At 41.5% G+C, this 144179-nt stretch overlaps 2 protein-coding genes and 2 pseudogenes across 7 annotated transcripts; all 4 read left to right on the forward strand.

Annotated features, from left to right (window-relative positions):
* The first annotated feature begins 14485 nt into the window (after positions 1-14485).
* LOC100656846 (monocyte to macrophage differentiation factor-like) lies at positions 14486-16326 on the forward strand (annotated as a pseudogene).
* Positions 16327-36644: 20318 nt separating this feature from the next.
* Positions 36645-51015, forward strand: LOC100661978 (zinc finger protein 227-like; annotated as a pseudogene).
* A 4585-nt stretch (positions 51016-55600) lies between these two features.
* On the forward strand, positions 55601-77415 carry ZNF233 (zinc finger protein 233). Of its 4 annotated transcripts, XM_023543124.2 has the most exons (6): positions 55601-55701; positions 56679-56816; positions 63647-63708; positions 67791-67917; positions 68436-68531; positions 71693-77413. In XM_023543124.2, the coding sequence occupies exons 2-6, from the start codon at positions 56780-56782 to the stop codon at positions 73609-73611; spliced, it is 2241 nt and encodes a 746-aa protein (XP_023398892.1). In that variant the 5' UTR covers positions 55601-55701; positions 56679-56779; the 3' UTR covers positions 73612-77413. The 4 variants fall into 4 exon arrangements, with proteins under 4 accessions (XP_023398892.1, XP_023398894.1, XP_023398893.1 ...); XM_023543126.2 differs by lacking the exon at positions 63647-63708 and having other exon boundaries at positions 71693-77414; XM_023543125.2 differs by lacking the exon at positions 55601-55701 and having other exon boundaries at positions 55750-56816.
* Positions 77416-85736: 8321 nt separating this feature from the next.
* LOC104845504 (zinc finger protein 235-like) lies at positions 85737-110724 on the forward strand. Of its 3 annotated transcripts, XM_023543118.2 has the most exons (5): positions 85740-85814; positions 92311-92392; positions 99758-99809; positions 101770-101896; positions 103878-110724. In XM_023543118.2, exons 2-5 carry the CDS (start codon positions 92355-92357, stop codon positions 106211-106213), a joined length of 2553 nt encoding a protein of 850 aa, XP_023398886.1. In that variant the 5' UTR covers positions 85740-85814; positions 92311-92354; the 3' UTR covers positions 106214-110724. The 3 variants fall into 3 exon arrangements, with proteins under 3 accessions (XP_010584739.1, XP_023398886.1, XP_064149847.1); XM_010586437.3 differs by lacking the exon at positions 92311-92392 and having other exon boundaries at positions 85737-85814; XM_064293777.1 differs by lacking the exons at positions 85740-85814; positions 92311-92392 and adding an exon at positions 92418-99024.
* The last annotated feature ends 33455 nt before the right edge of the window (positions 110725-144179 follow it).

Raw genomic sequence — 144179 nt, forward strand, 5'->3', positions numbered from 1 at the left:
TATAACTGCCACTAATCCTACCTCATTAACATCATAGAGATAGAATTTACAACACATAGGAAAATCACATCACATGACAAAATGGTGGGCAATCACACAATCCTGGGAATCATGGCCTAGCCAAGTTGACAGATATTTTTGGGGGACAGTCGACAGATATTTTTGAGGGACACAATTCTATCCATGACACCACTATATGCTTAATAGACTGGCAACACTTAGGATGACTGAGCATGCCAAATGATGATGTGGAAATGGTTATACAAGAAATTTCATGCACTTCTTTTGGCAATGTGGGCTGGTGTAACCATTCTGGAGGGCAATATTGCTATTATTTGTAAATATAAGTATATGAATATGCTATGAAACAACCCCACTCCTGGATATGTGTCCTAAATACATTCCTATACCTGTCTGTAGGATATATAGAGACATACAGAAATGTTCCTTGCATCATTATGGACAATGGTAATCTGGGTGCCTGCTGTGGAAGAGTAGATAAATAAAGTGTTGTGGACGAAGACAATGAATTCTACAAAATAAACTAGATGTACACTAGAAACATGGATGAATCTTAAAAACACACTGATGAGTGAAGAAAGTAAAAAAAAAATTTAGTTTTATGATGCAATACTATTTATATAAATTTAAAATATGTGTACACAAAATCACATGACACACTTTTCACAAGGACACACACACAAAAAACACATTGAACAAATTAAAACAATTGCCTATGGGGTGAGAGTTCATCTCGTGTACTTTGGACACGTCATCAGGAGGGACGAGTCCCCAGAGAAGGACATTATCCTTAGTAAAGGGTCAGCAAAAATGAGGAAGCTCTTCAATGAGATGGATTGACACAGTGGCTGCAACAATGGGCCCAAACATAGCAACGATTGAGAGGATGGCGCAGGACTGGGCAGTGTTTTTTTCTGTTGTATACAAAGTCTCGCTATCAGTCAGAACTGACTGCACGGCACCTAAAAATACCACTACATGGGATAGAGAAAGGAGTGAGAGTGCTTCATAGGGAAATGAAAGGAATAAACAATAAAATTAATTTTATTGCATTTCATCCGGGATTTGAACTTTATTGTATTGGAAAGAAGTTCTGCAATTTATTCTAAAATGTTCCGGCAACAAAACAAAACAACTTAAAAGAGTGATAATGTGCTAAAATAACAAGAGATCCTAGCCAAGGCACAAAGGAAAGAAAAATAAATAAAAGGCATATGGGTTGGAAAAGAAGAAAAAACTGTCATTGTTTACAGATGACATGACTACACTTTAGAAAATCTAAACGAATTTACAGATAAGTTATTAGAATTGACAAATAAGCTTACCCAAGTTGTTGGATAAAGGTCTATAACAATTTGATTAGAAATGATACCAACATTCTCTTCCCATTCCCTTTCTCACAGGTAAAATTTTCAACATTTCTTCACGAATTACTATGTGTAATTTTTGCATAAATTTTTTGTAGATTAAGTTGAATTTCTTAGGAATTTATATCCATTTTACCTATATTTTCTAATGTATTCTTACGATGTTCCTAAAAAGGTTCTCTAATTGCTTTAATGGTGTTCCCTTTTTAATTTATGAAATTGTTAGTATGTCATTTCTGTATTTTTCTATTGGTCACTCTTACAGAGCTTTGTTTCCTATTCCGTTAATCTTATTTTGATCATGTCCTTCCATTCACTTACTTTGGCTTTGTTATTTGTTTATTAACTTCCTAAGATAGATGTTTTCATTTTTAGTATCCGTTCTATTTTAGAATATGCACTTAAAGATCTACATTCCTTTCTAAGTAAATGTTAAAATCTCCCATTTGATTTTGGGTTTGTCTCTCTCTCTTCACGGTTGTGTCAATTTTTGCTTTACAAAGTTTGCTTTATATTATTAAAGTGTCTACACATCCCATAATGCTTTTTGCCTCAAAGAGTGTTTGTCCAATATTAATACATGGTCTCTTTCTCTGTTGTTGTCGGGTGCCATCGAGTCGGTTCCGACTCATAGCGACCCAATGCACAACAGAAAGAAACACTGCCCAGTCCTGCGCCATCCTCACAATTGTTGCTATGCTTGAGCCTATTGCAGCCATTGTGTCAAACCATCTTGTCGAGGGTCTTCTTCTTTTTCCATGGTCCTCTACTTTACCAAGCATGATGTCCTTCTCCAGGGACTGATCCCTCCTGATAACATGTCCAAAGTATGTGAAACATAGTCTCGCCGTCCTTGCTCCTAAGGAGCATTCTGGTTGTACTTCTTCCAAGACAGATTTGTTCATTCTTTTGGCAGTCCATGGTATATTCAATATTCTTTGCCAACAACCCAATTCAAAGGCATCAATTCTTTTTTGGTCTTCCTTATTCATTGTTTAACTTTCACATGCATATGAGGTGATTGAAAACACCATGGCTTGAGTCAGGTGCACCTCAGTCCTCTTTTCAATACTTTAAAGAGGTCTTTTGCAGCCGATTTGCCTAATGCAATGCATTTTTTATTTCTTTTTTTTTTTATTGTACTTTAGATGAAGGTTTACAGAGCTAGTTTCTCATTAAACAGTTAGTACACACATTGTTTTATGACATTGGTTAACCACCCCACGACATGTCAACACTCTCCGTTCTCAACCTTACGTTCCCTGTTACCAGCTTGCTTGCCCCCTCCTGCCTTCTAGTCCTTGCCCCAGGGCTGTTGTGCCCCTTAAGTCTCTCTCTCTCTCTCTCTCTTTTTTTTTATGGGCCTGTCCAATCTTTGGCTGAAGGGTGAACCTCAGGAGTGACTTCATTACGGAGCTGATAGGGTATCTGGGGGCCATATCAATGTTTATGTGTTCCATTTCATTTTCGACAACTTCCAATTTTCCTAGGTTCATACTTGTACATTCCAGGTTCCAATTATTAATGGATGTTTGCAGCTGTTTCTTCTCATTTTGAGTCGTGCCACATCAGCAAATGAAGGTCCCGAAAGCTGACTCCATCCATGTCATCAAGGTCGACTCTACTTTGAGGAGGCAGCTCTTTCCCAGTCATCTTCTGAGTGCTTTCCAACCTGAGTGGCTCATCTTCTGGCACTATATGAGACAATGTTCCACTGCTATTCATAAGGTTTTCACTGGGTAATTCTTTCCAGAAGTAGACTGCCGGGTCCTTCTTCCTTGTCTGTCTTAGTCTGGAAACTCAGCTGAAACCTGTCCACCATGGGTGACCCTGCTGGTATTTGAATACCAATGGCATAGCTTCTAGCATCACAGCAACACACAAGCCCCCACAGTATGACAAACTGACAGATGCCTGGGGGTGTCCTTCTCCAGAGATGATTTTCATTTGTTTCTGCAAGGTCAGGAACTAAAAAGGTTCACCTCAGTGCAATTTTGGGCACTGTGATGATTTGGCATTTAGCTTCAGTTTCTACCAAAAATGACTCATTTCCCTTTTATCTTTACTCCTACAGTTTAATGGTTAAGCATGGCTGCTAACTGAAAAGTTAGGAGTTTGAACCCATCCAGCATCTCTGAGGGAGAAAGACCTGACGATATGCTCCTGAATAGATTATCCTAGAAAACCCTGTGATGCAGTTTACTCTGTCACATGGGTTCAAAAATCTAAATACATTCCAGGGCATCTAAAAACAACATGGTGCAACACTTTGGGGTTTGTGTTACAGCTCTAAAATTGAGGAGCTTGAGTCCATCAAAGTGGCTGAGCCCCAACTCCATCTTACTCTCCAGCAACTATTAACCTTTGAACTTAATCATGCAGCTAAGGAAATGTTTTTCTTGGAGGCTAAGCCAAGGAAATGCAAAGAATAGCCCTGAGAAGGGTCTTGATGGAAACTTTCATCAGAAAATCTCCTGCAAAAGCAACCCTCAGGAAATGTTTTACTCAAGCATGCAAGTTTAACAGAATAATCTTTGAAAACTATGTCCCGTGACTACCCAGTAACCCCCCTTAGTCACGTGCTTCTGCAACTTAGAAAATGAACCAATTGAAATAGCGCACATATGTGTAATAAACCAACCACTGTAACCCTCCTCTTCAAATTATCCCGCCTCTATCTTTCCCAATTTTGTAACCTCCAGTCAGAGAATTGTACCTTAAGGTCCTGATTCAACCATATAAATATACCTCTGTAACTCCACCACCTTTAAGTGATCCAGTTTTACTTTGTGGACTGAGCAGGACCTCGGTTGGAAGTCTTTTGAACCTTCATAAATCTGTGCTTTTAACAGTTGAGCCCTGGAGGCATAATGGTTAAGAGCAGCTGCTAATCAAAAGGTTGGCAGTTCAAACCCACCAGTCGCTCCTTGGAAGCCCTATGGGATAGTTCTACTCTGTCCTATAGCACCTATAGGGTCGCTATAAATCGACTGGAGGGCATGCAACAATAACAAGCGTTCTTAGTCTTTGACAGGTTTTACAGGACCCTCTTCTCCCTGGACCCCGGCAGACCCTGGACTCAAAGTTTTGCCCCTGGGCCCCATGAACGCGTCTGAAGTGCTGTTCAGCTCTCAATGTGCAGAATCAGAATCAGTAGGTACACTCAAAATTGACACGAAAACCGTACTCTGGCACTGGAGCAACTAATAGCCAGAATTTCAGCGTACTCGCGGGTATCTCCGCTCCAGGACAAGGAGTGAGGCCGTTATTTCTCTAGGGCATTCTGGGAAGTGTAGTCTGGCGTTCGGTGTAGTAGGAGCACTTCCGCTTCCAAACCAAAAAACCGTTGCCGTCTAGTGGGTTGGGACGCGTAGTGATCCTATTAGAGAGTAGAACTGCCATATAGTATTTGGCTGTAAATCTTTAGAGAAGCTCACTGCCATATCTTTCTCCTGGGTAGCGGCTGGTGGGTTCCAACCGCCAACCTTTCGGTTAGAAGCGCTTAACCACTGCGCCACCGGGGCTCTTAAAGGACTGCAGCAAAAACGTCTCTCACCTAGAGGGAGCCCCCGGACCACTTCCCAGAATTCCCTAGTTCTGGACGGCTGTGCTAGGGAACTCTGGGAAATGGAGACATTTTCGCTTTGGGTTTGCTGTCCATCTACCCCCTCAAAGAGATGGTTCGTCCTCGGTCCCAGGGCCCCTCCGAGCCTCCTTGGCCTAGGCACGGAGCCAGCAGGGCCCGGGCCCACGTCCTCGTGGAGGGTAAGCAAAGCCGCAGGTCAGCGGCACTCGGGAGGCAGTTTGTCTCCTCCTTGGCGGAGGCTCCGGTGTGGAGCGGTTCGTGCGTCGTCTGGTTTGAGGGTCTCCTGGCGCTCCTTAACCTGACGCCCCCTCCTACCAGCCAACCCTGCCAGATCCTGTGTATGTATACTTAGTGTAATGTTGTGCTAATAACTTAATCTCTCTGTGCTTCCTTCACCTCATCTCTAAAGCGGAGTCATTAGTAGTGGTACCTGATTTTATGCCCCTAATTCATGAAATGATCCTAACAGCTTTATGAAGTAGGTACCGCTATTTTTTCTTCTTTACAGCTAAGGAAATTGAGGCGATGTTAAGGAAATTTAAAAAAGTCCTCCCAACGTGGAGAGTTCGCTCTACGAAATGTAGAAAAGAAAGCAGTTTTATTACTGCATGTGCATATCCAGGGTACAATATTGTAGATAACCTACAGAACGATATTACAAAGATAAAAATTCCATGCCATTTATAGTTTAGCAGTTGCAGAAATTTTATACCATTCTATTTTTAAACTGTGCAGTGTTTCGTTCTGTTGTACATAGGGTCGCTATGCGTTCAAACCGATTGGCGGCACGTAACAACATTTTTAAACACTAAAATTTTTTTTTTAGTTTTTTTTACACACATGCTTTCTCTCGATTAACATTGGAGCCCTGGTGGCATAGTGGTTGAGAGCCTGGCGGTTAACCAAAAGATGGGCATATGAATCCACCAGCCGCTCCTTGGAAACCCTATGGGGTAGTTCTACTCTGTTCATGAGGGTCACTATGAGTTGGAATTGATTCATCGGCAAGGGCACACACATACTTTCTCACGATTAACGTATGTTGTGGTTCTATAAGACAACTTGACAGTATGATTTCTTGCAAGGTTATTAAAAATTCATCCTAAATTTATTTGGAAATCAAGGTAGCCATTTGTTTATTTTATCCAAAGGAATAATAAGATTTCCTTCTCTTCTCTGCTATCAGAAAAAGGAATCTTAAACTACCACAGTGACAGGAACTTTGAGATGTTATTTTCTCAGATGTTTACATTCAGAAGGGATGAATCCCAGAAATTTGAAAAACACTGTGTTACAAACTTGGCAAAAGGCTTACTTAACTTCTAACAAGATTTGCAAGCATGTCAAAAGGTTAGAGAAAGGATTGACAACTGTTAAATTTCTGATAGGTCCCTGGGTAGTGCAAACAGTTTGTGCTTCGCTGCTAATAGCAGGGTTGGTGGTTCAGACCTGCCCAGTTACACCACAGGAGAAAGGCCTAGCAATTTACTTCCGTAAAGATTACAGCCAAGAAAACCCCATGGAGCAGTTCTGCTCTAACACATCGGAATACAATGAATGGGAATGACTTGAAGGCAATGAGTAGGAATAAATTTAACCAGGCAAGTGAGAGACTGAAAATTATAAAACATTGTTGAAAGAAACTAAAGAAGACCTAAATAAATGGAAAGACATCTTGTGTTTATGGATTGGAAAACCTGATATTATTAAGATGTCAGTACTACACAAAGTATTGATTCATTATAATCCCTATCAAAATTCCAACAGTCTTTTTTGTATAAATGGAAAAAGCCAGTCCTTAAATTTTTTTTATATGGAATTTCTAGGGATTTCTAGGGGCTCCAAATAGCTAAAGCAATTTTGAAAAAGAAGAAAAAAATTGGAGAACTCATACTTCCCAATTTCAAAATGTATTGTAAAGCTACAGTAATCATGTCTGCCTTGAACATTATGCTCTTTTAAGAACTCTATGGAATCAAATTGACAATAGGAACTCAAAAGATTAGATAGGAACCTTAGGGGGCAATGAATTTATGTTAATTAACGGGAGAGGAACAACTCAGAAAAGGAGGGTGAGAATGGTTGCACAACTTGAATGTAATCAATGTCACTAAATTGTACAGGTAGAAATTGTTGAGTTGGTGTGTATTTTGCTGTGTTTATTCTTGACAATAAAATTATATATAAAAAAGTACAGTAATCAAAACAGTGTGGTACTGGTATAAGGATAGATATATAGACCAATGGAATAGAATTGAAAGTCTGGAAATAGACCCATACATCTGTGGTCAGTTGTCTCTCTAATGGGGAAAGAATAGTCTCTTAAACAGATGGTGGCTGAGACAACCGCATCTCCTCATGCAAAAGAAAGTTGGAGCCATACCTCACACCATATATGAAAATAAACTCAAAATGTATCGATGATCTTTTATCATCATCATGATCTTTTATTGTTCATCAAAAGGTTAAGTGTAGAGACAACCTACAGAATTGGAGAAAATACTTGGTAACCATACACATGATAATGGTTTAATATCCAGAATATATAAAGAACTCTTAAAACTGAGCAGCAAAAAAACCCCAAAAGAACCCAATTTTAAAAAACTGTAAAGGAGTTGAATAGATATATCACCAGAGAAGGTATTCAGATGGCCAAGAAGCACATGAAAAGATGCTCAATATCATTAATCATTAAAACAAACAAAAAAAATGAAACCCATTGCTTTTGAGTGGATTCCGACTCATAGCAACCCTATAGGACGGAGTAGAATTGCCCCATAGGGTATCCGAGGAGCAGCTGGTGGATTCAAACTACTAACCTTTTGGTTAGTAGCCAAACTCTTAACCACTACACCACCAGGGCTCATAAGGGAAATGCAAATCAAATGACATTGTGATACCACTTCACACCCACTAGGATGGCTATTATCAAAAAAACAATAACAAGCATTGGCAAGGATGTGGAGATGTTGGCAACGTCATCCATTGTTAGTGGGAATGTAAAATGTTGAAACTACTGTGGAAAACAGTTTGATGGTTCCTCAAAAAGTTAAACATAGAATTACCAACTGATCCATTCCACTTAAAAGACTTGAAAGCAGTGAGAAAAATGGACACATCTTTGGTTTCAATATGGCGTGCCACTGCTCCATTCATGAGAACAATGACAATATTTTGTCAGGAAATTACAAAAGTTAAATTTTGTGTATCACTTTTGATCTACTGGTACTTTTGCCTTAAATTTCAACTAAGATAAAATTAACACCTGAAGTTTCCATGTGATCAGAAATAAAAATTGAAGCCGGCGATGTAAAAAAAATTTTGGCATAGCGCGTTGCAAAAATAAGGACGAGGGATGGGAATTTGCATGATTGGCAAAAAATGTATAATGCTTGATTATTTGCATAAAGAACAGGCAATTGTTTTCGACACCTAGGGACTCTTAGGCAAGTGCATAGATGCAAAATTTTGTTCGCGGTTTCTAGGAACTGACCCAAAACCAAACCAAACCCACTGCTGTCGAGTCAGTTAGGACTCACAGTGACCGCATAGGGTTTCCGAGGCTATAAATCTCTACAGAAGCAGACTGCCACATCTTCCTCCCTCTGAGCCACTCGTGGTTTCTAACTGCTGACCCTTCGGTAAGCAGCCGATTGTTTTAACCACTGTGCCACTAGGGCTTCTTTTCCAGGGACTGAGGGGCTGGAAAATGGGGAATTATTGCTTAAGGTTGACTGAGTTTCTGTTTAGGATGATGACAAACATTTGGAAATGGATAGTGGTGATAGTTTCATAATATGGTGAAAATTAATTTCACTGAATTGTACACATAAAATGGCTGAGATGGCAAATGTTATATGTGTGTATATATATATATATATAACCACAATAAAAAAATTTAAAGTTGATGTGCAATTATTCAGGAGCCCCAAATTCCAAGCCTGTAATTTCGGTTACTACACACTGCTTACTGCAATGGATCCCTTCCAGTCGATTGGCCAGGTAGCTGTCCTCCAAATTTCTTAGCGTAGACAAGTGAGCACTTCCAAGTGCTGCATCCGTTTCTTGAAACATCTCAGTTGATACTCCGTCACTTCCTGGAGCCTTGTTTTTTGTTCATGCCGTCAGTGCAGCTTGGACTTCTTCCTTCAGTGCCCTTGATTCCTGATCATGTGCTACCTCCAGAAATGGTTGAACAGTCTTTCAATTCTTTTTGGTATAGTAACTGTATTCCTTCCATCTTCTTTGGATGCTTCCTGTGTCGTTTAATATTTTCCCCGTAGGATCTTTCAGTATTGCAACTTATGATCTAGGAGTGAAGAGGGCATCAGGACATGACAGAAGTGGAAATCTACAAGATGTTCTGCTTCCATTGCATTTTTTCCTTTTATTCTTTTTGCATCTAAAAATGTTCTTCCTATTGGATTGATGCTTTTAGATGTAGAAAGCTGCTTAAAAAAGAATAATTTTCCCCCTTGTTTTCTGCTAGTGGTGGGGTATAATTTTTAGTAGAGGGTTACGTGGTCTGTTTGTCCCTTCCTATCCTTCTTAAAGACTGTGACTCTTCGCACATATTGCTCTCATTCTTTTGTCAGAAAAAGCTAAGTTTTTCACGTAGGGTAAAAACAACTCCACAGCAAAGGCAACAACAACTAGCCGCAGGTAATTGCTTTAGGCTGGCAAAATGGCGTGAATCCCAGAGGACTCTGGGGGTTGTAGTCGAAAGCTCCGAGAATTTGGAGGCTTTTTAAATTTTTTTAATTTTTAATTTATTTGCTCTGTTTTATGAGGCTTGTACCTGTTCTTTGCCCTCCAAGTGATTCTGGGAAATGTATGCCAGTACTTTGTCCGGAAGCAATGGGGCCACAGAGGGCGGGGCTTGGCGCCTGGGGGCTTCTGGGAAGTGTAGTTCATGTACTCAGCGGGGTCAGGCACTTCCGTCCCGGGAAAGTGAGGCCGGTAGCATCTTTTCCGTCGGGAGGTGAGTCAAGTCTTAGCACTCACCACCCTTACGAGTCTTTGCAGGCTGCGGGTGTGACTAGCCGCGACTTAACTGTCGGTGGTAGGACAGAGAAGCCATGGCAACCGGCGGAGGATGGAAGTTTGGATTCTTGACCCTCATCCCCAACAACCTAGCAGCTCTGCTCCTGTCGGTGTGCTATGTAGGAGTTGTTATCTCAGCGCTCTGGTTTCCTCATCTGTAACTTAGCGATAAGTAGTGACTACCAGTTAGGGATGTGATTAGAAACTAAGTTAGACTGCCTGTGTAAACACTAGCATGGCCCAGTGGTGGACCATCCTAATGGGTTGAATTTTGCTGTTTATACAGATATTCACTCACAAGCGCCGTTTTCACTGGAAGCAACTGCGAAGACTGAGATATGGCCAAGGTTCTAGGAGCAGTGCAGTGGCCTCTCTCGGGGGGTGCAGGCCACGCGCGGTGATACTGTCAGGGGGTGACACCAAAATGATCGTTTATAAAATTTTTGTGCGGTGTTTCAGCAGAAATTTATTACATTTTATAAAAATATCCCTGTTGTTATAACAATATATATTTTTTCCCCATAAGCCCAGCTTACATGTATCTGTATTCTGTAAGGCTAAAGCTGTATGCTAATTTACTTTTTGAACCTTCTAATATCTTCTGGTCAGAGCTGTCATTATTACCCACTTATAATGATGCGTCAAATCACGTGGTTTTCTCTGCGCGTGGCAACAAGCACAGTGCTGTTTGCACCCTGATGTTTTTGTTGCTAACAGTGTTTTTCTAGTCACTGATTAGGAGGCTGGAATAGGCACTAGGATTGAGGGAGGGCAAAGTTGTATAGTCTGGTCGGAGGAGGTCCTTGGTGGGAGTGACACAGTGGGCTACCCCACTGGGTGCCACAAACCCTAGTGATGCCACTGGAGCAATGCCATGGCTCTTGTTTCCCTCAGGAGTCGGAGCCCTTCAGGAGTTTTAATAATCTCTGTTCAGCAAGGATGGAGTCACCTCGAGCTCGTGCCTGGGGATGTCCACTGAGGTTCATCCGGGAGAGAAGCACAATTGTGATATCTCACTGCATCCTTTTCTTCACCATCCCTAAATTCAGAAAGGAGGAAGGACAGACTTAACTGGCTTCTCACAACATAGCCCCAGGACGTACTACTGAAAGTATACTCTTGTTACTATCTTCCTTTTCAGTTAGTTGAGTTTCCTTCATGTAGTAAATTCTTCTAGGAAAATGTTGAAATATTTGTTGAATAAATAGTAAGAATGTGTTGAAAGGGTAATTGGAAATGAGTACTTTGATAACTTTTTAACACTGATTTCAAGGCATTCTTCTAAGTACTACATGCGTTGATGAAGTAGAGGTCGTTAGTATCTCTATTTTAAGGATGAGAAGAAAATGGACAGCGAGCCTATGTTACTTTTCCAAAGTCATTCAACTGTTAAGAAATGGAGTTGGAATTGAACCCAACAGCCTCTTTCCAGAGCCTGTGATCTTAATCCCTATGATGTGTACTCTTTTTCATTTACAGAAAATAGTAATCTACGGGGCAGTTCTATGTCCTATAGGGTCGCTATGAGTCGGAGTCGACTTGACAGCAGTGGGTTGTAGTTATATGGCTAAAGGGGAGTGAGCCCCAAAAGGACTCTTTGGGACTTAACTGTTGAAGACCTTGAAAATTACAAGGTTTTGGGGTTAAAACCTTTTTTTCTTAAATGTCTCATATATTTAACCTGATTTCATTTTAAATAAAGTAAAAAAGAAAAAAACAAAGTAGAAAGTCGTATATATATACGTAGACAGAGGGAGTGTATGAGTGAGAAGCATGCGCACAAGAGCCCGGGTGGTGCAGTGGTTAAGTGCTCAGCTGCTAACTGAAAGTTTGGGAGTTTGAACCGACCAGCCTCCCCGTGGGAGAAAGATGTGGCAGTCTGCTTCCATAAAGATTACAGCCTTGTAAGCCCTATGGGGCAGTTCTACTCTGTCCTGTAGGGTTAATATGAGTTGAAATGGACTCGATAGCAACGAGGTTTGCTTACAAATAAGGCAGGCCAAATGTACACTTACAGTGTTTATCATGTGAAGTTAATATTGTATAACATTTATGAGTGTTTCCAATGTTTTACATCGATCTTTTATAACAATCCCATTATTCCCATTTTATATGTGAGGGAGTGGGCTTAGAGGTTAACTTCCTCAGGAACTCACAGCCTGTAAATGCCAATCTCAGCAGTCTGATTCCATAGCTTGTGGTCTTGGGCACAGCCTCCTGATTTCATTAGGTTGGTAAGAGAGACTTTAGGACTTTATAATAGGAAAAAACCCTACTAGAAGTCATTCTGGAGCAGAACACATTTAAGCTGACACAGGCTAAAAGGTGATCAACAGTTAAAAGCTGGTGAACAAAGAAGGAAGATGGAACAGAAAAGAAACAGCTCGTGCAAAGCCGTCAAAGCTTTTGTGGGAGAACAAGGGATTCAGAGTATAGAGTGGATTTAGAGTTGAAAGTAGGAACTAGATGTGGCCTGATAAAGAGTTTGGACTTAATTTTAAAGGCATTAGAGAGCCAACAGAGATGTTTTAAGCAGAATAGAAACATGATTAGATTTGTTTTAGGCAAAAGGAAGAAAAATTCATTGGGGCTAAATACTGTTTTCATATAGTTTATACACGAGGCAGTATAGTGTAATAGCACTAATCTAGATCTGGATTGCTGGTGTTTGACACCTTGTTCTAGCACATGTGAGTTTGGCTATGGATTGCACTGTGTCCTCTCAAAATATGTGTTATAAATCCTAACCCTATACTTGTAGTGGGTTAAGAGCTACGAATGCTGATCAGAAAGGTTGGCAGTTTGAATCCGTCATCTGCTCCTTGGAAACTCTGTGGGGCAGTTCTACTCTGTCCTATAGGGTCGCTGTGAGTCAGAATCGACTCAACAGCAGTGGAGGAAGGAATAAACTTGTAGATGAAGGAGCCCTGGTAGTGCAATGGTTAAACACTTGGCTACCAACCAAAAGGTCAGTGGTTCAAACCCACCAGTGGCTCTGTGGGAGAAAAACCTGGCAATCTATTTCCGTAAAGATTAAAAAAAAAAAAAAAAAAAAGATTACAGCCAAGAAAACCCTATGGGGGAGTTCTGCTCTGTCACATGGGGTTGCTATGAGTTGAAATCAACTTGACAGCACCTAACAACAGTATTCCATTGTATTGATACACCACAGTTTGCCTATATATTCACATATTTAGGGAAATTTGGATTTTTTTCCAGTTTTGGTAACAGAGCTGGTATAAGCATTTGTGTATAGAATTTTGTGGGAACATAAGTTTCATTTCTCTAGAAGTGGGATTAATTGGTCTATGGTAAGGGTATGTGTAACTTTATAATTTGCATTTTTTCCAGCAGTTTATGAAAGTTCTAGTTGCTCCGCATCCTTATTAGAACTTGGTGTTGTCTTTTTTTTAAGCTGCTCTGATAACTGTGTAGTGGTATTTCACCATGGTTTTAATTTGCGTTTTCCTAATGGCTAATCTTTTTGTGTCCTTATTTGTCAGTTCAAGTCTTCTTCCCCTTTTTGTTATTGGGTTCTTTATTATCATTGCATTTTGAGAGATCTTTATATATTCTTGCGGATGTATAATTTGCAAAAGTTTTTTTTCCAAATCTGTTGCTTGTCTTTTCTTTCCCTTAATGGTGTCTTTTCTACAGCAAAAGATTTTAATTTTGATTAAGTCCCATTTGTCAATTTTTTTTCTTTTATAAATTATGCTTTTTGTGTCAGATTTAAGAACTCTTTGCCTAATCCCAGATCTCAAAGATTTTTTTTCCTTGTATTTTTTCTTCTAAAAGTTTTGTAGTTCTATGTTTCCCATTTTGATATCTATGGAAACCCTGGTGGTGTAGTGGTTAAGAGCTGCGGCTGTTAACCAAAAGGTTGGAAGTTTGAATCTACCGGGTGATCCTTGGAAACTGTATGGGGCAGTTCTGCTCTGTCCTATAGGGTCTCTATAAGTCGAAATTGACTTGACGGCAACGGGTTTATGATCTCTTTGGGAGGTTTTTTTTTTTTGCGTAGGATGTGAGGTTTAAATCCTAGGTTAATTTTTTTGGACACGAATAGCCAGTTGTTCCACTTCTTTGTGTTTAAAGATTATTCTTTCTCCATTAAATTGCCTTTGCTCTTTATTAAAAAATCAATTCACAGGGTACCCATGGACAGAGGAGCCTGGAAGGTGGGAAGAATGCCACACCAACACCATTTCAGTGACCTCTCCTGTTCTAGCCCTAAACAGGTTTGACCCCAGCCCCTGTCACGGCCCTGCCTGGCCCATTCTAACTCTGTGGTTTCACTGGGTAGATGGGTAGCCTTTGGACCAAAGCAAGAGCATGAGTGCCTTGAACCCAACTGTACTGAAATGAGTTCCTTTATGTGGCCTTTTGCCTTGGTTCTTTGGAAAAACAGCTTGGGAGAATTTTCCCCCTAAGATCTGAGGAGTTACCTTTGTACTAGTTCTTTGGAGAAACAGCTGGGGGTGAGGGGGTCTCTAGTTGTTTTCTACCCCAGAGGGTTCATTACTTTTGTCCAGGTTGACTGACATTGCCTGAGTAAGCTGTAAACAACTTGATGGCTTGATACTTTGTTGTCTAGCCCTGTGCTACAGTCTGCCCTGTTATTGGTCCATGTTACACACCTTGAAGGAATTGGTTGGTTTACTATGCAAATTGAGTGACTTTCAGTTGACTGAGGGGTTTGGTCAGTTTGTGGTCCTGCTGGGAGGGCCATGCCTTGAAATTGACGAGTTTACTTATATAAGCAGCCAACCCCCATGGAGATTTTTTAGAAGCAGGAAGAGGGAAGCACCAGAGAGAGAGGAGATGAGAAACCTTCTAGAAGAGCTGAGGGCTGCGATACTAAAGATGATGAGGAGCCCAGAAGGGGCCCTGTAGCAGAGTCAGCAGTGAAGGCAGAAAGCTTCTGCTAGGAAAGCAGCCAAGAAAGCTGGGCAGGTTGCTGCACTGGCTATGAGGTGGGCAGTTAGCAGCGGAGAGGCTGACAGTAGTGTGGGGTCTTGAGCTGGCCTGCCTTTGGCAGTGGAAGATGCCCTAGCTGTGCTGAGAGCTCGTACCCTAAGGCCTAGAGCGGGCCAGGTCTGGGGGCTGAGAGGAGGTCTGTCCTGAGGAGGCGTGCACAGCCGAGAGGGGGTGATACGGCTGAGAGAAAGGTTTGTGCCTGCTTGCATGGCCAGGAGGCTGAGAGAGCTGTTCTGTACTGAACCAGGGAGAAATGTGTTCGCTGCTTTGGGGAAGCCTTCCAGACTTTGCATGTGTGCTTCCTGGTCCTGATTCTGAGTTGTTCTTGTTACTTCCAAGTTGATCCTGGTCCTGAGTTGTAGCCTGTTACTTCCCTAACAAACCATGTAACTGCGTGTATGGTCTGTGAGTTCTGTGTTGTCATTGCAATGAATTATGGAACCCAGCAGAGAAGTAGAGGGTGCCGTGGGGAGTATGACTGGTGTCAGAAATGGTGAAGAAGTTGGAGAGTGGAGGGATATTTGACCTCCACCTTAGGAACCAGCTTTGTGTTGATCCTGGATTTTATGCCTTTGGAATCTAGATGAATTCTCATGCTACATTATACTGGCAACCAGTTCTGACCAGATGAGCTCTTGGCTCCTGAAGAAGAATGGAGGATCCATGCAATTTACTAATCGGTTCCAGCAGTTTATGAACCGTTGGGCCCCAGCCAATGGCCACTAGAAGCCAACTTGCTATGAGCATGCTGTTGCGTGCATGAATTCCTCATTGTTCTGGCCACTGTAGACAGTGCCTTCCTGCATCGACTGTCTGATGATGGCTGGGTAGTGCTAACAACAGGGATTTGTGGCGTAAGTCTCTGTGCCCTCTTCATCATTCCCACAGTATTTCACATTGTGTCACGCACGATAAAACAGTCACTTAAGTGGAGCGTTGTTCTCACATGTGTGATAGAACAGTTCTCTGTTCCTTCTTTGCTGCTTCTTACGCTTCATGGTGAAATCTCCGTGAACTTGGACCCCTGGCATTTTGTATGCATTGGTTTATGTGTTTCATAAGCTGAAGGAATCATTTATGTGTTTTCCTACCATGAAAAGCATAAGGTGGTTGATCTCTTTTTCTATCTCAAAATGAATCTTTTCCAGCCTTGGTAGTGATGTCAAGAATAATACTGATGGACTTCACAAACTTGTCTGTGGGTGCTTAATTTATTGCTTGGGAGTTGTGTTCTTCGGTAGCGATGGCTTCATTCCATTTGCCCAGGCCATCTGGCACCTGTTTGTTTCCACTGCAGCTGTGGCACATTACTGCACCATTTGGAAATAGCTTTGTGAAGTCTATAGACTTTATGTGAAATTTATGATTCATCTGTACTTGGTCTCCAAACCACCATTATTTTAATTATGGCACTTAGGACAGGGAGGAAAAAAGACAACTGCACTGATTTTCTTTATATTTTTTCAATATAATTCCTGTGAAAGTATAAAAGCTGTGTTCTGGAATGTTCCCCCCTCAAAGCAAATAAGAAAATGAATTATTTCTTCCATTCCACTATTGTGAAGAATTCTGGATAGACTTGTTCAACTGATGTTTGCAAACCAGAATTTTGTATTTATATTTTACAGATTTTTTTACATAATTTTCTTAAATAACTAAGGTTGTAAAAGTCAGTGCGTTAACAAAGATTCCTTTTAAAGAAAAAAAATGTTTATCACTTTCCTATTAGCTATGTACAGAATCATGGGTAGAACTTACATCAACTTTTTGCCATGTTTCATCTTGGCATAACATGGTCATATTTTAAATAGAAACTTTAGTTTTTTGTAAATTAAAAAAAAATTTGTTGAAATACATCTCTGCAGTTTTTCATATGTGAGTTTTTTCAGCAAACAACATTTCACAAATGAATAAACATTATACCTCTTCTGATAGTTTTATTAAACATGAAGAATTTGCCAATTTTAAAAAATTGCCATTTTCCAAACTTTTCTGCCAACCTCTAACTACGAATTCAGTGATACTCTGGGCCATGTACTTGACCTAATGTGATTTACCAGTGACGGAATTTTTTTTTTTTGGTGTTGATAAACACAGCAAAACACATCAGTTTAACAGTGCAGTTCAGTGACATTGGCTGTATTCTTTAAGTTGTGCCATCTTTCTTGATATCCTTTTCTGAATTGTTTCACCGTCATCAACATAAATTCACTGCCCCCTTAGCTTCTTATCTAACCTTTTGAGTTGCCATTGTCAATTTGATATCATATAAATAATTCTTTAAAAGAGTACAGTGTTTAAGGTGGGCATTCTTTTCTAATTAAGCTGAATTATTGTTTGATTTAAAGATGATTTCAGGGCATAGTTTCAGTTTAAGGTTCAAGATTTGCTCAGCGCAGTAGTTTGGGGGGGGGTGTCCTCTAGTCTCAATGGCTTCAGAAAGTCTGGATTCCATGAGAATTTGAAGTTCTGTTCCACATTCTTGCTCCTTTTGATCAGGATTCTTTGATAGACTCTTGCTCAAAGCGTTCAGTAATGGTAGCCAGACACCATCCAGTTCTGGTCTCACGGTAGAGGAGGCTGGTGTTCATGGAGGCAATTGGACATGTGTTCCAGTGATGGAAAAGTATTTTGATATTAACTTTTTCAAAAGATCCAACTTTTTCTCTGTATCTTTGCCATATTTTCTTCAGGGTGTCTTTCAACAACGAATGAGTATTCCCATCTGCACTGTAATGGTAGTATCGCTGGGTTGGCCATCTCTGGGAACTGAAGAGCATTGTGATTTTCAGTGAATAGTTGGTTTGCCTGTTTGGTGCCCAACGTAAGTCAGTGTCACTTAGCTTTACATTGTCAGTTTGTTGTTCATTTTAAAGTGTGGAATTAGATGCATAAATTCACATTTCTACCGTTTCTCTCCATCTCCCGGTATGCTTTTTTTTTTTTCCTCGCATAGAAAAGCATTGTTTTACAGATAGAAAGTCATGTAGCTGTGGGTTAGCATATTAGCTGTTTTGTTGGTGTTTTAATAAATGAAACAACCTTGCCTTTAAAAAAAAAATCAGTTGATCACATTTGTATGATCTATTCCTGAACTCTGTTGTGTTTCACTGATGATTGTGTCTTTCCCTTTGCTAGTACCACACTGTCTTCAGTGCTGTTACTTGTAGTAAGTCTTAAAATCGGGTAGTGTGAGTTCTCTAACTTTTATTAGTCTTTTAGAATTACGTTAGCTGAGCTTAGGCTGCTAGGCAAAAGGTCGGTGGTTTGAATCCACCAGCCACTCCTTGGAAACCCTATGGAGCAGTTCTGCTGTGTCCTGAAGGGTCCCTATGAGCTGGAAATTACTCGACGGCACACAACAACATTGCCAGGCACTGTTCAAAGTGCTTATGTGTGGGTATGTGTGGATTTATTCACCTACAATGTATAAAAACCTACGTGGAGTCCTTGGGTCGTGCAAATGGTTAAGTGCAGGACTACTAGCCGAAAGGTTGATGGTTCAAACCTGTCCAGAGGTGCCACAGAAATAAGGCCTGGCAATCTGTTTCTGAAAGGTCACAGCCTTGAAAACCCTGTGAAGCAGTTTTGCTCTACACACATGGGGTCGCCATGAGTTGGAATTTATTAACAACATGAGAGCAATCTCTAGTTAATTGTAAAGCACTTCCAGTTGTGCCAGAGGAGGCACAGAGGACTGGGAAATTGGCAGAACAAGTATTCGAATGCAGATTTCCGGCTCCTCACCCCACAATTTCACAACTATAGCTGTTCAGCAGGTCAGTTGCAACAGAGTCCTCTCCACCTTTCCGCATCTGTCCTTTACTCTTAAACTCTCCTTTCTCTGAGTCCACGGGGTTTCCCATTCCATCTGCTTGTATTTATCGCTAGAAGCAGCACAGTAACAATCTTAAGAATTCTGGTGTCAGAGCTAGATTCTGATCTAGTCCCTGCCACCTGCCAGCTGCGTAACCTGGGTAGTTTAACTTCACTAAGTCCCTGGAGCCCTGGTGGTGCAGTGGTTAAGAGTTTGGCTGCTAACCAAAAGGTCGGCAGTTTGAATCCACCAGCTGCTCCTTGGAAACCCGATGAGGGCAGCTCTCTTCTGTCCTGTGGGGTTGCTGTGAGTCGGAATCATCTCGACAGCAACTGGTTTGGGTTTTTTTTTTTTCTTTAAGCCTCTGCATTCTCATCTGTTAAATGGGAACAGAAGTCATCGTCATTTATTGAGAAGTTACCTAATGTGCAAGAGGCTATGCTGTGAGCTTTACCTAGAGCCTCTCGTTTGACACCCTCAGCCATCCTGGGTTTGAGGGTCTCTTAGTTGTTCCTCAGTATCACTAACTTAAATCGATGGAGACTCCTTTTTGTTTAAAGTGAGAAATTCGGCAGAGCTTTAGGTTTCATTAGCTTTTCTTTATCACCATACACGTAGGATAAAAGGGATTTACCAATGAGCCTTTTCTGGCTTCATGGAGTAAATTGACTTGAAATGATACTTTTTAGAAAACAGAAAGCAGTGTCACTAAAGTATTATTAGCTAGGCAGGACATTACTAAATAAGAGGAAATTTGGAAATTTCAAGTTGGAATTACCCATGTCTTTATGCAAATAATGCATGTGTTCTACGTTTATTTGTCCATCGTGCCCCCCGCAGGCATTTTCATAAGCGCTATGCTAATTTATTTTACAGCAACATGTTAAAAAAAAGTAGGCGTAGTAGCATGTTTATGAACATACCTGAGCGGGGTGGGGGTGGTTGGCTAAAAAAAATGTAGAATGCTCATATTATTTGATGGGCTTTTCAGAGATTATAAAGGACTTTCGTAGGAGAAAGCAATAATATCTGAAGTCCAGATACTTTTCAGTTCTGTTTTTGTTGTTGTTAGAAAAGCCATTATCAAGTATAGTTTGTGATGCAGAGTATCTGCTTTTTTGTGGCTGTAAGAAGAAGGGACTCCTGGTTCTTGAGAGCTTTCCACCTACTCATTTAGTCTTTGGAACAACCCTATGAGGTAGGTAAGATACATATCCTTAACCTTATTGTGCAGATGACAGCACTTAGGCACAGAGAGCCTTCAGCTGCTAATGTAAAGGTTGGCACTTCGAACACACCCAGCAACACCACAGGAGAAAAGCCTAGTGATCTTTTGTAAAAATTGCAGCTAAGCAAACCCTCTGAAGCAGTTGTATTCTGTAACCCGTGCGGTCGCCATGAGTTGGAATCAACTTGATGGCAACAGGTTTGATTTTTTGGTTTTGAGGTTAAGAGATGGTAAATACCATTTCTAGACACTAAACCCAGGCAATTGACTTTAGAGCCCACTTTTAATTCACCCACATGTTACACGGCCTGGGCGCTACCATCCCAGGATCAGACATACCGATAGTAGGTAGGGATGCGGCATTTGGTTGTGCAGATTGTTCGCTGTCCAGTGGCCGCTGGCTGACAGGCCTAGTGGGAGCTGGAATCTACTCCATGCTCTGCTTACTGAGCTGAATGTGATTGCATCTGCCTGTAAGTGGGGGCACTCCTTCTGTGTGCTGTGCAGCATGTGGATGTGGCATGTGTCTCAGAGAGTAGATGAAGAGCTATGTACCTGTCCAGGAGGGTTACTGCGGGCCTGTGAACTTGGCAGTCATTGAAACACAGTGATAGAATCCAAGCTTGGCATGAGAAGGGAGACAATGAGAGAGAGAGGCCAAGGGCAGCCCTGGCCTACATCTCATGGCTTCTTTGTCCTTCCCAATTATGCCTTCTCAGGACTCTGACCTTCCCTGGAAGGAGCAGGAGAAAATGACCAAGTTTTGGGTAAGTAAGGCGTTCCTTTCTGTCTCTTAAAGTGTGATTTTTATTTCTCAAAGATTAAACACAGCTTTCTCTTCCTTGGGAAGGTTAATGGAAAACGACATTATTTTGAGTGCATGTTGAGTGCCACACATGCATGTGTGTTGTTTTATTTTATCATCTTTTTTTCCCTAAATTTTGTTTTGTTGAGAATATATCCAGCAAAACATAGACCAATTCAGCAGTTTCTACCTGTACATTTCAGTGACACTGATTATATGCTGCGAGTTGCGCAACCATTCTCACCCGCCTTTTCTGAGTTGTTCCTCTCTCATTAACATAAAGTCAGTGCCCACTAAGGTTCCCATGTAATCTTTCGAGTTGCTGTTGTCAATTTGATCCCATATAGATACATCTCAAAACAGCATAATGCTCAAGGCAGACATTTTTTACTAGTTAAGCTAAACTATTCTTTGATTTTAAGATGATATCGGGATATTTTTGGTTTAAGGTTTAAAGATTATCTCAGGGCAGTAGTTTCAGGGGTTCACCCACCCACCGTGGCTTTAGGAAGTCTAGAGTCTGTGAGAATCTGAAATTCTGTTTTGCATTTTTCCCCTTTTCATCGAGATTCTTTTATGGCATCTTTGATCAAAATGTTCAGTAATGGTAGCTGGGCACCATCTAGTTCTTCTGGTCTCATGGCAAAGAAGGCAGTTGTTAATGGAAGCAGTTAGCCACATATTCCATATCCTCCTCCTATTCTTGACTCTTCTTCCTTTTTTGTGGCAGGTGAATAGAGACCAATTATTGTGCCTTGGATGTCCACTTGAAAGCTTTTAAGACCCTAGCCACTACACGGCAAACTAGGAGGTAGAACAGAAGCTCTAAACATGTTACTAGGCCGATTAACTGGAATGTCTTATGAAACCATGACCATAAACCTCCGAACTAAGAAACCAAATCCTATATGGTGTTTGGTTGTACATAAGCAGCCTCAGTAGCTACTCTTTTTTTTTTTTTGTCTTTGTTGTAAATAACATCTATCACGCAACTTTTGCTGATTCAACTTTTTACGGGTGTACAACTTATCAGCAGAAATTAAAATAATCAGCTGTGCAACCCTGCCCTTAATCAGTGCGATTTCTACCATCACCATTAACCCCCGTTTTCCCCTTCCCGGAAACCCTGGTGGCATAGTGGTTGAGTGCTACGGCTGCTAACCAAAATGTCGGCAGTTCGAATTCACCAGGCGCTCCTTGGAAACTCTATGGGGCAGTTCTGCTGTGTCCTGTAGGGTCGCTATGAGTCGGAATCGACTTGACGGCAGTGGGTTTGGTTTTTTTAGTTATATATGGTAGTTCTATTTTTAGTTTTCTGAAGAACTGCCACACTTTTCCACAATGGCTGTACTATTTTGTATTCCCACCAGCAGTGGATAAGGGTTCAATTTCCCCACATCCTTACCAATGTTTTTCTTTTATCTTAGCCATCCTAGTGGGAGTGAAATGGTATCTCATTGTGTTTATTTTTTATTTTTTTATTAACTTTTATTGAGCTTCAAGTGAATGTTTACAAATCAAGTCAGACTGTCACATATAAGTTTATATACACCTTACTCCGTACTCCCACTTGCTCTCCCCTCAAATGAGTCAGCCCTTCCAGTCTCTCCTTTCCTGACAATTTTGCCAGCTTCCAACTCTCTCTATCCTCCTATCCCCGCTCGAGACAGGAGACGCCAACACAGTCTCAAGTGATCACTTGATATAATTAGCTCACTCTTCATCAGCATCTCTCACCTACCCACTGTCCAGTCCCTTTCATGTCTGATGAGTTCTCTTCGGGGATGGTTCCTGTCCTGTGCCAACAGAAGGTTTGGGGACCATGACCGCCGGCATTCCTCTAGTCTCAGTCAGACCATTAAGTCTGGTCTTTTTGTGAGAATTTGGGGTCTGCATCCCACTGATCTCCTGCTCCCTCAGGGGTTCTCTGTTGCGCTCCCTGTCAGGGCACTCTTCGATTGTGGCCGGGCACCAACTAGTTCTTCTGGTCTCAGGATGATGTAGGTCTCTGGTTCATGTGGCTCTTTCTGTCTCTTGGGCTCTTAGTTGTCATGTGACCTTGGGGTTCTTCATTCTCCTTTGCTCCAGGTGGGTTGAGACCAATTGATGCATGTTAGATGGCCGCTTGTTAGCATTTAAGACCCCAGACACCACATTTCAAAGTGGGATGCAGAATGTTTTCATAATAGAATTATTTTGCCAATTGACTTAGAAGTCTCCTTAAACCATGGTCCCCAACCCCCTGCCCTTGCTCCGCTGACCTTTGAAGCAGTCATTTTATCCCGGAAACTTCTTTACTTTTGGTCCAGTCCAGTTGAGCTGACCTTCCATGTATTGAGTATTGTCCTTCCCTTCACCTAAAGCAGTTCTTATCTACTAATTAATCAGCAAAAAACCCTCTCCCACCCACCCTCCCTCCCCCCTCATAACCACAAAAGGATGTGTTCTTCTCAGTTTATACTATTTCTCAAGATCTTATAATAGTGGTCTTATACAGTATTTGTCCTTTTTCTGACTAATTTCACTCAGCATAATGCCTTCCAGGTTCCTCCATGTTATGAAATGTTTCATGGATTCGTCACTGTTCTTTATCGATGCTTAGTATTCCATTGTGTGAATGTACCACAATTTATTTAACTATTCATCCGTTGATGGACACCTTGGTTGCTTCCAGCTTTTTGCTATTGTAAACAGAGCTGCAATAAACATGGGTGTGCATATATCTGTTTGTGTGAAGGCTCTTATTTCTCTAGGGTATATTCCGAGGAGTGGGATTTCTGGGTTGTATGGTAGTTCTATTTCTAACTGTTTAAGATAATGCCAGATAGATTTCCAAAGTGGTTGTACCATTTTACATTCCCACCAGCAGTGTATAAGAGTTCCAATCTCTCCGCAGCCTCTCCAACATTTATTATTTTGTGTTTTTTGGGTTAATGCCAGCCTTGTTGGAGTGAGATGGAATCTCATCGTGGTTTTAATTTGCATTTCTCTAATGGCTAATGATCGAGAGCATTTTCTCATGTATCTGTTAGCTGCCTGAATACCTTCTTTAGTGAAGTGTGTGTTCATATCCTTTGCCCACTTCTTGATTGGGTTGTTTGTCTTTTTGTGGTTGAGTTTTGACAGAATCATATAGATTTTAGAGATCAGGCGCTGGTCGGAGATGTCATAGTTGAAAATTCTTTCCCAGTCTGTAGGTGGTCTTTCTCCTCTTTTGGTGAAGTCTTTAGATGAGCATAGGTGTTTGATTTTGAGGAGCTCCCAGTTATCTGGTTTCTCTTCGTCATTTTTGGTAATGTTTTGTATTCTGTTTATGCCTTGTATTAGGGCTCCTAAGGTTGTCCCTATTTTTTCTTCCATGATCTTTATCGTTTTAGTCTTTATGTTTAGGTCTTTGATCCACTTGGAGTTAGTTTTTGTGCATGGTGTGAGGTATGGGTCCTGTTTCATTTTTTTGCAAATGGATATCCAGTTATGCCAGCACCATTTGTTAAAAAGACTATCTTTTCCCCAATTAACTGACACTGGGCCTTTGTCAAATATCAGCTGCTCATATGTGGATGGATTTATCTCTGGGTTCTCAATTCTGTTCCACTGGTCTATGTGCCTGTTGTTGTACCAGGCTGTTTTGACTACTGTGGCTGTATAATAGGTTCTGCAATCAAGTAGAGTGAGGCCTCCCACTTTCTTCTTCTTTTTCAGTAATGCTTTGCTTATCCGAGGCTTCTTTCCCTTCCATATGAAGTTGGTGATTTGTTTCTCTATCACCTTAAAAAATGACATTGGAATTTGGATCGGAAGTGCATTGTATGTATAGATGGCTTTTGGTAGAATAGACATTTTTACTATGTTAAGTCTTCCTATCCATGAGCAAGGTATGTTTTTCCACTTAAGTATGTCCTTTTGAATTTCTTGTAGTAGAGCTTTGTAGTTTTCTTTGTATAGGTCTTTTACATCCTTAGTAAGATTTATTCCTAAGTATTTTATCTTTTTGGGGGCTACTGTGAATGGTATTGATTTGGTTATTTCCTCTTCGATGTTCTTTTTGTTGATGTAGAGGAATCCAAGTGATTTTTGTATGTTTATCTTATAACCTGAGACTCTGCCAAACTCTTCTATTAGTTTCAATAGTTTTCTGGAGGATTCCTTAGGGTTTTCTCTGTATAAGATCATGTCATCTGCAAATAGAGATAATTTTACTTCCTCCTTGCCAATCCGGATGCCCTTTATTTCTTTGTCTAGCCTAATTGCTCTGGCTAGGACTTCTAGCACAATGTTGAATAAGAGTGGTGATAAAGGGCATCCTTGTCTGGTTCCCGTTCTCAAGGGAAATGCTTTCAGGTTCTCTCCGTTTGGAGTGATGTTGGTTGTTGGCTTTGCATAGATGCCCTTTATTATGTTGAGGAATATTCCTTCAATTCCTATTTTGGTGAGAGTTTTTATCATAAATGGGTGTTGGACTTTGTCAAATGCCTTTTCTGCATCAATTGATAAGATCATGTGGTTTTTGTCTTTTGTTTTATTTATGTGGTGGATTACATTAATGGTTTTTCTAATATTAAAGCAGCCTTGCATACCTGGTATAAATCCCACTTGGTCGTGGTGAATTATTTTTTTGATATGTTGTTGAATTCTATTGGCTAGAATTTTGTTGAGTATTTTTGCATCTATGTTCACGAGGGATATAGGTCTGTAATTTTCTTTTTTTGTAATGTCTTTACCTGGTTTTGGTATCAGGGAGATGGTGCCTTCATAGAATGAGTTGGGTAGTATTCCGTCATTTTCTGTGCTTTGAAATACCTTTAGTAGTAGTGGTGTTAACTGTTCTCTGAAAGTTTGGTAGAACTCTGCGGTGAAGCCGTCCGGGGCAGGGCTTTTTTTTGTTGGGAGTTTTTTGATTACAGTTTCAATCTCTTTTTTTGTTATGGGTCTATTTAGTTGTTCTACTTCTGAATGTGTTAGTTTAGGTAGGTAGTGTTTTTCCAGGAATTCATCCATTTCTTCTAGGTTTGCAAATTTGTTAGAGTATAATTTTTCGTAATAATCTGAATATGATTCTTTTAATTTCAGTTGGGTCTGTTGTGATGTGGCCCATCTTGTTTCTTATTTGGGTTATTTGTTTCCTTTCCTGTATTTCTTTAGTCAGTCTAGCCAATGGTTTATCAATTTTGTTAATTTTTTCAAAGAACCAGCTTTTGGCTTTGTTAATTCTTTCAGTTGTTTTTCTGTTCTCTAATTCATTTAGTTCAGCTCTAATTTTTATTATTTGTTTTCTTCTGGTGCCTGATGGATTCTTTTGTTGCTCACTTTCTATTTGTTCAAGTTGTAGGGACAGTTCTCTGCTTTTGGCTCTTTGTTCTTTTTGTATGCGTGCATTTATCGATATAAATTGGCCTCTGAGCACTGCTTTTGCTGTGTCCCAGAGGTTTTGATAGGAAGTATTTTCATTCTCGTTGCATTGTATGAATTTCCTTATTCCCTCCTTGATGTCTTCTATAACCCAGTCTTTTTTGAGGAGGGTATTGTTCATTTTCCAAGTATTTGATTTCTTTTCCCTAGTTTTTCTGTTATTGATTTCTAGTTTTATTGCCTTGTGGTCTGAGAAGATGCTTTGTAATATTTCGATGTTTTGTTTTATGACCTAATATGTGGTCTATTCTAGAGAATGTTCCATGTGCGCTAGAAAAAAAAGTATACTTTGCAGCAGTTGGGTGGAGAGTTCTGTATAAGTCAACGAGGTCAAGTTGGTTCATTGTTGTAATTAGGTCTTCCGTGTCTCTATTGAGCTTCTTACTGGATGTCCTGTCCTTCTCCGAAAGTGGTGTGTTGAAGTCTCCTACTATAATTGTGGAGGTGTCTCTCTCACTTTTCAGTTCTGTTAAAATTTGATTTATGTATCTTGCAGCCCAGTCATTGGGTGCATAAATATTTAATATGGTTATATCTTCCTGATCAATTGTCCCTTTTATCATTATGTAGTGTCCTTCTTTATCCTTTGTGGTGGATTTAAGTCTAAAGTCTATTTTGTCAGAAATTAATATTGCTACTCCTCTTCTTTTTTGCTTATTGTTTGCTTGATATATTTTTTTCCATTTTTTGAGTTTTAGTTTATTTGTGTCTCTAAGTCTAAGGTGTGTCTCTTATAGGCAGCATATAGACGGATCGTGTTTCTTTATCCAGTCCGAGACTCTCTGTGTCTTTATTGGTGCATTTAGTCCATTTACATTCAGCGTAATTATAGATAAATAAGTGTTTAGTGTTGTCATTTTGATGCCTTTTTATGTGTGTTGTTGACAATTTCATTTTTCCACTTACTTTTTTGTGCTGAGACGTTTTTCTTAGCAAATTGTGAGATCCTCATCTTCATAGTGTTTGACTTGATGTTTGTTGAGTCGTTACGTTTTTCTTGGCTTTCATCTTGAGTTATGGAGTTGTTGTATATACCTCTTTGTGGTTACCTTAATATTTACCCCTATTTTTCTAAGTAAAAAAACTTGTATTGTCCTATATCGCCTTGTATCCCACTCCATATGGCAGTTCTATGCCACGTGTATTTAGTCCCTCTTTTTGATTATTGTGATCTTTTACGTATTGACTTCAGTGATTCCCTGTTATGAGCATTTTTTTTTTTAATTAATCTTAATTTGTTTTTGTGATTTCCCTATTTGAGTTGATATCAGGATGTTCTGTTTTGTGACCTTGTGTTGTGCTGGTATCGGATATTATTGGTTTTCTGACCAAACAATTTCCTTTAGTATTTCTTGTAGCTTTGGTTTGGTTTTTGCAAATTCTCTAAGCTTGTGTTTGTCTGTAAATATCTTCATTTCGCTTTCATATTTCAGAGAGAGTTTTGCTGGTTATATGATCCTTGGCTGGCAGTTTTTCTCCTTCAGTGCTCTGTATATGCCATCCCATTGCCTTCTCGCCTGCATGGTTTCTGCTGAGTAGTCTGAACTTATTCTTATTGATTCTCCCTTGAAGGAGACCTTTCTTTTCTCCCTGGCTGCTTTTAAAATTTTCTCTTTATCTTTGGTTTTGGCAAGTTTGATGATAATATGTCTTTGGTGTTTTTCTTTTTGGATCAATCTTAAATGGGGTTCGATGAGCATCTTGGATAGCTATCCTTTCGTCTTTCATGATGTCAGGGAAGTTTTGTGTCAGGAGTTCTTCAACTATTTTCTCTGTGTTTTCTGTCCTCCCTCCCTGTTCCGGGACTCGAATCACACGCAAGTTATCTTTCTTGATAGAGTCCCACATGATTCTTAGGGTTTCTTCATTTTTTTAAATTCTTTTATCTGATTTTTTTTCAGCTATGTTGGTGTTAATTCCCTGGTCCTCCAGATTTCCGACTCTGCATTCTAATTGCGCGAGTCTGCTCCTCTGACTTCCTATTGAGTTGTCTAATTCTGTAATTTTATTGTTAATGTTTTGGATTTCTACATGCTGTCTCTCTATGGATTCTTGCAACTTATTAATTTTTCCACCATGTTCTTGAATAATCTTCTTGAGTTTTTCAACTGTTTTATTGGTGTCTTCCTTGGCTTTTTCTGCAGTTTGCCTTATTTCGTTTCTGAGGTCATCCCTGATGTCTTGAAGCATTCTGTAAATTAGTTTTTTATATTCTGTATCTGATAATTCCAGATACAGGATTGTATCTTCATTTGGAAAAGATTTTGATTCTTTTGTTTGGGGGGTTGTAGAAGCTGTCATGGTCTGCTTCTTTATGTGGTTTGATATCGACTGCTGTCTCTGAGCCTTTTTTTTTTTTATATAAAAAAGAAAAAGTGGTTTATTCTGTAATATCTCACTGAGTCTTGTCTTGTTTTGTTTTCTTTCAGTATACATGGATGGGCTACTAGATTGTGCTGTCTTGTTTGTTGTAGCCCTTGACTTACTTATGACCTATTACCAGCTGGTTTGGGCTGTTGCCAGATATGTATGCCTGAGTCTATTCACTATTCTTGAGTAGAATCTGATTTTGGGTCATCAAGTGTGTGCTGCACCCTAACACCTATCCACCTCGAGAAGTAGTGGTGATAGTTGTGTGCACCAGATTCTATTAGCAGCTGGGGTTCACCCTCCGGGGGGGCAGGATGCTGACAGGCTTCCCCCAAGTGTCAGTGAGGTAGGTGTGTCTCCATTCCTGTAGCACCTTGGTGGGAAGGCACTGCAGCTGTACCTTAGGCCCCCACTGCAAGTACCTCTACTGATTGGTAGGTGCCACCCTCCTTAGACCCCTAAGGCAAGAGGCTAAGTGGTCTGGGGGAAGCTTCAGCCCTCAGTTCCCTGTTGTGGGTCAGTTAGGGCTCTGTTGAATAAGCAGAGATATCAGACCTGGGAAACTTGTTTTTCCAGAAAATCTGCTAAAAAAAAAATGCAGTCAGATCCCTATCAGAACTGCCTTTGGATTATAACTGCCACGTTGTTCTCTGTAAGTATGAAAGTCCGAGATTTGGATCATATATGCTTGGCTGTAGCTGTTTTCTGTGTTTTTAGTCCAATTAAGGATGGATTTTTGGTCCCTCGGTGTTTTGTGGTTCCTTCTCTCAGGCCGAAAGAATGGGTTAGGAAAAGACCAAAAAAAAAAGAAAGGGAAAAGGAACACCGCCACGGAGCCAGAGCCGTTCTCCCTCTGGCTCAGGAAATTCCAATGTTAATGAAGCTGCCTGGGAAGGGTGGGGGAAGGTTCAGAGAAACAGGAGAGTAGCACCCCGGAATATAGCCAAAGTTGCTTATCTTGGCTTGGAATGACTATTTTATCTGAGATTCCCGAGGGGCATGTTGCCTATGTGTGCTGGCTGTGTGGAGATTGCCCCCAAGGGTCTGGCCCGCTGAAGCCGCGGTCAGATCCTCCACTGCCAGTCCAAAGCCCAGCGTCAAGGTTCCCCTGCTGGGACGCTGCACTCCCGGCTCCAAAATCAGTCGCTGCCTCCCAGGGACTTCTCATCACGCCAGCCGCGTTGCCGTGCTGCCTCAGCAGACCGGCTGGGCCCCCCTTCCGGGGTTAGTTCGGGGGAGTAGGGCTACGCCCCGTGCTTGCGCCGTGACAGTGCCCAGTCAAAAGCCCAGCGCCAAGGTTCCCCGGCTGGGACGCTGCACTTCCGGCTCCAAAACCAGTCACTGCCTCCCGGGGACTTCTCCCACCAGCTGCGTCGCCACACCGCCCACGCCAACTGGCTGGGCCCCCTCTCTGGGTCAGTTTAGGGGGGTAGGGCTGCGCCCCTTGTTTGCGCCGTCACAAGATTTTGAGTTCAGCTCCCCTGGGCCCAGACCTAAGCCCGGCGCCAAGGTTACCTGACTGGGACGCTGGCTCCACGCTCCGAAAACTGTCGCTGCTTCCCCGTATTTGTTCGTTCTCCGTCTCTAAATCTGTGTTTGTTGTTCAGGGTTCATAGATTGTTATGTATGTGATCGATTCACTTGTTTTTCCGAGTCTTTGTTGCAAGAGGGATCCGAGGTAGCGTCTACCTAGTCCGCCATCTTGGCCCCACCCCTCTCATTGTGTTTTGATTTGCATCTCTCTGGCTGATAATGCTGAGCATCTTTTCATGTGTTTGGTGGCCATTTGAATATCTTCTTTGGTGAAATGCCTATTCAAGTCCTTTGCTAGTTTTATAATTGGGTTATTTGCCTTTTTGTTGTTAAGTTGTTGAAGATTTATGTATATTTTGGTTATTAGATTCTTGTCAAATATATGGTTTCCAAAGATATTCTCCCATTTGCTAGCTTGTCTTTTCACTTTTTTGGGAAAGTTTTTTTTTAATTTAATTTTTATTGTGCTTTAAGTGAAAGTTTACAAATCAAGTCAGTCTCTCATACAAAAATTTATATGCACCTTGCTATATACTCCTAATTGCTCTCCCACTAATGAGACAGCCCGCTCCTTCCCTCCACTTTCTCTTTTCGTGTCCACTCCGCCAGCTTCTGAGCCCCTCTGCTCTCTCATCTCCCTTCCAGATAAGAGTTGCGGACATAGTCTCAAGTGTCTACTTGATCCAAGAAGCTCATTCTTCACAAGCATCTTTTTCTATCCCACTATCCAGTCCAATCCCTGTCCGAAGAGTTGGCTTTGGGAATGGTTCCTGTCTTGGGCTAAGAGAAGGTCTGGAGGCCATGACCACCGGGGTCCTTCTAGTCTCAGTCAGACCATTAACTCTGGTCTTTTTATGAATATTTGGGGTCTGCATCCCACTGCTCTCTTTCTCCCTCAGGGGTTTTCTGTTGTGTTCCTGTCAGGGCAGTCATTGGTTGTAGCCGGGCACCATCTAGTTCTTCTGGTCTCAGGGTGATGTAGTCTCTGGTTTATGTGGCCCTTTCTATCTCTTGGGTTCATAATTACCTTGTGTCCTTGGTGTTCTTCATTCTTCTTTGCTCCAGGTGGGTTGAGACCAATTGATGCATCTTAGATGGCTGCTTGCTAGTGTTTAAGACCCCAGGCACTGCTCTCCAAAGTGGGATGCAGAATGTTTTCTTAATAGATTTTATTATGCCAGTTGACTTAGATGTCCCCTGAAACTGTGGTCCCCGAACCTCGGCCCCTGCAACGCTGGCCTCCAAAGCATTTGGTTTATCTGGGAAGCTTCTTTGCTTTTGGTTTAGTCCAATTGTGCTGACCGCACCTGTATTATGTGTTGTCTTTCCCGTCACCAAAAATAGTTATCTTCTATCTAATTAGTGGATACCCCTCTCCCTCCCTCCCTCCCTCCCCCGTCTTGTAACCATAAAGTATATTTTCTTCTCTGTTTAAACTCTCAAGTTCTTGTAATAGTGGTCTTATACAATATTTATCCTTTTGCAGCTAATTTCACTCAGCATAATGCCTTCCAGATTCTTCCATGTTATGAAATGTTTCATAGATTCATCACTGTTCTTTATCGATGCATAGTATACCATTGTGTGAATATACCGTAATTTATCCATTCATCTGTTGATGGGCACCTTGGTTGCTTCCATCTTTTTGCTATTGTAAACAGTGCTGCAGTGAACATGGGTGTGTATATATCTGTTCATTCAAAGGCTCGTATTTCTCTAGGATATATTCCAAGGAATGGGATTGCTGGATCGTATGGTAGTTCTATTTCTAGCTTTTTAAGAAAGCACCGAATCGATTTCCAAAGTGGTTGTACCATTTTACATTCCCACCAGCAGTGTATAAGTGTTCCAGTCTCTCCACAAGCTCTCCAACATTTATTATTTTGTGTTTTTTGGATTAATGCCAGCCTTGTTGGAGTGAGATGGAATGTCATTGTAGTTTTGATTTGCACTTTTGTTTTTTTAATGGCTAATAATCGTGAGCGTTTCCTCATGTATCTGTTAGCTACCTGAATGTCTTCTTTAGTGAAGTGTCTGTTCATATGTTTTGCCAATTTTTTAATTGGGTTATTTGTCTTTTTGCAGTTGAGTTTTTGCGGTATCATGTAGATTTTAGAGATGAGGCGCTGATCAGAAATGACATAGCTAAAAACTTTTTCCCAGTCCGTAGGTAATCTTTTTACTCTTTTGGTGAAGTCTTTGGATGAGCATAGGTGTTTGATTTTTAGGAGCTCCCAGTTGTCTCGTTTTTCTTCTGCATTGTTAGTTACGTTTTATATACTGTTTATGCCATGTATTAGGGCTCCAAATGTTGTCCCTATTTCTTCGTCCATGATCTTTATCGTTTTAGATTTTATATTTAGGTCTTTGATCCATTTTGAGTTTGTTTTTGTGCATGGAGTGAGGTATGGGTCTTGTTTCATTTTTTTGCAAATGGATATCCAGTTATGCCAGCACCATTTGTTAAAAAGACTATCTTTTCCCCAATTAACTGACACTGGGCCTTTGTCAAATATCAGCCGCTCTTATGTGGATGGATTTATGTCCAGATTCTCAATTCTGTTCCTTTGGTCCATGTATCTGTTGTTGTACCAGTACCAGGCTGCCTTGACTACTGTGATGGGGTTATAGGTTCTAAAATCAGGTAGAGTGAGGCCTCCCACTTTGTTCTTCTTTGGGAAAGTCTTTTGATGAACAAAAGTTTTTAATTTTTATGAGGTCCCATTTATTGATTTTGTCTTTTGCTTTTGTTATTATATTAGATAATCCATTGTTGAAAGCTAAGCCTGAAAGTATTGCCCCTTCTTGTCCTTCTAAGAATTTTATGGTTTTAGTTTGCATATTGAGGTTCTTAATCCATTTTGAATTTGTTTTGGTATATGGTGTAAGTGATGAATCCTGTTTCATTTTTCTACGTGTGGAAATCCATATTTTATCTTCATTACCAGTCTTGGAAAAAAATAATAGAAATTTTAAATAGACAAAAATAGCCTGCACTACTACTCTGCTTACAGACCAGCTGTTTTTATTTCCTGTACTCCTTTTTCACATGCGTATATTTGAATATTAGAATAGTTGAAATTTTGAATTGTGCTTTCTTTGTTTAGTTATATCATTTGCATTTTAAATAGTTACAGTATATTCTGTTGACTTGCAATACCCATATTATTATTATTTTTAAAAATATTTTAATGTATTTTCAGTGAAGGTTTACATAGCAGTCTAGGCTCCCATTCAACAAGTTCTGCACAGATTGTTCAGTGACATTGGTTACATTCTTTACAATGCATGAACATTCTTATTATTTCCACTCTTTTTGGTTCATTACAGTACCCTTTAAAAAAAAATTATCCTCAAGTCAATGGACTTTTGGAGAATTTAAGAATTTCACTGTTTTAAAGAACACTGCAGTGACATTTTTTCCATGTATAACCTTTGCCCTCAAAAAGCAATTCTGGCAGAACTGTGTATGATTTGTAGTTGAAGTTTTAGGAACTCTAAATTGAAGAGGTATGTTTCATGTCAGTTCCCTCAGATATTTGTAAGCAGAACATCCAGAGTATGACATGGTGTAGTATTAGATGTTTTCATAAAAGAAGAGCTATATATTTTCTTCTTGGGGCAATGACTAAGTCACTGGAAATGTGTGTGTGTTTCAGTCTTTCTTGTGACCATTTATTTTATCAAAGTAGCTACATGTACATAGTTTAAAATGTAATATTATCCTGGGTAGTGCAGACAGTTTGTGCTCCACTGCTAGCCGAAAGGTTGCCAGTTCAAACCCACCTAGCAGTGACATGGAAGAAAGGCCTGGCTGGTGAACTGCTTCTCTAAAGATTACAGCCAATGCTACCGAGCATTCCTACTTTAACACTTGGGGTTACCATGAGTCAGAATTGACTCTGTGGCAACAGGTTTGCGTGTTTGTCTTTAAATACATGTCTTGCCAGCCCTTTCCATTTGGGATTGCATAATTCTTAAGAGCACTGAGTGAGAGGGGGTAGGTGATTCATCTGCATTTTAAACGTGAAGAAACAGGTATTTGAATATTGTATAACTGCCCAGATTCTCTCAGGCAGCTGATACGTCAGACTGCGAAGCTTTTGACTATTTGTTGTAATTGTCAGTTGCTGTCGAGTCACTTCCGGCCCATGGCAGCCTTATGTATAACAGAACGAAACATTGTCTGGTCCTGTGCATCTTCAGGATCATTGTATGTTTGAGTCTGTGGTCGTGGCTCTTGTATCAGTCCATCGCATTGAGGGTTTGCTCTCAATTTGACTACTAGGCTAGGAATATCTGGCATTCAATTTTCATAAAAAGACAGGACAAAGGAGTTTTCCACTCAGAGACCTGCATACACATTGTGGAAGCGCCTGACATTACCTTTTGGATAGAGGACTCCACAGATGTCCTCCTATCTCAGCACCTGTCTTTTCCCTACTAGTTGTGTCTCTTAGTCATTTCTTGAACCTAGATGCTCAAGCAAGGAGCACCAGTGGCACAGTGGTTAAGCACTCGGCTGCTAACCTAAAGGTTGGTGGTTCATACTTGCCCAGTGGCTCCATGGGAGAAAGACCTGGTGATCTGATCCCATAAAGATTACAGCCTGGGAAGCCCTTTGAGGCAGTTCTACTCTGTGCTGTAGGGTCATTTTGAGTTGGAATTGACTCAGCAGCATGCCACAGCCACAGATGCTCAAGCATAGTTTTGATATAAGTCATCTAAATTTCTCTAGAGCAAAAGACATCAGGTCACAAAGATCTAAGACAAATAGTCAACTGGTGGGATATACTTACATACATCAGATAAAGTCTTGTTGTTGTTAGCTGCCATCGAGTTGGTTCTGACTCGTGACGATCCCATGTGTGTAGAGTAGAGCTGTGCTCCGTAGAGTTTTCAAGGCCGTGACCTTTTGGAAGCAGATCACCAGTTCTTACTTCTAAGGCACTTCTGGGTGGGTTTGAACCACTGACCTTTCAGTTAGTAGTTCAGCGCTTAACCATTTGCGCCACCCAGGGACTCCTACATCAAGTTTTAGTATCTTTAATTCTCATTAAGATTGGTAAGATAAAGAAAAAGCCCATTGGAATATGAACAGAAGACATGAATAGGAATGTCATAAGAAAGACAAAACAAATTTGAGAAAAGAATCATCTTCGTTAATTATCAAATGTGTGCGAATGTTAATGAAACAACTGTATTGTTACTTATTTAGATTGTCAAAGATTTCTAAAAACTGGGAATTACATCCTATTTGGCCAGGGTATAGAGATTCAGGAACATTTACACTCTCTTGCATGAAAGGTGAATTGGGAAAATCTTTTTTTTTTTTTTTTAATTGAACTTGAGATGAAGGTTTAGAGAACAAACTAGTTTCTCGTCAAACAGTACACGCATTGTCGTACGGCATTGGTTAACAACCCCATGACATGTCAACACTCTGTCTTCTCAACCCTGGGTTCCCTATTACCAGCAGGAAAATCTTTAGAGAGGGAAATCTGCCAGTATATTTTCAAAATTTAAAAAGTGTGTATTTATGACACTGCAGTTTCTACTTCTTGGATAAGATCTCTGTGAAAGAATCTTTACAACAATAATTGTAAGAAGTAAAATTCTGTAGCTAATTGCACATTATTTGGGTTGGCTAAATATAGACCATCAGTTCCAAGGAATACCGCACTACGCCGTCACGAAATGAGATGACAGATCACAGTGATGGTACTAATTGCTCATGTTTATTGAGCATTTGTGGTGTGCCAGGGGCCATTCTAAGTGCTTTGGGTATATTCGCTCATCTAATCCTTTCAATTACCTTATAATTTAGAGAAGAGGAAATTGAGATAGTAAGAGGTTGAGAAAGGTTCCTAAGGGCCTACAGCTAGCACAGGGCGAAACCTTGACATCTGAACTCGGACAGCCTGACTCCAGAGCCTGTGCCTTAACCAGCTGTGGATGCTGCCGGACGTGGATGTGGCGTGCGCCTTGAGAGAGCAGAAGAAGAACTGTACACCTGTCCAGGAGGATTATGGAAGGCCTGTGAACTTGATTTTGACAATCGTTAAAACACAGTGAGAGAATCCAGGCTTGGGGGGAGAGGGAAGATAGTGAGAGAGAGACAACTCTTGGGAGCAAAAACTGACTGGGATTCCTCTGAATCTGTGTAAAAATGGCGTGGCATCAGGCCTCCTTGCCTAACTCAGGAGGGAGGAGGAGAGTCATCACCACCGTCGCCCAAGGCCTATTTCCATGAGATGGGGGTCAGACGTACCTCCACTGTCCAACCTGTTTACCAATTTTGACGCCAGCCATCCTTCCCATAACTCTCTGTACTTCTCTGCTGGGTTAATTCATTGCAGTGGTCACATACAACTCACAGACCATACTCAGAGTTACGGGGCTTATTAGGGAAGTAACAGGTTACAATTCAGGATCAGGAATGACTTGGGATACAGTTCTTTGATCACAACAGCTTCTTCTTGGCCATGCCAACAGGCAGGGCTCTCTCTTGGCCCTTGGCCCTCACATTTGGCTCTTGGCTTGTGCTCGTAGCCCACGCTCTCAGCCCCTGGCCCTCAGCCCTCAGCCATTCCCTGACCCTCAGCCCTCAGCCATTAGCACCTGGCCTGGCTCAGGCAAGTGTTACAAAGCTCTTTAGCCCCAGGGCACCTTACTCCTCCAGGAAGCTTCCTGCCCAAAGGTGCTTAGCTCTCTCACTCGTGGGTCGGCAAGCCTAGCCTGCTGGTCCTGTGCTGCTGCTGTCTCATGCTGCCTTTCAGTGTTATAACACTGTCTCCTGGGTCTAGGTGGTTCTCAGTGCAGGGACCCTGGGTCCAAAGGATGTGCTCTGCTCCTGGCTCTTCTTCTTGGTGGTAGTGAGGTTTCCCTTCAACCTCCAGAATTGGCTTCTTTAAGCCTAGTGGGATAGCAATACTGACCAATCCCTTTGGTGGGCCACAAGCACCTTATTTGTATAGTTTCACCCAGTCATTTTGTGGGAGTCAAGATCATGGCTGGAAGAGCCATACAGAAGCAATTCACCGCACCACAGTCTGGAACAATGTTTTTGTGAGCTTTATTCTTCTCAGTTCTCCTCTTCTTCTAGTGGAGGTTGGTTGCAAGACTGAGGTTGCATGCGTTTGATGTTGTAGGAAGCAGTGATATTCAAGCACGTGGCTGTGGTCTTCACTGAGGAAGAACTGGGGCTGCTGGACTCTGCCCAGAGGACACTGTACTGAGACGTGATCCTGGAGAACTTCAGGAACCTGGTCTCGCTGGGTGAGGAATGCGCCATCTGTAACTGAACCGTAGCCCCTGTGAGTCTCTGTTGTCAGTTGTTTAAGGCTTTGGGCCTTTTGAAACGGTTCTCTTACCTTGAAGACAAAAGTTTTATAATCGCAGTGACAACAGGGAGAAGTTTTTCTAGTCTCTCGCTCAGGCAAAGGTCTGTCCTTTTAAATCACTAGTTCTCAGCCAGGGGTGATTTTGCTCTGCAGGGGATATTTGATAATGTCTGGAGGCACTTTTGGTGGTCTCAACGGGGGCAAGAAGATGGGTGCTACTGACATCTAGGGGGTAGTGGTCAGGGATGCTGCTGAACCTCCTGCTACAAAGCACAGGACAGCTTCTCTACATCAAAAATTAGTCCAAAATGTCAGTAGTGCTGAGATTGAGAAACCTAATAAATGGGTAGCCATTGGTGGGGTCATGAAGTCAGTTTTGTTCGTTGCACCATCGTTTTTTTTTTTCTTTCCAATGAAAGAGATCTGGATGGAGAGCACCAGAGTCCTTACCAGTGTGAACTGCTCCCATTGCAGCAGAACCTCTTACTGTTTGCAGTGAGTGGCGTGAGACACAATGGGGGTGCAGTGAAAACTCAGTTGCTAAAACTCATGTTATCTCTCTGTGTATATGTGGGAGCCCTGGTGGTGCAGTGGTTAAGCATTTGGCTGCCATCCAAAAGGTCAGCAGTTTGAATCCATCAGCCACTCCTTGGAAACCCTATGGGGCAGTTCTACACTGTCCTGTAGGGTCTCTGTAAGTCAGAATTGACTTGACGGCAGTGAGTTTGGTGTTTTGGTTTTATGTGTACGTGAACTAGGCCACAACCTAGATCTATTTCTTATTACAGTTCATGATCAAAAGGTCTTGAAATGTTGCTTTAGACATTGTGAGGGTTATCACATTTGGACCAAAATATACCTTAAATACATACGTGTCTGCTTTTTCGCAGGATACCATCCCTTCAAACTAGGTATGCTATTCCATTTGGAAGCAGAAGAAAAGCTTTGGATGATGGAGACAGAAACCCAAAGAAGTGAGTATTCTGGTGAGAACTGTGTGGCTCTTCTTTTAGGTACTAGCTAGTCTGTTCGTCACCACTTCTTTGATCCCTACCCTTGTCTGAGTCACAGTCATCTCTTGCCCAAATCATTACAACAGCCTCCACACTGGGCTCTGTGCTTTCTCCCTTGCATTCCTGTAATCTGTTCACCACGTGGTAGCCAGCGTGGTTCTTTAGAGACCAAGTAAGAGCGTGCTATCTCTTTGCTTAAGACCCTCTAAAGACTTTCCATTTCACTCACAGTCCTCACAGCAGACTGCAAGGCCTGACCTGATCTGACCCCCACCCCAAGTCTCTCCTTGATTTCCTATGCTTTGCCCCTTTCAGACCATTCCAGCCACACTGGCCACCTTGGAGTTTTTCTCGGAGGCGCCCAGTTCTCTTCTTCCTCATGGCCTTTGGCTGGCTCTTCTGTCTCTAATGTATAAACCCCCACTCTCCAGGCCCTCCCATTCAGGTCTTTGCTCAAATGTCAGCTCATCAGAGAGGTCTTCTATGTCTTTCCTTTTTAAATACCTCTACATTCTCCATCCCCTTACCTTGCCTTAAATTTTTTTTTTTTATTGTGAAGTTATACACAACAAAACATGCAGCAACTCAACAATTTCTACATGTACAGTTCAGTGACATTGATTACAGTCTCCAAGTTGTATAACCATTCTCGCTATCCTTTTCCAAGCCATTCCACCACCATTAATATAACCTTACTGTTCCCTTAGCAGAAACTCCCCTTTTCCCCCTTCCTCCCAACCCTGGTAACTACTAATAATCTTTGGTTTCTATATGTTTGTTTATTTCATATAAGTGAGATCGTACAGTATTTGTCCTTTTTCGATTGACTTATTTCATTCAGCATGATGTTTTCAAGGTTCATCCATGTTGTGGTGTGTATCAGGACTCCATTTCTCCTTAGGTCTGAGTAGTATTCCACATTTTGTTCATCCGTTCATCTGTTGATGGCCATTTTGGTTGTTTCCACCTTTTGGCTATTGTAAATAGTGCTGCAATAAACATTGGTATACAGATAATGGTTCCTGTCACTGCTTTCAAGTGTCTTGCGTATATACTTAAGAGTGGAATAGCTGGGACTTAGGATAGTTCTATATTCAGCTTTTTGAGGAACTGCCAAACTTTTCTGCAATATCCGTGGCATTTTACATTCCCACTGGCAATGGATAAGGGATCCTATTTCTCCACAACCTCACCAACACCTATTGTTTTCTGTTTTTTGATCATTGCCAATCTAATGGGGGTGAGATGGTATCTCACTCTGTTTTGATTTGCATCTCCTTGATGGCTAGTATGAGTCAGAATCAACTCGACAGCAATGGGTTTGGTTTTTTTTTTTGGATGGCTAATAGGAGCCCTAGTGGTTCAGTGGTTAAGCACTCAGCTGCTAATGAAAAGGTAGGCAGTTTGAACCCACCAGGGGATCCATGGGAGAAAAGACCTGGTGATCTGCTGCCTTAGAGATTACTGCCTAGGAAACCCTTTTGGGGGCAGTTCTACTCTGTCCTGTAGGGTCATTAAGAGTTAGAATCGACTTGACTTCACACAACAACAACAGTAATGGCTAATGATGTTGAATGTCTTTTCATGTGCTCATTGGCCATTTGAATATCCTCTTTGGTGAAACATCTGTTCAAGTCCTTTGCTGATATTTTGATTGAATAGTCTTTTTGTTGTTCAGTTCTCACCTTATTTTGTGTCTAAGCACCGACCACCCGCTGACCTAGTAGCATAGTTCCCTGTTCATCTCATCTCCCCACGAGAGCAGGGATTTTGCCAGTTTTGTTTACGGCTGTGTACTCAAAGCCTACAAGGGGCCTTCTACATAGTAGATGTTCAGTAAATACTTGTGCTGGAAGTGCTTACTCATCTATGCCAAGAATTTTGGAAGATAGCCACCTGGCCAGCCTACTGGAAGAGATCCATATTTATGCCTATTTCCAAGAAAGGTGGTCCAACCGAATGCTGAAATTATAGAACAGTAATTTTTTTTATCATTAATATCAGAAACCCTGGTGGCTTAGTGGTTAAGTGCTACAGCTGCTAACCAAAGGATCGGCAGTTTGAATCCACTGGGCGCTCCTTGGAAACTCTATGGGGCAGTTCTACTCTGTCCTATAGAGTCGCTATGAGTTGGAATTGACTCGATGGCACTGGGTTTGGTTTTTGGTTTGGTATCATTAATATCACACACAAGCAAAATTTTGCTGAAGATTATTCAAAAGTGGCTGCAGCAGTATATTGACAGGGAACTGCCAGAAATTCAGGCCAGATCAGAAGAGGATGCGGAACCAGGAATATCACTGCTGATGTCAGATGGATCCTGGCTGAAAGCAGAGAATACCAGAAAGATGTTCACCTACATTTTATTGACTGTGCTAAGGCATTTGACTGTGTAGATCATAACAAATTATGGATAACGTTGCAGAGAACAGGAATTCAAGAACACTTAATTGTGCTCATGAGGAATCTGTATGTGGATCAAGAGGCAGTTGTTGGAACAGAACAAGGGGTTACTGCATGGTTTAAAGTCAGGAAAGATGTGTATGTCAGGGTTTTATCCTTTGACCATACCTATTCAGTCTGTATGCTGAGCAGATAATCTGAGAAGCTGGACTATATGAAGAAAAATGGGGCATCAGGTTTGGAGGAAGGCTCATTAACAACCTGCGTCGTGCAGATAACACAACCTTGCTTGCTGAAAGTGAAGAGGACTTGAAGTACTTACTAATGAAGACCAAAGATCACAACCTTCAGTATGGATTACACCTAACCGTAAAACAAAAATCCTCACAACTGGATCAATAAGCAACATTCATGGTGAATGGTGAAAAGATTGAGGTTGTCAAAGATTTCATTTTACTTGGATCCACAGTCAACAGCCGCGGAAGCAGCAGTCAAAAAATCAAAAGACACATTGCATTGGGCAAATCAGCTGCAAAAGACCTCTTTAAAGTATTGAAAAGCAAATATGTCACCTTGAGGACTAAGGTGGCCTGACCCAAGCCATGGTGTTTTCAGTTGCCTCATATGCATGTGAAAACTGGGCAATGAATAAGGAAGGTGAAAGAAGAATTGACACCTTTGAATTGTGTTGATGAATATTGAATATACCATGGACTACCAAAAGAACGAGTAAGTCTGTCTTGGAAGATGTACAACCAGAATGCTCCTTAGAAGCCTTATATACTTTGGACATGTTGTCAGGAGGGATCAGTCCCTGGAAAAGGACATCATGCTTGGTAAAGTAGAGGGTCAGTGAAAAAGAAGAAGACCTTCAACAAGATGGATTGACACAGTGGCTGCAACAGTGGGCTCAAGCATAGCAACAGTTGTGAGGATGGCGCAGGACTGGACAGTGTTTTGTTCTGTTGTGCATAGGGTCGCTATGAGTCAGAACTGACTTGATGACACCTAAGAACAATATTTTTTTTGAATAGAAGTGAAGAAGCCCTCCTCACAACTTTTCCTTACCTATGATCCCAACTTATCCAGCTGGCTATTTACAGCTTTTCTGCCTCTCCTTTTTCTGTCCTCATGTTTTCCCTTCACTTCTTCATGTTTTACTTTTTGCCCATTTTTCTTTTCTCTTCTCTGTGCTTAATTTGCATATTCCTCAGCTCTACCCTCACTGATTAAATTTAAAAACATCAGAAGTTTCTAAAAACCAAACCAAACCCATTCTGACTCATAGTGACCCTGTAGGATAGAGTAGAACTGCCCCATAGGATTTCCTAGGCTGTAATGTTTATAGGAGCAGACTGACAGACACATCTTTCTCCTGAGGAGCGGCTGGTAGGTTCGAATCCCCAACCTGTCAGATTGTAGCCGAGTACTTACCCACTGTACCACCAGGGTTCCCTAGATTTTCCTAAACCAAACTGAAACCAAACCTGTTGCCACTGAGTCCATTCTGACTTACAGCAACCATATAGGGCAGAGTAGAGCTGCCCCACAAGGTTTCCAAGGAACGGCTGGTGGATTCTAACTACCAACCTTTTGATTAGCTGCCAGGCTCTTAACCACTGCACCACCAGGGCTCCTAGAAGTTCCTAGAGGATGTAAATTTATATACTTTATTCACCTCCCCCCCCCAAAAAAAACAGGGGCCGTCTGCTAGCGTGATAGATGAGGCCCTGAATTCTGTGAGTAGTTGATGGGTATAATCTCTCTTCATTTATCTCCCTTCTTAAGTCTGCACGCTGCTTCACGCTTGAAGTCTTCAGGAATGTTAGAGACTTAACTCTGCTTTACTGGGTCTTTCAATGCCCCCTGAGCAAAAACTCCCCTTTCTCTCCCTCTTCCACCCATGTTAACCACAAATAATCTTTGGTTTCCATGTATTTGTTTATTTCGTATAAGTGAGATCATACAGTATTTGTCCTTTTACGGCTGACTTATTTCACTCAGCATGATGTTTTCAGGGTTCATCCATGTGGTGGTGTGCAGCAGGACTTGATATCTGTGGCTGAGTAATATTGCTTTCTGGGTATGTATTACATTTTGTCTGTCCGTTCATCTATTGATGAACATTTCAGTTGTTTGCCCCTTTTGGCTATTGTGAAAAGCGCTGCAGTGAACATTGGTATATAGGTTTCTAAGGGCTTGTTTTAATAAGAATGCTTAAAAACAGAAACCTTACAGACATATACAACCAAAACCAAACCCACTGCTGTTGAGTCAATTCTGACTCTTAGCGACCCTATAGGACAGAGTAGAACTGCCCCGTAGAGTTTCCAAGGAGCGCCTGGCAGATTCGAACTGCCGACTGTTTGCTTAGCAGTCGTAGCACTTGACGAGTACACCACCGGGGTTTCCTATGGACGTATAAGACAAGTGGAATTCACATCTCTCTTTCTCTTAGAGATGGCTCATAGGTTTAAAACCAACTAATGTGATTTTTTGATGATTTTGGAACATTGCATTCTGGAGAATGTATAATTCTAACATAATTTTAATTTCTTAGTCACCTCTGGGTATGTAAAGATTTATACTTAGCAACCTTAGAAGATAAACATAGCTAGTCATGATTATCAGAATGTATAATCAAACTCCACCACCCATCTGCCATTTTGTCATACCGTGGTGGCTCGTGTGTTGTGGTACAGGAAGCCATGCCCCTGGTATTTCAAACACTAGCAGAGTCATCCATTGTGGACAGGCTTCAGTGAAGCTTCCTGACTAAGAAGAAAGTCCTGGCAAATTACTTCAGAAGATTAGTCAGTGAAAACCTTGTGCGTCACAACAGAACATTTTTTGACTCACTTGCTCAGTGACCAAGAGGGATCAATTGCTAGAGGGGGACATTATGTTTTGGAAAGTAGAGGGCCAGTGAGGTTGTGGGAGACACTTGGTAAGACGGATTGGCTCAATAGCTGCCAATGACAGACTTGAACATGCTGGCTTTTTTGAGGGTGATGTCAGACCAGGCAACGTTTAGTTCTGTTGTATGTAAGGTCCCCTGGAGTTGAAGTCAACTTGACGGCATCTAACAACAGCATAACTAAACTATCAAAAATTATCAATACCAATATGCCAAGCATTAAAATTCATCAACTATCCTGTAGCAGTTTCAGGTTGACTACTTACTGGTGAAATGTGCCTCATCCATACATCCAGCTTCCCACTTAACCACCCTCCCCTCTTCTTAACACCAAAACAGTCACCTCATTTGTATACAGTCATGGATTAGCAGTTTTAAGTTGGACATTTCCAGAAGTCCAAAAAAAAAAAAAACCAAACCCACTGCCGTCGAATCGATTCCAACTCATAGTGACCCTATGGGACAGAGTCGAACTGCCCCATAGAGTTTCCAAGGATCGCCTGGCGGATTTGAACTGCCGACCTCTTGGTTAGCAGCCACAGCACTTCACCACTACGCCATCAGGGTTTCCCCAGAAGCCCAAAGGCACTGATACACCTGTGGAGATGAGAGTCTTGGTTAGGAAAAGAAAATGGCAGAATCTTCACGTAAGTTTCCCCGTGCAGTTTGCACCCTAATGGTATTAATCTTAGTTAATAGCACAGATAGTATGAGGAGCTCTTTAAGTGTGTGCATTTGATTCTGACAAGGATCCTGTGACCTTGCTGCTATTATTATCTGTTACAGGTGAGAGGAAACTGAAACATAGCAAAAGTGAAGTGACTCGAAAGAGGTCACATAGCTAGCAAGTGCCTGAGCTAGGATTCAAATCTTATTTCCTGACTCCAGGGCCCTTGCAAATATTTGTGTGAATTAAAACATATTATCCAAATCCATAATTTTGCATTCTATGGAGCATTTATCATCCATCTCAGAAGGGAAACTATTTAAAATATTTATAAGCCATAGAAAAACAAGCTATAGGTAGTCCCCAACTTAAGACCAGGGCTCTGTTCTGATGACTCCATTATAAGTTGGTTCTGATGTAATTCTAATATCTCATTTTTTTTTAGTTTTCATTATTACTGCCTTTTATTATCAGTATCTTTACAAAACCGATCATTGTCTTTGGGGTTGGAAACATTACATAAAAACTTAGATATAATTTAATACATACCTAAAAAAAATACACACGTCCATATAAGAAACCAGTAAGTTGAGGGGCATATTAAAAGGTTTTTTTTTTTTTTGTAGTTGACAAATGAACTGCCATTTTAAAAAGTTAACATTTTTGTTTCCCTATCTGGATGTTTTTTGCTGTTTAATTTATTTGCTTACCAGGTTATATTACTTTTGAAAAAACCTTTTATTAGGAAAAATATTCAAACACAGTAGAGTATGATGATCACCCACTGTACCAGTCACTTAACTTCAGCAGTGATCAACTTTCTACGTTCCCATTTTTTTTTTTAATAATTTTTATTGTGCTTTATGTGGAAGTTTACAAATCAAGTCAGTCTATCACACAAAAACCCATATACACCTTGCTACACACTCCCAATTACTCTCCCCCTAATAAGACAGCCTGCTCTCTCCCTCCACTCTCTCATTTCGTGTCCATTTCACCAGCTTTTAACCCCCTCCACCCTCTCATCTCCCCTCCAGGCAGGAGATGCCAACATAGTCTCAAGTGTCCACCTGATCGAAGAAGCTCACTCCTCACCAGCATCCCTCTCCAACCCATTGTCCAGTCCAATCCATGTCTGAAGAGTTGGCTTCGGGAATGGTGTCTACGTTCCCATTTTATTTAGAACCTCTCCCCCGCCCTTTTTTTTTCTGGAATATTTTAAAGAAAATCAAACCCAATGCCATTGTGTCAACTGCGATTGATAGCGACCCTGTAGGACAGAGTATAACTACCCCGTAGGTTTTCCAAGGCTGTAATCTTTATGGGGAGCAGACTGCCACATATTTTTCACTTGGTGCCGCTGGTGGGTTCGAACCATGGACCTTTCGGTTAACAGCTGAGCGCTTAACTACCGTGCCTCCAGGGCTCCTTAAAGAAAATCAGGATCTTGTTATTTCACTTACGAGTGCACCAGCAGTTTATGTATCTAGCCCTTGTTACCGCCTAATATCCTGTCCATGTTTTGTGCTTACTAATTGTCTCAAAATGTATTTAGAGATAATTTATTCAAATAGGATCCAAACAAAGTCCACACATAGAATTTGATTGGTATATATTTTTAAATCTCTTAACAATTTTCTCTTCTTTTGCTTAGTGCGTGAACTCAGTCATTTTTCCTATGGAATTTCTCACATTCTGGAAATGGCTGATTATGTTCATGTAGTATTAGTTAGCATGTTTTCCTCTGCTTTGTGTTTCTGCTTATGATGGTTTGCTCTAGAGGCCTGATTAGGTTTATATGGGATGCAGGACACTTCTCATTGCATCACATCAGTAGGAACACAAAAGTCTAGTTGTCCCTGGGTACAGCCTTTTACAAACCTTCTTAATAATTTTTTTTTTTTACATAAATACACATATGTATATTAATACATAAATGTGGTCTTACACATTTTTTTACATGGTCTTTTTTTTTTTTTTTCTTGTTTAGAGGTCCCTGAGTGCCTCAGTTTGCATTTGACTACTAACCTAAAGATTGACAGTTTGAACCCACCCAGCAGCACCACAGAAGAAAGGCCGGGTGATCTGTTTCCATAAAGATTAGTCAAGAAAACCCTGTGGAGCAGTTCTACTCTGTAACATGTTGTCACCATGAGTCTTTGTTTATTTGTTTGTTTCCAGATCCCACAGACCTGCTTACCCCACCCCAAAAACCAAAACCAGACCCACTGCCATCGAATCAATTCTGACTCATAGCGACCCTGTAGGGTTTTCGAGTCTGTAAATCTCTACAGAAGCAGGCTGCCACATTTTTCTCTGGCAGAGCTACTGGTGGTTTTGAACCACCAACCTTTCACTTAGCAGTCAATTGTTTTATACCCCACCCCAAGGTTAGCCTTATTACCTATTCTTTATCCTTCCATGTTTGTACATTTGTGAACTTCTACTTACAGAGGTTTTTGTTTTCCTCATTTTTATTTAAAAAAAAAAAATGAGATAAGACTATCTTTTCACAGTCAGCAGTACCTCGAGGAGAGACCTTCAATTCTGTAGTTTAGTGCTAGTTTATTCCTTTTTGATAGCTGCATAATATTCCATGGGAATGCACCATGTACTGTTTACTTGTTTCCCTGCTGATAGGTATTGACTTCATTCCTCATTTCTTAGTGCTATAGAGAGCACTGCAATTAAGGAACAAAACCAAACCCTTGTACATCTATGTCCTCTGTGCTGGTGCTTTGTATCTATGGGATAAATTCCTAGGTGAATTGACAGTCTCAAAGAGAACAAACCTAGTTTATTGAGGCATTAGCCTGGCAATTGTTTAAAAAAAAAAAAATATGTAGAGAGAAAGATTGAGAGAGAAGGCTGTAACAGACAAGTTATATACACAAACTCACATTGAGTATGTTTGTTTTAGCCTCCCAGCAGTAATATATATTTGCATATTTTCACTTAGGGAAAAAATATTTAAAATGAAGCTTCCAAAACTTACTGTTTTGTTGGAGGTCCCCAAGAGAAGAAAAATCTCCTTTTCCTAAAAGAGGAAATTTCTGCCTTCCAAGCTGTTCAATCCCTTGAAAGATGTTTTTTTTTTTTTTTTTTGCGGTAGTCTGTCCACATCTTTCAAAGCTCGCAGCCCAATTCCCTTTCCTGTGCTCGAGAAGGAAGTTTTAGGATGAGAGTCATCAAAGTCACAAAGCAGAATGTTATCCATCTCTCTAGTCTTCTGGTCAGAAACAACCACCTGTTTGTTGCTTGGCTGTACTGTGGTGGCTTGCATGTCGCTGTGGTGCTGGAAGCTGTGCCACCAATATTTCAGATACCAGTTGGGTCGCCCAGGGGTACACATTTCAGCAGAGCTTTCAGACTAAGACAGGTAAGGAAGAAAGGCCTGAAAATCTACTTTAGAAAATTAAGCAGTGAAAACCTTGTGAATCACAAGAGAATATTGTCGCACTCGCTTGCTTTGGACACGTCATGAGGAGGGGTCAGTTGCTAGAGAAGATCTGTTTGGTGAAGTAGAGAGACAACCAGGGTATGAGAGAGCCTCTGTGTACCAAAATAGCTTTCCCTTTCCCTGCTTTTTCAATCTGGACAATACAGAGACCTGAATTACTACCAGGTTTTAGAACAATGTGTGCTATTATTCCAGCCCCGCTGGCAAATTTACCCTTGGAAGATCATTTCCCCTAAGACCTAAAATACTATTTTGTGTCTTCAGGCTGAGCTTTTCTAACCTAATTTGGTAGAATTTCACTTGTCGTAAGCCTACTGAGGACAAAGTGAGTAGGCGTTTAATTGACGTGATTGTAGGTTGGAATGTTGCCCTGTAGCCGTGTGATTTCAGACTTGTAGCCCTCACGTTAGGCTGTTTCATTTGTGGTTCTAAATGGGTCTCATTTACACTCGGTGGATAGGAGCCTGTTGGCCTCCCTCTACGCTTCATCTGAATGAAAAACACAAGAACAGGAAAAATGATGATAAAGACAAGATGAACCTTCCCCTGGGTTTCTTAAAGGCTTATCCTGTGGGCTAACCGAAATCCTGGTATTTCTGAACAAAGCATTTGCTTGTCTTCCTCTCTGAATATTGCTCATTTTTATAGGCAGCAAGAATCAAAATGAGATGGAGACTTCTTGAAAAGTTGCATTAAAATACCATTTCCGTGAAGAGCTATTGTGCTGGCATATCTGGGAACAAGTTGCAAGTGAATTAACCAAGCATGAAGACTCCACGATAAATCTTCAGGGGAAGAGTTCCCAGCTACTACAAGGTGATTCCATTCACGTTGCTGAAAACGAGAACTATGTAATGAAGCATAGAGGAGATAGCTCCAGTTGTACTGAAAATCAAGAATTTCCAAGTTCGAGAACCCAGGATTCTTGGAAGAAGACATATCTGAGTGAGTCACAGAATCAGAATAGAAGTCAAGAATTTAACATGAAAAGTAGCCTGTGAAAACATGAAGACTTTATGAAGAAATCACCATTTAAGGAGTATATTAAAACTGGCGCAGAATTGCAACCCTACAAATGTGGTCAACTCTTTAGTGATGACTGCAGTCAGCAGTTACCTTTAGGAAGAAGGCCTCATATGTGTAGCCAGTGTGGAAAAGGCTTCAGTTACAGCTTGGTTCTTCCCATTCGTCCAAGTGTTCACACAGGAAAGAGGTGTTTCAGTCCGAGCTCATATCTGCAAACTCATCAGAGAATTCACCCAGGAGAAAAGCTCAGCAGATGTCACGAATCTGGTGATCGCTTCCCTCCGCGCCGTCTTCATGCTCAGCAGTTTAATCACACGGGAGAGAAAGCCTATAGATGTGACAGTTGCGGCAAGGGATTCAGTAGCAGCACAGGTCTTATCACTCATTACAGAACTCACACTGGAGAGAAACCTTATAAACGTGAGGAGTGTGGCAAATGTTTTAGTCAGAGTTCGAATTTCCAGTGCCATCAGAGGGTCCACACTGAAGAAAAACCATACAAATGTGAAGAATGTGGTAAGGGCTTGGTTGGAGTGTTAATCTTCATGTTCACCAGAGGGTCCACAGGAGTGAGAAACCCTATAAATGTGAAGAGTGTGGTAAGGGCTTCACGCAGGCTGCCCATTTTCACATACATCAGAGGGTCCGCACTGGGGAGAAACCGTGTAAATGTGATGTCTGTGGTCAGGGCTTCAGCCACAGTTCACTGTTAATTCACCATCGGAGAGTCCACACTGGAGAGAAGCCATACAGATGTGAGGCATGTGGGAAAGGCTTTACCCGTAACATAGATCTTCACATTCATTACAGAGTTCACATGGGAGACAAACCCTATAAATGTAAGGAGTGTGGTAAGGGCTTCAGTCAGGCATCAAACCTTCAAGCTCATCAGAATGTCCACACTGGGGAGAAACGATTCAACTGTGATAGATGTGGTAACGGCTTCAGTCAGTCCTCAAAACTCCAAACACATCAGAGAGTCCACACCGGAGAGAAACCATACAAGTATGATGTATGTGGTAAGGACTTCAGTTATAGTTCAAATCTTAAACTGCATCAAGTAATTCACACTGGAGAAAAACCATATAAATGTGAGGAGTGCAGAAAAGGCTTTAGTTGGAGATCAAATCTTCACACTCAGCAGAGTCCACTCGGGAGAGAAACCCAATAAATGTGAGGAGTGTGATAAGAGCTTCAGTCAGGCCATAGATTTTCGGGTACGTCAGAGAGTTCATACTGGAGAGAAACCTTAGAAATGTGGTGTATGTGGTAAAAGCTGCAGTCCTCAGGTCTCCAGTCTATCAGAGAGTACACACTGGAGAGAAGCCATGTAAGTGCGACATCTGTGGAAAGGGCTTTAGATACAGTTAACAGTTCATATACCATCAGAGAGGCCACACTGGAGAAGAACCATATAAATGTGAGGAGTGTGGAAAAGGGTTGGGTAGGAGCTTAATCTTCGCCATCATCAGAGGGTCCACACAGGAGAGAAGCCCCATAATTGTGAGGAGTGTGGTAAGGCTTTTAGTCTCCCCTCAAACCTCCGAGTCCATCTGAGTGTTCATACTAGAGAGAAACTATTTAGATGTGAGGAATGTGGTAAGGGCTTCAGTCAGAGTTCACACTGGAGAAAAACCATACAAATGTGATGCATGTAGTAAGGACTTCAGTCACTGTTACGTCTTATACACCATCAGAAAGTCCACAATGGCACGAATCTTTCAAAATGTGAAGTGCGTGCTGGCTTTGGTCGGAATTCACATCTGCCAGTTTTTGGAGAGCAGCCCATGCTGGTGATAAGCCCTATAAAAGTATTGAGGTGAAAGGGGATTTCTTCAGACTCAGAATCTTTATAACAAATTCATTAAAATGATGACAGAACCATAATAACAGGAATAGAACTCATATTTAGGAGAAAACTAGGTTGTAGCCTTCTTGGTAGGACCCAATTAATATAAACTATTCTCTGTTATTGAATATATGTGTAAAGATTGTGAAGGGGTCATTGCCAATATGCTAACTAGTTTTTTGGGGGAAGGCAGGGTTTTAGATTATTTTTCCTTTTTTTTTAGCTTACATTTTTATTCTTACTTAAAGTGACCATTACTTTTGCTAAAGCTGTAAAACTATGAAAAGTGAATAAAATTTCTGACTAAAAATTTCCTATAGTTTAGGACTCAAAATATGATTGCTTTATCTCATATGGTATACAGGGTCAGGGTTACAGTTAAGGAATGGATCCCCAGAGATGAATCTTTGATCTTCAAAAGTAAATTTCTATCTGCCGTGGACGTACATAAAAGGGTGTTCACTGAATCATTGTTTATAAGAGCAAGCACAGAAACCATCAGTTGGACTGCCAAGGGATTTTATGATTTATTGGCCCAGCAGGACACTGCAGACATCAAATGGGAGAAGCTAAACTTGTAGTTAAGGATATTACAAGATGTGCAGAACATGTTAACCTGGCTAAACACAAAATGTGGGGGTTTTGTGTGATTCTCCTCAAAAATAAAGGTATAGAATACCCTAGAAATTGGTATTTATTTCTTATTATCACTGAAGCATGAGATTTTGCTGAATGTATATATATATTTACATTTCTTTAAATGTCTTTATTTGAAATAATGGAAAGCTTTCAGAAAAATTGTAAACATTATGTAAAATCTTCCATATACCCATTACCTAGATTCACTGTATTAGCACATTTACTTTACCACTCTCTCCATGTATATGAATGTGGGTTTATAAACACACATAAGTATTTTTAACCTGTTGAGAGTATGTTACAGACATCTTGCCCCTTATACCTAAGTGTGCATGTTCTAAGAACAAGGATATTCACTTACACAGCTACAGTGTAAGCAAAAAATTCTAGAAAATTTAATATCTGTACATAACACTATAGACTTTATTCAAATCTTATCACTTTTCCCAGTAATATATTTTTTACAGTTTTTTTTTTTTTTCTTAGTCCAGAGCCAATGAAGAATTACACATTGTATTTAGGCTTCTTTAATCTGGATCACTACCTCGTTCCTTGTTTTTAATCACCTTGATATTTTTGAAGTTATTTTGTAGAATGTCTCTTTATTTGGATTTGTCTGAGGTTTACTTATGATGGGATTTAAACTACACCTTTTTTTTGGCAGGAGTACTCCATAAATGGTGTCTGTGGTGAATGACGTAAGGAAACATGATGTGTCTGTCCCGTTGTAGGTGGGGTTAACTCGCATCACTTGGCTAAGGTGGGTTTGTGCTGAGTTTTTCCACAATGAAGTTACTGTTTTTTCCTTTGTAGACAATAATTTGTGGGGAGATATTTTCTGGCTCTGTAAGTAGCTTGTTTTCTCAACAAACTTGGACCCACTAGCTCTAGCATTTAATGCTAAGTCTAGCTTAAATTGGTTATTACTCTGATGGTTGTAAAAGGAGGATTTTCTACCTCAGTCACTCCCTCAATATTTGTTAGATGGTTGTTGTACTCTGGAAGAGCTGTCCCTTCAGTCCTGTTTGCCCATCATTTATTTTCACAAGCTTGAGTACGTCCTTACTCTCTGGCACAGTAAGACGTTCCAGGCTCATCTTGTCAGGAATTTGACTCCCGATGTCATCTGTGTATTTGCTGGATAATATGGACATGTACCCAGCTAGAACTTGGAGGGTTCTGTTGCTAAAGGGAGGAGAGGATGGAGTATTGGACAACTAATGCTGGAGCAGGGAGAGTACAAGGTGATTTTGGAATGACATAGTCTCTGAACATTGTATCTTTTCCCATTCTCAGGACATGGACCTTTCAAAGCAAATAAAGTATCCCAATTGGAGCATAAAGAAGTGCCTGGTAGAAAAATCCAAAGAGGGGCATATTCAGGTAAGAATCCTGCAGATTATGAGTCCTTGCAGGTAAACCATATTTTTTGCAAATAATGTGTCCCCACGTATAATGCACAGCATAGCTTGCTTATGAAAATAGCAAGGGGGCGTTGTATGGTTGACAAAAAACGTATAATGCATGTGTAGTCCAGCTAATGTTAAGGTATGTTTCTTGTATACTTGGGAGAGCGCTCCTGGCTTGTGAGCACAGCTAATGCTTTGCTTCATCTACTATTTACTGCTCGTCCTTCTCTTAACACATTTCCGAGGGAGACTGGCCAAGTTCTCAGACCAAGGACCTCATCTCTCCATTGCTGCTTGAGAGAACTAAGATATTTTAGGGTAAACTAGTGTTAAAGGGGCCAAACCAGAATATTAGTTTCCAAGCACTATATTGCAATGGTTAAAAGCAGATTCTGGAATCAGACTTCCTTGTTTAGTTCACCCATCTGCTAGCTGACTGGTGGCGTAGTGGTTAAGTGCTACGGCCGCTAACCAAAAGGCCGGCAGCTCGAATCCACCAGGCGCTCCTTGGAAACCCTATGGGGCAGTTCTACTCTGTCCTTTAGGGTTGCTATGAGTCGGAATCGACTTGACAGCAATGTGTGTATTAGTACGTGGAAGATCTTATATGACAACTGACCTAGTTTATTCAACAGGTCAATTACATGAACTGTTCTAGACTAAAAGGCGCTCAAGAAACGTAACAATCAAGGTAATGAATGCACCTGTTCTGTTGTTGATTTGGACATTAATACTAAAAAGATACTTTTGAGATAATCATTGGAAATGTACATAGAGACTATTATACTAAAAATTATTTTTAATTTTGTTTGGTGTAATTGATATTTTGGGCTAAGAAATACATGGCTTTTTCGAGATACATGTGGACATATTTAGAGAGAAATGACATGATGCAAAAGAGGTGATTTACAAGTACTACACCAGTGAAGAAAGTCACAGATGAATCAAATGTGGGAGTATATTGCTAACTTGCATTTGGGGAATGTGATAAGGGCATTCATTTTTCTCTTCTTTCTACTTTTGTATACTAGTCACAAACACCGTTTTTTGTTGTTGTTGTTGCTTACCAGTAGAAAAGTAGGCAGTGTGTGCTGTTAAGAGTTGCATTTGTTACAGTTATCTGGACAGGATCTACCACCTCCACCCCCATTTTCTAAATAATCCTGGCTCATTGACTTCAACAGGTTTGTAGAAAAATAAGACAGTCTGTCATGTTTATAATGTCGAGAGCAGGGTGGATGTAGATAACGAGAGTTTGAAGTTGAATCCAAGGAAGAAATATTTTTCGAGATATAATCTAGGCTTCCCAGCCCCCAAGAATTACTTTTTCCTTCACTTTCCTGACAGTGCAGCACCTTTCATTTGCCAGAAAATACCACATTTCAAAAGAAACAATAAAAACTAACAAAAGTGGGAGCCTTTTGAGGCAGGCAGCTGCCATTTCCCCTCTGTCAGGGCCCCAGAGCGACTAAGCCCACTTGTTGACATTGGCATCATTACAGGAGCTGTCCACCAATCCTGATGGGCCATGTCCCTGTACACACCCAGAAGAAGAGCCCACCCCTATTCTGTTTCCTCCCTGTATATAAACTCCTGTGCTTGCCAATTAGAGAGTCATCTTGGCAACTCATGTCCTGGTGTGGTCCTGTGCTTGGCCAAACAAAGTTCTTTTGCTTTTGCCCCACTCGTGCCTCATGTCGGGCTGAGTGAGACCTGGAGGTCCGGTAACACTTTTGTTTGTGACCTCATCAGAGGTTACTTTCCTTCTTGTGAGTCTTTCGGATCTTTTAATGAAAATATTGTGCCCGGGAACAAACATTATTAGAGGTCTGGAAGGATGCAGACACAGGTCGAGTAAAGAAATCAATAGAATCAGAATCAAATCAAGTATCAGGCTCTCTGTTCCTTAAAGTTCGGTGTCCAGTGAAAGTCCCAGTCCCTTTAAGGGTTTCCATTTTTTTATACATTGTTTCCCTGCTATTAAGTGATTTTATTTTCTGATTTCAAGCTTCGCTTGTCTTTCCTGTACAGTCATTTACAGTCACACATATTACTGTAATTCAAAAACAGCAAAAATGAGGGAAGAAAGAATGAAAAGAAAAAAGCTGAAGTGCTTATAGCCCCTGAGAAGTGGCTGTGAATTGAACTGGCTTACGTTTAAAATCATCACAGCGACCCTATAGGACAGAGTAAACTGCCCCATAGGGTTTCCAAAGAGCGGCTGTTGGATTCTAACTGCCCATCTTTCGGTTAGCAGCCAAGCACTTAACCACGGTGCCACCAGGGCTCCAAAAGGCAGAGATTGCTATGAGTCTCAGTCGTCTTGACGGAAACGGGCTTTTTTTTTTTTTTTTTTTTTTTTGCTGGATGTTTAAAAAGGAGCCCTGGTGGCGCAGTGATTAAGCGCTCAGCTGCTAACCAAAAGGTTGGCAGTTGAACCCACCAACTGCTACACGGGAGAAAGATGTGCCAGTTTGCTTCCCTCAAGATCACAGCCTTGGAAACTCATGACGCAGCTCTACTTTATCCTATAGGGTCGCCATGAGTCGGAATCCGTTTGATAACAATGGCTTTGGTTTTATTACTATTTTTTAATGTTAAAGCGGCAACCTAGTACAAGTGCTACCTGGCCGAGGATTCTGGGAAGTGTAGTCCAGGACCAACAGGTAGTCAGAGGCACGTCCGCCCTGGGTGGGCGGGTCTATTGCCGGTATCCTGCCCGGGGATTCTGGGAAGTGTAGTCCGTGAGTTGAGTATGGACTGAGGCGTTTCTGCAGGCGGAGGGCGAGGCCTTGGTCCTCAATCTGCTCTGGGAGGTGAGTCAACGCTGCGCCCCCGTGGCTCCTCGGAGCTTTTAGAGCCTGGGCTTGGGGCCCGCAGATGCCGGCCTTCGCCTTCGGGGGAGAGAAGCTGCGGTCAGCGGCTGGGGGCGGTGCGACGGTTTACGTGCCCTGGACGTTTGGGCGGTTCGCGCGCCCCCGGGTTGGAGACGGGTCGGGTCCTGCTCGCAGGGTTCCAGAGCGCTCAGTGTCTATCCCTCACGTCCCTCGTCTGTACTCCCTGCCGCCTCCTGGCGATGTAATCTTGGAAGAGTTGTTTAATTTTTTCTCCGTGAAATAGGTTAAATAATAGTTTTATCTAGCGCAGTGATGTTGTGAGAATTACGTGACTAGATGTAAAAATGCTTAAAATGCATGCTGAAAGGTGGCCAGCTGTTCCCAAACTACTGTTTCTTACCCAAGAAACGCTAAGTTCCCTGAAAGCTGTGAGCCCGCAAGGGGATCCGAGCTGCGGTGCAGCCCCTTCTCTGATCTTTGCAGGAAGCGGGACTGTGCCTGGATTTCTAGTGACTGTTCCCACCGCTTTTTTAAAGGATGAGTGGGTCTCACTCCCAGGTGATGTTTGGGGGCGTCCATTGTAATTTATCTTGAACTAGTGACAGAACTGTGATTATTTCTAGTCTGCTTTCCTTCCTCAGCCCTGACTTCACAAAGAGGGCTGCAAGAGAGGAGGGCGTGCACCCTGGCTCCTGGTAACGTCCTAATAAGGACTTAATATGTTCTTAGATAGAGAACAGATTTACTTTACGTATTGGCAATTTTTTCTGCTGGGAAAGTGTTAGGATATTTAGAATAAACGAGATTGGATGGGACATGTGTTGATGAATGATAAAAAAAAAAATTAACTGATTAATATGTAGAGTGCCAGGTACTCTTCTAAGGGCTTTCTATGGTTACTTAGTTTAATTCTCATAACACACCCCGTAGGTATTTTTATTATTTTTGTTTTACAGATGAGAACACTGCTTTGTAAAGAATTTAAGTTTCTTGCCCAAAGTCAAACAACACGGAAGAATTGGAACTGGGATTTGAACCCAGACAGCCTGGCTTCTTGATGTTTATGCCATACACTCCTTCAGCACTAAAAGATGGTAATTCCTGTGGTTGAAAGGAGGAGGCTTATTTGTAATAAACTAGGAAGGTGTGCTGGTTAATGTTATGTGTCAACTTGGCTAGGCCATGATTCCCAGTATTGTGTAATTGTTCTCCATTTTTGTGATCTGATGTAATTGTCCTCCATTTTTTGGCTGTGTAATTATCTTCCATTTTATGTGTTGTAAATCTTAAACCTTTATATGTTAATAAGGCAGGATTATCCTAGGGTGTATCTTGAGTCATAGCCTTACTCAAGTCATTGCTTTAACCGATATAATGGGAATTTGCTTGAGGGTGTGGCTCCCATTCAGTATATATGGATGCTCTTGCAAAGTTCTCTCTTGCTCTGGATATTGCATCTGGCACATCATAATTTGACCTGCAATTCTTGGGACTTGAGCCAGCAGCCTGTCGTCTCACCTGCTGATTTGGGATTCGTCAGCCTCTGCAACCACATGAGTCAGGTGAAGCTTCCAGCCCAATGCTTGACCCACGAATTTGGGACTTCACAATCACATGAGCCATTTCCTAGAGATAAATCTGTATAAATACTTAATAGGTTTTGCTCCTCTAGGGAACCCAGTCTAAGACAGAAGGTAATTTAGGACTTTACTTAGAGGACCTGAAGGCTATGTTCATTTAATTAGTTTTTTAGTTTATATGATATTATGTTTATATTCTGATTATAGAAATAACGTGTGCTCATCATAGAGCATTTGAGAAATATATGAAGAAGAAAAATAAAAAGTGTCCATAATTCCAGGATGTAGAGATAACAACTATAAACGTGTTAACGTATTTATGTTTGGTTGTTTCTTTGTGTGTGTGTGTGTATGTATATATTTTAATGCTTTTCCAAAGTTGTATCATATTTACAGTACTTTTGTATTTGATAACTTATGAAAGTTTAAAACGCATTGAATAATATAATGCGTTCTCACGTAGCCATCAACCCTTCTCTGTCTTCAAATGTTATTAACATTTTGCAAACCTTGTAATTTAATCTTCCTGTTTTTTTTTTTTTTGCGTGAGTATTTTAATGCAAATTCCAGACATTGATTTAAGAGAACTTATAATATGCTCATAAATATGTAGAGGCCAAGAGAGAGAGGACTTTTACAGCAATTCCAAAGCTTCACATGATAAAAAATGGTAGTTACATGAGAAAGCTAGGGACTAGGAAGAGTTGGAGTTAAAGAAGAGAAGATGATGAGTTCTGTTTGCTGATTTGGAATTCAACTTGCTCTTGGTTTCCAGTTGGTCTCTCCGCCTAGACTGCAGATTCTTATGCTGCAGGGGCTTTCCCCTGCGCCCAGCACTTTTATAGGGTTTACAGAGAGAAGTTATTCAGTTGTTTGTGGCTGGTGCGGGTGTTCTCCTGGCAGCTGGATACAGGGCCCTGTGGTTCTGATTGTTTTCTGAACTCCTGAAAATGGAATTCAGGTGACTAAATGATAAAAATGATCCATATAGATATTTCTTGTCCTTTCTCTCTCACTTTTGACTGGATACAGAAGCCACAACTTTTTTAGTGTTCAAAAGCTGATATCCTGTTACCAATAATGCTTTCATGTCCTAAAACAAATTTACTTGGGTATGAACCAGGACCAATGCATCACTTTTGCATTTATCACTGGGTCGTAATGATGATATGATAATAACAACATCTAACAATTATTGGGAGTTTATTATGAGTCAGAGTCCTTGGGTGATGCATATGGTTAACATGCTTGGCTGCTAACCAAAAGGTTATCCACTCAGGTACCTTGGAAGAAAGGCCTGGCAATCTACTTCCAAAATATCAGCCATCAAAAACCCTATGGAGCACAGTTCTAGGGTCACCAAGAGTTAGAATCCACTTGATAGTCACTGGTTTTAGTAATTGAGTAAGGCTGGAGATTTAGAGTGCAAGGAGGAACTAGAGAGAAGAGCAGCTGGACATGGAAAGTTCTGTCTGTGTGGGATGCCACAGAGTTTGGAGTTTATCCTAAAAGCACTGGAGAAGCCATGGAGGTGTTTTCAAATGGAAGGGAACGTAATTGGACTTCCATCTTGGATTTCTCTCACCGATATCAGGAAGGAACAGTAATTGGTTGGGGATAAATACTCTGTTCAGGTTGATCATACATGAAGCATCATATGTAGTAGTTAAGACTTCAGCTTTCCCTAGGAAATTTTATGCCAGAAGGTAAGGAATGCCCAAGAAAGTATGGGGTTTGTCAAAAGGACACAGGAGCCAACCTGATGGAGTTCTTAATGTTCAAAGGTGGATCGATTTAAGCAACAAAATAAGTGATGATAGTACTGAATTTTATTCTATAAGATAAGGTAAATATTCATGAGTATGTGTGTGTATATATAGATAAATAAATACACAGGGAAAAAAGGGATACATCTTCCCTAAAAAAATTCTCCTTCAGTGAACTTCCAGTTAATAAATGTAAAAGGAAATAGAGAAATAGAAAATCACTATTAGGCAGAATACCACCATAATAATTATTGAAGACGTTGGCAGAGTCTTAAAGTTTCTACCTAAAATATTTGTTAATTCCAAAGGGAAAGATGCTAACTTTACAGCCACACATAACGCTAACTAAGCAGACACCGCCTTAACCAAATGATCAAGGTTAACATCAGCAGTAATAAGACACATTGACGTCATGAACCCGGTGACATGATGCATTGAGAAGGACACAGCATCACTTCTGGTGGTTTCTTGCAAAAAATACATAACCTCATTCACCCATGAGAAGGATCAGACAGACCCAAGGTGAGAGATCAGTTCTACAAAACAACTGATTCTACAAAATAACCAATCAGTACTCTTCACATGATAAACATGATAAAGGGAGAAAAGATTGAAGTTGTCAAGGATTTCATTTTACTTGGGTCCACAATCCACACCCATGGGAGCAGCAGTCAAAAAATCACAGGATACATTGCTCTGGGCAGATCTGCTGTGAAAGACCTCTTTAAAGTGTTAAAAAGCAAAGATATCACTTTGAGGATTAAGGTGCAGCTGGCCCAAGCCATGGTACTTTCATTCGCCTCATATGAATGCAAAAGCTGGATGATGAATAAGGAAGACCGGAGAATTGATGCTTGTGAATTATGGTATTGGCAAAGAGTATCGAATACACCATGGACTGCCAGAAGAATGAAGAAATCTGTCTTGGAAGAAGTATAACCAGAATGCTCCTTAGAAGCGAGAATGGCGGGACTTTGTCTCACATACTTAGGACATGTTACCAGGAGGGACCAGTTCCTGGAGAAGGACATCATACTCGGTAAAGTAGAGGGTCAGTGAAAAAGAGGAAGATCCTTGACAAGACGGATTGACACAGTGGCTGCAACAATGGGCTCAAGCATAACGATTGTAAAGATGGGGCAGGACTGGATGGTGTTTTGTTCTGTTGTATATAGAGTTGATAAGAATCGGAACCGACTCGACGGCACCTAACGACAACTCTTCACAAGTGTCAAGGTCGTGAAAGACAAATATAGAAACTGTTACAGATTGGAAGATTAAGGAGACTAAATTCAGTTAGAAAACTGGAACAGAAAAAGGACATTAGTAGAAAAGCTAACAAAAATCACATAGTGTCTGAAATTTAGTTAACTTTATGCCTGTGTTAATTTGGTTTTGGACATTGTACTATCGTTACCTATGAAAAATAACAGGTGAAGCTGGGTGAGGGGTAGACAAGAACTCTGTACTATTTTTGTACCTTTTCTGTTAGTCTAAAATTAGCTCAAACTAAAATGTTTTTAAAAAAGATTGAGGCTCTGGATCTGGGCGGTCAGGTTTGAAACTTGACTCTGGGTAACCTTTGGCAGAAGACTTAACCTCTCTGTGCCTCAGTTTCCTAACTAGTAGTATACAGATCATTTCAGTACTTACCTCATATGGTAGTTGTGAGGATTAAAAAAGAGAATGTATCTGAAGTGTGGAGAATAGTATCTGACACGCACTAAGTGTTCATTAAGTAGCTAAATATAACAGAGTACGATGTGTGTGTATGTTGTAGCGTAATGACTCATTGAAATTTCTGAGGAATAAGAATCAGGATTGGCACAAAGCTGGTTCCTATGAGGTGGAGGTCAAACATACCTTTACTGTGCAACTTCTTCACTATTTCTGACACCACCTGCCTTCCACTCCACTACCATCACCCTGTCTTAGTCATCCAGTGCTGCTGTAACAGAAATGCCGCAAGTGGATGGCTTTAACAGAGAGAAATTTATTTTCTCATAGTCTGGTAGGTTACAAGTCCAAATTCAGGGTGTCTGCTCCAGGTGAAGGCTTTCTCTCTCTCTCTGTCAGCTCTAAAGGAAGGTCCTTGTCCTCAATCTTCCCCTGGTCGAGGAGCTTCTCAGGCGCAGGGACCCCTGGGTCCAAAGGATGCGCTCTGCTCCTGGTGCTGCTTTCTTGGTGGTATGAGGTCCCCAGCTCTCTGCTTGCTTCCCTTCATCTCTTGAGAGAGAAAAGGTAGTACAGGCCACACTCCAGGGAAACTCCTTTTACACTGGATCAGGGAGGTGACCTGAGTAAGGGTGGTGTTACAATCCCACCCTAATCCTCTCAACATAAAATTACAATCACAAAATGGAGGACAACCACACAATACTGGGAATCATGGCCTAACCAAGTTGATACATTTTGGGGGGGACATAATTCAATCCATGACACCCTCCTACCCCCAGTGCATTCTCTACTTCTCTGCTGGCTTCAATAATTTGTTGCAGTGGTTGCACAAAACTCACAGACCATACTCACAGTTATGTGGTTTATTAGAGAAATAACAGGGAGCAGGATCAACTTGGGAGTAATAGAAACAACTTGGGGTCAGGATAGGCGAGGTTTAGAAGGCTCCCTTGAGGTGGAGAGCACATTCTTCCCTTCTTCAGTACAGGACAGCCTTCCCAGCTGCTCTTGGCTGTGCTAGCAGGACTCCTCTCAGCTGTGCATGCCCCCTCTTGGGCGTGCACAGCTTCCCTGCCTTCACCCTCCCTGTCATCAGCCTCTCTACTGCTGACTGTTCCAGCTCATAGCCAGTGTCACAGCTTGCTTAGTTCTCTTAGCTGCTCTCCTAGCAACAGCTTTCTGTCATCCCTGCCAGCTCTGCCGCCGAGCCCCTTCCAGGCCTCTTGCTGCTTGCTCTCTGCTGCCAGGTCCTGTTGTGGTCCACTTTCTGTCTTCAGTGTTACAGCCGTTGACCCATATTACAGCCCTTTTTAGGAGGTTCCCCTCGGAGGAACCTCAGGTCCAGACTGCTCTGCTCCAGGCTCTTCGTGGTCTCAAGGTTATTTCCTTGCCTCACTTCTCCTTTCCTCTCCCAAAACCTCTGTGGGGTTGGCTGCTTAAATAAGCAAGCTCCTTGTGAGTTTTAAGGCATGGCCCGCCCAGCAGAGCCACAGACTGACCAATCCCTTTGGTGAACCACAGGTCACTCAGTCCTACTGGGAGGATTTTCAAGCCACTATTTGAATAGTAAATTGACCAATCCCTTGCACGGTTTTGGCACAGCCAATCATTTTGGGGGAGTCACAAACCTGTGAGATGTCAGTCAATTCAGTTCTTGTATAAAAGTAACAGTTTCAGCTGGCAGAGACCAGCTTCTTCCCTGGACAAAAGTAACAACCCTTGAAAGAAAACAACCTGGGAAATTCCCCAAGTAGTTTCTCCAAAGAACTAGGTAAAGGTAACAACTCCTCAGCATTTAGGGGGAAAATCCCGCAATCTGCCAAGGAACCAAGGCAAAAGGCCACATAAAGGAACTCATTTCACTATAATATGCAACGAAGAAGGAAACCAGGGATGTAGGAGATAAACAGATGTTTTAAGGTATTCCCCTCTTTTTACCCCAACTTGAAATTTCAGCTTTAACATACATATGAACAAAGATGAATAATCTGTATTATGACCATTATTTAACATTGCTTCACAAAGACCCTGGGATGATTATACTGACTCCTCTGTTGTGTAATACCACCAGCTTTTCTGCAGCTACAGGGAAATCACTTACAAGCATTTCCATCTGCTCACACTTTTGACCCTCACAACCACCCTGTGAGGTAGGCTCTGTTGTTCTCATTTTGCAGGTGACATACTTGACGCACAGAGAGGTGAATTAACTTAACCAGGGTTAGTTAGTTATCAGTACCTTTTGGGCCCCACAGTCCACTGTTGTAACTGGTATACTGTACTGTCTTTGATTTCCCAGGATGAGAATGGTAACTCAAGGGCTCTTACATTAGCCTTTGTCTTAGTTATCTAGTGTTGCTATAGCAGAAATACCACAAATGAGTGGCTTTAACAAACAAATTTATTTGCTCACAGTTTAGGATGCTAGAAGTCCAAATGTAGGGTACCATCTCTAGGGGAAGGATTTCTCTTTCAGCTCTGGGGGAAGGTTCGTGTCTCTTCAGTTTCTATTCCTCGGCTCTTTGGTGATCTTCATATGGCATGGCATCTATCTTCCCCCATCTCTGCTTGTTCATTTGCCCGTTTAATCTTTTTATATCTCAGAGAGGTTGATTTAAGACACACTCTACGCTAATACCATTTCATTTACATAACAAAGAAAACCCATGCCCAGTAGGATTATAATAAGTATGGGGTTAGGATTTACAACACATTTTTAGGGGACACAACTCAATCCATAAAAGCCTTGCTGTTTTGAGTTGGGCAGGTTGTTCACTGCACAGAGGCCCCTGGCTGAGGGGCCAGTGGTGTGTGCTGAAGGTGGAGTCACCTTTTCCTAATTCACCCAGTGTAGCCATGTGGGCTTGGGCCATGTCTGATGGCTTCTTTCTCCTTTCCCAGTTCTACTTTCCCAAGACTCTACCCATCCCTGGAAGGAGCAGGAGAAAATGACCAAGTTTCAGGTGAGTTGAATTTTGATTTTTATCTCTTAAAATGACACCTCTTTCCTCAAAGATTAAGCCAGAAAGTCATTGCCGTGAAGTCGATTCCAACTCGTGGCGGCCCTGTGTGTGTCAGAGTAGGGTTTTCAGTGGCTGATTTTTCAGAAGTAGATCACAGGGCTTTCTGCCAAGGCACTTCTGGGTAGACTTGAACTGCCAGTCTTTTGGTTAACAGCCAAGTGCATTAACTGTTGCACCACCCAGGGTCTCCCTCTCAAAGATTTAAAAAAAAAAAAAAAAACACTGCCGTCGAGTCGATTCCAAAGATTAGACACATGTTATTTCTCTTCCTTGAGAAGGAAAAAGGACAGTATGTGCCAATTACTTGCTCTTTTTTTTTTTTGGTTCTATTTTTTGTTTTTAGCTTTTATTTTGTTTGGAGTTTTGGTTTGTCTTATTTTGTTACCATCTTTATGGTTACTATGTGTTAAAATCGACTCAATGCCAGCGGTTTGGTTTAACTTTTTTATGTCACAAATAATAGTGTAAAAATTCATAGATATAAAAAAATTAAAAAACAAACCCACATTGCTATGTTGTTGGCAAATCAGTTATTTTCCCCATACTATTTCATATGCCCTTACGTATTTTTTATATTATGTACATATATATTTATGCACATATATGTTATTTATCTTACATAATTATAGTCAGAGCGTATGTACAGTTTTCAACTTTTTTTATGACAGCATTCTTTTATGTACTTATCTTGAAAGATTCACATTTTTTTGTTTTTAGATTTTCAGAAACTATAAACAAGCACGTACACTGCTGTGCCTCCCAATAAATTTTGTCATTGATTCATAACACTTTTGTAGGGGACTTTGTTTTTAAATCTTTATTGTGCTTTAAGTGAAAGTTTACAAATCAAGTTAGTCTCTCATACAAAAAATTTATATACACTTTGCTATATACTCCTAGTTGCTCTTCCTCTAAAGAGACAGCACATTCCTTCTCTCCACCCTGTATTTCTATGTCCATTCAGTCAGCTTCTGACCCCCTCTGCCCTCTCATTTCCCCTCCACACAGGAGCTGCCCACATAGTCTCATGTGTCTACTTGAGCCAAGAAGCTCACTCTTTACCAGTATCATTTTTTATCCCATTGTCCAGTCTAATCCCTGTCTGAAGAGTTGGCTTTGGGACTGGTTCCTGTCTTGGGCTAACAGACGGCCTGGGGACCATGACCACTGGGGTCCTTCTAGTCGCAGTCAGACCATGAAGTCTGGTCTTTTTATGAGAATTTGGGGTCTGCATCCCACTGCTCTCCTGCTCCCTCAGGGGTTCTCTGTTGTGTTCCCTGTCAGAGCAGTCATCGGTTGTAGCAGGGCACCATCTAGTTCTTCTGGTCTCAGGCTGATGTAGTTTTCTGATTTATGTGGCCCTTTCTGTCTCTTGGGCTCATAATCACCTTGTGTCTTTGGTGTTCTTCATTCTTCTTTGCTCCAGGTAGGTTGTGACCAATTGATGCATCTTAGATGCTGCTTGCTAGCATTTAAGAGCCCAGACACCACTCTCCAAAATGGGATGCAGAATGTTTTCTTAAATAGATTTTATTATGCCAATTGACCTAGATGTCTGTAGGGGGCTTTTTAAAAATGAGGGGTCTTGGGGTGGCATGAACAGTTAAGCACTCATCTGCTGACTGGAAGGTTGGTAATTGAAGTCTACCCAGAGGTACCCTGGAAGAAAGGCCTAACAATCGACTTCTGAAAAATCAGCCATTGAAAGCCCTATCGAACATAGTTCTACTCTAACACACACGGGGTCTCCATGAGTTGGAGTTGACTTGATGGAAACTTTTTTTTTTTAAATGAAATATAATTTATTTAGAAAAAATGCACAGATCTTAAGCGTCCAGTTCAATGATAGATATATCCCCCATTTTAACAGTTGTGTAATTGTATTAGACCACCCCCCCAAAAGAAGACATAGAACATTTATATCACCTCAAAAAGTTCCCTCATATGCCTTTGGAGTCAGTTCCTCATACTCCCAGAGGCAACCACTGTTCTGATTTCTGCCATCATATATTAGATTTGCTTGTTTTCAAATTTAATATAATTAATGAAATCATACAGTATGTATTCTTTTGTGTCTAACTTTTTTTTATTGTACTTTAGATGAAGGTTTATAGAACAAACTAGCTTCTCATTAAATAGTACGCATATTATTTTGTGACATTGGTTACCAACCCCACGACATGTCTACACTCTCCCTTCTCGACCTTGGGTTCCCTGTTACCAGCTTTCCTGTCCCCTCCTGCCTTCTAGTCCTTGCCCCTGGGCTGGTGTGCCTCTTTAGTCTCGTTTTGTTTTATGGGCCTGTCTAATCTTTGGCTGAAAGGTGAACCTCAGGAGTGACTTCATTACTGAGCTAAAAGGGTGTCTGGGGGCCATAATCTCAGGGTTTTTCCAGCCTCTGTCAGACCAGTAAGCCTCGTCTATTTTTGTGAGTTAGAATTTTGTTCTACATTTTTCTTTAGCTCTGCCTGGGACCCTTTATTGTGATCCCCGTCAGAGCAGTCAGTGGTGGTAGTTGGGCACCATCTAGTTGTACTGGACTCAGTCTGATGGAGGCGGTGGTAGTTTTATCTAACTTCTTTCTGAGATTCATCTATGTCGTATGCATTCTTTTTATTGCTGAATTGTATTCCATTTTATGAATATATCATAGTTAATTCTTATGAGAGATAAACAGCATTCTCCTTTTGAAGGACGTTTGGATTGCTCGTAGCTTTTGGTTGTTAGTATAAAGCTCCTATGCTGGCTTGTTGTTTTTGCCATTGAATTGGCACTAATTTTTTTTTTACATGGTGAACCTGTGTACAGCAGAATAAAACATTGCCCAGTCCTGAGCCACCTTCGCCATTGCCGGTATTCTTGAGTCCATTGTTGTGGCCACTGTGTATCTTCCATCACTATGTTAGACTGATGAAGATCAAAGACTACAGCCTTCAGTATGGATTAGACCTCAACATAATGAAAACAAAAATCCTCGCAGCTGGATCCATAAGCAACATCACGATGAACAGAGAAAATCTTGAAGTTGTCAAGGATTTCATTTCACTTGGATCCGCAAGTAATGCCCATGGAAGCAACAGTGAGGAAATCAAACGCCATATAGCATTGGGCAAATCTGCTGCAAAAGACTTCTTTAAAGTGTTAAAAAGCAAAGATGTCACCTTGAGGACCAAGGTGTGCCTGACCCAATCCATGATATGTTCAGTTGCCTTGTGTTCATGTGAAAGCGGGACAATGAATAAGGAAGATCAGAGAAGAATCGATGTCTTTGAATTATGGTGTTGGCAGAGAATACTGAACATAGCATGGACTGCCAGAAGAATGAACAAATCTGTCTTGGAAGCAGTATAGCCAGAATGCTCCTTAGAAGCGAGAATGGCGAGACTTCATCTCACGCATTTTGGACATGTTATCAGGAGCAATCAGTCCCTGGAGAAGGACAACATGCTTGGTAAAGTAGAGGGGTCACCAAAATAAAAAGGAAGACCCTCGATGAAATGGATTGATAGAGTGGTTGCAACAATGGGGTCAAACATAGCAATGATTATGAAGACGATGCGGGCCCAGACAGTGTTCTGTTGTTCGTGGGGTCGCTATGAGTCGGAACCAACTTGACAACACCCAAGAACAACATCAAACAGTATTTATTGTGATCCGTAGGGTTTTCATTGGGTGATTTTCAAAGTGGATCACCAAGCCTTTCTTACTAGTCTGTCTTAGTTTGGAAGCTCAGCTGATACCTGTCTGCCACAGGTGACCCTGCTATAGGAATATTCACAAGTAGTGCCAAGTTAAATATACAGGGGTTGTTTCTTAATTGTACATATTTTTGATGTGACTGTAGAAAATTAGTTCCTGGAATTGTCAGTGTGAAATGGAGAAGAGGAGGAACCTACCTAAAACTGACTCAAGCCCCTCAGAATACAGAATAGCTTCCCACCCGTCCTCTCCACCTTCTCAGTGCTGCCCCTCTCCAAGTGGGCATTGGTTATAAGATTGAGGTTGTGTGTTTGCTATTGTAGGAGACAGTGACATTCAGGGACGTGGCTGTGGTCTTCACCGAGGAAGAGCTGGGGTTGCTGGACTCTGCTCAAAGGAAGCTCTACCGAGATGTGATGGTGGAGAACTTCAGGAACCTGGTCTCTGTGGGTGAGAACAGGTGCCCCCTGACACTGGATTTCAGTCCCCTGGGGTATCCTTGTATCCTCAGGTGTTCAAGGCTTTGGGGCTCTTGAAATGGTTCCCTGACCTTGTGGAGTTGACTTTTCTAATTCTTGTGGGACACCTTGTCTATACCTTGTGTGTTATTTCCACATTCTAGCTGCAGCATATTGGTGGGTTTTAAAGTTAGTTGGTGAGTTGCGTCATTATTGGGTTTAATGAAATAGGATGGAAATATCAAAGCTCTTTGTTAGGAAATGCAGACAGTGCAATGAAAATCGTGAGTGAAAACAGGAAAAGAGATGTATAAAGGTAAATACTATTTAGAATCAGGCCATTTGATGAATTCATTGATTTACATTTATGTGTTTGTATACTGGATCATAGTCGGGCATGATCAAAATTTTGAAAAATACAACTTAGAATGCATGAAGATTGTAGTATTGGAATTAAATTTTTTGCCTTTAATGTATTCACCTTAAACCTTTGCCATTTCTTTTTCACAGGGTGTCAACCCTTTAAACCAGATACGATACTACAGCTGGGGCAAGAAGAGAGGCTTTGGATGATGGAGACAGAAACCCAAGGAGATGGATGTTCGGGTGAGTACCTTGAGTACTTGCATTTGACAGCCCTGAAGCACTGCTAGTGGGTTTGAACCGTTGACCTTTCAGTTCGCAGCTGCACTCTTAACCGTTGTGCTGGCACCTACTACCTGTTTGTTAAATATTTGTTGACTGGATGAATGAATGAATGGATGTGTAGGGGGTCTCGTTTGAATAGTTGTGAAAAGGCTCCCCTCAGAGCTTTTCCTGAGCTGTGTATCTGCTTTACCATTAGTGAGAACTGCCTTATCCATGTACTCAGTAACACCCTCTTAGCACTGCCTTCACCTTTCTCCGGCATTCCTTCCCTTCCTTCCTTAATGTCCCCCTTGTCTTCACTTCCTCCTTCCCTCATTTATCTTTAAATGTGTATGTTGTTGTTGTTAGGTGCCGTGGAATCGATTTTCAACTACTAGTGACCCCATGTGGCAGAGTAGAACCACCCATAGGCTCATCTTGGCAGTAATCTTTACGGGAGCAGATTACCAGCTCTTTCTCCTGCGGAGCTGCCGAGTAAGCTTGAACCACCAAGCTTTTGGTTAGCAGCTGAGTGCTTTACCAGTGTGCCACTAGAGCTCCTTAGATATACCCAGCCTGAAACATACTAATTGCAGTCATTCCTACTGGATATGAGCACCAACAAAACTAAACCAAATCAAACAACAACAACAAAACCCAGGAATATGTATCTGCTAACCTGATAGATTAGGCCCTGCGTGTTGTGAGTAACAGGGGGATAAAATCTTTTTGGCCATTTTATCATTTCTTTTTCCCGCATGAAGGTTTAATGAGGTCAGGAATGTCGGACGCCAGGTTCACTTGACTGACTCATTTTTGTTTACAAACCCACCTTGGGAGTTATGATCCCAGTTATTGCCATTGCTCATTTTTTTCTTAATAGTAGCTTCCCAGCCGCATTGCCTCTTTGAACAAATCTTTATTTTCAAATTTTGGGTAGACTATTGAAATAAAAAAAAATTTTTTTTTTTAAATTGAAATTTAACTTATATACAGAAAACTGCACAAATTCTAAACATACAGCTTCAGGAGTTTTCAGAGTGTAAAATGGCTCTTCATTTGTTTTACAGTTTTTTTTTTTTGAGGTAAAAGTTACAGATCGTAAGTGTGCAGTTTGATGAGTTTTGACAAGCGGATGCGCCCATATAACTCACATCGCTCAGAAGGCTGAACAAATCTTACTGCATTTTTGATCCCCACTTCCTTTATTAAAAGTTCTTTTGCCAAACGTCAGAATGTCCCAGGATTTTGCAGTTTATTTATCCATCTAGCTGCCCCGTTCCATCTATAAAGTATGTCCTTGAGGTCTATTTTTAGTGCACAGAAGCACAAATTAAAGGGTTTCTTCTCCTTTAAGGATCCTTAAAAACAAAAACAGAGAATGGTGCTAAGTGGACCTCACTGTCTTCGCTCCTCCTGGAGACAGCTCACAGGTATAGAATAAACCAGTGTGATTAAAGGGTTATTTCAGAACATTGTTAGTCTTCTGACAAATGTCTAAGCTAATTATAATTTTTATGGCACCTGTATTAGTTATTTATTGGATAACAAGTTACTCTTAAACTTAGCAGCTTAAAACAACAAACATATATCTCGAAGATTCTGAGGGTCACGAATTCAGGTGTGACTGAGCAGGGTGATTCTGGCTGAGGACCTCATAAGGTTGCAGTCAAGGATTCCGCTGATCTGCAGTCATCTGAAGGCTTGACTGGGGCTGGAGGATCTACTTCCAAGAGGGGCTCATTTATGTGATTGTTGGCAGGAGGCCTCAGCTCCTTGCTGGCTGATACCAGGAGGCCACAGTTTTGTCAAGTGGGCCTCTCCCTAGGACTTCCTGAGTGTCTTTAAGACATGGCAACCTGTTTCCCCCAGAGCAGTTGATCCAAGAGAACAGAGTCAGAAGCCACAAATGTCTTTTATGACCTGGCCTTGAAAGTGTTGTACCATCTTCTGCCATATTGGTTTCACAGCCCAATCCTAATACAGTAAAACCTGTGAAACCTAGAATCTGTGCAAGGCAGAAAACTATCAGAGGAGGAGAACACAAATATTTTCTACTAATAGAGAGTGATAGAAAAATGGTAAGGACTGCCCCGTATCAAAGGCAGAAAACTTGTGAGGCCCAGAAAAAACAAGGCAGCCCCATTGAATTCCAGCTTTCACAAACTTCACTGTACAATATGGGACGGAACTTTAAAAGTGTATGACTAGTAGGAGACAGGGATCATTGGGAGTCACCTTGCATCCTAGCTACCATAGCACCTTTTGGTATGTACAGATACAGGTCTGTGGAACCTAGAAAATAATATTAGCTGTTGCAGGTTTACTAGAACATTCAGCCAAATTGTGCAACAAAAATTATCAGTGCTTTACTCCTATAGGATATGTCAGTTACGGGAATGAGTTTCCTAATTTCTTTTCAGGCGATAAGATTCACTAATTGAATATTGTGTACTAGGACTTCATTGAAATGGAGGGGAAATTTTCTCAAGTATAGATTGTTTAACATATTTATTTAATAGCTAAATTTAAGGAAATAAAGGCACTATCTCATGGGTTCATTATCAGGACAGAGGAGATATTTCCCTTTACAGATACATTCTTTTCACTTTTTCTTAAGATGTTCCCTTTTTTCCTCCTTGATAACTTTTAGCGTTGCTGGATAATCCATCTGTAAACACTGAAGGATTGACTCACGCTGGCTTGCGATTTACAGATGTGCAATGCAGCCTTGATTTTGAGACTTACAAATAGCTGGGATTAGGTAGATCCTATGTATACACCTGCTTCACAAAAGAAGAGGTGGTTTTTAAGGGACTATACTTTTTTTTTTTTTTATATTTTAGGAGGTAAAATTTCTCCTCTGTAAAAATCTCTCTAGGACAGCATTTTGTTGCATTATAGCGTCCATATTTCTAACTGTGACTTTTTACATAAGACTTAGTCTAGTTCTAAATGAATCTGACCTAATGACCACTTTTCTGTTTCCATAGACGTGAAAAAACAGTGATAAAGTCAAGCTGAACTTTCCACTGGTTGAGGAAGGATTCCCGATATAATCTACATGTGCAGTCTTCTTATCTGTGAACACACATTCACTTGTCCTTGTGTTCATCTCTCAATTCTCTTTATCTTTCCAGGACACAGGAGTCAAAATGAGATAGAGGCTCTTCAAAAGGCAGGGTTAAGATACCTTTTACATGAAGTCCTTATCTGCTGGCAAGTGTGGGAGCAATTTGCAAGTAAATTAACTAGAAATCAAGACTCTGTAACAAATCTTCAAGGCAAGAGGTCCAAGTTGCTAATTCAAAATGATTCCCCCTGTCAGATGTGGGCAGGAGAATCCATTCAGGTTTCTGAAGATGGGAAATATGTGATGAAGCTTCAAGAGGAGAGTTCCATTAGTATCAAAAATCAAGAGTTTCCATTTAGGACTAACTGGGATTTCTGGAGGAAGCTGTATCTGAGAGAGACACAGAATTACCAGAATAGGTGTCAGCAAGTTGACGTAAAAAATAAATTGTGTAAATGTGATCAGTGTGTTATGAAAAAGAGCTGTCATCACTGTGATGACCATGAAGTACACAAAAGAGAGAAAGCTTTTAGCCACAATAACTGTGGAAAAGACTTCATGAAGAAACCATCCCAGCATAGTATAATCCACTCAGGAGAGCATTCCTCTGATGAGAATGGAAAAGGCTTCAGCGTTGCCTCTAATCTTGAACTTCATCAGCAATTACAGTTAAGAGAAAAGCCTCGTACATGTAATAGTGAATGTGGAAAGGCTATCAGTTATAGCTCATTGCTTTCCATTCATCAGATCGACTCAGCAGTAACAGGTAAGGGTTCCATTCATCAGAGTGTTCACATAGGAGAGAAGTGCTGTAGGAATGATGAGTGTGGTGAGGACTTCAGTCAGAACTCACATATGCAAACTCATCAGAGAGCCATCACAGGAGAGAAACCCTACAGATGTCGAGTATGTGCTAAGAGCTTTAATCAGACCTCCTTTCTTCCTAATCATGACATTTTTCACACAGGAGAGAAGCCATATAAGTGTGACAGATGTGAGAAGGGCTTCAGTCATACCTTTGATCTTAACATTCACTGTGTAGATAACACTGGAGAGAAATCTTATAAATGTGATGTTTATGATAAACGTTTCAGTCAGACATCACAACTTCAAGCCCATCAGAGAGCCTGTACTAGAGACAAAACATACAAATGGGAAGTGTGTGATAAGGTACTTAATCAGAATTCTGGCCTTCATCAGAGAGTCAGCACTGAAGAAAAACCACATAAATGTGAGGTGTGTCAGAAGAGCTTCAGTAAGGCCTCAAATCTTCAAGCCCATCAGAGAATCCACACTGGAGAGAAACCATACAAATGTGATACGTGTGATAAGAACTTCAACCGTAATTCCCATCTTCAAGCCCATCAGAGAGTTCACACAGGAGAGAAACCATACAAATGTGAAACCTGTGGTAAGGACTTCAGTCAGATTTCACATCTTCAGGCCCATCAGAGAGTTCACACAGGAGAGAAGCCATACAAATGTGAGACATGTGGTAAGGGCTTTAGTCAGAGTTCACATCTTCAGGACCATCAGAGAGTCCACACTGGAGAGAAACCCTACAAATGTGAGGCATGTGGTAAGGGTTTTAGTTGGAGTTCACATCTTCAGGCCCATCAGAGAGTCCATACAGGAGAGAAACCCTATAAGTGTGAAGAATGTGGGAAAGGCTTCATTTGGAACTCGTATCTTCATGTTCATCAGAGGATCCACACAGGAGAAAAACCCTATAAATGTAGCACGTGTGGTAAGAGTTTCAGTCAGGCCTCACATCTTCAAGCCCATCGAAGAGTTCACACTGGAGAGAAACCATACAAATGTTTTGTATGTGGTAAGGGCTTTAGTCAGAGTTCATGTCTTCAGGTTCATCAGAGAGTTCATAATGGCGATAAATCCAATACATGTGATGAGTGTGATAAAAGTGTTCTTCAGAACATAGACTTCTCATTCTCATCAGAAAATCCACACAGCAGAGGATATTTATAAAACGTGTTTTTGGAATTCAAGAATAAGCTGAGTTTTTCACAGTCATTCAAGTTCCATTGGAGAAAACTTATTGTATGAATATTGCCAGTGTTTCAGGCAGAGCTCAGAATGTCACAGTTCCAAAGAGAACACACAGCAGAGAAACTCTACAAATGTTACAGTAAGGGTTTCAGTCAGAACCTTCACATTCAACAGAGCTTACATGAAAGCAAGGCCTTAAAAATGACAAATAAGGTCAGAACTTTAGCAGTATTGTACATGACAAAATCCATTTCCCCTAGAACGTAAGCTCCATGAAAGCAGGAACTTTGTTTACTGCTGTATCACCATGACCTCAACCCAGTGCCTGACAAATTTTAGGTGCCATGTCACTGTTGACCTCTACAGAGAGGGTAAACCTATTATAAACAGGACAGATATTTGAGAAGTTTTTAGTGAATTCAACCCCAAATATTCAAAATAAACTGTACTAGGAAAAGGTTTCTTGTACAAGGCCTTAAAAATTAATTCAAGGACAGTATCATTTAATAAAAATACACAAAATCTGCAATTTGAGTATAAGACTTTTTTGCAGTTAATGCTTGTCCTCTGCTCAGCTTCTCTTCTCAAGTAGTAATGGACTTAAGTTTTTATCTTACCGTGTAAGGGTTTCTCTGAACAGTGTACCATCAGTAGTATATAAGTCTCACTTTCTTTCTTTTCTTGAGTCTTTTGTGATAAGAACAGACTGAATTAAAAAACAAAACAAAACTTTTTTAATTCCATAAAGCTTCCCAAGAAAAGGGTGTGTAAAAGATAAGGGAACATTTGATAACATACCACCAACTGAGGCCCTTTGGATGTTCAACTAAGCTTTTAAGGGCACAGAGAATTTTGAACACCACCCTGTACTTCTCAGACACTTTAGTGGTTTTTAAGTATGCTTGGTTGAAGGGCTTACTCAACCAGATGTATATTTAATGTGGGTGGGATCAGTGTTCCACAGTTTTTTTTCTTCTGGACCTAATAGTGAAAGAAGGAGCCCAGGTGGTGCAACGGTTAAGTGCTCAGCTGCTAACTGAAAGGTTGGCAGTTTGAACCCACCAGCAGCTCTGTGGGAGAAAAGACCAGGCAGTCTGCTCCCATATAGATTACAGCCTAGGAAACTCTATATCGGGCAGTTCTGCTCTGTCCTACAGGGTCACTATCAGTTGGAATCAACTCGACAGCACATGACAACAACTCTCCAGGACACTAAATACTTAAATTCTGTGATATTTCAAGTTTCACATTACCATCAGAAATTTAGGGCCTTTAATATTCTGCTGTACCATTGCCAGATACTAGAGTGGGCTACTAGTCTTCATGGTTTTTATGTCAGCTATGATGCTTTCTGTTGTAATTAATAGAAAACTCAAACTAGCTGAAACAAAAGGGATTTATTGATACACTTAATTAAAAATAACAGGGCAGGCCTGGTTGAAACAGGGCTCTAGTTCAGTTCTTTTGTGACTGCCACATACACACACACACACACGTGTTAGCTGTGGGTTATGATTTGCCATTGTGACCATGCATCAACCTACTGGAGAATCTTTGTACTTTTTTTTCAAAGTAAAAAGATTTTTTTCCCCTAAAAATGTACATAATACAGAAAAAAACACTTCTAAGAGTGAAAGTTGGTGGAAACACCACTGACACGTGCACTGTGACTGTTGAACTTTTTAGATATCTCTCTGTGTATATGGATACAGATTTTACTCACTTTTACAAAACTAGGATGGTAATATGCATACTATTCTGTAACTTGATTTTCTCACTCAATATGTAAAGAAACATTTTCTATCAATATAGATCTACAGCATTTTAATTGCACAGTATTCCAGTATATACAGATTATATATTAACCAATTTCCTGCTGACGAATGTTCAGTCTGTGTCTTCTAAACAACTGTTCGTTGAAAAATTTAGGACAGTAACATCCATCCTCATGCACTTGTACTGTTACTTCCTTGAGTGAAATTTTTAGAATTCACGCTGAATCAAAGGATAATCACTTTTAACTCTGGTCAGTGTTACTGGGCAGCTACCTTTCTAGGAGGCACTTGAGATGAATAATGGATATCCGACTTTGGACAGAAATGACCTGCTGGGAATTTACTTTCCTGTCACAAGAAAATAAATCCTCAATGGATAAGGACACCATTCAGAGCCTCCACAATTTTTTACAAGCAATGTCTGTCATTAAAAACAAAATTATTCAGTGTTTCTAGGAAAAAGGGCCTAATGACCAAAAACCAAGAGAAAAGCAATAGAAACTGACCCCCACATGATTTAGATACTAGAATACTAGACATGGACTTAAAAATAACATGTTCTTGGAAATATGGACAATTTCACCAGAGAACAAAATCTATTAAGAATCATATAGCCCTGGATCAAAACAACAACAAAAAAATAAAACTGAAATTAAGAATTTAATAGGTAGGCTTAAAAGCAGATTAGATGTAGCCAGAACTGTATATTCTCTAACCTGCAGAGTTTAGTAGCCTGTGAGTTCCTCTAGGGTGGACACCGTGTCTTATATGTAATGTCTGTGCAGTAAATATAGATACAAAGCTCCAGAGGGTAGGATCCTTGTTGGAGAGAGAGTTTTGGGAGTCAAGAGTTAAGCTCTCAGCTAATTTATACTTCCTCTTTGAGTGACAGGTCCTAGACAGACATGAATAAGTCTTGTTTTTGAATGGAACCAACATAACGTACCCCTGTTGTCAAGAATCCTCCCTGAGATTTCAAATCAGAGATTCTGGGACCTTCTGTCCTTGATAATTAGGGCCTATGTGGTGTTACTGCGGAAACCCTGGTGGCGAAGTGTTTAAGTGCTATGGCTGCCAACCAAAAGGTTGGCAGTTCGAATCCACCAGGTGCACCTTGGAAACTGGGGCAGTTCTACTCTGTCCTATAGGGTCACTCTGAGTCAGAATCGACTCGACAGCAGTGGGTTTGGTTTTTGGTGTTACTGCACTTGCGACACTTAGAAAAGGAAAAGAACCTGAAAGTTTTGACTCAGAAGTGTGAGGAAAGAGGTGAGAATTGCATAAGGTCTTGGCTGGGGGGCAATCTGTTGAGGGTGAGAAAAGAGGAAAAGATCTTCAGGGAAAAAGGTATGTGAGTAAATGGTTTAGGTGAGAAAAATAACCCATCATCATAGCTGGTTAAGTGTTAGACTTGCTTCCAGGTTTCACCCACACTAGTCTAGGTAGGACTGGTACTACTGATTCTTTCCTTCCCTCTAACCTGCTTTCTTAGTACCTTGCCCTGCTCCGAGAGGAGGACAGTTTAAACAAGGCAAGTTTTAGGGAAGTGGAACTTTCTAAATAACTTGTCCATTCTCAGAGAGTGGACACCTCTCTTATGAAAAAAAGCTCAACATCAGTTGAAGTACAGCCAGGTCACTATTCTTATTGTATTTAAGCCTCAGTGAGGTAAATGGTATCTATTGCAACATGAACAAACAGGCTATAGAAAGTTAAGACTATTGCCCTAGTTCACACAGCAGCAGGATTTGAACAAATGGACCAATGATTTTAAACAATGTTTGATTATGAGAAATTTCAAAAACACTCAAAAGCAGAAGATAATGATGGACCCCATGTACGCATCACACAGATTCAACATCATCAAGATTTTACCACATTTGCTGAATCTATCCCTTTTATCTTTCCTGAAATAGTCTTAAACAAATCCCTAATACTGTATTTCTTTTCACACCTACTTACTTTAATAGGTATCTCTTAAATACGGATTATTTTTTACAAAACCGAAAGCCATTATCATACCTAACAAAAATATTCAAATTTCTGTGATTGCTTCAAATTTCACTGTACAGTTTATATGGTCTGTAGTTTCCTTTGTATTATCTATGCTTAGTTTTATTACAAGGGTAATACTGGCTGCTTCTGTTTTCTGGAAGACATTGTGTAGAATTGGTGCTTAATTTTTCTTTGAATATTTGATGGAATTTGCCAATGAAATCTAGTTTTTTTTTTGAATACATAAATTCATTTTATTTCATTTTTATAGCATAACTATATTGGTACATCAAATATTTGATCATGGCTATTATTCAAGGGAACTAACAACTGATCTTTTGAAAAGAAAACAACCATAAAAAGCCCATAATAATTTTGGTTTCCAAAGTATAAATTTCACTAAGGAGCATATTTTTCTTGATAGAGATTAAAAGGAATGGATACTATCTCAAATTGTTCCTGGTTAAACTATAGGATGAGGCTTCTTACATCATATTCTGTTGAGTTATCTGATAATTAAAGAGGCTCATTTCAAATCATATGAATATCATGAATTAATTTACATAAAACTACTTTTACTTTATCTCTCAGTATATCATCAGACATTAATTTAGACCGTTCTCATAAGTCTCCTGGATTTCTTCAGTAGAAAATGATTTCCTGCAAATTTGCGTTAATGATTTTCCCTGTATAACCAGAGAGATAGTAGTGCCAAAATGAGTGGTCAGAGAGAATAAGTTTTTTTTTTTTTTAAGGTTTTAAATTATGGACTAAATTCCTTTAATAGTTATAGGACTATTCAGATTGTTTCATACTGAATGAGTTTTGGCAGTTTGTGTTTTTTGAGGAATTGGTCCATGTCTTAGTCATCGAGTGCTACTGTAACAGAAATACTGCAAATGGATGGCTTTAACAAAGAAAAGTTTATTTCTTCACAGTTAAGTAGGCTAAAAGTCCAAACTCAAGGCGTCAGCCCCAGGGGAAGTCTATCTCTCTCTGTTGCCCTTCTCATCAATCTTCTCCTGGACTAGGAGCTTCTCCCCCTGGGTCCAAAGGACACGCTCTGTTCCCGGCACCGCTTTCTTGGTGGTATGAGGTCCGCAACTCTCTGCTTGCTTCCCTTTCCTTTTTAGCTCTTGAGAGAGAAAACGTGGTGCAGGCCACACCCCAGGGAAACTCCCTTTATATTGGACTGGGGATGTGACCTGGGTAAGGGTGTTACAATCCCACTGTAGTTCTCATTAACATAAAATTACAACCACGAAATGGAGGACAACCATACAATACTGAGATGGCTCAGCCAAAATGATGCACACATTTTTGGGGGGACCTAATTCAATCCATGACAGTCCATTTCATCTAAGTTGTTGAGTTCACATGTGTAGAGTTGTTTGTAGCATTCCTTTATTACGCTTTTACTGGTCGCAGGATCTGTAGTTTTATCCTCTGTTGCGTTCCCCATGCTGGAAACCTGTAGTCTTACCTTTGTCAGTCTTGCCAGAGGCTTATCAATTTTATTGATTTTTTTAAAAGAGCCAGCTTTTTTGTTGATCTTCTCTCTTGTTTTTCTCTTTTCAATTAAGTGTTTTTTTTTCCCCTTGTTTGTATTATTTCTGTTCCCCTTGCTTTGAGTTTGTGTTGCTCTTCTTTTTCTCGTTTCTTGAGTGCAGTGTCACTATATTCACAAGTTCTTAGTAAAAACCCTTTGGAGCAAAGCACAGACCAGGCAGTGTTCTAATGGCAAGGTCAGCAGGCATATATTACTCACAGAATAAGCAGGACAGAGATGAGTTGAACAGCATACATCATCATTAGCCTAGGCTCCCATCCCAAGGTGTTAGATCACACCCAAGCAGCCCCACTTCGTGTCTTGGGAGGAGAACATCTAAATTCCTCTCAGGATTAAATACTAATTGGACAGCCATGCCTATGTATGGAGAACAGATAGGGGAAGGGGCAATAAAAGGTAAAGGAGGGGTAATAAAATTGGAAGGCCACTTGCAGGCAATGGACATAATTTATTGATTTACTGGTGCCAGGAATATCCCTTCCCCCTTTACCCTACTAAGATAACAGAGTTCTGGGTTTCTTCAGAGAGCAATCATCTCCCACTAAGGCACATACTTTATATCTATTAGTAGTCATCAGTTAGGGAGACAGGGTGCAATTAAAGCACACTTGTGCATCCAGCATTGAGATGGGAGCTTAGATTTGAGACCTTTTATTTTTACTAATATAAGCATTTGGTGCTATAAATTTTCCTCTCAGTACTGCTTTAGTGGTATCCCACAAATTTTGATATGTTGTATTTTCATTTTCATTCAGTTCTAAGTATTTTTTTAAAAAATTTTCCAGGAAACATTCTCTTTGACCCATAATTATTTAGAAGTGTGTTGTTTAATTTCCAAGTGTTCATAGATTTTCCTGTCCTGCACCATCCTCACCATCATTGCTATGCTTGAGCCCGTTTTTGCAGCCACTGTGTCGGTCCATCTTGTTGAGGGTCTTGCTCTTTTTTGTGGACCCTCTACCAAGCATGATGTCCTTCTCCAGGGACTGGTCCCTCCTGATAACATGTCCAAAGTACATGAGAAGAAGTCTCGTCATCCTGGCTTCTAATGAGCACTCTGGCTGTACTTCTTCCAAGACAGATTTGTTCATTCTTCTGGCAGTCCATGGGATATTCAATATTCTTTGCCAACACCATAATTCAAAGGCATCGATTCTTCTCTGGTCTTCCTTATTCATTGTCCAGCTTTCTCATGAGGTGATTGAAAATACCATGGCTTGGGTCAGGCACACCTTAGTCCTCAATGTGGCATCTTTGCTTTTTAACACTTCAAAGAAGTCTTTTGCAGCATATTTGACCAAGGCGATATGTCATCTGATTTCTTGACTGCTGCTTCCATGGCCGTTGATTGTGGATTCAAGTTAAATCAAATCTTTGACAACTTCACTCTTTTCTCCATTTATCATGATGTTGGTTTTTGGTCCAGTTGTGAAGATTTTTGCTTTCTTTATGTTGAGGGGAAACCCTGGTGGCGTAGTGATGAAGTGCTACGGCTGCTAACCAAAAGGTTGGCAGTTCGAAAACACCAGGCGCTCCTTGGAAACTCTGTAGGGCAGTTCTACTCTGTCCTGTAGGGTCACTATGAGTTGGAATCAACTCGACAGCAATGGGTTTGGTTTGGGTTTGGTTATGCTGAGGTATAATCCATACTGAAATCTGTAGTCTTTGATCCTTTTTTTTTTTAATAACTTTTTTGAGCTTCAAGTGAACGTTTACAAATCAAGTCAGAGTGTCACATATGTTTATATACACCTTACTCCATACTCCCACTTGCTCTCCCCCTAATGAGTCAGCCCTTCCAGTCTCTCCTTTCGTGACAATTTTGCCAGCTTCCAACTCTCTCTATCCTCCCATCCCCCCTCCAGACAGGAGATGCCAACACAGTCTCAAGTGTCCACCTGATATAAATAGCTCACTCTTCATCAGCATCTCTCTCCTACCCACTGTCCAGTCCCTTTCATGTCTGATGAGTTGTCTTTGGGAATGGTTTCTGTCCTGTGCCAACAGAAGGTTTGGGGACCATGACCGCCGGGATTCCTCTAGTCTCAGTCAGACCATTAAGTATGGTCTTTTTGTGAGAATTTGGGGTCTGCATCCCACTGATCTCCTGCTCCCTCAGGGGTTCTCTGTTGTGCTCCCTGTCAGGGCAGTCATCGATTGTGGCCGGGCACCAACTAGTTATTCTGGTCTCATGATGATGTAGGTCTCTGGTTCATGTGGCCCTTTCTGTCTCTTGGGCTCTTAGTTGTCGTGTGACCTTGGTGTTCTTCATTCTCCTTTGATCCAGGTGGGTTGAGACCAATTGCTGCATCTTAGATGGCCGCTTGTTAGCATTTAAGACCCCAGACGCCACATTTCAAAGTGGGATGCAGAATGATTTCATAATAGAATTATTTTGCCAATTGACTTAGAAGTCCCCTTAAACCATGGTCCCCAAACCCTCGCCCTTGCTCCGCTGACCTTTGAAGCATTCAGTTTATCCCGGAAACTTCTTTGCTTTTGGTCCAGTCCAGTTGAGCTGACCTTCCATGTATTGAGTATTGTCCTTCCCTTCACCTGAAGCAGTTCTTAAAAAAAAAAAAAAAAAATTTTTTTTTGTTTTTTTAATTAATCAGTAAAAAAACCCTCTCCCGCCCTCCCTCCCTCCCTCCCTCCCCCCCTCGTAACCACAAAAGTATGTGTTCTTCTCAGTTTATACTATTTCTCAAGATCTTATAATAGTGGTCTTATACAATATTTGTCCTTTTGCCTCTGACTAATTTCGCTCAGCATAATGCCTTCCAGGTTCCTCCATGTTATGAAATGTTTCACAGATTCGTCACTGTTCTTTATCGATGTGTAGAATTCCATTGTGTGAATATACCACAATTTATTTACCCATTCATCCATTGATGGACACCTTGGTTGCTTCCAGCTTTTTGCTATTGTAAACAGAGCTGCAATAAACATGGGTGTGCATATATCTGTTTGTGTGAAGGCTCTTATTTCTCTAGGGTATATTCCGAGGAGTGGAATTTCTGGGTTGTATGGTAGTTCTATTTCTAACTGTTTAAGATAACGCCAGATAGATTTCCAAAGTGGTTGTACCATTTTACATTCCCACCAGCAGTGTATAAGAGTTCCAATCTCTCCGCAGCCTCTCCAACATTTATTATTTTGTGTTTTTTGGATTAATGCCAGCCTTGTTGGAGTGAGATGGAATCTCATCGTAGTTTTAATTTGCATTTCTCTAATGGCTAATGATCGAGAGCATTTTCTCATGTTATCTGTTAGCTGCCTGAAATATCTTCTTTAGTGAAGTGCGTGTTCATATCCTTTGCCCACTTCTTGATTGGGTTTTTTGTCTTTTTGTGGTTGAGTTTTGACAGAATCATATAGATTTTAGAGATCAGGCGCTGGTCTGAGATGTCATAGCTGAAAATTCTTTCCCAGTCTGTAGGTGGTCTTTTTACTCTTTTGGTGAAGTCTTTAGATGAGCATAGGTGTTTGATTTTTAGGAGCTCCCAGTTATCTGGTTTCTCTTCGTCATTTTTGGTAATGTTTTGTATTCTGTTTATGCCTTGTATTAGGGCTCCTAAGGTTGTCCCTATTTTTTCTTCCATGATCTTTATCGTTTTAGTCTTTATGTTTAGGTCTTTGATCCACTTGGAGTTAGTTTTTGTGCACGGTGTGAGGTATGGGTCCTGTTTCATTTTTTTGCAAATGGATATCCAGTTATGCCAACACCATTTGTTAAAAAGACTATCTTTTCCCCAATTAACTGACACTGGGCCTTTGTCAAATATCAGCTGCTCATATGTGGATGGATTTATATCTGGGTTCTCAATTCTGTTCCACTGGTCTATGTGTCTGTTGTTGTACCAGTACTAGGCTGTTTTGACTACTGTGGCTGTATAATAGGTTCTGAAATCAAGTAGAGTGAGGCCTCCCACTTTCTTCTTCTTTTTCAGTAATGCTTTGCTTATCCAAGGCTTCTTTCCCTTCCATGTGAAGTTGGTGATTTGTTTCTCTATCACCGTAAAAAATGACATCGGAATTTGGATCGGAAGTGCATTGTATGTATAGATGGCTTTTGGTAGAATAGACATTTTTACTATGTTAAGTCTTCCTATCCATGAGCAAGGTATGTTTTTCCACTTAAGTATGTCCTTTGTAGTCTTTGATCTTATCTTCAGTGTTTTAAGTCCTCTTCACTTTCAGCAAACGAAGTTGCGTCATCTACATGTGGCAGGTTGTTAATGAGTTTTTCTCCAACGCTGATGCCATGTTCTTCATATAGTCCAGCTTCTTGGATTATTTGCTTAGCATACAGATTGAATAAGTATGGTGAAAGGATACTACCCTAACACACTCCTTTCCTGATTTTAAACCATGCAGTATTCTTTGTTCTACAGTCTACTAGTATCAGCATTTTACTGCTTTCAGTGAAGTGTATAAAACTTATCTCCATTTAGGTCCACTTAACGACTCGACTGCAGTGGGTTGGGTTTTTTATTGTCCCCAGTGGGAACCCTTGTGGCGTAGTGGTTAAGTGCTATGGCTGCTAACCAAGAGGTCGACAGTTCGAATCCTCCAGGTGCTCCTTCGAAACTCTGTGGGGGCAGTTCTACTCTGTCCTATAGGGTCGCTATGAGTCGGAATCGACTCGACGGCAGTGGGTTTATTGTCCCCAGTGTTTTAATGTCATTGTCTTAAGTATTTCTTCTACATACATTGTACACCACATCAGATGATGCTATAATTTTGCTTCAATCATCAAATCTTTAAAAACTCATATGGAAGATAGGCTATTATATTTATCCCATTTTTATTCACTTCAATGTTCTTTTTTACTTCCTGAAGGCCCAAGCATCCTCCTGTTACCATTTCCTTTCTGTTTAGAGAACTTCTTTTAGCCATTTTTTAAAAGTAGACATGCTGGCAACAAATTCTCATGGTTTTCCTTCATCTGAGAATGTCTTGATTTGCCCTTGATTCCTGAAGGATATTTTCACTGGGCATAGAATCCTGGTTTAGCAGTTATTTTCTTTCAGCACCAGAAAATGTCATACTAATTTCTTCTGGCCTCCTCTCTCATTTCTCATGAGAAATCTGCTGTCATTCTAATCATTGGTCCTCTATAAGTAATGTGTTCATTCTCATTAGCTCATTTTAAGACTTTTTTCTTTGTCTTCTTTAGTTTTCAGAGGTTTAGTTATGATGTGTCTTGGTGTGGATTTCTTTGGGTTTATCCTGTTTGGGGTTTTCTCAGCTTCTTAAACATGTAGGTTTATGCCTTTTACCAAATTTGGGAAATTTTTGTCATTTAAAAACATTTTTTTTTTTCAGCCCACACTAACCTTCCTCTCCTTCAGGAACTCTGATGACAAGAATGTTAGATCTATTTTATTGTTTAACAAGCCCCTGAGGATCTGTTCATTTCTCTCTCTCCCTCTCCAGTCTATTCTTCTGTGTTGTTCATATTGAATAATTTCTATTTTTCTGTCCTTAAGTCCACTGATTGTTCTTTTATCTCCAGTCTATTATTGAGTCCATCCAGTGAGTTTTTAAATTCCAGTTATTTTAAGTTCTATTTATTCTTGTTTGCTGAGATTTTTTACTTTTTCATTTGTTTCAAGAGTGTTTATAAATGTTCATTGTAGCATTTTTATGATTGCCGATTTAAAATCCTTGTCAGCTAATTCCAATAACATAACTACAATACCTTTATCACACCTAAGGAGCTTTAATGTTGATTGTTTAACATCGTCAAATATCTCATTGATTTTCATATTTTCTGATCACCTCTGAGTATTTTCATTTTGTCTGAGTCAAAAGCACGGTAAGGGCTCTTAAAGATCTTTTCTGCTCAGGAGTGTTTAATACTAATGTTTTAATTTATTAATCATGTTCCTTAATGGTGAATGGTTTTGGTTCCCAATCTCAGAGGGAAAGCATTCATCATTTCACTGTTAAATATGTTTACTGAAGGTTTTTTGTAAATCTCTTCTGAGTTTTCTAAGTATTTTTGTTTTTACCATGACTAGATGTCAAATGCCCTTTCTGCATCTATTTAGATGATCATTTTTCTCTTTTATTTTCTTCAAGGAGGATTTATTTTATTTTATTCTGTTAAAGGAGCATTGATTTATTTTCTAATATTAATACACTTTTGCATGACAGGAATAAACTCAGATATGGGGTATTGTCCTTTTTATATATTGCAGGAATAGGTAAGTTAACGTTATCTTTTGAGGTTTCTTGCATCTATGTTCATGAGTTAGAGTGGCCTGTCGTTTTCTTTTTTCACTAGTTTTTGCCAGATTTAAGGTATGCTGGAGTGTCTGGGTTTGCTTATTAAGACAAGTTGGAATATAGTGAATATTTTTCTTATTTCAGGAAAAATTTATTAAGATTGGCATTATTTTTTCTTTAAATGTTTTATAGAATTCTCTGGTGAAGCTATCTTAAGTTTTGAGATTGAGGTGGCGTTTTAAATTCAATGTAAAAATAGTTCTAGAAACACTTAAAGTTTGTTTCTCTTCTGTCAGTGTTGGTTTTATTTTCAAATAATTTATTCATTTTCTCTAACCCTTCAAGTTTATTCACAAGAAAATCGCTCATGATAAAATCATGATACCCTCTGATAATGAAGCCTTGGTGGGGAGCGCTTGCACAGTCATCAGAGGTTTCTGGTAAATGTAGTCCACCAGTAGTGTGGTCACAAGTACTTCCGGTCCAGTTGGGCGGAGCTGTTTCGTTATTTCCGGAAGGGATTCTGGGAATTGTAGTCTAAGGGTATAGTGCAGTCTTCAGCATTTCGGATTGAAGGGCGAGGCCGAAGCCATCAATCCTACCTGCAGGTGAGGCGACTCTGCTCCCCCACGTCCCTTCCAAGCCATCTCGCCCGGGGCTTGGGGCCAGCGGTGGAGGGTGGTGTTCAGGCACCGGGGCAGCGGCCTGGGTTCCCTTCGGCTAAGCTTCCTTGCGCTTGGGGCGGTTCCTGGCTTTCTGGCTGGGAGGTGGGCCCGGGTTTGAGGGTCTCCTGGGCTCTCCGCTCCCCTAAACCCCCTCCCCCGCCTACGAGGCAGCCCTGCCACTTCTCGTAGGATAACTGGGCGAGTTACTTTACCGCTTCTCGTTTCCGTGAAGTCCCTACCTAATAGAGGTTATGTGAGAATTAGATAATAAAGGGAAAAGGCCTAGAACAGAGCCTGGCACATGGTAAAAGGTTGCCTATTGTTATTAATGGTCTTTTAATTCCCAAAGAAACGTGCAGTTCTGCAAACTGCTGTGAGCTCGGGATGGGGTCGAGCTTGGCTGCAGTGTTCATGGCCTTTCTCTGATCCCTGCAGGAAGCGGGGCTGTGCCTGGTCTCCTAATGCCTCTTTTTTTAAAAAAGCAAGAAGTGTGTCTCCCTCAGCTGCTGCTGTCTGGAGATTTTTACTGTAGGTTATTCGGGATCAGACTTTGCGTGATATTTCCCAGCCTCCTTTCCTCCCTAACCTTGACTTCTCAAAAGGAAAAGAAAGCAGGGATCCCTTCGCTCACGCGATTCCATGGGAGAAGATTGAGCGTTCCCTTTCTGCAGTGTGTCACTGCTTCATTCCTTAGCAAATTCTTCTGCTAGGAATATGTTCAAATATTTGTTGGATAAATAGGAGAATGAATGTGTTGGGGGATGAGTAATAGTACTTGTTATTATCTTGAGTTTCAGGCACCATTCTAAAACCTCTTTGTGTCAGTTTGATTAATCTTTGGAGCACACAGCCATATTTTACAAGGAAACTGAGGCCCAGTGAGGTGTTAGTTGTTTAAGATGAAACAACTGGCAAGAGGCCAAATTGGAATATGAAACTATACAGTTTGGTTTCATTGCCTCTGTTTGTAATTGCTGAGGCATACTTGCCTAGTGGAGCCCTGGTGGTGCAGTGGTTAAGAGCTTGGCTGCTACCAAAAGGTCAGCAATTGGAATCCACCAGCCACTCCTTGGAAACCTTATGGTGCAGTTTTACTGTGTCCTATGATTAAGAGCTTGGCTACTAGCCAAAAGGTCAGCAGTTTGAATTCATCAGCCATGCCTTGAAAACCCTATGGGACAGTTCTGCTCTGTCCTTTAGAATCACTATGGGTCAGAATCGACTTGATGGCTCGTCTAGTGATTATGTGGAGGAAGGGGGGCGTTGGGGATCATTTGGGAAGGTAAATTAGGCCCGGGAAAACAAGAATGCTAAGATTTGTACTTATATTTTGTAAAATTTGTTTTTTAAAAAGATACACAGTAAAACCTGCAAAAGCTGGAACCTGTGTAAGATGGAAACCTGTCAAAGAAGGAAAACTCAAATATTTTCTACTAAACAGAGAGTGATAGAAAGGTAGTGACTATACACTGTCTAGGGTGGAAAGCTTTCAAGACCCCCCCAAAACAAGGCAGCCCTGTCAAGTTCTGCTCTTACAGGTTTTGCTGTATATATTAACAGGTGCATCTTTTAAAAACAAAAGATAAATATATATGTGAGATATATACAGATAGGTAGTCCCCGACTTACGACGTATTGGAGTTACGTTGAACCATACTGAAAACCTTCTTTTTTTTTTTTGGTACCTCTTATTTTTAGTAATATGTACCACATACAGTGTTACAGGTCATAATTTGCTGATGGTATCTTTCTCTATAAGTTTATATGTCATGTTTTCAACCCCTAAAGACAAAGATCAGATTTATAAAGACTCTGATAATAAAAGGCAATAATAATGAAAACGTAAAAAAAAAAAAGAGGTATTCAGTTTACGTCGGAACTGACCTGTGATGGAGCGGAACCTCTTCATAAGCCAGGGACTGCCTGTATATATTAAAAAACAAATCTTATAGAATTAAGTACAAATCTCAACATTCTTGTTTTCAAGGTCCTAATCTACCTTCCCAAATGATCCCGTTTGGCACCCTTCTTCCACATGATTACTAGACAAGTATGCCTCAGCAATTAAGAATGGAGGCTATGAAGCCAAACTACATAAGTTCATATTCCAGTTTGGCCTCTTACCAGTCGTTTCATCTTAAACAACTAACACCTTCCTGGGCCTCAGTGTCCTTGTTTGTAAATCAGAGCTGTGTGCTGCAAAGGTTAATCAAATTGACACACAAAAAAAGCCCTTAGAATGGTGCCTGACACTCAAGGTAATAACAATTACTATTAGTCATCCTCCAACACATTTATTCTCCTTATTCAACAAATAAGAGGCCTTGGTGGCACAATGGTTAGTTAAGCACTCGGCCGCTTGGAACCCACCAGCACTCTGAGGTTGGAAGTCACGGGAGAAAAGACCTGGCGATCTGCTCCTGAAAGATTAAAACCAAAAACCAAACTTGTTGCCGTTGAGTTGGTTCTGACTCGTAGCAAGCTTATGGGACAGAACAGAACTGCCGCATAGGGTTCCCAAGGAGTGGCTGGTGGATTTGAACTACCAACCTTTTTGGTTAGCAGCTGAGCTCTTAACCACTGTGCCACTAGAGCTCCCCTGTAAAGATTACAGCCTAAGAAACCCTATGGGGCCATTCTGCTCTGTCATATAGGGTCACTATGAGTTGGAATCAACTTGACAGCACACAACAAAGCAACTATATATTGTGTGTATGTGCATGCATTAGTTTTACAGTAGACTCCCAGGTTTACATATATAAACAGTTGATTCTTATTATTTGCGGTAGTTGTGTTCTGAAGGAGTCCCTGGGTGGTGCAAACAGGTAACGCACTCGGCTGGTAACCCAGAGGTGCCTTGGAAGAAAAGCCTGGTGATCTACTTCCAAAAAATCAGCCATTGAAAACCCAATGCAGCACAGTTTTACTCTGACACACATAGGGTTGCCATGAGTCAGAATCGACTTGCAGGCAACAGGTACCGGTATTTTCTATAATGTTGCTGCAAACACTGGATTAGTGAATCCTGGGCCTGTTTCTCGGCACTGGGTTCTGGGGGCCCATTTCCAGGGGGAAATACAGGGTTGGGTTCCTGCAAACCTCTGGCTGCACAACATATCTGTCAGCCGATCAGTACATAACCTTGTCTGTTTAGAGTCATCTTGTTTAATACATGTTTGCTTACCAAACGTTGAACATACAGCCAACAGCACTATGAATTATTGCCTGCATGAAGCATATCTCCATAAGGTACCTCACAGCCCCGTTGCACTTAGGAACACCAGACAGCACTTCAGCATTGTGCTTGGGGCCGTTTTAAACAGCAAAATCACGAACAAAAGGTTCAAAAACACAAAAAACGTGGCACTCAATAGACTCCTGGTAGTGTGCCTCCTGACCAATAGTCGGGGCAGCACCAAAGGCAAAGGCCAGCATCATGGCCAGTAAAGCAGCCCCCAGACGCCCTTGGGAAGGCTTGGTTCGGATTCGGAAAAAAGAGGCAGTAGAGGACTAGAGGAGAAACTTGGGTACAGAGGAAGGCGCTGGATCCTACGGTGAAGCCACTGGGAAGCGTTGACAGTTACCTAGGTTATAATATTGGGTTCCCAGGGGCCTTTGTTCACACTTATATATACTCAGAGTGGGTGAATTACAAAGGGAAAAAGGAGCGTGATACTGGTACTGCAGGAGGAAGAGGGAAAAATGAGGTCTGGAAACCTCTGGGGGAAATGGCTCTAGGGAGTCGTCTTATTGCCATCCAGTAGATTCCGACTCAGTGACCGTGTAGGATAGGGTAGAACTGCCCCATATGGTTTCCAGGCTGTAATCTTTACGGAAGCAGAATGCCACATCTTTCTCCTGAGAAGCAGCTGGTGAGTTCAAGCTGCCAACGAGTTCCGGCTCTCACGGATTTCACTGTAGATTAAAAAAAAAACAAAAAAACAAAACAAAAAACCAGACCTGTTATTGTTGAGTAGAGCTGTCCCATAGTGTTTCCAATGAGTGGCTGGTGGATTCGAACTGCTGACCTTTTGGATAGCAGCTGAACTCTTAACCAGTGTGTCACCGGGTATTTATTTCTATTACTTTCAGGGAGATGTAGAAACCACCAGCATGTATGATATCATGAGCTGAGTACAGTTTCCATTGTTTGACATGTATTAAGTCATTTATTCTTCATAACACTTCTAATATTAGCCTCATTTTACAGATGATGAAACAGGCACAGAGAAGTTCATTTATCTATATAAAGTCACACAGCTATTAAACGGCAGTGTCAGGATTTAAACCTTGGCAACTGATTCCACACCTGTGCTCTTGGGCACAAGACTCAGCTTTCATTAGGCTAGTGCGACAAAAACCCACGAGCAGGCATCTTGGAGGAGGAAGTATTCTAGTTGAAAATGAAGGGTAAGTGGGGAATTGTGAAGGACATGACCAGGGAGGAACCGTACAGACAAAGAGTGATTCACTGTGGCTGGACATTCACTGTGGAGAGAGAAAAATAGGTATAGGACCTGGAAAGTTCTTGTGTGTTGCTTGCCCAAGAATTAAGACTTTATCCCAAAGGCACTGGGGAGCCACGGATGTGTGTTAAGCAGGAGGGAATATGTATCTATTTCCATCCTAGATACATGTCTGTGCAAAAAAAAAAAAAAAACCTGTTGCTGTCGAGTCAACTCCGACTCAGATTTGTGGAAGATAAATCTTCTATTATTGTTGTGTATACCACAAGATAGTGTAGTAACTAAGAGCCAGGCTGTGGATCCAGACAGCCCACGTTTTATACCTGCCCCTGACATTGACAGAGGAGCGCTGGTTGCGCAGTAGTTAAAGCACCCATCCGCTAACCCAAAGGTTGGCGGTTTGAAGCCACCAGCCACTCCAAGGGAGGAAGATGTGGCAGCCTGCTTCCATAGAGGTTACAGCCTTGGAAACACTGTGGGGCAGTTCTACTCTGTCCTGTAGAGTCACTATGGGTCGGAATAGACTCAGTGGCAGTGGGTTTGGTTTTTTTGGTTCTGACATTGACTGGCTTTATAATCTTGGGCAGGTGTAGCAGGCAGGTATAGCAGACAGAGTAATGGCCCCTGAAGATATTGCATGGCAAAAGGGAACTGTGCTTACAGATGGAATTAAGGTTTTGGTCAGCTGACTTTAAGATCGGTTATCCTGGATTATCCAGGTGGGTCCAGTGTAATCACAAGGGTCCTAGTAAGTGATGGTGTCTCTGGGTGGTGCAAACAGTTAACACACTTGGCTGCTAACTGAAAGGTTGGAGGTTCAAGTTCCCCCAGAGGTACCTTGGAAGAAAGGCCTGGTGATCTGCTTCCCAAAAATCAGTCCTTGAAAACCTTATGGAGCAAAGTTCTACTCTGACACATGGGGCCACCACGAGTCAGAATCCACTCGACTTGTTAGTTGTCTTCGTGTCGATTCTGACTCTTGGAGACCCCCTATGTGCAGAGCAGAGCTGTTCCGTAGGGTTTTCAGGGCCGTGACCTTTTGGAAGCAGATCACCAGGCCTATCTTCTGATGCACCCCTGGATGGGTTAAACTGGCAATCTTTCAGCTAGTAGTTGAGTGCTTAACCTTTTGCACCACCCAGGGACTCCTATTAACTTGACAGCAACTAGTTTATAAGTGAGAAAGGGAGGCAGGAGAGTGAGTGTCAGAGTAATGCATTGTGAGAAAGACTTGACTGGCCGTTTCTGGCTTTGAAAATGGAGGAGGGTCAAGTAAGGAGAGCAACTTTCTAGAAGCTGAAAAAGGCATGAAAACATTCTCCCCTGGAGTCTCCAGAACGGATGCAGCCCTGCCTACACCTTGCTTTATCCCAGTGAGACCGTGTCAGACTGCTGACCTCCAGACCTGTAATAGAATACCTTTGTTGTTTTAAGCTACCAAGTTTGTGCTAACTTGTTACAGCAGCAAGGGCAAACTAATACAGCAGGTTACTTAACTCTGTGCCTTTTCCTAGCTTGTAAAATGGGGGTGATACTAGTTCGCACTGCATAAGGTTGTTATGAGGATTAAAAGTGTTTATTAGAAGAGCTTGGAAGAGTGCCCAGTGGGTACTAAGCGTTCAGTACATGTGAGCTGTGTGTAAGTTCCTCACGGAAGAGAGTGGGCGTGCAGTGTGGGAGAAACACAGCCTGTATTGTGGGGAATATGTGTGGATCTCATAAGTTGTTTCCTTCTTTCCGCTTTCCTTGAAACTTCAATTCTGTCATGCATTTGAACAAAAGTAAATATTCTGTTTGATGATTATTGTTTAAACATTGAATTAGCACTAGTGTATTCATCTTTTGAATTGACCAAGTCTGGGAGGGTGATTAGAATGGCCCCAGTTGCCTTAGAAAGTTGATCAAAACAAAAGAAAAAACAAACCTGTTGTGGTGGAGTCTGTTCCAACTCATGATGACCTCATATGTTACAGAGTAGAACTGCCCCGTCGGGTTTTCTTGGCTGTAATCTTTATGGATGAAGATTGCCAGGCCTTTCTTCTGTGGCACCGCTGGGTGAGTTTGAACTGGCAACCCTTCAATTAGTAGCTGAGCGTAAACCATTTGTGCCATCCAGGGACCTTTAAAAGAGTTGCTCTGGCAGGTCTAAACTGAAGCCTGCCTTGTTGCTCTGACCATTCTGGTGCTCAGTCCTCGTAGAGGCAGGGGCATCTTATAATGGAGAGAAGCAGGGAGCTGGGACTCAGGAGGCCCAACCTGGCTCCTGGCTTGCTGGGCGTCTGTGGGAATTTCTCCTTGAGAGGCTGAATAGCTGAGTGGTTAACTGCAGACACTCAGGTTGCAAGTGGCCTTATTTTATCACCTAGTCCAGTGGTTCTCCAGGGCAGTGGGGGTTCAGTGGGGGCACCTTCCATGTGGGGGATCGGCTTTGATTCCCAGCCAGTGTACCTCGTGCACAGCCACCACCCGTCTGTCAGTAGAAGCTTGTGTGTTGCAATGATGCTGAACAGCTTGCAGCAGAGCTTCCAGACTAAGATGAACTAGGGAAAAAGGCCTGGCAATGTACTTCCAAAAATCAACCAGTTGAAACTCTCTTGATTACAATGGTCTGATCCTCAGCTGATCATAGGGATGGTGCAGGACCCGGCAGCATTCTGTTAAGTTGGGCTTGGGGTTGCCATGAATGGTGGCCGCAAACAACAACAGTGATTCTCAGCCTCAGCTGCACTGCAATCAGTTTTTAAGAGAGGCTTTTAAAAAATAGAGATGTTGGCTTACAGTTGCCACAGATCAATTTAATCAGCCTAGGCTTTTGGTAGGCTGGGCCTTGGCGTTGGTAAGTCTTAAAAGCTCCCGAGTGATGCGAATGTGCTGTCAGGTTGCAAGGGACAGGCCTGGGAGTTAAGATCATGGGCTCTAGGATAAACTCCTGGCTATTCCGCTAAGGGGGTAACCAGCAGGTCACTTACTCTCAGTGCCTCCATATTCTCAACTGGAAAATGGGGATGAGAATTGCCCAACCTCTCACGTTGTTGTAAAGATTAAATGAGCTGATACATATAGAGCGCTTATCAAGACTTTTTCTTTTTAAGGCCTGGATTTTTTTGTGAGTAAAACGAGGTGCTTTGGCTTGATCTTTGTGCTCCGTCTTTGATTCTGATCCTGCTTTTGAGGGTTGGAGAGTGTATTAGTGTTCTGTTGCTGCCGTAACAAATTACCACTAATTTAGCAGCTTAAAACGACACCCGTTTATCATCTCACCATTTCGTAGGTTAGAAGCCCGACACAGTTTGGGTGGGTTCTTTGCTGAGAATCTCAGATGAATCGAGCTAAAATGAAGGTATCAGCCAGAGCTGCAGCTCTCATCTGGACTTTGGGGTCCTCCTCCAAGCTCATTTACTGTTGGCAGAATATATTTCTTTCTCACGCTTTCCATATGGCCCCTTCATCTTCAAGCAGTTCCCCCATCTTTGACTGGCTGACACTGTTCAGTCATCCTCAAGGACCTACAAGCAACCGAAAACCAGTTGCCATTCAGTGAACTCTGACTCACGGCGACTCCATGGGTGTCAGAGTAGAACTGCACTCCATAGGGTTTTCAGTGGCTGATTTTTCGCAAGTCGATCTCCAGGCCTGTCTCCTGAGGCGACCTTTTGGTTAGCAGCTGAGCTCGTTAGCCGTTTGTACTACCCAGGAAGGAGCCCTGGTGGTGCAATGGTTGAGCATCAGCTGCAAACCAAAAGGTTGGTGATTTGAACCAAGTAGCTGCTCTGCAGGAGAAAGACCTGGTGATCTGCTTCCATAAAGATTATAGTCTAGGAAACCCTATGAGGCAGTTCTACTCTGTCCTATAGGGTCACTATGAGTTGGGATCAACTTGATGGCACACAGTAACACCACTACCACCCAGGGACTCCTGGGGCCCACAACAGGCCCTTTTCTCTGGGAGTCCCTCCCCTAGGCTTCTCCCCACTTCTCACCCAGTCTGGGTTTGTTGTTGTGTGCCATCGAAACCCAAACCAAACCAAACCCACTGCCGTTGAGTTGATTCCGACTCATAATGACCCTACAGGACAGAGTAGAACTGCCCCGTAGAGTTTCCAAGGGGCGCCTGGTGGATTTGAACCGCGGACCTTTTGGTTAGCAGCCATAGCTCTTAACCACTGCGCCACCAGAGTTTCCTTGTGCCATCCAGTCAATTCAAATTTATAGCAGCCCCAAGTGACAGAGTAGAACTGCCTCACAGAGTTTCCCATGCTGTCATCTTTACGGGAACAGATTGCCAGATCATTTCTCCTGTGGAGTGACTGGTGGGTTCGAACTACCGACCTTTCGGTTAGCAGCCAAGCGCTTAACCAGTGCACCACCAGGGCTCCTTAGTCTGGGTTTAGGACCCACTTTTGTGCTCACTGAGGACCCCTTTGCCCAGCTCTTACTGATGTATAATTGCTGATTTTCTAATATACTAAGCTGTGTGCAACTTATATTTTTTCCAAAATTAAAATTTCATAACTCAGCTCATTTAGAGCTCACAGTGCAGCCAATTTGATTCTTCCTGTCCTTGGTAGCTGTAGGCATTTGTGTTTTGGATCATCCAGCAGGGACCCACGTGCCAGTGACTCAGGGAGGCTGCTGCAACAGCACAGATGGCGTTAAAAACAAAATAAACCCTGAGGTTTAGCCTAATCTTCAGCGCATCCTTAGCTCTTTTGTGAGTTCCATTCCCCTCTAAGGATAACCTTGTTGTTAGTGTTGTATGCTGTCAAGTAGATTCCAGCTTATAAAACCTGTTGGTGTCGAGTCCATTCCGACTCAGTGACCCTGTGCTGTTGTTGTTAGGTGCCATCGAGTTGCTTCCGACTTATAGCGACTCTATGTCCAACAGAACAAAACGCAGACCGGTCCTGCACCATCCCCACAGTCATTGCTGTTTCAGCCCATTGTTGCAGCCACTGTGTCAGTCTGTCTCATTGAGGGTCTTCCTCTTTTTCGCTGACCCTGTACTTTAGCAAGCATGATGTCCTTCTCCAGAGACTGGTCGCTCCTGATAACATGTCTCACTATCCTTACTTCTAAGCACTCTGGCTGTACTTCCTCCAAGTCAGATCTGTTTTTCTGGTATTTAGTAATTATTATTATTCATACTAAACTAAATTAAAGTAAATGAGAAGCAGAATGTCAATTTGTTGCAATCATAGATTTATATTAATTTTCACCACCTCCATGCAGGTGTGAGAAAGGACTGTTCCATTGAATTTCTTCCATCTTCCCAAAGAAAATGCACATGCTTTCATACCTTTTAGAAAAGAGATGTCTATGCCACAAATTTTAAGGCAACCTGGTGGCACAAATGGTTAAGTGCTTAGCTGCTAACCAAAAGGTCGATGGTTCGAACCCACCCAGTGGTTCTGCAGGAGAAAGGCCTGGTGATATGCTTCTATAAAGCTGACAGCCAAGAACTGCCCATGCCCTGTCCTGTGGGGTTGCTATGAGTCAAAAACAACTCAAGGGCACCTAACAACAACAACATGTCAAAATGTTCAGTAACCTTTTATTCCGAAGTAGTTTCAAACCTACTGAAAAGTTGCAAGCACAGGTCAGAGAACTCTTTCATCCCCAAATTCCCCAATTGATCATATTTTTTCTTTTCTCTTTCTCTCTGCATGTGTATTTATAACCTTTCCTGACATAATCCTCTATAACTCCTGTATACTCCAGTGAACACCTCTCCCAAATAAGTACAGTGTTAGGTAACCACCATCTTTCTCTCTCTCTCTCTCACTCACACACACACACACACCTCTAGTCAGGAAATCAGCATTGTTCCAACACTACCATCCAATCTACAGACCCCATTCACGTTTCACCTGCTATTCCAAGAGGTCTCCTTTCCGGAACAGAATCCTGTTCAGGAATATGTGTTGCTGAACAGTTGTCAGGTCTCGTCAGTCTCTTTCAATCTGGGACAGGCCTCTCCCCATCTCTCATGTCCTTGACAACCTTAAAGAGTACAGGCCATCCATTCTGAAAGTTGACTCTCAGTGTGGGTCTGTCCAGCATTTCCTCATGACCAGACTCTGGCCAGGCCGGCTTGGGAGGAGTAACCTAGAAAGTAAGCTGTGCTTTTCTCATTGTCTCACACCAGGAGGCACCACGTGGCCACCCACTTGCTCCTGTGTTGTTAACCCTGATCACCTTGTCAAACAGGTTTCTGCCAGGTTTCTCCACTGGAAAGTCACCATTTTGTAAATGACTGTTTTCTAAAATCCAGGGCACACTAATGACTTGCATTTGACTGGGATTTTGTTGAAGATAGTCCAGTATTACGTTAATCGCCTGTCCCGCATCAAACCTCCAGCTAGTTGTCTGTTGACCACTCTTGCCTCTGTCAACTACCATTATGATGGTTACCAAACAAACAAACGAACACCAATCCTGTTGCTGTGGAATCAGCTTCAACTCATGGCAACCCCCTGTGTTACAGAATAGAACTGAGCTGCATGGGGTATTCTTGGCTATGATTTTTATGGAAGCAGATTGCCAGCCCTTCCTTTTGTGGTTTCACTGGGCAGGCTCAAACTGCCAACCTGTGCGTTAGTAGCTGAGAGCAAACCATTTGTGCCACCCAGGGACCTTTTGGATGGTTACCAAATGGTGATAAGTTACTTCCATCATTCCTTCTCCATTTATTAGTTGGCATGCTGCTGTAAGGAAGACACTTCTCTTCTTACATATTTACTTACCTGTTTATTTATGTCAGTGTGGATACATGGATTCCTCTTTTATTCAATGGTTCCTTGGTTTCCTGTGGCCGCCATGACAAAGTACCACAACCTGTGTGGCTTAAAACAACAGAAATTTATTCTCTCACAATTCCGGAGGCCAGAAGTCTGAAATCAAGGGGTCAACAGAGCCATACTTTCTCTGAAGGCTCTAGGGAAGAATCCTTCCTTGCTTCTTCCTAGCTTCTGATGGTTGTCAGCAATCCTTGGCATACCTTGCCTTGCCAACTGCATCACTCCAAGTGCTGCCTCTGTACATGGCCGTCTTCATTCTGTTTGTGTCTGTCCCCAAATATCTCTCTCCTTATAAGGACACCAGTTATTGGATTTAGGGGCTACCCTAATCCAGTATCCCTCACCTTAAATTTATTACAGCCACGAGACCCTATTTCCAAGGAAGGTCATGTTCACAGCTGCCTGGGTGAGGACTTGAACATACGTTTTTGGTGACACAATTCAACCCACAACAAGTGGGAGGTAATCCAATATTTTCATAATTTCTTATGAGGCTCAAACTATCTTAAACTTGGTCAGTGAGAGCTTCAAGCTGTGTCCTTTTGGCATGTATCTATCATTCTTTTTTTTTTAATATTTTATTTTTGGTAAAAATGTATACAGCAAAACCCACTCCCATTCAACCATTTCTAGACATACTAATCAGTGACATTGATTGGATTCTTCACATTGTGTCAACATCCTTATTTCTGTTGTAGTTGTTTCACTCTTAAACTCCCTGCTCCCTGCTTTCTCGTCTGTCCTTTAAAATAGCTGTTGTCCGTCTGGTCTTATATAGACAATCTTTTAAAAGAATGCAATACTCAAGGGTGATAATCTTTACTTTTTGAGCTAAACTCCTAAAGGTGACTTCAGGGGATCGTTTTGATTCAAAGTAGTTTCAATTCAAAGAAGAGCACCTCAGGGCAATAGTCTCGGGAATTCCTTTAGCCTCAGTACGCCCAGTGAAGCTGGATTTTTAAGAATCTGAAGTTCTTTTCCACATTTTTCTCCCTTTCTATCAGAATCCATCTGTTGTGGCCCAGTGGTTCGATAGTGGTAGCTGGGCACCATCTAGTTCTTCTGGTTTGTTGTTGTCATTCTTTAAGCACTTCCTTACTTTTGGCATAACCAGATATTTTAGGCTCATCTTGTACCAGCCATTTCTCTAGTGAATCTAGTTCCTTTTAGTGGCAGAAGATATTTGAAAGCCTTTCCCCTTTCCATATTTACAAGTCTCTCTTCAGACCGAAACCTGGGTTCTACTATCCTCAATATATTATTTACTTGCTCAATAAATTAATTTACTAGGTAAATATTACCCATCTTCCAGCCTGTTAGCAAACCACTTCTGCCACCTGCCCCCCTCGCCATGCTGTTTTTTTGGACACAGGGTCCATGCCAACACCTGTGTATGGCATCCCCTCACTGCCCTGTGTCCCCAGCTGTTGACATCTCTCCGCTTGGAGCAGAAAAGGAAGGCAGATGGGAAGGGAAGGGCTGCCCATGACATTATACTGTTGCTGAGGCGAGAAATCTTTGAGCAAGACAAATAGAATGAACCTCTTTAGAGCTTAAAGGTGACTCACAGGACAGAACAGCAGCCTGAAGTTCAGGTGCATTGGGAGATATATTTGTTAGAAATCACGTGTTCGAGGACAATCTTATAATGCAGAATGTTGTTGCTAGGTCCCCTCAAGTTGGTTCCAGCTCATAGCAACCCCGTGTATAACAGAATGAAATACTGCCCAGTCCGGCGCCATTCTTATAGTCATTGCTGTTTGAGCCCATTATTGCAGCCACTGTGTCAGTCCATCTCATTGAGGGTCTTCCTCTCTTTCGCTGACCTTCTGCTTTACCAAGGATGATGTTCTTCTCCGGGACCTGGTCCCTCCTGATAACGTGTCCAAAGTAAGTGAAATGAAGAATAATATCTGCTTATCTTTGGTTGGAAACCGTGGTGGCGTAGTGGTTAAGTGCTACGGCTGCTAACCAAAGGGTCGGCAGTTCGAATCCACCAGGCGGTTCTTGGAAACTCTATGGGGCAGTTCTCCTCTGTCCTATAGGGTCACTATGAGTCGGAATTGACTCGACAGCACTGGGTTTGGTTTTTTGGTTTTGATCTTTGGTTGTAAGGAAATGGGGAACCATGGTATGGTTCTAAGATTTCCATCTACTCGTTTATTTCTCTCAACAGTTCTATGAAGTAGGTGCTATTTTTATCCCTGTTTTGCCAAAAACAGAATTGCTGCACAGGGAGGGTGATAATTTGCCCAAGAACTACTCAGCTAAAAAGTAGAAGTGCCAGGCTTTGAACCCTGGCAGTTTTGCCTTGGAGCTCACTCTTTTAATAAGTACCTTGTGCTACCTCTCATTCCCTACCATCTCTTGGAAATAAATACCTATGCTTTGAGCTACAAGGAGCACTTGTGTTAGGGTTGCTGAGTATAGCTGTGAGGCTTATTCACTACACAAAGGCACTTGACCAAGGGGGCCTAATGGTAGCTAGAATCCAAACCACACTCTGCCTAACAGGTTTTGTGTAACAGTATCTTCCTGGAGGAAGGAATATGTTTATAATCACTTGAAGATGCCATATGGTACAGGTAGCCAGGCCTTTGTCTCATGACTTCTTTTTCCCCAGTTCTGCCTTCCCAGGACTCTACCAAGAAGAGGAGAGAATGACCAAGTTCCAGGTGAGTTGGGCTTGCTTGTCTCTTACATGTCTGCTCGATGATGAATGCCTCCTCTCTTCCTTCTGTAAAGGAGAAGAACAGGCATTTGACTGCCTGTTGCGTGGTAGGGGCTTGCTGTTTTGTTTTTTTTCCTAGTTTTACATTCTCACCATTTATTTACCACATAGTTGTTGTTGTTATTGTTAGGTGCCATCCAGTTGGTTCTGAGTTATAGCGACCCTATGCATAACAGAACGAAACACTGACTGATCCTGCACCATCCTCACAATCGTTGTTATGCTTGAGCCCATTGTTACAGCCACTGTGTCAATCCATCTTGTTGAGGGTCTTCCTCTTTTCTGCTGACCCTCTACTTTACCAATCATGATGTCCTTCTCCAGAGACTGATTGCTCCTGATAACATGTCCAAAGCACCTGAGATGAAGTCTCGCCATCCTCGCTTCTAAGGAACATTCTGGCTGTATAAAAATCAAGCGGCCCTGCTTGGGGCAATTGCTTAAGCACTCAACTATCAGATTTAAAAACTAATAATGTCTAGTGTTGGCCAAGGTAAGGTTATTCAGTGATTCTTTTACCTTCTTGAAGGAAGGTATTCTGGGAGGATGATCTGTCCTATTAACAGAGTTTTAAAAGTGCATATTCTTTGACATAGCAATTTCAGTTCATTGGAATTTCTCTTAAGAAAGTAATCTGACTCTTCGGCTGAAGACAACATCTAAAAATAAATGTCCATTAATTGGATTGGTTAAATATATTACACCCCAAAATTTACTGCCATCGAATAGATTCTGACTCATAGTGACCCCATGTGACCGAGTAGAACTGCCCCATGGGGTTTCCAAGGCTGTAGTCTTAGCAGATCGCCAGGTCTATCTCCCGAGGAGGGGCTGGTGGGTTCTAACCTCTAACCTTTTCATTAGCAGCTGAGCACTTAACCACTGCACCACCAGGGTTCCTTGATTTAATATATTATAGATCATAAATTCCATGAAATACTTTGTAGCCTTTACATGAGTGAAGTAGGCGATGATGATGATGATAGCTAACATTTACTGAGAACTTAACGAGACGCTAGGCATTGTCCTAAAAGCTTTACGTGGATCCATTAACGTAAAACTTAGAACAACCTCATGATGTTTTTGCCATTATTATCCCAGTTTTACAGATGAGGAAACAGCAGAGATTAAGAGATTGAGTAATTTATCCAGGGTCTCACATCTAGCAAGTGGCAGGGCCTTGGGGTATGCACCAAGACAGTCTGGCGCTAGAGCTGTGCACTTCACTTTAGTACTGTGAGTGCTGTAGTAGATGGATGTGACGTGTCCCCAGAGCACAGAAGACTGATTACCCACCTAGGAAGGCTACCTGAAGGCCGGTGAGTGTGGCAAATGTTACAAAAAAATGGGGCTAGGCAGAGAGTTCAAAGTTACCAATCACATTGTGAAATGTGTATACCCTCTGACTTAGGAATTAAATTCTTGGGACTTACCAATAAGAATAGTCACAAGGAGCATCGAGTTAAAGGTGTGGGATTTTTTTTTTTTTTTTCAGGTACAGCACTTCAGGGTGACTGCAGTAAATCAATATATAGCATTGGCAATGTGGAAGGCAAAGAGGAGGGGGAAAAATAAAACACACCTGTTGCCATCAAGTTGATTCCAACTCATGGTGACCTCATGTGTGTCAGAGTAGAATTGTGCTCCATAGGGTTTTCTTGGCTGTGATCTTTATGGAGGCAGATCACCAGGCCTTTCCTGCATGGTGCCACTGGGTGGGTTCAAACTACCAACTGTTAGGTTAGTTGTCAGCTGGAAACCATGTGTACCACCCATGGACTCTATTAAAAACCTACTTGAGTCCCTCAGAACAGCTTCCCACCCATCCTCTCTGCCTTCTCAGTGCTGTCCCTCTTCCAGTGGGCTTTTGTTGTAAGATTGAGGTTGTGTGTTTGATGTTGTAGGAAGCAGTGACGTTTAAGGATGTGGCTGTGGTCTTCACTGAGGAGGAGTTGGGGCTGCTGGACTCTGCCCAGAGGACACTGTACCGAGACGTGATGCTGGAGAACTTCAGGAACCTATTGTCAGTGGGTGAGGACAGGTGCACTCTGTGACTTGGCATCAGTGCTCTAGGGTCTTTTAATATCCCCAATTGCTTAGGGCTTTGGGGCCCCCGAAAGGGTTCCCTGAGCTTGAGGATCTGAATATCCTAGTCCCTGAGGGCCACAGAGAGAAGACCCTTCTGGTCTTTCTGCCAGGACAGAAGTTTGTCGTTGTCAATGAACTGTAAATGGGCAGCGTCACTTTCGTGTCTTGACTTTCCTTTTTTCAGCTGTGTTGTGATTTATCAGTGGATTGTGAATCAATTTAATGAATCATACCAGAATTTATTTTTAAAAGAATAAAATAGAATGGAATAGAAGATATCAGAGCTCTTTATCAAAGAGTACACACATTAAAGCAAGAACAAGCCAATTACACTCAGTTGTATGAGCGCGAGTGGAAGGGACGGGAGAAATACACTTTGACAGTTACTGTTGTTGTTAGTTGCCGTTGAGTCGATCCGACTCATGGTGAATACAGTTGAGTTTATGTACATGTACATGTATACTGGTTCATGACATAAAATGCATTTCTTATGACACATTGATATTAAAAAATAGTTTGAAAGTTCAAAATACACTCCTGTAAAAGGATTGAAGATTATGTGATTGGAACAACATTTTCAGTAAGGTTTTCCTGTAGTATAGTTATCTGAACAGCTTTAACTTTGTAGTTCTGACCAAATTGAAGATCATTCTCACCCAGTGACTTTTCTGTAGCCTTAAATAGCTGAGTTGTACACTTAGAAGAATTTAATTTTAGAATTGATGGATAGTTGCCATTGAGTTAACTCCAAATCATAGTGACCTTGTGTACAACAGAACAAAATGTTGCCCAGTCCTGTGCCATCATCATGATCACTGGCATGTTTGATTCCATTGTTGTGGCCACTGTGCCAGTCCTTCTCACTGAGGGTCTCCCTCACCCTCATTGGTCCTCTTCTTTACAAACATAATGTACTCATCCAGTGTTTGATCCCTCCTGGTGATGTGTCCAGAGCAAGTGAGCCAGAAGTCTTCTGTTGTAATCTGTAAGGTTTTCATTGGCTAATTTTCAGAAGTAGATTTCTAGGCCTTTATTCCTAGTCTGTCTTAGTCTGGAAGCTCTGCTGGAAGTTGTCCACCCTGGGTGACCCAAATGGTATTTGAACTACCAGTAACATAATATCATAGCAACATGTAAGCTACCATAGTACAACAAACTGATAGGTAGTGTTCCAAAAATATACTTCCTTCCAATTGTCTCCTTAAGGGCTCTTGACATCCCTTGACAATCTATCTGTAAACTTTTGCCTGGACATTTTGAGCAGGGATGATGTATGCAGTGTACAGATTGTGCCATGCAGTCTTGATTTTGAGGTGTAGAGACAAGCACGACAAGGACGTTTCCACTTATCTCTATACCTGCTGGCCAAAAGAGAAGGTAGCTTTTTATTGACTATACTTAGAAGTAGGAAGGTAAATTTTCTCTTCTGTAAAATATTTCTAGGATATCTTCATTGCTCTGCATCTGCCTAATTTTTTACTTGGATCTCACATGTTAGACTTGGTGTGGGCATAAGTGGGTCTTCCAAAAAAAAAAAAAAAAAAGCCAGAAAAACAAACCCATTGCCGTCGAGTCAATTTTAACTCATAGCAACCCTATAGGACAGAGTAGAACTGCCCCCGTAGGGTTTCCAAAGAGCAGCTGGTAGATTCAAACTGCCCACTTTTCGGTTAGCAGCCGAGCTCTTAACCACTATGACAACAGGGCTCTAAGTGAGTCCTAACACTTAGTAAATAGGAGCCTAATGACCATCTCTTTGTTTCTGTAGGCAAGTAAAATGAAGAACAGTATACAAGATGGTAAAGTCAGGGTGAGCTTTCCCCCTGGTCCATTGATGCATCTGCTGTGGCCACAGTGTGAAATCTTGAAATTTCACACAAAACATTCATTTATTCTCACCTCTGAATTCTCTTTATCCTTACAGAGGACAAGCATCAAAATAAGAATGAGATCGAGACTCTTCAAAGATTAAGGTACCATTTATATGAAGAGCTTTCCAGCAGTCATATCTGGGAACAGGTTGTAGAAGAATTAACTAGGAGTCAAGATTCTACTATAAATCTTCAAGGGAAGAGTCCTTGGTTACTAAAACAAAATGACCTCCCCTGTCAGATCTGGGCAGGAGTATCTATTGAGTTTTCTGGAGAGGAGAGCTATCTAATGAATCTTCAAGGGAGTAGTTGCAATGTTAAAAATCAGAAGTTTCCAACTTGGAGAGCCGAAGATTTGGGGAGGAGAACATATCTGAGTGAGTCACAGGATCATCAGAGTAGATGTGAGCAAATTCCTATGGAAAAAAACCTATGTGAATATGATCAGTGTGTTGATAGCTCCAGTTGGATCTCATGCCACTATGAGAATCATGGAGTATACCAGAGAGACAAAGCTTCTAGCCACAGCAGAAAAGACTTCACAAAGAAATCATCACTTCATCAGCATAATACAGGTGACAAAGGAGAGAAAACCTGCATGTGCAATCAGTGTGGCAGAGTCTTCGGTGATGCCTCCAATCTTGAACTCCATCAGAAATCACACATAGGGGAGAAGCCTCATACATGTAGTGAGTGTGGAAAGGGTTTCAGTTATAGCTCAGTTGTTCACATTCATCAGAGTGTTCATACAGGAGAGAAACACTATAAGTGTGATGAGTGTGATAAGGGCCTCAGTCAGAGTTTGTATCTTCACTCATATCAGAGAGTCCACACCGGGGACAAACCCTACACGTGTCATGAATATGGCAAGGGCTTTGATCAGAGCTCCTCTCTTCACACTCATCAGCTAATTCATACAGAAGAAAAGCCTTTTAGGTGTGATAGTTGTGGGAAGAGTTTCAGTCATAGCTCGGATCTTAACATCCATTGTCGAATCCACAGTGGAGAGAAACCCTATAAATGCAAGGAGTGTGGGAAAGACTTCAGGCAGAGCTCACATTACCAAGCTCATCTAAGAGTCCATACAGACGAGAGATCATTTAAATGTGAGGATTATGGAAAAGGCTTCAGTGGGAGATCAGCACTTTGCAGTCATCAACAAATCCACTCAGGAGAGAGCCCCCATCAATGTGATAAGTGTCTTAAGAGTTTTAATAGTGAGTCAAGTCTCTATATCCATCAGAGTGTTGACACAGTTGAGAGACCTTATAAGTGTGAGGAGTGTGGGAAGACCTTTAATTGGAGCTCACATCTTCACGTTCATAAGAGGATCCACACAGGAGAAAAACCCTATAAATGTGAAGAATGTGGTAAGGGCTTCAGTCAGAATTCACATCTTCAAGCCCATCAGAGAATGCATACTGGAGAGAAACCATACAAATGTAATATTTGTGCTAAGGGCTTCAGTCGCAGTTCATATCTTCGGGTTCATCAACGAATCCATACTGGAGAGAAACCATTTAAATGTGTGGCATGTGGTAAGGGCTTCAGGCAGCGCTCCTATCTTCACACACATCAAAGAGTTCACATGGTAGAGAAACCCTACAAATGTCATGTTTGTGGTAAAGGCTTTTGTCAGAGTTCTTCTCTTCATGCTCATCAGCTAATTCACACAGAGAACATGTCTTGTAGTTGTGAGAGGTATGGGAAGAGCTTTGGTAATAGCTCGGATCATAGTGTTTATTGTAGAGTCCATACTGGCAAGAAATCCTTTGAATGTGAAAAGTGTGGGAAACGCTTCAGTTGGATCTCACATCTTCAGGCTCATCTAAGAGTCCACACAGAAGAGAAACCATTTAAATGTGAGGATTGTGGAAAAGCCTTCAGTGGGAGATCAGCACTTCGTAGTCATCAACAAATCCACTCAGGAGAGACCCCCTATCAATGTGATAATTGTCTTAAGGGTTTCAGTAGTAAGTCAAGACTCCGTATCCATCAGAGAGTTCACACAGTTGAGAAACCTTTTAAGTGTGAGGAATGTGGGAAGACCTTTAATTGGAGCTCACATCTTTACGTTCATAGGAGGATTCACACAGGAGAAAAACCCTATAAATGTAAGGAATGTGGCAAGGGCTTCAGTCAGACTTCACATCTTCAAGCCCATCGGAGAATCCATACTGGAGAGAAACCATTCAAATGTAATATTTGTGCTAAGGGCTTTAGCCGGAGTTCATATCTTCGAATTCATCAGCAAGTCCATACTGGAGAGAAACTGTTTAAATGTGTGGCATGTGGTAAGGGCTTCAGTCAGCGCCCCTATCTTCACACACATCAGAGAGTTCACATGGTAGAGAAACCCTACAAATACCGCATCTTCAAGCTCATCTGAGAGTCCATACTGATGAGAAACCATACAAGTGCGATGCATGTAGCAAAGTGTTCAGTCGTAGTTCATCTCTTCATGTCCACCAGAGAGTCCACACAGGAGAGAAACCATACAAATACGTACGTGTGATAGGGGCTTCAGTCGAAGCTCATATCTTCATCAGACAGTCCATGCTAAAAAGAAACCATACAAACGTGATGCATGTGATAAGAGTTTCAGTCAGAGTTCACGTTTTTTTTTTTTAACCTTCTACCAAGCATGATGTCCTTCTCCAGAGACTGGTCCCTCCTGATAACATGTCCAAAGCATGTGAGACGAAGTCTTGCCATCCTTGCTTCTAAGGAGCATTCTGGCTCTTCCAAGACAGATTTGTTCATTCTTCTGGCTGTCCATGTTATAAAAAACTCAAAATATATTCAATATAAATATGTATAAATGTAAATGTGAGAATTGTGGAAAAGACTTCAGCAGAAGATCCACACTTCACCATCGTCAACAAGTCCATAAGGGACAAAAGCCCCTATCGATGCGATAAATGTGGTAAGGGCTTTAATAATAGATCAAGTCTCTGTACCCATCAGAGAGATCACACAGGAAAGCCTACAAATGTGAGAAGTGTAGAAGGGCTTCAGTTGGAGCTCATATCTTCAAGCCCATCTGAGAGTCTATACTGGTGAGAAACCATACAAGTGCGATGATGCTTGCAGTTGTAGTTTATCTCTTTACGTTCATCAGAGTCCACGCAGGAGAAACCATAGAAACGTGATCCATGTGACAACAGTTGTAGTCAGAGTTTATGTCTTCAGTTTCATCAGAGACTCCATCATCATTATGAAACTTATAACAGGGACTTTAGTCAGAGCTCTTAACCTCCACACACATGAAGGAGTCCCCATAGAAGAGCAACCCTATAAGTGTGATGTGTGAGAAGGGCTTTAGTCAGAGTGTGCATCTTGAAGTTCGTCACAGAGTCCATACTGGAGAAAAACCCTAAAAATGTGAGGATGGGGAAAAAGTTTTAGTGGAAGACTCACAGTTCACAGCTGTTAACAAGTTCATATGGAGAACCCTCCTATCATATCAATATGATAAGGGTTTTAAGAGTTTTAATAATAAATCAAGTCTCCATACCTATCAGAGAGTTCACACAGGAGAGAAACCTTACAAATGTGAGAACTATGGGGAGGTATTTAGTTGGAACTCATATCTTCTCACATCAGTGTTCATTTAGGAGAGAAACCCTATATATTTTCCCATCTTCAAGCTTATCAGAGAGTCCACAATGGAGAGAACCTGTACAAATATAAGGAGTGTGTGGTAAGGGCATTTTTAAAAAATAACTCAGAATCTTTATTAGGGTTAGGTTATCCACCAAGAAGAGACACTCTTTAAAATGATGTGTTCTAAAATGATGTGTTGTATTCTTCAATGATAATCAGAGTCCGAAGAGGACAGAAAACTTGTTTTGTTAACGTGGTCAGTATCTCAGCCAAAGCTCAGTATATCACAGTCACGAGGAAATTACATGGCTGAGAACTCTCTAAGAGTGGTATGGTGAGGACTTTAATAAAAACACAGCAGAGAGGACTTAAAAGTGATAACAAAATGGTCAGGATTTTAACAACAGTAAGAAGATGGACATGAAATAAATCAGCGTCAGTGAGAGTGTAAGCTCTATGAGGACCAGACTTTCTTCAGTGTCTGTTGTTGTTAGCTGTGGTTGAGTTGATTACGACTTATGGCACTCTCATATGCGCAGGGTAGAACTGCCACGTAGGGTTTCCAAGGCTGTGATTTTTTGGAAGCCTACACCTCTAGGTGAGTTCGAACCACCAATCTTTCAGTTAGTCAAGCACTTAATCCTTTTATGCCACACATAAAGGGGACATTGTGGTGAAATGAATTCGTTTGTGTGGACTTTTGCCTTGGTTCTTTGGAAAAACAGCTTAAGAGGTATTTCCCTGAAGCCCTGAGGAGTTACCTTTGCCCTAGTTTTCTACCCCAAAGGGTTTGTTATTTTTGTCCAGGTTGATTGATATTCCCTGGATAAGCTATAAACAACTTGTAGTTTGATACTTTTTGTCTGGCCCTGGGCTGCAGCCTACCCTGTAATTGGTGTGCACCTTGCCGAGGTTGGTCAATAGACTATGCAAACGAAGTTACTATAGCCTACTATGCAAATGAATTATCTGTGGCCTACAGAGAGGAGATCGGTCAGTTCATGGCCCTGGTGGGAGGGACATGCCTTGAAATTGACAAGTCTGTGTATATATGCAGCCAACCCCACAGAGGTTTTTGAGACAGGAGGCAGGCAGAAGCAGAAGGAAGATAGGAGAGAGAAGAGAGAAGCAGAGAGGAAGCAGGGAACCTACTACAAGAGCTGTGACACAGGTCAAGGGCGGTAACACTGAAGACAGCGAGAGGCCTGGAAGGGGCTGTGTGGCAGAGCTGGGGGTGACATGCCCAGAAGGAGCCCAGCAGCAGAGCCAGTGGTGACAGGTCTGGAAGGGGCCCTGCAGCAGAGTTGGTGGTGATGGCAGGGAGGCTGAAAGCAGAGAGGCCTATCCTTGCTCTGAGAGGAACCTGTCCTCGGGACCAATAGGAACCTGTCCTCAGGGGACCAAGAGGAGGTTTTTCCTGAGGGGATTGAAAGGAGGCCTGTCCTGAGGAGGCTGAGGATGCCTGTCCTGAGAGGGCTGAGAGGAGGCCTGTCCTCAGGGTGCTGAGAGAAGGCCTGTTCTGAGGTGGCTGAGATGGGGTGTGCATGGCAGAGAGAGGGCATGCACGGAAGAGAGAAGGGCCTGCTTGTTTGCATGGCTGAGAGGAGCTGGGAGACCTGTCCTATACTGAAGAAGGGAAGAATGTTCACTTCAGGGGAGCCTTCCAGACTTTGCCTGCATGCTTTCTGATCCTAATCCCAAGTTGTAGCCTGTTAATCCTGTCCTGAGGTGTACCCTATTACTTCCTTAATAAATCACTTAACTGTGTGTATGGTCTGTGAGTTCTGTGTGGCCATTGCAATGGATTATTGAACCCAGAAGAGAAGTAATGTGGGAGGAATGGCAGTGTTGGAATAGGTAAAAAGGTTGGAGAGTGGGGGTATGTCTGACCTCCACCTCATAGGTATCAGCTTTGGGCTGATCCTGGTCATTATTTTCCTTGAAATTAGACAAATTCTGTTGCTACTATTACTGTTCCCACAGTTTCACAATTGGTGTCAGAAGTGGGATTCATTGCAATGGCTCTTGACTCATGGAAACATGGAGCTTTGGAGAAGAAGGGATGAATGGGCATGGGATGAGAAATTTGATTCTTGAGTGTTTTTTTTTTTGGTTGCTGCTACCTGTGAAGACTAAAAATAAGAGATGTTATGCTGTAGCAGTGAATAGGAAAGCTTTATCTGGAGTGGGTTTGGGTGAAAGCCCAGCAGGTTAAGCAAGATGACTGATAGGGGGCCAGGGTCTTCTGGTTCAGTGCATCCAGAGACCTAAGCCTGAATGCTTGCAAATGGGTAAAATAGAGGGTGGAAAAAAGAGGAAACTGGAATTTTTAAAAAGGTTATGTGTTTACCTGAATGTACTATATTTGTCTGACTGAAGGAATGTTTTCTTTACCTGGTATTGTAAATATAACAGACCCGAGTTTACCTGGGGTTGTAAATAAAACAGACCTGAATGGAAATGAATATTGGGTATTGTAAAAAAAAAAACAAAACAGAGAGCGTGTAACTCCGCCCTTCAGGCAATACTTGATTGGATATGCCAAAAGGGGAAATAGTAAATCGGGCTTATGCCAAAAGCCTGTGAGATCAGGAGATTTGCATTTGAGAGACTTTGATTGAGAGTACTGCGATGATTGATGGCTTGATTGACCAAAGAGCTGCTTGGTGAATGAATAGTAAAATAATATTTGTGTGGGGCACAGCCCTGTGGAGTCTGAAGGGTGTGTTAATAGAACATGTCAGTGCCCATCAGAAGAACCCCCTTCCAGGACTGGAAGTAAATGGAAGCCGGCAAGTAGATAGCTTGGTATGCCCACTTGAGGTGACTACCTGGGTCCACAAGATGAGTGGAAGTGGGGAAAGTGCAGCATTGAAGACATGGGCTGAGTTAGGACATGTTCCTTTACACCTGTTGACCTAACTCAGCTGGCTAGGGATGAGAGAGAGAGAAAAGGGACCGGCTGGTCTGAAGTAGGAAATTGTGTGGACTCCCAGGCCTATGGCTGGTATCCATTGACCTAGCTTGGATAGCTATGAGCTGATCCCTACTGAATGGATGCGAGATGACCTGGCCCCAGGTAATGGGGGAAGAGAGAGAGAGATGTTTGACACCATGAGTTGGTGTAGCTCACTGCAGTTTAATGGCTTGCCCTGGACTGGACTTGGCTTATGGTCGTTGATGGTCAGAGTTCCAACCGGAACAGAAGGTTCTTCAGACCAAGAACATGCTTGTCTCCTCAGAGTACTGGTTTAATTGGGGTGGGCAATTTAAACATTGGCTGTCTAAAATGGGGGGAGATAAAGGTGTGAAGTGGCTGGCTTACACGCTTTCATGAGTGTGCTTATACTCAAAACGAGGGGGATGAGGGAGGATCCCCAACTGAATAGATTCCTCTTTTCCTGATGGGTCTGGGGAAGAGAGAGTGGGGGAAGACACTTATCTGATTATATGATTCAGTTGTGAGTGTTGATTGTTAACAGAGTTAATTGTGATTGTAAAAATTGTAATTGTAGAAGTTGTAACTGAAAGAGTGGACTAAGGGGGAGGCACTGCTAGACTGGAGTGCGGTGGTGAAACCTAACGTCCTGTAAAGGTTTTAGTGTGCTGATAACGCGAGAGGCTCAGATCAAGGGAATGATATTCTCGGTTAAATTTTATCAGCGGCTAGAAGGGGAGCAGCCAAGATGACTTTCGGAGACCCTGACCAAATCAGATGGACACCTGCAGCAGACCTGAGTGGTTGGTACCTAAATGACCTCACCCTGAGAGTTTTTGCCTTATAGATGTACTAATTGTTAATAACTGCTTTGGACTGGTAAAATGTATGTCAAAGAACCCATGGAGAAAAAGTTAGAGGGTGGACTGTGGTGAAATGAGCTCCTTAAAGTGGCCTTTTGCCTTGGTTCTTTGGAAGAACAGCTTGAGATATTTTCCCCCTAAGCCCTGAGGAGTTACCTTTGCCCTCATTTTCTACCCTACAGGGTTTGTTGCTTTTGTCCAGGTTGATTGACATTTCCTGGATAAACTGTAAAAAACTTATAGTCTGATACTTTTTATCTGGCCTTGGGCTGCAGCCTGCTCTGGTTGGTATGCACCTTGCAGGGATTGGTCAATAGACTATGCAAATGAAATTATTATAGCCTACTATGCAAATGAAGTGTCCGTAGCCTACAGAGAGGAGATTGGTCAATTTGCGGCCCTGGTGGGAGGACCATGCCTTGAAATTGACAAGGAGTTTGTGTGTATATGCAGCCAACCCCACAGAGTTTTTTGAGGCAGGAGGCAGACAGAAGCAGAAGGAAGAGAGAAGCAGCAGAGAGAGAGGAGGCAAGACACCTAAAAGAGCTGTAACACAAGTCAAGGGCTGTAACACTGAAGACAGTGAGAAGCCCGAAAGGGGCCCTGCCGCAGAGCCAGTGGTGATAGGTCCAGAAGGGGCTCCATGGCAGAGCCAGTGGTGATGGCAGGGAGGCTGAAGGCAGAGAGGCCTGTCCTGAGGGGACTGAGAGGAAGCCTTTTCTAAGAGGCCAAGAGGAGTCCTGTCCTGAAGGGGCTGAGGAGAAGCCTGTCCTTGGGTTGAGAGGAGGCCTATCCTAAGAGGGCTGAGAGGAGGCCTGTCCTGAGATAGCCAAGAGGGAGCATACATGGTAGAGAGAAGGGCCTGCTTGCTTGTATGGCTGAGAGGAGCGGAGACACCTGTCCTGCATTGAAGAAGGGAGGAATGTGCTCTCCACTTCGGGGAAGCCTTCCAGACTTTGCCTACATGCTTCCTGATCCTAATCCCAAGTTGTAGCTTGTTGATCCTATCCCAAGTTGTACCTGTTACTTCCTTAATAAATCACTTAACTGTGTGTACGGTCTGTGAGTTCTGTGTGGCCATTCCAATGGATTATCAAACCCAGAAGAGAAGTAGAGAGTGTTGTGGGAGGAACAGCTGTGTCGGAATTGGTAAAAAGGTTGGAGAGTGGGGGTATGTCTGACCTCCACCTCATAGGAATCAGCTTTGGGCTGATCTTGATTCTCATCTCTCCCCCTGAAGTTAGGCAAGGTATGACTACCAGTTCACAGAAATATATTTGAAAATTCTAGACAGTTCTCCCTAATAAAACTCACTGAAATGTTCTCATAAAGAAAACAAGTAGCCTTAGTAAAATTTATTTGATTTAATATCATTAATTAAAACATTGAGTGGAATAAATCCCCACAATACTACAGACGACAACAATACTAAGATGACAGCACTACTGGGTTTGAATCCTATCCTTTACGCATCCCATTCTCAAACAGGTAGGCTGAAGTTTTCATATCGTTTGGGACTATCTGTACAGTGTACTATCATTTTGTGTATAGCAAAAACAAACCAACCAGTTGCTGTCAAGTTGATTCCAGCTCATAGCAATTCCGTGTGTGTCAGAGTAGAACTGTGCTCCATAGGGTTTACAATGGCTGATTTTTTGAATGTAGATCACCAGCCCTTTCTTCTGAGGCACCTCTGGATGGACTCACACCAACAACCTTTCAGTTACCAGCCGACTGTATTAACTGCACCACGCAGGGACTCCCTATAGCAAAAATATAGCTGTCTTTTATTGAGAAGCACTGGGCTAAGGGTAAGGGTAATTGGGATGCTTTAGGAGGATATAAACTAGATAAAATGTAATGCAGGTGCTACCTAGACAGGTGAGGCAGGTGGACATGCAGACAGGTTGGGTAGACTGTTGGGCATTCACTCCACAGAGACCAGTATATTCAAAAGCACGGAGGCATGAACCAGCATGACATCTTCAAGACACTAAGCAGCTCAACATTTCAGTATTGGTATTGGGATTTTTGTTTTTCAATAAAGTAATTTTGAAAAAAATTTAGCTATCTTTTAATTTTGTGCTTTTTGTGACAGGAGAGATTGACCTGCTGATCTGGGGTTCACCAGCCCCTGCGGCTATGTGAGATTAAATTTTTTTGATCCCTCTTAAACAGCGTGAAGGCAAGGTCTTACTGTAATTCTTTGGAAGTGTAAGGAATAGTTACAAATCACAAGAAGTATTTTCTAACTTTTAATTGACAATAATTGATTTATTTGTATTTTCATCCAGGCCTTTTTTTCTGATTATTTACCAATTCTGCAACTAAACTTTTTAGAGAGGCTGTTGCAAGTATGAAGGACATTAAGTTTGTCAAGTTTTCTACCCTGAGAAAGGAAAAACAAACAGAAACCTCTTTGGGACGTTTATTAGCATTTCATCAAATTTATTAATGAATTTGGACAAGATTGCCATTTTTACACTATTTTTTATTCAGTACCAATACACTTTAGTGTAAGTTGTTATCCATAGAAGATTATTACAAAAGATTGTTTTTATGTTTCCCACCTACCTCCCTCACCTGCAAAAAGCTAAATAACAGATGTCCATTAGTGGAAGATTTTTTGGATAAATATTGATATGTACATGCAGTGTTAACATGAAGCCCTTTAAATATTAATACAAATCTATAATGATAGAAGAATGCACATAGTATTTATAATAAAAGTAGGTTTAGAATTGTGTGATCAAATATAAATCTATGCATAGATATGTAAATATAGGCATATGGTGTGTGAAGGGATATTCACTGATAGGCTAACAGTGGTTTTCTCTGGCAGGAAGCATTTTGGGTGACTTTTTTCTTTATTAATTTTTTTTTGCCATGAACACTGCCAATTTACCAAAGCAGTTGTTGCTGTTGAATCAGCTTCAACTCATATCAACCTACGTGTAACAGAATGAAACATTGCCCGGTCCTGTGCCATCCTCACTATTGCTGCTATTAATGAACCCAGTGTTGCAGCCACTGTGTCAATCCATCTTATTGAGGGTCTCCTTTTTTCGATGACCCTCTACCAAGCAGATGTTCTTCTGCAGTGATTGGTACCTCCAGATGATGTGTCTGAAGTAAAAAAAAAGCCTCAACATAAGCTATGTGAAAAAAATCACTTAGTGAATGAAAATCTCTTATAGTTTAAAAAAAAAAAAATTTTTTTTTTAAGGACCCTTAAAACAATTACTTTATCTCATTGTATCTCTTATAATGCTAAAATTGAGAAATAAAACTCCACATGTCATTACTCTGTGACAGTTAAGATTGTGTGTCAACTTGGCTGGGCCATGATTCTCAGTGTTTATATGTGATCAGCCCCATGATGGGATCTGCTGTGAGTAGCCAATCAGTTGAAAGGTAATTTCCTTGGGCATGTGGAGTGCATCTGAATATAAGCGGATGTTCCGGCTTTTGCCTATTCTGGATCCTGCGGCTGCCTCCTGTTCATCTGACCTCAGTTCTTGGGACTTGAGCTATTAGCTTATCTGCTGATTTTAGGATTCATGGATCTTCACAGCCTGTGAGTGGGAGCCCTGCTTCCTGACCTTCCGATCTTGGGTTCATCAGCCCCTGCAGCTGTGTGAATCAGGAGACGTCTTGTGGTTTTGCCTGTCGAACTTGGGATTCGTCAATCTTCACAGCCTGTGAGCAAGAGCTCTGCTCTCTGACCTGCTGATCTTGGGTTCACCAGCCCCTGCGGCTATGTGAGTCAGGAGAAGCCTCTATCTCGATCAACAGACTTGGGATGTTCCAGCCTCTACAATTTCATGAGCTGTTTCCTTGATGTAAATCTCTCCCTATATATATTTATACTCTTTACTAGTTTTGCTTCTCTAGAGAACCTAGCCTAAGACAATCTCTGTTGTTTGTTCTCCCATGCTAAGCTATGAGCAACTTAGGGTTAGGAAATTTTATCTCTCATAATATTTTTTCCATATATATTCTTAGAAATAATGAATGACAGCCCCCTCTGCCATTGGGAATTTCATAATTTACCCTGTTCACTGCCAGTTATACAGCTAATAGCTTTGTGCATACGTCTTGTGGAGTCTACGCAGGGACCCAGGCGGACAGGGACTCTTGAGGCAGCTGTTGTTGGAATGAAGCAGACAGTCATGAAAGGGTTGTTAAAGGTTATTAACCATCCTATAATAGTTGTTTTTTCAAAAAAGTCTATCTAGCTACATTTTTGTTACAACTTTTATAGCACTTCACCATGATTGGTCCAATCCCCAGGTTTCTTCTCTTCTGACAGGAGGCAGAGGCACAGGAGCACTGACTCTGAATCTACCTGTCATTTGACCTTCCTAGGGTGGCAGTAGCCAGCCATCACCATTTTTTTAGGGCTGTGCGCAATATTTTTAGAGCCATGCGCAAAAACTCATTCACTACAATTATGCAGACTGTGCATGTATCACAAGACTGAAGATCCCCCCCCTCACTGTTCGTGCACACGTATGTCACTCCCTATAAAAGGAGCAAGTTTGCCCTGGCTGAGGGAGCTGGCAGCCTTAGGTCACGAGACCCTGCCTGTCTCCCAGTTTGCAAATTGAAGTCGGGCTGACTTCAATTCAGTAGTCTGCTTGACAAGAGCCTATTAGTTGACGGCTTCAGGAGCACAAGACAACTCTCTTAATAATTAGCCCTGTTCTGAGTCCTTTTCCTTCCACAGGTGTCTTTGAAATTGCTTAAGAAGAATAGATAGGAAACCCAGAAAGCTGCTTTCTAAATCTTTCCACCTAAGAAGCTGTGGGGAAATGAGTTCTTTTATGTGTCCTTTTGCCTTGGTTCTTTGGAAAAACAGCTTGGGAGACTTTTCCTCTTAATCCTTGAGGAGTTACTTTTGCCTTAGTTCTTTGGAGAAGCACCTTGATGTGGGCTGCCAGACTGTTTTCTACCCCAGAGGGTTTGTTACTTTAGCACAGGGGATTCTCTGGGTTGATTGACATTGCCTGGGTAAGTTGTAAACTACTTGATGGTTTGATAATTTTGTCTGTCGCTGGGCCTCAGTCTGCCTTGTGATTGCTCTGTTTCACTCACCTTGACTGGATTGATTGGTTTACTAGTTTAAAAGGTGGTGTAAAACCACCCAATAGGATTGAGTGACTTGCAGTCCACTGAGGAGATGGGTCCATTCATGGTCCTGCTGGGAAGGCCACGCTTTGAAGTTGGCAAGAAGTTTGTTTATATAAGCAGCCAACCCCACAGAGGTTTTTAGAAGAAGGGAGGGAACCTCAAGACGAAGAAGAACCTGGAGTGGAGCGGTTTGGACCCAGGGTTCCTGTGTGGGGAACCTCCTAAAAGAGTTGTAATATGGGCTGAAGACTATAACACGGAAGACAGTGAGAGGCCTGGGAGGGGCCTGGTGGCAGAATCGGCAGTGAGAGGCCTGAGAGAGGCCCAGCGGCAGAGCCAGTGGCTGAGATGTCCCTACTACACTGGCTATGAGGTGGGCCAGTTAGCAGCACAGAGGTCTGATGGCAGAGAGCAGCTAAGAGAGCTGTCCTGGTTGGAAGCTGTCCTGCATTAAAGAGAGTGATGTGCTTTCCAGTTAGGGGGAGGCCTATAGACCTTGCCTACGTGCTTTCTGATCCTTATCCTGATTTGTACCCTATTACTTCTAAGTTCATCCTATTCTGAGTTGTCTCCTGAGTTGTATCCCAATAAACCTCTTAATTTTAAGTACAGTTTGTGAATTCTGTGAGACGTTGCATCATATTACTGAACCCAACAAAGGAAAGAAGAGTGTTGAGGGGAGGGGGGATGGCTGGTGTCAGAGAAGATGGACTAGCACCGTATAGTGGAGAACTTGGTAATCTGGGACATATTTAACCTCCATCTCATAGGAAATAGCTTTGTGCTTGTTCTTATTCTTTAAATTGTTTAGCACCTCACTTATCAACTAGTCCAGTCCATCTTTGCCCAACTGTGGGTTCATTAATTCCTGTACTCATTGTATATTAAGCCCTTCATATGTTTGAGGAGTGGGGATGTGAACCTGAGTAAGAGTTAACCCCCTCTCAGGCTTCTCGAAAGCAGCACCTGAATTGAGCTTTGACACGGGGCAAGCGAATGTTCTCCAGGAAGAAAGGGAAGAAGATCCTCCAGGTATTAGAATGATAATGAGTCAGAGCCTTCTCAACGGCACTAACAACAGCAACGCTGAGCTGGAGAATAAAACGAAAAGTGTCTAGGATATTGTGTGGCATGGAGTACATTTACTGAGAATTTTTTTTGTTGTTAGGTGCCAACTCATAGAGACCCTATAGGACAAAGTAGAACTGCCTCACAGGGTTCCCAAGGAGCGGCTGGTGGATTTGAACTGCCAGCCTTTTGGTTAGCAGAGGAATTCTTATGCTGCCAGGGCTCCTTAATGAGGATTAGTTATGTCATTATTAAAGACATGTTTCTTCCAAATGCCCCTCCTTTAGGATAAGACACCTTCAGAGAGTTAGACCAGAATGTCAGTCTAGCACATCCTCTCCTACTCTTTTTAGCTTATGAACATTTTCCAAACAGCATAGTGTATGCTTGTTATCTGCCATCAAGTTGGCCCCTGACTCATGGTGACCCCATGCATTACAGAGAAGTGAATTCCATAGAGTTTTCTTGGCTATAATCTTTATGAAAGCAGATCGATACAAGTTCTTCATGTGGTGTCATTGTATGGATTTGAACTGCCAACCTTTAGGTTAGTGTTGTTAGATGCTGCCGAGTCAATTTTCGACTCATAGCGACCCCATGTGACAGAGTAGAACTGCCCCATAGGGTTTTCTTGCCTATAATCTTTACAGGAGCAGATTGCCAGGTCTTTCTCCTGTGTAGCTGCTGGGTGGGTTAGAACTGCCAATCTTTCAGTTAGCAGCTGAGTGAGCTTAACTGTTGAGCCACAAGGGCGCCTTAGTAGGTTAGTAGAAGGGTGCAAAGTGCTTGCATCACGCAGGGACCTAGCATATGCTTAATACATGGAAATTGTTATTTACACACAAAGCTGACTCCAACCTGACAACCCCCACATCTCTAAAACGGGAAGGCACCAATAATCAACTCTAACTTGGGGGCAATGGACAATTAGAAGGACTATGGAACTGCCAATCTAGGCAGGAGACACTTCACATAAATTTTTAGACATTTTTCCAGGTTAGGGGCATTAGACCAGAGTTTTTAAAAGAGCAGACCCTGGGGAGTGGCAGACAGAAATCTAATCACTGTTTCTGTTTTATACACTACCATTCTGGTACCAATAATAGTCCATATTTATCTAGCCCTTTCTCTACGCCAGATGTACTTCTGTTAATTCATTTAATCCAGTGGCAGTGTTGGCCAGCTGACCGCTGAAATTTCAATTTTCTTTTTGTAGTGTAGAGCTGATCCTGGAAAGGGGCTGTCCTTTTAGGGAATAGATTTCCCAGCACCCTTTGCATCTAGTTGGGGCCATGTGGCTTGGTTTTGCCAATGGGAATGTGAGTGGAAAGCTGGTGTCTCTTCAGGGCAGACTTGATGAAGAACGGTGTGCTTGTTTTAATGGTCTCTTCCCCTGTCTGCCAAAAGGAGAGGAAAAGTGTAAGGATGTGATGGAGGATAGAACCACAAAATGGCAGGAGATTAGGACTGTGAATAAACTTGCTGTCATTGAGTTGATTCTGACTTACGGTGACCCCGTGTGTATCAGAGTAGAACTGCACTGCACAGGGTTTTCAATGGCTGTGACTTTTCAAGAGTAGATGACCAGTCCTTTCTTCTGAGGTGCCTCTGGGTGGGTTTGAACCACCAACATTTTGGTTAGTAGCTGAGTGCTTAACCTTTTGCTCCACCCAGGAACTCCATGATTGTGAATACTCATATTAAAATGCATGTGACTAGAAGATTCCACTCCAGGCTTTCTGTGAACAAGGAAAACTTAGTGTTAAATGTTAAGACTTCATGGAAATTATTATATAAACTAGCATTTGCTTCACTAATAACATTCTCATAACTACCTCATGTGGTAAAACTTGCTGTCGAGTCAATTCTGACTGATAGTGAACCTATAGGACAGAGAAATACCCCCATAGGATTTCCAAAGCTGTAATCTTCATGGAAGCAGACTGCTACACTTTTCTCCTGAGCAGTGGCTGGTAGGTTCAAACCGCCTACCTTTTGGTTAGCAGCCAAGTGCTTAACTATAGCACCACCAGGGCTCCTTACCTTATATGGTAGTTACTTCTATTATCTCCTGCTAGGAAAATCAAATCTGCTTCTCTACAGAACACCAAATATGCTGACCAACCCAAATCAATTTATTATCAGTTCTCTTCCCCTCTATTCCACTTCTGTTCTGACACCAGGTGCATATGCACCACTTCCTCCTCAGACCCTAGCCACCCCAAACCATGCCAGACATCACAAGTTAAAGAGCACAGTCCTCCAGACTACCCATTTGTCCAGACCTCAGATGCCAGCTATAGGCTTGAAGGTCCCCACAACAGCCTCACTTCTGACCTTCTGGCTATAAATTTGGGTTTTTTCCATTACCCCTTCGGAGTGCCAGCTGAAAGCTTGGGGGTCCCCAGAACTCCCCTCATTTCTGGCCTGCTGGCTACAAATTTGGAGATGGCCTCTACCCTTTCAAGAATACAGCTGCAAGATATATGCACACCCACGTTTGTTGCAGCACTGTTTACAATAGCAAAAAGACGGAAACAACCAAGGTGCCCACTGATGGATAAATGGATAAATAAATTATGGTATATTCACACAATGGAATAGTACACATTGATAAAGAACAATGATGAATCCGTGGAACATAACATGGAGGAAACTGGAAGGCATTATGTTGAGTGAAATTAGTTGCAAAAGGACAAATATTGTATGAGACCACTATTGTAAGAACACGAGAAATGGTTTAAACACAGAAGAAAATATTTTTTGATGGTTATATGGGTTGGGAGGGAAGGCAGGAGAGGGTATTCGCTAATTAGATAGTAGGCAAAGAACTATTTTAGGTGAAGGGAAAGACAACACACAATACAGGAGAGGTCAGCACAACTGGACTAAACCAAAAGCAAAGAAGTTTCCTGAATAAACTGAAGGCTTTGAAGGCCAGAGTAGCAGGGGCAGGGGTCTGGGGACCATGGTTTCAGGGGATATCTAGGTCAACTGGCATAATAAAATCTATTAAGAAAACATTCTGCATCCCACTGTGGAGAGTGGCATCTGGGGGTCTTAAAAGCTGGCAAGCAGCCATCTAAGATGCATCAATTGGTCACAACCCACCTGGAGCAAAGGAGAATGAAGAACAGCAAAGACACAAGGCGATTATGAGCCCAAGAGACAGAAAGGGCCACATAAACCAGACTCCATCAGCCTGAGACTGGAAGAACTAGATGGTGTTGGGCTACCACCAATGACTGCCCTAACAGAGAACACAACAGAGAGTCCCTGATGGAGCAGGTGAGCAGTGCGATGCAGACCTCAAATTCTCCTAAAAAGACCAGACTTAATGGTCTGAGACTAGAAGGACCCCGGAGGACATGGTCCCCAGACCTTCTGTTAGCCCAAGACTGGAACCATAAGATAGAATATGATACTGGTGAGGAGTGAGCTTCTTGGCTCAAGCAGACACATGAGACTATGTGCGCAGCTCCTGTCTGGAGGGGAGATGAGAAGGCACGGGGGATAGATAGAAGCTGGCTGAATAAAAAAAAAAAAATGGGGAATACACGGTGGAGAGAAGGAGTGTGCTGTCTCATTAGGGGGAGAGCAACCAGGAATACATAGCAAGGTGTATATAAGTTTTTGTATGAGAGACTGACTTGATTTGTAAGCTTTCACTTAAAGAACAATAATAATAAAAAAAAATAACAGCTGCAAGCTCAGGGTTTCCCGGCCCCCCTCACTTCTGACCCATTGGCTCCAACCATTCCTTTGGGTTTGATAATTTGCTGGAAATGACTCACAGAGAGTGCTATAATTACGATTACAGATATATTGTAGGAAAAAGGAAACAAATGAAGAAATGCATAGGACGAGGTCTGGGAAGGTTCCCAACGTGGACCTTCCATGTCCAAAATATGGAAACGCTACGCTTCTGAGTACGTGGATGTCTGCCACCAACCAGAAAGCCCCGGGAGCTTCTGCGTGTAGAGCCTTTATTGGGGCCTCATTACACAGTAACGATTAATTGAATCACACCCCTTCCCCCTCCATGGCTGGACTGATAGATACCATGAGGTGGTCTTTCTGGCCAGGCCAGCCTCCATCTCATTAGCATAAACTCTCAGGTTTGGTCTGGAGTCCTCTTCGATAACTGAAACACTGTGATCACTGTGGAAATTCCAAGGTTTTGGAGATTTTCTCTCAGAAACTAAGGACAATGGCCAAATTCTTTGGGTAAATTTAATGTAAACCCTAGAAAGGAGAAACTAGTTTCCTCAGTAATATTATAGGTCTTATCTGAGCTCATAATTTCTTCAATAGACTGTAAGATTACCCAGTGCAATGCTAGTGTTAAATTGACTTCATAAGATCATTGTGGATTTTTATATTAAAAATGAGAACTCAGTAAATGGTTACTGAATAGAGTGATGCAGATATTATAGGAGCAGTCTTCTTACATTTACTTTCCTTTATTGTGTTTTAGGTGAACGTTTATAGCACAAATTAGTTTCTCATTAAAAAATGTATACACAAATTGTTCTGTGGCATTGGTTGCAATCCCTACAATGTGTCAGCACTATCTTCCTTTCCCTTACACTCCAGGTTCCCCGTGTCCCTTTGTCCAAATTTCCTGTCCCTTCCTGCCTTCGCTTTTGGGCAGGTGTTACCAATTTGGTCTCGTATGCTTAACTGAACTAGAAGCACGTTCTCACGTGTGTTATTGTTTGTTCCATAGGTCTGTCTAATCTTTGGCAGAAAGGTGGACTTTGGGAGTGGCTTCATTTCTGAGTTAGCAAGGGTGTCCAGGGGCCATAGTCTCAGGGGTTCCTCTGGTCTCTGAGAGACCAGTAAGTCTGGTCTTTTTTTGTGAATTTGAATTTTGTTCTACATTTTTCTCCTGCTTTGTCTGGAACCCTTTATCGTGATCTCTGTCAGAGCTGTAGGCGGTGGTAGCTGGGCGCCGTCTAGTTCTTCTGTGCTTAGGCTGGTAGAGGCTGTGGTTCATGTGGTACATGAGTCCTCTGGACTGATATTTTCCTTGCATCTTTGGTTTTCTTCATTCTCTCTTGCTCTGAACATGATGGGACCAATAGATGTATTTTAGATGGCCACTCACAAGCTTTGAAATCCCTAGATGCTACTCACCAAAGTAGAATGTAGAATATTTTCTTTATAAACAATGTTATACCTATTGACCTATATGTCCCCTGAGACCAAGGTCCCCAGCCCTCAGCCCAGGTAATTTTGTCCCTCAAGGTGTTTGGATGTGTCTAGGAAGCTTCTACGGCTTTGCCTTGGTCAAGCTATGCTGACTTCCCCTACATTGTGTACCCTGTCTTTCCTTTTACCAAAGTTAAAACTTCTCTACTATCCAGTTAGTGATATTCCCTCCCCACCCACACCCTCCCTCGTAACCATCAAAGTTTGTTTTTTTCTGTGTGTAAACCTTTTCTTGAGTTTTTATGAATAGTGGTCTCAAACAGTATTTGTCCTTTTGTGATTGACTGTTTTCACTTAGCATAACGCCTTCCAGATTCACCATGTTGTGAGGTGTTTCCCGGATTCATCATTGTTCCTTATCATTGCGTAGTATTCCATTGTGTGTATGTACCATAATTTGTTTATACAAGCAGAAGAATTCTAGCTTAATTCAATGGCAGTCTAACCTGAATCACCAGAATAGAGTCAAGGCCCCTCAATCAATCCCAGACTTCAGCAAGTTTACAGACCCACAGCCCCTTGAATTAAGGGGAGGCCAGTTCCCTTTGAAGAAGGACTCTACTGTATTGCCTAAAATTTTTACTCCATCATTCTTCTCCAAAGGGATCTACATCCTTTTACAAGAGTGACTGTTTACTGGGGAAAAGGAAATAATCAATATTTTCGGAGATTATTGGACACAGGGTCTGAACTGACACTAATTCCAGGAGACCCAAAATGTCTCTGTGGCCTACCAGTTAGAGTAGGGGCATATGGAGGTCGAGTTGTTAATGGAGTCTTAGCTCAGGTTGATCTCACATCCTGTAGTGATTTCCCCAGTGCCAGAATGAATAATTGGAATAGACATAACAACTGGCAGAACCTCCATATTAAGTCCCGGACATGTGGAGTAAGGACTATTACGGTAGGAAAAGCCACATGGAAATGGCCATTAGAACTGCCTCTACCTAGAAAAATAGTAAACCAAAAGCAATGCCATATCCCTGGAGGAATTGCAGAGATTAGCGCCACCATCGAGGATTTGAAGTATGCGGGGGTAGTGATTCCCATCACATCCCCATTCGACTCACCTATTTGGCTGGTGCAAAAAAGCAGATGGATCTTGGAGAATGACAGTGAATTATTGTAAACCTAACCAAATGGTGATTCCAATTGCCGCTGTCATTCTAGATGTGGTTTCATTGGTTGAGCAAATTAGTACATATACTGGTACCCAGTATGCAGCTATTGATCTGGCCAATGTCTTTTTCTTGATTCCTGTCCTACCTCAGGGGTATATTAACTCTCCAGCCCTATGTCATAATTTAGTCTGCAGCAACCTTGATCACCTTTCCCTTCCACAAGACATCCCACTGGTATCATTGCATTGATGACATTATGCTGATTAGACCTAGTAAGGAAGGCGTATCAATGACGCTAGACTTACTGGTGACACATATGTGTGCTAAAGGGTGGGGAATCAATCTGCCAAAAATTAAAGCACATTCCACCTCAGTGACATTTCTAGCAGTCCAGTAGTGTGGGGCATGTCGACATATCCCTTCTAAAGTGAAGGATAAGTCATTGCATCTGGCCCCTTCTACAACTAAAAAAGAGGCACAGTGCCTGGTGGGCCTCTTTGGATTTTAGAGGCAGCTTTTTCCCTCATTTGGGTGTACTACTCCAGCCTATTTATCAAGTGAGTCAAAAAGCTGCTAGTTTTGAGTTAGGCTGAGAACAAGAGAAGTCTCTTCAACAGGTTCAGGCTGCCATACAAGTTGCTCTGCCACTTGGGCCATATGGTCTGGCTGATCTAATGGTGCTTGAAGTGTCAGTAGCAGATAGATGTGCTGTTTGGAGTCTTTGGCAGGCCTCTGTTGATGAATCAGTGTAGACTCTTAGGATTTTGGAGCAAAGCCCTGCCATCCTCTGCAGATAACTACTCTCCTTTTGAGAAACAGCTTTTGTCTTGTTACTGGGTCTTAGTAGAGACTGAATGCTTAACCATGGGCCACCAAGTTACCATGTGGCCTCAGCTGCCTATCATGGACTGTGTGTTGTCTGACCCACACAGTCATAAAGTCAGAAGTGCATAGCAGTACCCTATCATAAAACGGAAGTGGTATATATTAGATTGGGCCTGAGCAGGACCTGAAGGCACGAGGAAGTGACTCAAATGCCCATGATCTCCACTCGTCTCACACTGCCTTCCCCCTTCCAGTCCGCACCTATGGCCTCATGGGGAGTTCCTTGTGATCAATTGACTGAGGAAGAGAAACTTATGCCTGGTTTACAGATGGTTCTGCATGATATGCAGGCATCACTCAAAAGTGGACAGCAGCAGCACTACAGCCCCTTGCTGGGACCTCCCTGCAGCACAGTGGTGAAAGTAAATCCTTCCATTGGGCAGAACTTCGAGCAGTGCACCTGATTGTTCGCTTGGAAGGAGAAATGGCCAGATGTGCGATTGTATGCTGATTTATGGGCTGTGGCCAATGGTTTGGTTGGATGGTCAGGGACTTGGAAGAAACATGATTGAGAAATTGGTGACAAGAAGGTAGGGGAAGAGTTATGTGGGTAGACCTTTCAGAAATGGCCAAATAAGTGAAGATATTTGTGTCTCATGTGAATGCTCACCAAAGAGTGACCTCAGCAGAGGAGGAATGTAACAATCAAATGGATAGGATGACATGTTCTGTGGACATCAGTTATCTGCTTTCCCCAGCCACTCCCATCATTACCCAATGGGCTGATGAACAAAGTGGCCATGGTGGCGGGGATGGAGGTCGTGCATGGGCTCAGTAACATGACTTCCACTCACCAAGGCTGACTTGGGTACAGCCATTGCTGAATGCCCAATCTCCCAGCAGCAGCGACCAACACTGAGTCCCCAATATGGCACCATTCCTTGAGGTGATCAGCCAGCAACATTTCCATCATGGAAAGGGCAACATATTGTTCTTACTGGGATAGACACTTACTCTGAATACAGATTTGCCTTCCCTGCACACAGTGCTTCTGTTAAAACTACCATCCACGGACTTACAGAATGCCTTATCCAGTGTCATGTTATCCCACATGGCATTGCCTTGGATCAAGGGACTCTCTTCACAGCACGAATGAAGTGCGGCAGTGGGCCCAGGCTCATGGAATTCACTGGTCTTATCATGTTCCCTATAATCCCAAAACAGCTGACTTCACAGAATGATGTAATGGCCTACTAAAGACACAATTATGGACAATTATGGCACCAGCTGGATGTCAGAACTTTGCAAGGTTGGGGCAATGTTCTCCAGGAGGCTGTATCTGCTCTAAACCAGTGTTCAATATATGGTGCCATTTCTCCCACAGCCAGGATTCATGGGTCCAGGAACCAAGTGGTGAAATGGGAGTGGCACCACTCACTATTACCCCTAGTGACACACAAAATTTTTGCTTCTGGTCCTCATGACCCTATGTTCTGTGAGCCTTGAGGTCTGATTCCAAAGGAGAGAATGCTCCTGCCTAGAGACACAACCTTGATTCCATTGAACTGGAAGTTAAGAATGCTACCTGGCAACTTTGGGCTCCTCATGCCTCTGGATCAACATGCAAAGAAGGGAGTTACCATTTTGGCTGGTGTGACTGATCCTGACTAACAAAAGGAAATTGGATTTGTGTTGCATAATGGAGGTAAAGAAGAGTATGCCTGGAATATAGGATATCCCTTAGGTGTCTCTTTGTACTACCATGCCCTGTGATTAAAGTTCATGGAAAACTACAGCAACCCAATTTCAGCATGGCTACTAATGGCCCAGACTCTTCTGGCCCAGACTCTTCAGGAATGAAGGTTTGGATTACCCCACTAGGCAAAGAAGCACAACCAGCTGAGGTGCTTACTGATGGTAAAGGGAATACGGAATGGATAATGGAAGAAGGTAGTTCTAAATACTAGTTAGGACCATGTCACCAGTTGCAGAAATGAGGATGGTAATTGTTACGTGTATTTCTATCTTGTTTTATTATATGTATATGTGTGCATGTACATATCTATAATGTATTTATACATATAGATAGACAGATGATAGTTTTTTGCTCCCTCCCTTATCCTATCACTTGTAAAATATAAGATGTAAACAGGGCTAGTGTGTTTTCGGCTGTAAGCACGTTAGATGTATGATGTTAGGTGCAAAGTATAACTTTTTAATTGTCTTTATTTAGAGATTATGTATGGTTTAAGGAATGTGTACAGATGTCAATTTGTGGAGGGTGGACTGTGATAATTATGTTATTTATCATCTTGACTAGGCCATGATTCTCAGCGTTATGTAATTATCCTCCCTTTTGTGATCTGATGTAATTATCCTCCATTTTGTGATATAAGGTAATCACCTCCATGTTGTAATCTGATGTGATCAGCCAATCAGTTGAAAGGGGCATTTCCTTGGGGAGTGTGACCTGCACCCAATATATATGTGGACGTTCTGGCAAAGCTCACTTGCTTGCTCTGGATCCTGTTTCCAGCTCATCATCATCTGGCCACCAGTTCTTGGAACTGGAGCCAGCGGACTGTTGCCTGATCTGCTGACTTTGGGATTTGTGCCAAAGTAAGGTGAGATGGAATTTGTGCTTAATTTTCATCATAAGTAGCCCTGGTGGCACAGTGGTTAAAGTGCTTGGCTGCTAACTGAAAGGTCAGCAGTTTGAATCTACTAGCTATTCCTTGGGGTGGCAGTCTGCTTCCACAAAGATTACAGCTTTGGAAACGCTATGGGGTAGTTCTACCCTGTCCTACAGGATAGCTATGAGTCAAAATTCACAATTAAAATAGCAAGGCTATTTTAATTTCTATTCTATGAGGGAGATTTTCTGTTTTGGTTTTACTGCCAACCAATGACTAGAAAGCAGAAATCTCTTATTGTCATTCTTGTAATGTAAATGTGTCAAATATCACGATGCTTATTTAAAAAAAATTGAGACTCAAAAAAATGGGAAAGTCATTATACTTTATAAATTCTACGTATATAAAATATATTACAGAACTCTCAATGAAATTTGAGCTTTCTTTTTTTGTTAAATACTTACCACTAAGTTTTCATTTTATTCTTTACATATAAAAAACTCGTGTTTTAGCTTTTGAGTGACTATTATACACATATTTAACAACATTTGATTCATGAAACATTAACAGAACTGCTTTGGGTCATCTCACAGCTCTCCCCTAGGTGGCACTAATGTCAATGTTGCAAACATCTGATCCATGCTTCAGGCCTCCATTTTACTTTGTACTTCTTGAAATGCCCACCAGTCTAAGGACTCATCTGATCCCATCATAGATCACTTGAGTAAACATTTCTGTCTTGATGCTTAAAACTATCCTAAATATCAGCACCTCATAAGATTATTAAAAATACAGAAGTTCAAATTGAAAGGTAAACGTTCAGCATTCCTTTTGCCTGAAAACTTTTAGTCCTGAGTGACCTGGAGAAACTCCTCTAAACTTAAGGTCCTGGTCAAGTGCTCCTTCCTGGAGGAATCTTTTTGCCTCAAGACAAATCATTTCTCTATATTGTTTCCCTAAGACAATTTGTAAACACTTTGAAAAGCACTGGCCAGTGTTTTTATTTAGATTTGTGTAGTCTTAAGTTTCTTTAATGAGACAACCTTATTTGAGAGCTGGGACTGTGGCCATGATTTTGCGTATGACCTATGAAGTGGATCAGGCAAAATGTAGACAGGGGAATAATTACTATTGAATTGTTACACAAATTAAATGAATACTTTGCACACAATCTGGTTTCCTTCTTGTACTCTCTTGACTTTCACCGCCCCCCACATATTTTCTTCTCAAAAATAATCCAAACGCAAAGAAATTAAAGCATATAGGATTTTTTTTCATGTGCCGTACTCGTTTAATTTTCTATGACACACCTCGAGTTACTCTTGAGAGGTAGTATTCTGTGTCAATGACACAAAATGACTTTTACAAGTTATTTCCTTGTGCCATAGATGTGGTGAACTCAGTGTAAGCTTTCCTTTAGAGTTCTCATTGGAGTTCAAAACTCCACCGCCAAAACTCTAAGAATAAGATATTATTTGAGAAGCATCACCGTGGTGGAGATGGCACCCTGGGAGTTGGGGGGCTTCGTTGTGTACCGAGTGCACCATGTTCCCTCTGAAGAAGATCAAACTCTCTGTCAGTTTGGGAAGATGGTTTCCTAGTCCCAATGGATAGAGTCCAGCTGAACAGTGATCTTTGGATGAACCCATGTGCTGACAACCAAGGTAGGAAATACAAAATATACCCTCTTCCCACACTGAGATTCCAGGAATAGCCAACATTGGGGTTGCTCCTCCATGCAATAATTGAATTACCTAATTTCTTGCACTTAAATGTCTCATCATGCAGCACCCATTTCCACATGGCAGCCATTGGCTTTTGTATTTAGTAAAGGGGCAGTCCCATTTGATCAAGTCCTCATTGCTCCCTACTGATTGAAATCTGTACATCCATATTAATGCACTTCAGCAGTCTGCCCTCTGGCACACACTATCTGTGGACTTCTGTCCAAAACCCTAAGACTGAATTTCAGCGTGTTTGTACACTGAGTCTTCCCATTCTTTTCAGCCTAAACTCTTTTCACATACTAATCTCCATTGAAAGGAATTAATATTCCTTGGTGAAATGGCTGATACCAAGGCTGCATGTGGGTTGGTACTAGATGAGCCTGGAACATCTTCTTGTGTAAGAATATGGGGGCTTTACGTGTTTGCCACTGGTCAAATCTGGGGCAACATGAACATGAAGATTAATAATGATTGCATCAGAATGCAACCATTTTATAACACAGGTATTTATTTCAGAATGAATAAATAAATAAATGGGGACAAAGAAAAGTAGTTGCCAACTAATAAATGTTGAGGGCTGCATTTAGAGAACCATCCTGGTTTTGGTTGATTCAGATGGAAGTTGTCAATAGAAGTTAAGGCTGGTTAGTGGAAGCATAATGAGGAACAGTATAGTAGCATCATCTCAGAATATATCACAACAAAATACTAATAAGCCAGAAAGTAGAAATGTGAAATTTAATGTGAAGACATTTGCAGGCATCAACACAACCAGGTGATCAAGTTTAACCTGACCAGTGGTGAGACAGGTTGACACAGTATGGACCCTGGTGTCCCACACTGAAAAGAACATGGCATTGTCTCTGGGGTCTTCGTGCCAAAGAAGCATGAATTGAGTCTAGTCATAAGGAAACATCAGACAAAACCAGTGGGAGGATCTTCTATAGAAGGTAAAAGGTTGAGAATGTGAAAATCCAGGAGCAATGGAGGAAAAGTTTGAGAGTGGAGAATGAAGAGGCATGACAATTAAAAGCAGCATACGTTCCTGAACAGGAATCCTGGACACAACAGGAAAATGATAGTGCATTAGTGGGTCAGCTGGAAGATTTGAATGGGATCTGTGAATTGAGTCCCTGTGTTGGATCAGTGTTGGTTTTCTGACTTGAAGGACAGTAGGGTTGCTTTGTAAGAGAGTGTCTTTGTTGTAGGAAAAGTCACACTGGAGAATTTAGGGATGGTGTGCACCATATCAAACATGCTCTAAAGTAGTTACAGGCTAATGATAAGGGATAATAGAGGGAGAACAAAGGTGATGGAACAAATGAGGTAACATGTCCGATAGTTTAGGCGTCTTAATAAAGGGCTATGGAACTCTTTGTACTATTCTTGCAATATTTCTATGTATTTGAAATTATTTCAGTTCCCTTATTTTTAAAAGTAATAATGATTTGTTGGCATTGCATTTCTTTGATTTTGAAAATGAAGTGGAAATATCTAAATAAATTTTTACCGTTGGCTTTTCCTAGATAAATTTGAACCACCTGCTCATCATCTTTCCCCAATTTTTATTTGGGTTCTGGCTATTTTAATCATGTTGCATTGCCATTTAAAAAATAAAGATCTCTTGTCCAATGTGCAAAAAAAAAAAAAAAAAGCAAGTGAAGTTAAGCTATTTTAATGTAAATAAAAGCTGATAATTCAATAACAGAGAGCCTGCACTGCAAGAAAAGCAAAAGGAAGTCCTTCACACTAAAGAAAAATGATATCCAAGGCCAACTTTTTTTTTGTAATTTTTATTGAGCTTCAAGTGAACGTTTACAAATCAAGTCAGTCTGTCACATATAAGTTTATATACACCTTACTCCATACTCCCACTTGCTCTCCCCCAATGAGTTAGCCCTTCCAGTCTCTCCTTTCGTGACCATTTTGCCAGCTTCCAACCCTCTCTACCCTCCCATCCCCCCTCCAGACAGGAGATGCCAACACAGTCTCAAGTGTCCACCTGATGCAAATAGCTCACTCTTCGTCAGCATCTCTCTCCTACCCACTGTCCAGTCCCTTCCGTGTCTGATGAGTTGTCTTTGGGAATGGTTTCTGTCCTGGGCCAACAGAAGGTTTGGGGACCATGACCACCGGGATTCCTCTAGTCTCAGTCAGACCATTAAGTATGGTCTTTTTGTGAGAATTTGGGGTCTGCATCCCACTGATCTCCTGCTCCCTCAGGGGTTCCCTGTTGTGCTCCCTGTCAGGGCAGTCATTGGTTGTGGCCGGGCACCATCTAGTTCTTCTGGTCTCAGGATGATGTAAGTCTCTGGTTCATGTGGCCCTTTCTGTCTCTTGGGCTCATAGTTATCATGTGACCTTGGTGTTCTTCATTCTCCAAGGCCAACATTTATACAATAAACATTAGCAAGCACTAGAAATGGAAAGCATGTGAATAAATGTGCAATGTACATGTTCTTTTCATTTCTTGATTTCTGTAAAAAACACTTGACTCACGAAAGCAAAATTAATAGCATTAGCAAGCACTAGAAATGGAAAGCATGTGAATAAATGTGCAATGTACATGTTCTTTGCATTTCTTGATTTCTGTAAAAAACACTTGACTCCCGAAAGCAAAATTAATAGCACTTATTGTAGGTTATAAGCACATATAGATTTAAAATATATAAAGCCAGTAGCATAATTCATTTGAGAAATCATACTATTTACCGTTCTGATATATTCTATGACATGGAAGATAGTAACTTTAAACAGAATGTGATATGTTGGTGATGCATATTATCATGGCTAATACAACCACTAATAAAAAAATTGTTATAGCTTAAAGCAATTAAATAAAAGAATACAGAATGAAAAAAATAACAGACTAACTTCAAGGAAGGGAAAAGGAGGTAAAGGGGAAAAAAGCAGACAGAAAAAATAGAAATCAAGGTCCCTGATTTCTGTTGTTTGATGATGAAAAGTAAAATTCCAAATGACAAATCCATGGATGGTAGCTTCTCCAAACTCCCTAATATTCTTTTATCCATCTAGTCAATCAAACTGACTGAAGATCAAGTAGTTAAAGAAAATCTGCAATGTTCCTGGAGGAGGATCTATTGGACACCATTGCTTTCTTGTGTGAAACCTCAGCAGTTTGGAAGAAATATGAGTGAAATAAAGACACATAATATTGGAGAAAACACATTCTCCATCTTGCAGAATTCTTATTTTCATCTATGAAATAACAATCTCCACCTGCTCTGGAATAAAAATTACCAGGACCAATACTGAATTCTGCACCAATGTGTGTCAGCATTAGCCATATCCACATTGAGAAAACATTTATGGAAACTATTTATAAGGATACTCTTGAAAGAAAGGAGATTTCTTCTATACAGTGGCACTGGTAGAGAGGGAAATTTATTTCCCCAATAATGTTGTGGCTCCTTTACGAGCTCATAATTTCATCAATAGATTCATCAATCAGATTCCCCCAGTGCAATCCCAGTATCAAATTGACCTCCTAAGATTACTGTGGAATTTCATGTTCAAAATTGGTTCTCAGTAAATTATCACTGAAAAGAATAATTATGGATATTTTAGTAGCAGCCCTCTACATATTTAACTTCTTCACAATGATTGCCAAAAAATTATGAGTAGAACCGAAGAACTCTCGGATCCCTGACGATCAGCAGTAAGGTACTGACAGTTGGAAAACTTGAAGCCAAAATATGAGAAACATGCATCAACCATAAACGAGTGTCTAAAGAAATATTCATATAAAAAGCAAAAATAGAATTCAATGCATAAAAGTTGACAAAAGTGACCACCAGCATCAGGATGGTGTGGGTGACTCTGGTCTCAGGGGTAGATTTGCGGGAGGGATTGGAGGTGTGGATATGCTCCACTCTCTGGTGGTGTCTCTGCAGGAGAAGCACTATGGAGACACTGGCCCAGACTATGAGGACAATAAACATGGTATGGGGGATGGACCACACAATGAGAGTGCTTGCACTGGGACCCAAAGATGAGCAGAACCACCTGCCTTGGGTGTGAGTATTGTTGTATCTGTCTGATGGACCAGTGATTTTCACAGGAACATAGATATGTATCAAGACACTGAACACCCAGCATGTGCAACAAGATGGACCAAAAAACTTGGGGACTCTTCCTCTGAGCACCCTCCACCATTCTTTCATGGAGTTGAGTGTGATAGCTTGATAGGTACTCAGGACACAGGTGGAGCACAGGGTGGTATTTTGAGCCACGCGATTGACGAAATAGACAAGTTTACACCCAAGAGTGTACAAGGGATTCCTCAGTTCAAAAACTACTATCATGTGGGGAATCCCAGTGGAGAGAAGAACCAAGGAATTGGCCATGGCCATGTGAGCAAGAATTACATGTGTGGGCCTCATCCTGCGACCAAGCAAAGTTCCAGAAACATTGTGGAAGAAGAGAATGACATTGGCCAGAGTTCCAAACCCAGTCTGAAAAAGAAAGATGATTTTCAGTGCCACTTGCCCAATCATTCTTAAAGTGTGTTTCTGAAATGACATGGAGTGAAACTCAGGGCTGTGAGTGAAGACATCATCCATCTTCCTACTTGTACAACATTGGGAACGGATGCTCAGCCTTTTTCTAGAAAGGAAGATGCAGTTGTATTCCACAGGATGGGCTCAACCTGGAGAACATGTCACTAACACCAATTTCACAGTTGTTATTTTGCATTTATTTTATATTTGACCCTTAACCAGAAGGTAAGGTCCATGAACTCAGGATAAATGTTAGTTTTGTTCAGTGTGGTTGACACACAATAGGTTCTAAATTAACAAGTACCACGTCAATGATTAAGTGAAAAAGTCAAAGATAAGGATGTACTGTTCCACTGCTAGAGTTCGTGATCATGATGCCCATCAAAACAGATTAACCTAAGAGTTAACCTAAGAGATGGAAAAGGCAAACCAATGTTCAAATTTGAAGATTATGTAACTAATTTTAATACAATTGTAATGTAATTAAATGTTATCTTTTGAGAACTCACGACATTATTCAGCAGAGTGACTCAATATAAAATACCTCTTAAAAAATCAGTAGCCCTCTGAATACACTAGATAAGCAGATCTCTATTCAGTGTAGGGAAGACCCCCAGTGGTCAAAGCTGTCTACATCTCAGTAATTACCCAGATCTTAACTTGTAATGCTGAGAAACTGGATCTGGGAAGGTTTGCTGAGTGGTTTCTGGACATCCTCCATTCACACCAAAAATAAGTCCCCAATTCTCAGACCTAGTACACAGACAGATTGTTTTAATTTTTCATTAGATTTTGAGTGCCTACATACTGTCCAATTGTTTGCTTGGTAGATTTTACAAATGAGAATCATGGTAGGCACCTGAGCTCAGTCACCCATAGCATACATCGGGTAACATTAAAATAAAGCTTGATCATGCCCTATATGAGTGAGTAACAAGGTTTTGTGGATGGAACACAAAAGTTGACTTACTGGTGTTGAAAGAGAGATATCTCCCAGAGACAATATTCCTTAATTATTCTTGTAGGATCCTGAAGCCATTGTTAGATGCAGAAAGGAAAAAGTGGAGAGTTACCAAAATATCCTGCCTTTCAGAAAAATTGAGCCATCTTTTGAATTCACTACATAGAGAACACAAGAAGCAGCACAGTGATATGTTTAATAGCATCAGCTTTGGTTTCACCAAATCTCGGTCCCAGTCCTGACTCCCACTCATGGAGGCTGAAGTATCAGGACACACTGTTAACTTCCCAGAACCTCGATTTCATCATTTGCAATAAGGAGATAATAACATGGCTTCAGGTTAAATGATGGAGAATTGTTAAAAGTCCAGTTTCTGGAGCCAGCAAGCTCTTTATTTTGTGTCAAGATGGCTAGTTTTTAGCTTAGTGAAACTGTACCGCTGTTTCCTTGCTAAAAAAACACAGTATCCATTAGACACAAGTCATAAGGCCATGTAACTATTCAATGTAGATTTTGTACAAATTATAGCTCACAATGGCTGGAACAAAGTAAGTTCTCAATTGTTATGATTAGAAACTATTGTTCTTGTAGATGTTATTTGTTTCCTTGTTTTGATTATGTACTACTTCCTGAGATGTAGGTGAAAAATAATAAAATCTAAAAAGTGGATAATAGATTATATTTCAGTGGTCACGCTATTTTGTCAAACTTGGAAATTAACTAGAGTTCATTTCAATAAAAAAATTTTCTCTTTCCTTGGTACATCAGGCTAAAAAAGGAGAGAAGGGCTCTTCTTTCCCATTGACTTAGAGAGGTAAAAAATATGACTATTCATCTCACACAAGACAGAACACACATAGAAAAGTGACCCAGAAAATCTTTGAAGAAATGTTGACAATGGTATCATACTTCAGTGGAATTTGAGGAAGGAAATATATGTTACATCAGTATACCGTAGATTACTTCTCTCTGTGTATTTCTGTATGTATGTATATGTCTATACAGCACTTGATCATATTTTCTGCTTCAGGATTTTTAACTCATGATCCAAACTCTGCCCATAAGTTTGTCCACTTATATTCATTCCCAATCCTCCCTATACTTCACTGTCAAAAATAATGAAAGTGCAAAGAAATTAAAGGATACAGAGTTTGAGTGCTGCACTCCTCTTGTTTTCTACTACACCGCTTGTTACTCTTGAGAGATATTTATTTTGTGTCAATTAATGACACAAAATGACTTTCCCAAGTCATTTCCTTGTTCCACAGATATGGTGAGCTCAATGTAAGCTTCGTTTAAGTTCTCCTTGGAGTTTAAAACCTGTAGGAGTCTTCTACTGCCAAAACTCTAAGAGTAAGGCATTATTTGAGAAGCATCACTGTGGTAGAGAGGGGGCCCCAGAGTTAGGGGACTTCATTGTGCCCAAGTACTCTATGTTCCCTATGAAGAACAAGATCAAGCCCAGGTGTTAGCTGGGGAAGATGGTTTTCTAGACCAAATGAATAGAGCTGAGCTGAACAGCGATCTTTGGGTGAATACAAGTGTGCTGATGTTCAAGGCAGGAAATATAAATTATACCCCCTTCCCACACTGAGATACCAGGAATAGCCAATGTTGGGATTGCCTTTCCATGCAATATGTGAGTTACCTAAATTCTGGCGCTTAAAATATCTCACCACCCAGGATGCATTTTCACATGACAGCCATGGGCTCCTATAGTTAGTGACTTTATAATCTCTTTTGACCAGCTTTCACCTTTCTGTTCTGATTCACATCCATCCATCCTCATTCACCCCAACTGCCTGCCCCCTGACACATTTGTCTATATGATTTTTGTCCTCAGAATGAAAGTCCAAAACCATAATGCTGAACTTTACAATCTTTGTAAACTGAGCCCTTTCTTCCTCTTCAGCCCCAACTCCTTTTACAGACCAGTCTTCATTGGAAGGAAACAGTATTTCTTGGTGAAATGGCTGATGCCAGCTGCATGTGAAATGGTGCAAGAGGAGCCCGAAATATTTTCTTGTGTAAGAATGTAGGCGCTTTACAGATTTGCCATCGGCCAAACCTGGGACCACATGAGCATGAAAATAAATAATGATTGTTTTAGAATGCAACTTATTTTATAATATATAGGTTTTTATTTTTGAATAAACCCAAAACCAAACCAAACCCGTTGCCACTGAGTCAATTCCAACTCATAGCAGCCCTATAGGACAGAGTAGAGCCACCTCACAGGGCTTCCAAGGAGCGGCTGGGGGATTCGAGTTGCCGAGTTTTTGGTTAGCAGCCATAACTCTTAACCACTGTGCCACCAGGGTTCCCATTTTTGAATAAGAATGAATAAATAGAAGCGGGGCCAAGATGGGGGAGTAGTCAGGTACTTCCAGAGGTCCCTCTTACAACAAAGAGCCAAAACAAAAACAACCCCCCCACCAAAACAAGTAAATCGATTATATGTACAAGCTTGGAGCCCTGGAAATCAAAGGCAAAGTTAAGAAATCAGACTGAGCAGGAGAGGGAGGGAGAGATGGTTCAGAGGCGGTGGGGAGTTGCCAGACCTGACTCAGCAGGAACCATCACCCCTCAGCCCCGATCCACTGGCAAGATCCTCACCTACCCACATCAGGGGCCTGAAGACTGGTGGCTCCACCCATGCCACCTAGCCACCCACAACAGGGGTCCAGGGATAAGTGGTGCCTCCCAGTCCTTAGAGCCAAAAGCATTGGGTGCCCATGGTCTGGCTGCAGAGCCCACCCACCTGTGCACCCTATGGAATAGGGACGTGCCTTCCTCACAGACACTTGGAGGACAGGTATCAGCCCCCTGCCTTGCCCAGAGTGTGACCCCTTGCTGCAGTCAGATACCTGTGCCTACACCAATCACCCCTGCTCCTCTAAGACCATAGGTGAGAGCCCACACCACACACTTGGTGACCGACTATCTGGACACCTGAGCTGAATCCATACAAGAAAAGTAAATGGACTCCTAGACTCAAATACATTGTAACAACTCTAGCCAACTGGTGACAGGACATTAGCGCTTTAAAGGCTCCAACAAATCAAGCTAGCTCATTCGAGCAGCCTATTTGGGTATACCAAAACAAAACAAAGCAAGAAGCTAGGACACAGTAAGCAAACATAAAATAAATTAAAACAATAACTTATAGATGGCGCAGAGGCAACAGTCGATATCAAATCACATAAAGAAGAAGACAATGATCACTTCAACAAACTCCCAAAACAAAGAATCGAGGAATCTTCTGGATGAAGATATATTCCTGGAAACCAGAGGTAGAATACAAAAGATTAATATACAGAACTCTTCAGGAGCAGAACCTAGGGGCTCTAGGTTCCCTGAGGATCAGCAGTAAGGGGATGACAGCAGGAAAACATGAAGACAAAATAAGAGAGACATGCATCAATCATAGTCTAGTGGCTAAAAAAATAGTGAAGTAAAAATTAAGAATAGAATTCAGGGCATAAAAGTTGACAAAGGTGACCACCAGTGCCAGGATGGCATGAGTGACTCTGGTCTTAGGGGGACAATTGTGGAAGTGGTTGGGGGTGTGAATACGCTGCAATCTCTCTGATGGTGTCTCTGCAGGAGAAGCACCATGAGCCACTGGCCCAGACCATGAGCCCAGTAAACATGGTGTCGGTGGATGACCACAACATGACACTACCTGCACTGGGACCCATATATGAGCAGTGCCACTGGCCTTGGGCGTGAGTATCATCGTGTATGTCCTTTGAACCCTTGACCTTCAAAGGATTACTGATATTTGTCAAGACACTGAACATCCAGCAGGTGCAATAAGAAAGGATAAATGACCTTGGCATCTCTCCCTTGAATCATTGTCCACACCACTTTCCTGGGGATGAGAGTGACGAGCTGATAAGTGCTTAGGGAAACATGTGGAGCACAGGGTGGTGCTGCGATCCACTCAGTGGATATTATAGACAAGTTTACACCCAAGGGTGGAGAGGGGTTTTGAAGAGCAAAACTACCATTGTGTAGGGAATCTCGGTGGAGAGAAGAGCCAAGAAGTTGGACATGGCCATATAGGTGAGAATCATGTATGTGGGTCTCATCCTGTGGCTAAGAAAGATTGGGAAGACATTGGGAATGAAGGGAATGACATTGGTTAGAGTTTCAACTCCAATTTGGAAAAGGAAAAATGATTTTCAGAGTTACTTGCCCAGTGATTCTTAGGGCATTGTTCTGAAAAGATATGGAGGGCACAGCATGTCCTGGAGTGTAAGTCAGGGCTATGTGGGTGAAGTCATCAGCATTATTCTTATTTATCCAACTTCAGGAAAGTATTCTTGACATTTTCTTTCCACGAAAAGAAAAATACAGTCATATTCTACAGGAGGGTCGCAAAGTAGGGAACACAACTGTGATATCAATTTCACAATGTATTATTTTGTATTTACTTTTTATTTTTGTTTACCTTTATATTCCAACTCCTAGAATTTTTCAGAATGTAAGCTGCATGAGCTGAGGAGTCATGTCTGTTTTGTTCACCAATATGGTTGACACGTAATAGGTTCTAAATGAACATGTACTGAATCAATGAATAAATGAAAAACTCAAAGACAGGGATGCACTGTGCCACTGTTAACGTTCATGATCGTCCTGCTTGTCGCAGCAATGCATTATCTTAAGAAAATGAAATGGAAGAGTCCAATATAATGTGTAAATCAGAAGAGTTTCTAACTAATTTTAATATAATTACTACACAGTCAATTGTCAACTTTTGAGCTCATAACATTATACAGAAGAGTGGCTGGACACTATATATATATATATTTAAATTAGTAGCCCTTGGAATACACAAGATGAACAGAAAATGTCCTCAGATATTCTATTTAGAGTAGAAAAAAATCACCAATGATCAAGTTACTGTAATTCTCAGTAATTCTCCAGATCTTAGCTCATGATGCTGAGACGTCAGATCCTGGACAGAGCTCTCTAGTCCTCTTCAGTTCAGTCCACACCAAAAATTTAAATATCCTTATCACTAGACCCAGTACACAGACAGATTGTATTTAATTCTTCATTAGATTTTGAGTGCCTACGTTTTGTCTGACTCTGCTTGATTCTAGATTTTACAGACAAGCAGCAGGCTATATCCCTAAGTTCAAAATCGCCCATAGCACACATGGAGGTCACAATAATGTGAAATTTGATTAGCATCCTTATGAGAGGGTAACAAGGTTCTGTGAGTACAACACAAAGATTGAGTTACTCAGACTGAAGTGTGACATCATTGAGGGGCCATGATCCTTAATTATTCCTGAGAATCCAGAAACCATTGTCAAGTGCCGAAAAGATAAATGAATTAAAAACCAAAGTTCAGAGTTACTGGAATATTCTTTTAGGAAAATCGAGTTGTCTTGGATCTACCATGTAGACAACACAGGAAGCAGCACAGTGAGTAGCTTAATATCATCAGGTTTGGATTAATCAGATCTGGGTGTGGTTTAGAATATTTTTTTTAAAAGGCGTTTAGTATCCAGTCACTCTGATGAAAAATGTTATCAGTTCTCAAAATTTGACAATTGATTGTGTTGCAATTGTATTAAAATTTGTTAGATAATCTTCTGACTCCCGTGCACTGGTGCTAAGACATTGGAACCTGACCCTGACCTCTCAGAAACTTGGTCACGCTCATTTGTAATATGGAAAAAATACCAGGACCTTGAGTTAGAGGCAGGAGAGCAGGTTGTCAAGAGTCCATCCTCTGGAATCAGAAAGCTCTTATTTCATGCCAAGATTATCATTTATTAGCTTTGTGTAAGTTGGGGAATTTTATTAATCACTTTGTGTGACTGTTTCCTCATTTAAAAAGTAATGTATGAATTAAAATAGAACATAAGTTGGAAGAAAAGCATGGTGACCTACTTCTGAAAAATTAGCCATTGAAAACCCTGTGGAGCACTGTTCTAGTCTGACGTACACAGGGTCACCATGAGTTGGAGTTGACCAGATGGCAACTGAAAACAAAACAAAGCAAAACAAACCAAAAGGCTCTGAAAATAGAACATAAGCCATAGCATGGTTTGAACATACAGTGCAGATTTCATGTTAGTTTTTGATCACAGTGGCTGGAACAGAGTTAGTTTTCATTTAATGTAGGTTGAAAGTAACATTATTATAGAGATAATTTGTTTCCTTGTTTCCATTACCATCACAGTCAAGTATGTTGTGGGAAGAAGATAAAATGTAAACATGGAAGGAAAGTTCAGTTAAATTGCGACAGTGACACTATTTTGTCCAATAAGGAGATTAACTAGAGTTCATCTTACTAAATTTTCTTTCTCTCCTTTGCTAACTCAAGTTAAAGGAGAGAGGGATCCTTCCCCCTTCACACGGAGAAATACAAATATGAGCAGCATTCACACACAGAATCCAGAAAACACACAGAAAGGATGCAGAAAAACTTTACAAGAAATACTGAGAAGATTGCATCTTCCTGCAGTGAGACTTGAGAAGAAAAACTAGGTATGTCATCACACTACAGACCAATGTGTTTCTGTTTGTATTTGTGAGTGTGTTCAGGTGTGAAAGGATCTTGTTTTATGTTTGGATATTTGAGTCTTACCCCAAACACTGCACATCAATTTGTCCACTGTTATGCACACCCAAGCCTCAATCTGTTAGGTCTGAGACAATTAACAGACTCTTTATTACACAAGTGAAGAGCTCAGTGGCTTTGACATCCAAGGATGGTCCCAGATTCCAAAGAGCCCGACTCCATCTCTCTCTCAGAGTCAGGTCTAGGGATAGGGATTTGCAATGATCCTCATATTTGATCTTACCCTGAGAGACTCCGCTGTGCACACATGCCTCCTCACCCTTGGCCCAGCCACAGCATGGACAGAGCTGATGTTGATGAGGCAGGTCAGCACTTGTCCTGCCCGGTATTCCTACACAACCTCCAGTCTGCATTCCTTTCCTGTTAGATACCCATCTGTCCTGTTCTTGCCCTGAGCTTAAACCTAAGGGAGCACTCACCTGGCTGTTCTTTGCTCCAGAGCTCCATGCAGAGAAGTGTCATTCAAGATGAGCCTGGGACATCTGAGGTCATAGTTATAGGGACAAGGTTCCTGGACCTGGTCTCTCCACAGAGATACCATTATCATGTCACCTGCAGGACAAGTGACAGTGTCTGCATGGGGAGGCTGGCCCATCTCCAATGAGGAACAATTTTTATCTCCAGTTAAGTCATTGTGAGCCACCACTGGTGATTAGTGACAACTCTTGGCCGTTAATTAGAAGATCCTAATGAGCAGCCCAACAGCTGCTACAGAAAGTATTCTATGTTCCCTGTGGGAGAATCCAAGTTCAGAATCAAAGTTCCATCAAGGGAAGAAGGGTAACTTGAATGTTGGTTGAGGGTTCCCTTTACTTTAGTTCCAGTTGCTTTTTCACATTTCCAAAATCATCCTGAGCTGATGATTGGTCCATACCGAGCATCGCCATTTGATCTGGAGTCTGATCTCTCCCAGGACTTTAAATCTGCAAGTCTTGCTCTTGTGGCCACAGGTCTTTTTATTCCCAGAATGAGTCTGGAGTTGAAGCCCCCTCTATGCCACCTCAGAATATTTCTGAAATACAAAAAATGGGGGTCATTACAGCTGTTCATAAATTCTACATACATAAAATATCTCTATTACGGTACCCTTGACAAAATTTGTGATTTTTTTGGCCTTTATTCTTCACATATAAAATCCTGAACTGGTTTTAGTTTTTAAGTGGCTATTTTAGACATATTTAAGATTTGAATCATGAAATAATTATAAAACTGTCTCTGGTCATATAACAGTTATCCCCCAGGAAATGATATATCAATGTTTACAAATGTCTGATCCTGACTTTTTCTTTCTGAACCTCCCTGCCAGAGGTCTAGACTGACCTGATTCTGTCCCTGTTCAGTTCAGTAAATGTTTCTGTCTCCTGATCCCTAAGGACATCTGACTATCAGCTCCTCTCATATTATTAAAAATTATAACAGTCTAAACTCACACCTGATAAATGGAGAAAAGATTGAAGTTGTCAAGACTTCATTTTACTTGGATTCACAATCAACATGCATGGAAGCAGCAGTCAAGAAATCAAAATACACATTGCACTGGGCAAATTTGCTGCAAAAGACCTCTTTAAAGTGTTGAAAAGCAAAGATGTCACCTTGAAGACTAAGGTGCACCTGACCTAAGCCATGATATTTTCAATCACATCATATGCATGTGAAAGCTGGACAGTGAATAAGGAAGACCAAAGAAGAATTGAGCCTTTGAGTTGTGGTGTTGGCAAAAAATATTGAAAATACCATGGACTGCCAAAAGAATGAATAAATTTGTCTTGGACGAAGTAGAGCCAGAATCCTCCTTAGAAGTGAAGAAGGCGAGACCTTGTCTCACATACTTTAGACATGTTATCAGGAGGGACAAATTCCCTGGAGAAGGACATCATGCTTGGTAAAGTAGAGGAACGAGAAAAAGAGGAAGACACTCAACAAGTTGGTTTGACACAGTGGTTGCAACGATAGGCTTAAGCATAACATCAGTTGTGGGGATGGCACAGGACCAGGCAGTGTTTCATTCTGGTGTACATAGGGTCACTATGGGCCGGAACCAACTCTATGGCATCTAACAACAGCAACAATAAAAAACTCATAGGCAAATGTTCAACCTTTCTTTCTGCTGAAAATTTTAAGCCTGATTGACCGGGAGAGGATCCACTAACTCAAGTCCCCGATCAATTGATCCTTCTTGGAGGAACTTTCCTTTTGCCTCAAGTCAAAACATTTCTCTATATTGTTCGCCTAGGAAAATTCGTAAGCGCTTCTAAAAGAACCAATACTATTTTTATTTAGATCTGTGTGTAGTCTTACTTTTTTTTTTTTTTTAAATGAGACAACCTTAGTTGAGAGCTAGGACTGTGACCTCGATTTTGGATATGAAACACGAAAAGCATCAGGCAAAAAGTAGACAGTGGATAATTACCACTGAATTGTTACACAATTTAAATGTATACTTTAGAATCAACCTGGTTTCATTCTTCTCTTGGCTGTAATCTTTATAGAAGCAGAAACCAGGGCTTTCTTTTGCAGTGCTGATGGATGGGTTCAAACTGCCAACCTTTTGTCAGTTCCTATTGTCGTTGGGTTGATTGAGACTCATAACTATTCCATGTGTGTCAGAGTAGAAGAACTGTGCTCCATAGGATTTTCGACGGCAGATTTTTGGAAGTAGATCACAAGTATCACATTCAATGCAGCATAACAGGCTCTATAGTGGATTCATATAATGGATCCTCATTATTTAGTACACGGGTGGGGCAAGCAGCTAATGTGCTAGTCTGCTAACCGAAAAGCTGGAGGTTGGAGTGCATCCACAGGCATCTGGGAAGAAAGGCCTGGCAATCTACTTTGGAAAAATCAACCATTAAAACCCTATGGATCAAAGAATATTTTCTTCTGTGTTTAAACTATTTTTGAGTTCTTATAATAGTGGTCTCATACAATATTTGTCCTTTTGCACCTGACTAATTTCACTCAGCATAATGCCTTCCAGATTCCTCCATGTTCTGATTCATCATTGTTCTTTATTGGTGGGTAGTACTCCACTGTGTGAATATAGCATAACTTATTCATCCATTCATCCGTTGATGGGCACCTTGGTTGCTTCCATGTTTTTGCAATTGTAAACAGTGCTGCAATAAACATGGGTGTGCAT

The sequence above is a fragment of the Loxodonta africana genome, chromosome 11 (assembly GCF_030014295.1).
Source record: "Loxodonta africana isolate mLoxAfr1 chromosome 11, mLoxAfr1.hap2, whole genome shotgun sequence".
NCBI classification, from domain to species: Eukaryota; Metazoa; Chordata; class Mammalia; order Proboscidea; family Elephantidae; genus Loxodonta; species Loxodonta africana.

Coding starts and splice junctions, on each gene's coding strand:
- ZNF233 (XM_023543124.2), top strand. CDS start 56,780: ATGTTTATGCCATACACTCCTTCAGCACTAAAAGATG. Junction 56,817..63,646: donor TCCTTCAGCACTAAAAGATG/GTAATTCCTGTG, acceptor CTCCTTTCCCAG/TTCTACTTTCCCAAGACTCT. Junction 68,532..71,692: donor CCAAGGAGATGGATGTTCGG/GTGAGTACCTTG, acceptor TTATCTTTCCAG/GACACAGGAGTCAAAATGAG.
- LOC104845504 (XM_064293777.1), top strand. CDS start 98,978: ATGATGTTCTTCTCCGGGACCTGGTCCCTCCTGATAACGTGTCCAAA. Junction 99,025..99,757: donor CTCCTGATAACGTGTCCAAA/GTAAGTGAAATG, acceptor CTTTTTCCCCAG/TTCTGCCTTCCCAGGACTCT. Junction 99,810..101,769: donor AGAGAATGACCAAGTTCCAG/GTGAGTTGGGCT, acceptor TTGATGTTGTAG/GAAGCAGTGACGTTTAAGGA.